Source organism: Ipomoea nil, unplaced genomic scaffold (genome assembly GCF_001879475.1).
Source record: "Ipomoea nil cultivar Tokyo-kokei standard unplaced genomic scaffold, Asagao_1.1 scaffold2942, whole genome shotgun sequence".
NCBI lineage: Eukaryota > Viridiplantae > Streptophyta > Magnoliopsida > Solanales > Convolvulaceae > Ipomoea > Ipomoea nil.
This window is the reverse complement of record NW_017619370.1, coordinates 158319-267187: the sequence shown is the minus strand read 5'-3', so window position 1 is coordinate 267187 and position 108869 is coordinate 158319. Positions and strand designations below refer to the sequence as shown.

The 108869-nt window shown below is 30.0% G+C and overlaps 3 protein-coding genes, 1 long non-coding RNA gene and 19 other non-coding genes across 23 annotated transcripts; all 23 read right to left on the bottom strand.

Annotated features, from left to right (window-relative positions):
• Positions 1–7865: 7865 nt before the first annotated feature.
• LOC109162496 (SAP30-binding protein) lies at positions 7866–18306 on the bottom strand. Its single transcript, XM_019311204.1, has 8 exons — positions 17794–18306; positions 17429–17489; positions 15485–15699; positions 9734–9938; positions 9108–9239; positions 8912–9006; positions 8725–8819; positions 7866–8193 (listed from the first exon to the last, which is right to left on the bottom strand). The coding sequence occupies exons 1-8, from the start codon at positions 18223–18225 to the stop codon at positions 8127–8129; spliced, it is 1302 nt and encodes a 433-aa protein (XP_019166749.1). The 5' UTR covers positions 18226–18306; the 3' UTR covers positions 7866–8126.
• An 11794-nt stretch (positions 18307–30100) lies between these two features.
• On the bottom strand, positions 30101–30730 carry LOC109162410. The gene has a single exon (XM_019311114.1). It carries the CDS (start codon positions 30728–30730, stop codon positions 30101–30103), a length of 630 nt encoding a protein of 209 aa, XP_019166659.1.
• Positions 30731–31474: 744 nt separating this feature from the next.
• LOC109162409 lies at positions 31475–32215 on the bottom strand. The gene has a single exon (XM_019311113.1). It carries the CDS (start codon positions 32213–32215, stop codon positions 31475–31477), a length of 741 nt encoding a protein of 246 aa, XP_019166658.1.
• Positions 32216–33544: 1329 nt separating this feature from the next.
• Positions 33545–33628, bottom strand: TRNAL-CAA. The gene has a single exon. It is a non-coding gene; the product is annotated as a tRNA-Leu (tRNA).
• A 1408-nt stretch (positions 33629–35036) lies between these two features.
• TRNAL-CAA lies at positions 35037–35120 on the bottom strand. The gene has a single exon. It is a non-coding gene; the product is annotated as a tRNA-Leu (tRNA).
• A 637-nt stretch (positions 35121–35757) lies between these two features.
• TRNAL-CAA lies at positions 35758–35841 on the bottom strand. Its single transcript has one exon. It is a non-coding gene; the product is annotated as a tRNA-Leu (tRNA).
• A 617-nt stretch (positions 35842–36458) lies between these two features.
• On the bottom strand, positions 36459–36542 carry TRNAL-CAA. Its single transcript has one exon. It is a non-coding gene; the product is annotated as a tRNA-Leu (tRNA).
• A 637-nt stretch (positions 36543–37179) lies between these two features.
• TRNAL-CAA lies at positions 37180–37263 on the bottom strand. Its single transcript has one exon. It is a non-coding gene; the product is annotated as a tRNA-Leu (tRNA).
• Positions 37264–38622: 1359 nt separating this feature from the next.
• Positions 38623–38706, bottom strand: TRNAL-CAA. The gene has a single exon. It is a non-coding gene; the product is annotated as a tRNA-Leu (tRNA).
• Positions 38707–39343: 637 nt separating this feature from the next.
• Positions 39344–39427, bottom strand: TRNAL-CAA. The gene has a single exon. It is a non-coding gene; the product is annotated as a tRNA-Leu (tRNA).
• A 637-nt stretch (positions 39428–40064) lies between these two features.
• TRNAL-CAA lies at positions 40065–40148 on the bottom strand. The gene has a single exon. It is a non-coding gene; the product is annotated as a tRNA-Leu (tRNA).
• A 637-nt stretch (positions 40149–40785) lies between these two features.
• On the bottom strand, positions 40786–40869 carry TRNAL-CAA. Its single transcript has one exon. It is a non-coding gene; the product is annotated as a tRNA-Leu (tRNA).
• Positions 40870–41507: 638 nt separating this feature from the next.
• TRNAL-CAA lies at positions 41508–41591 on the bottom strand. The gene has a single exon. It is a non-coding gene; the product is annotated as a tRNA-Leu (tRNA).
• A 1407-nt stretch (positions 41592–42998) lies between these two features.
• Positions 42999–43082, bottom strand: TRNAL-CAA. The gene has a single exon. It is a non-coding gene; the product is annotated as a tRNA-Leu (tRNA).
• Positions 43083–44466: 1384 nt separating this feature from the next.
• TRNAL-CAA lies at positions 44467–44550 on the bottom strand. Its single transcript has one exon. It is a non-coding gene; the product is annotated as a tRNA-Leu (tRNA).
• Positions 44551–45958: 1408 nt separating this feature from the next.
• On the bottom strand, positions 45959–46042 carry TRNAL-CAA. Its single transcript has one exon. It is a non-coding gene; the product is annotated as a tRNA-Leu (tRNA).
• A 1405-nt stretch (positions 46043–47447) lies between these two features.
• On the bottom strand, positions 47448–47531 carry TRNAM-CAU. The gene has a single exon. It is a non-coding gene; the product is annotated as a tRNA-Met (tRNA).
• Positions 47532–50112: 2581 nt separating this feature from the next.
• TRNAL-CAA lies at positions 50113–50196 on the bottom strand. Its single transcript has one exon. It is a non-coding gene; the product is annotated as a tRNA-Leu (tRNA).
• Positions 50197–51312: 1116 nt separating this feature from the next.
• TRNAL-CAA lies at positions 51313–51396 on the bottom strand. Its single transcript has one exon. It is a non-coding gene; the product is annotated as a tRNA-Leu (tRNA).
• A 686-nt stretch (positions 51397–52082) lies between these two features.
• On the bottom strand, positions 52083–52166 carry TRNAL-CAA. The gene has a single exon. It is a non-coding gene; the product is annotated as a tRNA-Leu (tRNA).
• A 14577-nt stretch (positions 52167–66743) lies between these two features.
• Positions 66744–68128, bottom strand: LOC109162475. Its single transcript, XR_002051096.1, has 3 exons — positions 68051–68128; positions 67637–67688; positions 66744–66806 (listed from the first exon to the last, which is right to left on the bottom strand). It is a non-coding gene; the product is annotated as an uncharacterized LOC109162475 (long non-coding RNA).
• Positions 68129–72639: 4511 nt separating this feature from the next.
• Positions 72640–72723, bottom strand: TRNAL-CAA. The gene has a single exon. It is a non-coding gene; the product is annotated as a tRNA-Leu (tRNA).
• Positions 72724–87818: 15095 nt separating this feature from the next.
• TRNAL-CAA lies at positions 87819–87902 on the bottom strand. Its single transcript has one exon. It is a non-coding gene; the product is annotated as a tRNA-Leu (tRNA).
• Between the last annotated feature and the right edge of the window lie 20967 nt (positions 87903–108869).

Below are 108869 nucleotides of genomic sequence, written 5' to 3'. Positions count from 1 at the left end.
TCATGACAAACACTACAATGCGACTAATGGAAAACAACTCAAAGTGAGTCATAGACCATTAAGGCAAATAGTAATATCAATTAGTTTGTTTAACTTATGTCCTTATTGTTAGTAATAATAATGTATAATGTTATATCATATACTTTATATGTGTGTGGCTGCAGTTTATTTGGTTTAGTCTAGCCTACTTTATATGTGTGTGGCTGCAGTTTATTTGGTTTAGTCTAGCCTACAGTTTAGGAGAATATTGTGTTAGTTTTCCTATAGGTCTCTATCTTGTTGTAATCTCTTGTAACTCAAATCATTTTGAATTGCGTTCTCTCAACCTTACCATTTTTTTTTTTTTCTCAATGTGAGTAATTTGAAATTTTGAAGGACCACTAAAAATCCTGTTTTTTTTTTCATTAATATGCTTGGTTTGCAGCTTTGGACTTCATAACGAATCAAGCAGCCAACTATCATCCTCGGTTTCAGGATTCAAAACGTACAACGGGCAAGACCATGGTCCAAAACTGTATCGTTTCTTTTACTAAAAAGAAACGGCACCCGTTTCGTGTAACTAATTTTGTTTGTATAACATATTCAGTTTCATTTTATATAAATTGTAGTTTCATTTCAGCACAACTAAAGTTTCATTTTGTTTCGACTACAGTTTCATTTGACATTATACATATTGTAGTCTTATTACATTAAGACCTCTTATTAAATGCATTTTATACACACTATAGTTTTATTACAACACCACTAAATTATAATTCAAATTTAATTACGGTTTCATTAGACAATATACAGTCAAATGACGAAAAAAAGTTTGATAGGGAGCCTTGTTCTCTAACCATCCAATTGGCCCTAGTTTGCCAAGAGGGCTTAAAAGCGCCTAAGGATTTTCTGACATAGTTTTTTCCGATGCAAAATTAAATTCATAGGATATATATGAGTAATTCAAAGGATAAATCTAAATATTTGATAGGATTCGATTCATTTCTTACTAGCCAGGAACTATAAACAACTCCCTTAAAAAGGGCCTTAAAGGAATGCAAAAAGAAAGAATAAAAGGCTCAGAAGTCTGGGGCACCTGCTACCGGATCCCGTTGAAGTTGACTATCCTCTTGTACCCCACACCATGTAAAAATTACAAACTGTACTTCATTGATGTAAAATAATGAGCTATAAATAGTGTACAAGAGAGGGAGAATAGTAGGAGGTTGTAACAACTTGTTCAAACACACTTATTCTACAGGAGCATAACTATCACAAATATAAAGAGATAAAATGTCAGCCACACATATCCTTAACACGCCACACACATCTACAGGATCCTTTTAGATAACGTAGCAACCGTTTGGCCGCCTGCCAGTGCAGCTCTGTCGGTGAATGCATGAACTACGAGAGACGGTTAACTGCATAGGATACATCAGGCCTAGTGATGACCAAGTACTGCAACGCACCAAGGAGACGCCGAAATTGAGTGACATCCACCGCAACACTACCAGACTGCGCAGGTAGCAATTTGTCCGTAGTAGCCAATGGTGTCGAAACAGACTTTGCACCATCCATCTTAAATCGAACCAGAAGATCTGTGATATATTGACTCTGAGACAGGAACATGCCATTAAGAATTGAGACCACTTCAATGCCCAAGAAATGATGCAAGGGACCCAGGTCCTTAAGAGCAAACTGAGCTGACAGAGTTCCAACAAACTTGTCAAGCCACACAACACTGTTTCCTGTTAGTATAATATCATCGACATATACCAGGAAATAAACAATAATATCATTAGCAGAATAAACAAACAAAGACGCATCTGCCTGTGACTTCAAAAACCCACAACGCAACAAGAACTGAGAAAGTTCCAAGTACCAAGCCCTGGGAGCCTGTTTAAGACCATATAAGGTTTTGGTCAGTTTGCATACATGAGCTGGAAGGGACGGATCAACAAACCCGAGAGACTGCTCCATAAACACCTCCTCGTCCAATGTTCCATTAAGGAACGCATTATTGATATCTAGTTGGCGCAAACCCCAGCGATTACTCAAAGTAATGGTCAAAACGATACGGACCGTGACCGGTTTCATAACCGGACTATATGTCTCAAAATAATCCCGGTCAGCAGTCTGCAAGAACCCCTTAGCGACAAGCCGCGCTTTAAAACGATCAACCGACCCATCCGATTTGCGCTTAACACGGAAGACCCATTTGCAGCCAATCGGAACGGTCGCGCCGCGAGGAACCAGTTTCCACGTTTTGTTACGTTTCAGCGCTTCGAACTCCTCATCCATTCCTTTCCTCCACCGAGCGTCTTTAAGAGCCTGGGCGACGGTAGAAGGTTCCAAAGCAGGAGGCAAGGGATGGGAAGTGGCTTGGTTAATGACATAATCGGAATACCTAGGATTAGGACGACGCTCCCGGGTGGAACGGCGAGCATTAGGCAACGGTTGAGACGTGTCAGAGGTGGAGACAGGTTGTGAGTCAGACACGGATTGGGCTGCATGTTGACCATTTTCTGAGACACTGGGAGACGATGAATTGGACGCAGCTGACGGTGATGGTGTTGGAACTGGACTCTGAATTGGAGTTGGAGCTGGTTTTGGAACGGGTGTTGGAACTAGTGTTGGAACTGGAGTTGGAACTGGACTCTGAACTGGAGTTGGAACTGGTGTTGGAACACCCACGGGCTCTACCTGTGTAGACAAAGGAAACGACTTGCACAAAATATTGCGTGATTCTGAATCATGAGAATCAGAAGGTAAGCTGTTAGATGACTTTTGCAAATCGTTATAAGGAAACACATAGGGCACAAATCTAACATGCCTATATACATAAATACGATTCGAACCAAAATCTAGACACTTATAACCGGATTGGGTGTGCGAGTAGCCAAGGAAAATACATGGACGTGACTTTGGTTGTAGTTTCTTGGTGTTATAGAGACGCAACCAGGGAAAACATAGGCAACCAAAGGGTTGTAACTTGGCATAATTAGGCAATTGTTGAAACAAGACATAAAACGGAGATTGATTACCTAAAGTCGGAGTAGGGAGCCGATTAATAAGATATACGACTGTCTGAAAGGCGTAGGTCCAGTATGAGGACGGCAAAGACACGGAGTGAAGAAGAGACATGCCAGTTTCCACGACATGCCTGTGTCGTCGCTCGGCGACACCATTGATCTCAGGAGTGTGTGGCGGGGTAGTGAAATGAGAGATACCGTGAGTATTAAAAAACGGCTCAAGTCTCATGAACTTGCCCCCATTATCTGAGTAAACAGAAATAATTGACAAGCTAAAATATTTTTCCACTAGTTGTTTGAACTGAATGAATATTGAAAACACATCTGATTTACGTTTCATGGGATACAGCCAAATGTACTTTGAGAAGTGGTCTACAAAAATGACATAATAGCGAAATTCATCAACAGAGTTCTCAGTAGGTCCCCACACATCAGTATAAACAAGTTGCAAAGGTTTAGTGCTAACAAGTGTATTTTTAGAAAAAGGCAGTTTATGACTTTTATGAACATTGTAGGAGGAACAATAAAAATTTTGCAGAGATGACATAGAGACTGGAACATTACAGCATTGCAACACAAGTTGCAACACCTTATTCGACGGGTGGCCAAGTTGTTGGTGCCACTGAGACAAACGAGCCAACTGCGTAGCATGAACTGTTGGGTGAGAGACAACTGGTCCAAAATAGACACCATTAATGTTCGCCCCCCGTAGCAGCGGAACCCCCGTTCGAAACTCCTTGACCAGAAAATGCGAATCAAAGAATTCAACAGACACACGATTAGTCTTGCATAACTGGGAAACATAAACTAAATTAGTGTGTAACTGTGGGACACGCAAGACATTATCTAGAGTGAGAACATTAGAAGGAGTGGGAATGATAGACTGGCCAATGTGGGATATTTGTAAGGAATTACCGTCACCCAGGCGTATTTCATCCGATCCACTGTACTCGGTGAAAGTCTGCAGAGGAGCGAGGCTTGGTGTCACATGGTGCAACGCCCCACTATCAAACATCTAGGGAGAAGACGCCCCAGTCACAACATTAGCTGTAGGAGACATATACGGTTTCATAGGAACAACATTATGCTCTTTAAGAAATCTGGCTAGCTTGCGACATACCTTTGTTTCGTGACCTGTAAGATGACAAAACTTACAAATAATACTGGAGCGACCCCCTTGTTGCTAATCTTGTCGGTGGGCGCCGTTATTATAGGCATTATTGCGGGCCCTCCGGATGGAAGCGGATTGCTGGTTGGACCGTGGGGTGTCGAAGCACGGTGAGTAACATTGGCAGTAACCAATAGCGATTGCCGCGTCTCATCCGCTGCCTTCAGCTGACGTTCATGGTCAGTCAGCACGTCCGCCAATTCACCAAAGGAAATCGGCTTTTCACGAACACGAACGGCAGATATAATAGAGTTGTACTCCTCCCCTAACTGAGTTAATATGTAGACAATTAGATCTTCATCCGAAACTGGACACTGCAAGATCATCAGCTAAGGCTCGCATGTCATTGAGGTAAGATGTAATGGACCGAGAACCTCTCGGATTTTTTGTGAGCTTGGCCTTGAGGGATATGATTCGTCATCGAGAGGCACTGGCGTAACTAGAAATCAGACGTTGCCACGCATCGTGGGCTGTCGTAGCCGAAGAGATGAGGGGCTGTATGGTGTCAGTACAACTACCGAGAAGTGCACTGACAATGATTTGGTCTTGACGATACCAAATTAGATGGGCCGGGTTAACGGCAGTTTGAGCAGTATCAGTGAATTTGGCGGGTTCCGTGGTGGTACCATCGATGTAACCCAGAAGATTAAACCCAATAAGTGTGGAGTGGACTTGACGTCTCCACACTGGGAAATTCATGATAGTAAGTTTAATGGGAAAGTTTGTAGGGGCATTCAGTTGGATTATATCGTTTGTCTGTAGCAGTGGAAGCCATGTGGGTATGATAAAAAAACTTCGTAGGAGATTCAAGGCTCTTGATACCATGTAAAGATTATAAACTGTACTTCATTGATGTAAAATAATGAGCTATAAATAGTGTACAAGAGAGGGAGAATAGTAGGAGGTTGTAACAACTTGTTCAAACACACCTATTCTACAGGAGCATAACTATCACAAATATAAAGAGATAAAATGTCAGCCACACATATCCTTAACACACCATGGGTAGTTGAGGACCAACTATTGCCTCATATCTGATCTGTCTAAAGCCCATCCTGAGAACATCTTGTTCCAGGGGTCCCGTGCATAATGGGTATGTGAAACTGTTATTCTGTTTCATTTTATATACGTTGTTGTTTCATTACAACACAACTAAAGTTTCATTATTTGATATAACTATAATTTTATTTGACAATATACACTCAATATGTGAAACATGTTATTCAGTTTATTTTTATACATACTGTAATTTCATTTCAACACAACTAAGGTATCATTTCAATCTAACTACAGTTTCATTTAACAATATACACACTCAATATGTGAGACATGTTATTCAGTTTTATTTTATTCATACTCTAATTTCATTTCAACACAACTAAAGTATCTTTTCAATTCAATTACATTTTCATTTGATAATATAAACACAATATGGGAAACAAGTTATTCAGTTTCATTTTAAATACATTATTGTTTCATTTTGTTCTGAACACACCAAAAATTTTGAATTTATTAAACATAACATCCGATGTTTCTTTACTAAAAGAAATGACTCCGTTTTCAAAACATAGTCTACACACTCCACACAACCATTAAACAATTGCATACTACAGTAGCAAGCCACGCTAAGGCCAAGCAAGAAGAAGCTAGACATAAATCTAAACAACATTCAACAAGTTCTCACTACAAATGATTGTCGACTATTATGCCATGGACCCGTGTCCACCTTGGAAGGTGGACACGGGTCTAATACGACATCGTTCTGCAATTTGGGAGTAACGGTGCCGTTAGTGGCACCGTTTTCCCTCTACCAATCAGATTTTAAAAAAAAATGTCAAAAGAATTCAACGACATAAAAAATTGTGAATATACTATTACGTAACTGTGAATATAGAATTCTGCAGTTGTGAATATAGAGTTCAAGAATTATTAATAAAGAGTTCAAAAATTATGAACATAGAGTTTTATAATTATGAACATAGAGTTCTGTAGTTGTGAATATAGAGTTCAATAATTGTGAATATGGAGTTCAAAATTATGAACATAGAGCTCTATAGTTATGAACATAGACTTCTAGAGTTCAAAAATTATGAACATAGTGCCTCCGTCAATTTAGGTTCACAACTTTCGTTCCTGACATAAGTAGTGCTTGACTTTGATTTTTTTTCCCACTTTTAGTCCTCCCGGTCATCTGAGTGACTACTTTTAATTGGAATAAATAAATTGTCATTTATATTTATATTTAAGAGGGTAAATAAGTCCTTTACCATCTCTTAAAAAATAAACAAAAGAAAAATAAAAATAAAATTAAGCTATGTAATTATCCTCTTCTTCCCGTATCTTCTGATTCTTCTCCCTCTCTTAATGGACGGTTCTGGTTCATGTATTTTTGAATCCCCTGTCCACCATTGCAATAGACTTGAAATATACTTCCTCCAATCCTCGGAACGTATCCTTGGACTTCAACCTCTTCAGTTACGCTTCTCCTGGCGACAAAAACATCTCCTTGTTCTACGTTACATCCCGGTTTCATTGGTTTCCAACCTCTTGAACTGTAACTCGACTGAAAATGGGTTCTGGTCGCCCAGTACAGGATTGCCCAATAATAATAACATCAAGTGCGGGTTTGAGATCTTTGTTACTATCACTCAAGAAGCTTTTGAGACTTTAAGTAATGCTTCTAGTATCATTCCAGTATTTTTGTATATATTGGAACGATATGGTGAGAGCTAAGGCGCATTGGAAATGGCGATCATGAAAATTGAAACAGTATCAAGAGAGCTCATCAAACCCTCTTCTTCTTCTTCTTCAAGACTCCATAAACTGTGTCTCCTTGATCAGATAGCCCCCCATGGCTATAATCCCAAAAATACATGAACTAGAGTCGCATGTGCGCTTACAGTAAGAGAGGGAGAAGATACGGGAAGAAGAGGATAATTACATAGCTTAATTTTATTTTTCTTTTTCTTTTGTTTATTTTTTAAGAAATGGTAAAGGACTTATTTACCCCTCTTAAATTTAAATATAAATAATAACAATTCATTTATTTCGATTAAAAGTAGTCACTCAGATGACCGGAAGGACTAAAAGTGGAAAAAAATCAAAGTCAAGCACTACTTATGTCAGGAATGAAAGTTGTGAACCTAAATTGACGGAGGCACTAAAGTCATAGGACCAAAAGTGAAAAAAACTCAATTCTGTAATTGTGAACATAGAATTCTGTAATTGTGAACATAGAATTCAATAATTGTGAATATAGAGTTCAAAGATTATGAATATAGAATTCTATAATTATGAACATAGAGTTCAATAATTATTAACATAGAATTCCTGAAAACAAATGCCGTTAACAGCAAAGACGCCATTTTGGAAGGACGAACACGGTTCCACAACATAAGTTGCCATGATTTTCATGGCCAAAAAAATGTACTTACAATATTACCCTGAATTACAAAGGAATACTATTACAAATTAAGACCACAAATTACACTTCCTTGTAATTCATAAACTAAAACTTCAATTTTTTCAATAATGTTCTCACATATATTTCAACCTTGACTTGAGTATGATAGAATGATTGATTGCCAACATTCTACAGGGATGACCAAATAGTCGACAATATAACAAAAGTCTACAAAATTATTTGTCAAGATCGAATTAAATTTTTTTTTAACTAATAAACTCGATGATTAAACTTGGTATTAACTCCACTCAAGATTAAACTAAAGTCATACTCAAAATCTTCTACATTCAAAACAGAAGATACATTAAAAGCTAGGAGGAAGAGTTTCGAAGATCACATTTATGTATTTCACTTCAAAACCTTTCACATATGACTGACAATATGTACATCTCATTTCCAGGCACTAATCATAAGATAAGGATTGTTATGTTGGGATGTTTGAAGTGTGTCTTCTGAATACATACATTGGTGCAGAATTGAATTGTCAAGATCTTCTATCCAACTTCTTGTCACTAGATCGCTTCTCTTCTGCTTCCTTCCGTTTTTGTTGCCTGGAAACAAAAGGAGAAGCAAATTAGCGAAATTCTGCAAGGTTGCCAGAACCCAAGACACTGAAAAATGAAATTATTTCCATAAAATGAACAAAAATGGAATGATCATGGAGCAATTAAGACATACTCCATATAAGATACTCATTTTTTGCAACTAAGAAAGTGGAGAACTAACAAGTTTAGAAGCAGTAAAAGAGTGTGGTACTGGGTTTCAATAGCCTAGACAGTAGAACAAGAAGTTTGTTATTTAACCACAATTTACTTTATCAATCCCAAAAGGGCAAATCAATCTGTGAGATGAACTTCCAAGTTCCAATTGGCCGTTACTATAGCTATTTTCAGTAATTCCAACAATACACTTGAGGATAGTAGAGTAGGTCGTGAAACTCCGTGGCAAAATAATTTAAAACACCACTAGAGTCTTGAATATCAAGGCTGAAAAACTAAAGAACTTGAAGAATGGAAAGGGGTAATAAAGAAGAAGCATGCAATCATAAGAAACACCATATTTGAGGAAGGGTGGAAACTTACGCAAAAGCAGCATATCCACTACCAGCATTAGCAGCAGATAACAGTGCTGCATGTGCACCAACAGCAGATATTGTATCCCTACGATCAACATCCACCTACAAACATACAACACAATAAGATGGATCATATGTTCAAATAATTTTTTGTACGTTAAAATTAATCTGCACAATAATAAACAGATAAAAACCTTATCCCACTTAGACTTTTTGTTCTGTCTGCTGTCCCGAGGTATAGCATCCACAGAAGTTGGTGCTGCACTCAATCCACTACCAGCAACAAGACCTGGACCAGTAAAACATACCAGAAAAAGGATCAACAACAAATTACTATCACTGTGAATGATGCAAAACAAAGAAGAGTTACAATATGAAAATGACTCAAACCTGGAATTGGCAGATTGGGTTTCTGCATAGTAACAACAGCACCAGGCTGTGTTCCTCCAGAAATGAAGTCAACTTTTTGACTGTTCCGCCTTTCTTGTTCCTTCCTCTCCATTTCACGCCTCATATCAGCCTCTGTACAAAAGACGAACAGACACTTAGCTTGCTTAAGGAAATGGAGAACACCCAAGGATACAAATTAGCAATTGTTAGTCAACCCAAGGGAAAATGAAACCTCAAACCAAAATAAAACATAGAATAGAAATTTCTGAAACAAAAAAAAAAAAAAACCCTACTTGGATCACATTAGTTTTGATAAAATAAAAATTATCAATTTTGATAAATAAGCTATGCCAGTAGAAGATAAATGAGGACAATTACACCCAAAAGAGAAAAAATAAAAATAAAAATTTTTGAAGTAATAGAATAAAGAAAATGCACACAAGCAGTGAGAAAAACTTTTCACTTTAATAACAAGCATTTTAGACATCATTAAGTGCAACCAAAAAATAGCAGTATCTTACAACATAAACACATTCTACATTGACACTGAAATAGTAAAGTCCCATGTTGAGACATTCAGTTGATACTTGATAGAAGGAAGAAAAAAAATGGAGCTTGTTAACAACCTATTTCATCATAGAAGTCAGATTTATCATATCCATGTGGGTCAAATACATCAATACTGAAGCAGGACCCTATCTCATCAATGCCTTGATATTGCACCGCATGCCGCAAGAAATCAGGGTTTCTATAGTCCTTTCTATTTCGCACTTCTGCATTAAAGCTTCTGCCAGTCGTTTTCTTTAGTGCAAGAAACTTAATAATCTTTTCCTGTAAAATACATAAAGGAATAAAGAGAATATTTAGCATAGTCACAAGGACTTCAACTAGAAAGCAAAGTGATATCACAATAGAATAAGCAACACAATAAATCAATAAAATAAAGGTAGAACTCATATAATTTGAGGTGCGGACTGAGAGAGGACAAGCAACACAGGATGACTTGGACTTCAATACAAAAGTGCAACCATTACAACTTTACTATTTCGCCCTTTTTTGAGATTCTCTTTATCCCCTCAACTTTAAACAAATAAATTCACACACACATAATAAATTCATTCTTTCGACCTGTTGAAGGAGTTTGGAGAATAAAGTATTGTCTTGTTATTTACACTCTGTCTACAAGCAAATACACAGTACCATATATATAGGTAGAAGAGGGAATACTAATAGAGCCTAGGGACACTAACAGACCTAGCCCTAGGGATACTAACAGACATAAGAACTGAACAGTCATAGGAGATAATAAAAGCATAATAATGAGTCTCAACATCCCCCCTCAAGCTGGAGCATGAATATCAAAAGCTCCAAGCTTGGTAAAAATATTCAACTCTGGGACCTCTTAAAGCTTTGGTGAAGATATCAGCCAACTGATCATTTGTACCCACGAATGAGGTAACGATTTCCCCGGATGTAATCTTTTCGCGAATAAAATGACAATCGACTTCGATGTGTTTTGTTCTCTCATGAAAGACAGGATTGGATGCAATATGCAAGGCTGCTTGATTGTCGCACATCAGTTTAATAGGCCCTTTCATGCAAAGATTTAATTCAGTCAAGAGATGCTTTAACCAAATTAGTTCACATGTTCCCAAGGCTATTGACCGATATCCTGCCTCTGCACTTGATCGAGCCACCACATTTTGCTTCTTACTTTTCCAAGATACTAGATTGCCACCAAGAAAAACACAGTATCCTGATGTTGACTTTCTATCCCAAGAGCACCCAGCCCAATCTGCATCAGTATAACCAACAATCTCTGTATTTCCACGATCCTTGTATAAAACACCGTTCCCGGGAGACTTCTTGATGTATCGTAGGATCCTAATGACAGCTTCCCAATGGCTATCACACGGAGAAGCCAAGAATTGACTCACAACACTAACTGCAAAAGAGATGTCAGGGCGAGTGACAGTTAAGTACAACAATTTTCCAACCAACCTTCGATATCTTCCTGGATTTGAAAAGGGCTTCCCTTGTTCCGGTACAAGCTTAATGTTAGGATCCATGGGAGTATCAATAGGTCTGCAATCACTCATACCTGTTTCCTCTAATATGTCTAAAGCATATTTTCGTTGAGATATACAAATCCCTTGCTTTGACTGGGCAACTTCTATCCCTAAGAAGTATTTTAATTTTCCAAGGTCTTTTGTCTCAAAATGTTGGAAAAGATGTTGCTTTAGCTGTAGTATTCCTTCTGCATCATCTCCTGTGATAACAATATCATCGACATAAATAAACAACAAGATAAACGCTCTTACCATGTCGATGCCGGTAGAATACAGAATGATCCACTTTGCTTTGGACTAACCCAAACTCTTGCAGAACTGTACTAAAACGTCCGAACCAGGCACGTGGAGACTGTTTCAATCCATAAAGAGAACGTTTTAATTTGCAAACCAAATCAGTCTCCCCCCCTTGAGCAACAAAACCCGGAGGTTGCTCCATATACACCTCTTCTTTTAGATCCCCATGTAAAAAGGCATTCTTGATGTCTAGTCTAGCTGGTATAGAGGCCAATGATGGATGGCAGCAATAGATAGAAAGATTCTGATAGAAGAGATCTTGGCTACGGGTGAAAACGTATCAGTGTAATCAACGCCAAACACTTGAGTATACCCCTTGGCTACAAGGCGAGCTTTGAGTCTATCTATCTGTCCATCAGGCCCAACTTTGACATTATAAACCCGACGACAACCAACAACTGTTTTGCCAGGCGGTAATGGAACCAAGTCCCAAGTTCCCGAGGATTGCAAAGCAACCATTTCATCTACCATAGCTTGCTGCCAACCAGGATGGGAAAGAACTTCCCTAACCGAATTAGGAACAGAAACAGATGATAAACTGGAGATGAAAGCATTGTAAACAGGGGAAAAACGGTGATAAGAGACAAAATTATATATAGGGTAGGGATTGCGAGTAGACCGGTTACCTACCCGACTAGCAATGGGCGGACTGGAGATTGGAGCAGGACCCGAATCCGAGGGAAGAGACCGCTCAGGAGATGAATCAGCAGGTTCAATGTTTGCAGCAGTAGTGGTTGGTGGCAATTTTGACCAACGATGATAGGTGAACTGGAAAGGAAAAACAGTGTGGGTTTGTGATGGATTGGGAGGTAGGACAACAGGAGATATTGGTATTTCTGTCCCTCCTTCAGATGAGGGAACTGGTAGGACATCAGGAAAAGGATCCACCACCCTTATAGAGTCAGATGAAAAGAACGGAGTGTACTCAAAGAAGGTAACATTTGGTGATACATAGAATCGCCGTGTCTCAGGACAATAACACCTGAACCCTTTTTGAACCCTAGAGTACCCCACAAAAATACATTTCAAGGACTTGGGTGACAGTTTGTCACGACCAGGAGTAATATCCCAAACAAAGCAAGTGCAACCAAAAACCCTTAGCGGAAGCTTGTGTAATGGCTCTTGAGGAAACAACATGAATGGAGTACGGATGATGGCATACGGTTGATAAGGTAACATGAATGGAGGATAGCATCTCCCCAGAAATAAGAGGGAACCTTATAGTGAAGAAGCATAGTCCGAGCAGTTTCCACTAGATGCCTATTCTTTCGTTCAGACACACCATTCTGTTGTGGAGTATCTGGACAAGAAGACTCATGGAGAATACCTTCAGAGTCAAGAAGGGTAGACAAAGGAGTATTGAAATATTCCCTGGCATTATCACTTCGAAGAATTTTAATAGACACTCCAAATTGATTCTTGATTTCATTATGAAATTTCTGAAAGATATTGAATAGATCAGAACGTCGTTGCATTAGGAAAACCCAAGTACAACGCGAAAAGTCATCAATAAAAGTAACAAAATATTTAAAACCTAACACAGAAGTGACACGACAAGGACCCCAAATATCACTGTGAACTAAGGAAAAAGGGGATTAGGACACTTTATTAACCCGTTCAGGAAAGGAGGTTTTTGAATGTTTCCCAAATTGACAAGATTCACACTCTAGTGAAGACAACTTTGAGAGACTCGGTTCAAGTTGTTGTAGTTTCTTCAAACTTGGATGACCTAGACGACAATGAGTAAGGGAAGGAGAAATAGTAGCACTACAGACAGCGGAAGCAGGAGTGGATAGACGGTATAACCCTTTTGATTCATACCCTGAGCCAATCGTCTTCCTCGAACGACGGCCCTGTATAATAACCGAATCAGGAGAAAAAGTGACAAGACAATCAAGAGAATGAGTAAGTTGACGAATTGAAATCAAATTAAAAGGACAAGTAGGTATATGCAAGACTGATGACAAAGGTAAATCAAGAAGAGGTCTTGCTTTACCAACTCCTTTAGCAGAACATATGGATCCATTACCAAACACAATGGACAGAAGAGAATTAGAGTTTGTGAGATGGGTCAATAAGGAAGAATTACCACATATATGTTCGGAGGCACCTGAATCAAGGACCCATGGTCCGAGAGGTCCAGATTGAGAAACAAGGGCAGCATGAGTCTCTCCCGTATGAGCCAAAGGAGTGAAAACAGTAGCTTGGGCATTAGCCTTAAACCGTGCAAACTCTTCATATTCTGCAAGAGAGACATTTTTAGAACCTGATTCTTCTTGTTTGAGTTGAGCCACATTTGTAGGAGCAGGCAACGGTTTCCCGTGCAGTTTCCAACATCGATCCCGTGTGTGTCCAGATCTATTGCAGTAATCACAGTATCTAGCATTTTTCTGCCCACTACGGTCTTTATTTCGGTTGCCCAGATTATTACCACGACTTCCTTGGATCACAAGAGCAGATTGTTCTGTAGTGGATGCAGAAGTTTCACCAGGAAAAGAAGCCACTTGAAGAAGGCGTTTGAACAATTCTTGGATCCCTGGCACACCTTTATCCCCAAGAATCTGGTTTCGAGTATTCTCAAATTCGGGGCCTAATTTAGTCAAAACCAAAACAACCAAAAACTTTTCACGTTGGGCAATCTGTTCAGCAGGTGTCCCTCCAACGGGTAAAAGATTATTAAACTCAGTTAATAAACTTTGAGTTTTCCCAAGAAAGGCTTCCATACTCATACCATCCTTCTTTAAATTAACCAAATTATCAACAACTGTGTAACATTGTGAAATATCATTAGTGTACAAGGATTTGGCTTGATTCCATACCTCAACACATGTTTTAAAAACTCTAAATAGTTGAATTAACTCAGGTGAAAGGGATTGCCATAGAAGACTACAAAGTTGTGCATCCACCCTTTTCCAAATTGCCTTCTCATTTTCTGGTACCTCATTTTCTACCCCATTTTCCAAGTGGTCAATAACACCCTGGCCCATAAACCACATTTCAACGGCATCCGACCAAGAGTGGTAGTTTTGTGACCCACATAATTTTTCAGAGGTAATAACTGGATTTCCAGATAAATTAGGCACAAACACTGAGCGAGAAATAGCATTTTCAACATTGGTAGAAGTTTCCTCGGTTCCAGTTGAAGACATGGTTGATAAAAAAAGAAGAATATTACCAGGAAAGCCAGAGGAGGGTCAAAAACGGAACTGGAAAGTTTCGCCGGAAAATATCGCCAAAGGAGGTCTCACGCGCCGGCGCGTGAAGGCGGGAGGCTGCGCGTGAGGTGGCGCGTGAGGGCGCATGCGGCAGCGGTTTGCGACGGGACTTCGACAGTCGGGGTCGCCTGCACTTCCAAACCGGCGGTGGTTCTTCGGGACTTATGAAAACTTGCGATGAGGAGTCTTCGAAGAAGAAGCGTAGACTGAACCTGCACTGCTACTGTTCATCCTCGAAAATACTGTTCATGCTCGGAAATAGAGAGAGATTCAGGCCAAAAATGGTGGCTCTGATACCATTTGAAGGAGTTTGGAGAATAAAGTATTGTCTTGTTATTTACACTCTGTCTACAAGCAAATACACAATACCATATATATATAGGTAGAAGAGGGAATACTAATAGAGCCCTAGGGACACTAACCGACATAGCCCTAGGGATACTAACAGACATAAGAACTGAAGAGTCATAGGAGATAATAAAAGCATAATAATGAGTCTCAACACGACCTTTGGCATGCCACCTTGTCTATTTCAGTGCAACCCAGAATTTCCCCAAATCTGGATAACATTATAACAATCAGAAATTGGCAACGTTTGAACACCAAAAGCACCATTTTTAGGATAGTGGAAAGGCTTCATCACACAAATGGGCAAGACAGAGTCATAAACAGATCATTTAAATAATCCACAACATCAGCATCTACAAGTGATTGCATGAATAAACAGTCCTAAGAACATAAGGCTTCATTATTGCTTGAAGGTACGTCAATATCATGCTACTCTTACTTCACTTACTTGTAATTCATCTGAGCACTTGGCCTTAGGTGGTGGTGGAAGAAACTTATCTAGTTGATCTTCCTCTTTTTCTTCTGCAGGAACCATATCAACATCTTCAGAACCCAAAGTATTTCCTTCATCAGCACTTGTCTCTAATGATTGAGTTTGAGGTGTTTGAAGACTTGGTGTATGGCCCCGAAGAGTGCCCGGTGGACTTTTAACTTGTGATTCAGCTAAAAGGATAAAGAAAGGAAATATCATTAACTTTCAAGATTTTGTTCGTAAACATAAAAAACACTTATTTTGACACAGAATTTCACATTATGGATTTATCTTCTAATGGTATAGCAAAAATAGGTAATTCTTCGTCAAAGAATATTTATGCAAACACATAATACATATCTGACCTAACATAACTTACGAATAATAAATTTGTTAAACTCCTTCCCGACACATAAGTCTGAATGAACACCCAAAAAAAAAATGTAAATAAAAGTTCTAAAATAACATACTGCAGCATCAATGACCTTTAAGCCCATGCATACCTATCATCAAATATTTAAACAAATAAATCATAAATGTTGTGATATGAAATGTAGTGTTGGGGTTATGATATCCAGGTGGCCCAATGACCCATATATCATCAACCCTTTACTTGTTAGCAGCTAAGGCCTAAGGCGTCAATAATTTGGCCCACAGAGGAACAAGACAAAACCCAAAAACTCCTATATGTGTCACCTAGGGAAGGGAGTAGAGCGGATAGAAATCATGGGTACAAAGGCACAAAGCCACAGATCCGTACTCTGCAACATCAGGTCGCCTCCCCTCCCCACATTTGCTAGGGCTAGAATATAAATTGTTCTCCATGTATTAATAGTATTGTAGCAGCATTTTACATTTTAGGAGATTCCCCTTCCTCACTAGAAATAGCGGCATATTACATGCCTTGGGGGATCCTTTCTTTTTCTCCCTCAATGGAAGTGGAGTGGAGCTCCTTTTTACAGATGGTGAATCTCCGTTCCTTAGGGAGAAAAGCTATCTCACTCAGTAGAAGTGAGACTGTCAAATTCTCCTCTTATTGTATACTTGTGAACATAATCAAGCACTTAAAAAATAACACTCACAAATATACTCACGGACATTCACAACCCTACGAAATACAAGCATTAATTGCAGTTTCATTACTCATAGAGCCCACTGGGTTCATGGGCCCAGTAGTTAGTGCCTAATCCTTGACACCACAGGTCCAGAACCCAATATGTAGCACTGCTCAATAGCCGTACAAAGATCAAAACTCTCCAGGAGAGGATTGTGTTATCAGAATTCTAAACAATCAATTCATACTCAATAGTTCAACCACATTATGCCACTAGAAGCAAGAATGCAATACTGTTATACTGCCATCCTTCAATAGCAAGGCAACAGTTTCTAGTTAGAATATTATGTTGAAACAACTATTCTATGGGTTCAAATTTGAAAGCAACTCACTAGCTTAACTCAATTTTTACTTCATTTACTAAAATGCAAAATATAGCAACAAGGAGAAAAAAGTTAAAAAAAGAAAAAGAAAATATATTATCTGGCATGTCACATCTCATATGTGATAGATCAAATAATGAACAGGTAGGAACAAGTTTAGCACAAACCATTTTGAATAAGAACATAACAAGAAATCTCCCTAGCTCTCTGTATCAATGAAACAACCATTATTTCGTTAGGCTTTTAGTAAGGGTGTAACAAATTGCAAATTTGTGATAATTTATAAGGGCAATATGGTGTTGGAGCTATTAAGTTATTTAAAAACATGGGTGATCACTTCACATTGAAAAGAGCAACCCCTATGATAAGTGGGTGGGTGGGGTGGGGGTGGGGGGGGGAGAGTGGGCAAATAGAGATTATGAAAGCTCAGTAGAAATCTAGGGAAAGCAATACCATAATCCTTTCGTAGCAATGCATACATACCGTTAACAGTTTGTAGTTCCTCTGCATCCTGTGATTGACCACTAATCATGATTTCTCCTTCCTACAATCCAAAGGCAAAAAGTATATTAATAAATAAATACGGAGTAAATAATATGAGCAATATCTTCTAAAGTCACAAGCTTGTGAGTGCTTTAGAGCAGTGCATTCAGCATTTCAGCCCTACCTAATGTCTGTTTGACTTTAAAAAAACAAAAAGAAAATCGAATCGTCTCTTAGCTTCAACACGGAATCCCCAATTCTATGTATACTCTGATAACCAATATAAATTTAAAAATTTTAAATTCAAAATCAATATATATGTTGTACAGAATTTATGTATCAATGCACTGTAATGTAGAGGGTACCTCAGCTTCAGGAGACATGGCGACCTCATCGTGGGCGTAATCAACTATCGTAAGTCTACTTCTACTCACAGCCGCCTCGGAAGCAACACCTTGTTGTTGCCACTGCGGCGGGGAAGCGAAAGAGAGGTGCGGTGTGGTAGTAGCAGAACCCCCAAAATTTGAAATCTTACCAGGCGTAAGATTGTCCACTCCCACGCGCCGCTTCTGCTGCTGCTGCTGCCGTCGTGCTAACGGGGATGGAGATGCACTCTTACCCGAATCCGAGTCAATATCGTCATCTTCGCCGAGCTCGTTCTCCGCTGCGTCGTTTTGGATCTGCTCCTCATCTTCGTCGCTTTCATCCTCTATGTAATCATCCATCTCGTCGTCGTCCTCGTCGCCATAGATGGAAAGCAAAGCAATGCCCTCTGATTCCTTCTTCTTGGGAGCCATGTCGGAGATTGAAGATTGGGTAAGAAGATTCGATCGAAGAAGACTAAGGGGTTTACACAGTACAGAAAATCAGAAATAGAAGGCGAGAAGGAGATAAATAGCAATTCGGGTCCGGGCTTCAACATTTCAATTATCTAATCCACTTAACCTCAATTTAGGATCTGGGCTAGCAAGCTTACCTTTTTGGGTCATATTTGGGCCTTGGCATGCATGCTTACCTGTTATTTGCACAATATTACTATGAATCATGGTCCATGTAACAGGATGGCAATAGTTATGCTGTGCAACCGAATGCACCATGCGCATGGTGCATACGATGCAAAATGATGTCGTTTTGACTAAAAACGCGCGTCCCACTTAAAAAAAAAATTCAGGTTTGATTCTCGGCAATAGCATTATTGTGGATATATAGTTATGAATTTCTGGATATATAGTTATGAATTTGTGAATATATAGTTATGAATTTATGGATATTTAGTTCATTCATTGTGGATATTTAGTTCATTCATTGTAGATATTTACTTCATTCATTCACTGTGAATATATAGTTATGAATTTATGGATATATAGTTATGAACTATGAAGTAACGACGTGATATCATTTTAATTATACTTCAATTTCATTTGACAGTATATGTTATTGCATGAACTATGTTTTTTAGTTTCATTTACTACACACTAGTTTCATTATAATAACGTTGAAGTATCATTTTAATTATACTCTAGGCAAGACCGGTTCTGAGCATATCTAACATGAGCAACAACAAAAGGCCTCGAATTTTTTGGGGCCCATATATATATATATATATATATATATATATATATATATATATATATATATATATATATATATATATATATATATATATATATATATATATATATATATATATATATATATATATAGAATCCGGATCAGGTGAGGACCTAATCTTAGGTGAGGACGTGAGGACTAATCTTGTGCGTTTGTTTTTTTATTTGGATGGTCCAGATTTGAGTTCTTGAGATGACATGGATTGATCTTTTTTGTTAAAGTGGGATAATAGTGTCTTTTTCTATTTTTTTTTTTTAAGTGTGAACGCATGTATAATCCTTGGCCAAATTGGTTTCCTATTTTCTTGGATCATCACCGTTGCAATTTGGAGCCGCGATTTCTTCATCATTGATTGAGTGTTCGCCCATGCAAACTAATCAGTATTTTTTATTTTTTTTCGCTTGCTCTTTTGAGTATAATATTGTCTATATTTGGATTGTCGTGTATATGTATAAATGCCTGGATAGTACGATTGTGCATTCGTGTGTGCTGATTGTGCAACCTAGTGTTGTAAGTTGTGCACTATAGGCTAGGGAGTTGTGCATTATAGCACATAGTTCAATGCATCGTAGAACATTGGATGTTCACTGTATGATTTTTTAGCGGGGTTTGAATGCACAACAATGTAGTTATTGATGCACAACACTCAGTATAGGAATGCACAAATTTTGTATAGGAATGCACATCTTTTAATAAGATTGATTTACCCTAAATTTATATATTTTAATATTTTAAAGGGATTTGTTTTCTTAATCCGTGTGATTTGTTTTTTTTTTATCTCAATCATACATCATTCTGATTTAATGGTCTAGATTAGTCCTCACGTCCTCACCTAAGATTAGGTCCTCACCTGATCCGAACCTTATATATATATATATATATATATATATATATATATATTAAGCAGGATTTTAAGCCAAGTGCATGAAGATTCGCAAATTATGTCCTTGAAACGTGTTCACCATGAATGGTAAACATGGGTCCAAACGGTGTCGTTTTTACGGAAAAAAAAAATAATTAATGTGCTATTTACGTGGCGCGTTTGTTCAGATTATGAATTTTCTGTTATGAGATTATGAATGTACTGTAAATTCATAATCTCTTAACAGAAAAAAAAAACATTTATTCAATTATGAATTTTCTGTTATGAGATTATGAATTTACAGTTATGTAATTATGAATTTTCTGTAAATTCATAATCTCATAACAGAAAATTCATAATTTCATAACAGAAAATTCATAATTTCATAAAAGAAAATTCATAATTTCATAATTGCACATTCATAAATTCATGCTTGCACATTCATAATTTATGAATGTTGAAGAAACTTGCGCGAAGAGGAAGTGAAACCGCGAAATGTGAAAATGAAGAAGAAAAGTCGCGCAGTTAATTAAGGAAAAAAAAAAGAGATAACGGTGCACCGTTATCGTTGGGACTGTGTTCACCATGGATGGTGAACGAACACAGTTCCATAGCATAACGATTGATGAAGATTGAGTCAATTTGTGATATAGTGAAATTGAGTCCATTTGCCAATTACTTTAAAAATTCAAAATGTGTGTGTGTGTGTGTGTGTGTGTGTGTGTGTGTGTGTGTGTGTGTGTATATATATATATATATATATATATATATATATATATATATATATACTAGTTTTTCTACGCGTTTTCCGCGAATATAATAATGCCCAATGGTTATTTTTAAATAAGTATTTCAAAGTATATCAATGCAATATTATATAGAAGATGTTCATGCATAAGTAAATAAATGTTGAATTTGTTTATTTAAATCGGTAATTTAAAGTATATAAATGCAAGATAATATATGAGAGATGGTAATTTTATGGTTATATATATATATATATATATATATATATATATATATATATATATATATATATATATATATATATATATATATATATATGTATGTATATATATATATATATATATATATATATATATATATATATATATATATGTATGTATATATATATATATATATATATATATATATATATATATGTATGTATATATATATAGGGAATGGTTCAGGTGCGGGTATAGCTTCTCGTGCGGTTGTGCGGTTAGATCTGAGCTGTTGATCAAATTTAGATCAACGGCTCAAATCAATAAAGATTAAAAAAAAATGCGTGTCGGGAAGAAGATAGCACCTACACAGCGTCTACACAAATGATAGTGTCTACACAAATGTTAGCGTCTACACAAATGAGTAGCGTCTACGGGTTGACCGCAAACTGAGAGAGATGCGGTTAGGTTTTGAAACTCTGACCGTAACCCCCAAAACACATAAAGATTCATCTCGTCTAGCCCAATTGGCCTATCGGCCAAACCAAGATCCTCCAAAATAACACGGGCACAACCAATATAATCAGCAACCGTGGAATCTCCCTGGCTCAGAGACTGTAGTTGGCCAAGGAGATTTAACGAGCGGGCGTAAGATGCGGAAGCCAAAGATTGTTCAATTGACTCCCAAACCTCCCGTGACATACGACAACCAACTACGAGGTGCATAACTTCTTCACTGAGAGAAGAAATCAACATAGACATAAGAGCCCGATCATGTCGAAACCATGTTGCATGATCGAGATGTGGCGTCGGCAGGCCTCCTTCGACAGCGGGAAGGAAGGGCGGCGGACTGGGATTGGTCCCATCAACGAACGACATGAGACCATGTCCATCAAGAAACGGTACGACAAAACCCTACTTAACTGATACCAGATGAGAACTGAGAGAAACTGTATTATATGAAGAGTAATTACAATGTACGTGTAAGGGGAATATATATACAAGAGGAATCACATGGAGACTATAATAGGAAGTCATACTATGACTCAAATACAAGAATGCTAATACTAGTCCTAATTAGTATAGTACACAATGAATATTACTATATATCCATGGTGCGTTCATAATATATTGTCTATGTACATTAAGCTTTATTTTTATGAACATATAAAATGAATATTATGAACCTACTATAGATGAATGATTGAAAACGCATATAATGTATATTTAGGTTTGTGTTTATGGACACTAAGATTTGATTTGTGGACATATAGAACAAATATTATGAACATAGTCTATGATAATGTTATTAAAAATGATGTACTAATTGACTTTTGATATAAAAAGATGTCGTTTTGGACCAGGATCCACCATTGAAGGTGACCCTAGTCCACCATGGAAGCAACACACATGCCTGCATTTACTAAATAAATATATTGTCTTGGAAACCTTAAACAATACACATAGCTTACACTTACTAATATTACATTATATTTAGTGTAATAGTTTAGTATATGCAAATTTTAATACTTTTGGGTAGCCAAATACATTATTTGCTGTGCTGACTACATTTAATTAAAAATTTCAAATTCAAAATTTGTGTCTAGAAAAGTCACTTGGCACTCTAGCTCTTAGATGTCCCTTAGCTTGCTTATAAATACCCACAAATTAGGTAACGTCTTTGTGGGTTTTTTTGGTATAGTAAAAAATCTTTGGAGTTAATACCATCTGAGGTCCTCTGAGTATAGTGGTTTTGCCACGTTTAGTCCTAAACTTTCAAATTGACCATTTGTGGTCCTTCGACTTTCAAATTTAACCATTCGTGATCCAAGTTAACCATCCATGGTCCTTCAAGTTTTGAACTTTAACCAGGTGTGGTCCTCTTGAAAGGACCATGGTTGGTTAAAATTTAATAGTTGAAGGACCATGGGTGGTTAACTTGGACCACGAATGGTTAAATTTGTAAGTCGAAGGACCACAAATGGTCAATTTGAAAGTTTAGGACTAAACGTGGCAAAATCATTATATTCGGAGGACCTCATATGGTATTAACTCAAAATCTTTGTATGCCCATGATATTTTTGTAGTTAGACAAGTATGGGATACAATCCTATATTTATTTAATCCCAACACTAAGTCATTATAAAGCAAAATTTGATATTAGATAACATACATATACATACTTTATTATAATAAGATATTTTTAGAATATTATACAATATTTTGAATATTTATTTATTCATTTACATTATTTAAATTTGATAAATGATATAATTATTGAATATATGTTACTCACGAATGGCTATACTAGCTATTACAAATGTTAGAAGTGGGATTGAGTCTAGCGCCTTAGACCACTCGGCCATCCTGACAAAATATGTTATAAAATTTAAGTGCTTTGTAGATATAGTTTTATAAATATTGCAAACTTTGAAGTTTGAAGTAATTATAAAATTGACCCGTGTGTTTTTTAGTACTAAAATCCTGAATTGTTAATGAATTTTGATGGATGGTTGAGATCAACCATCACTTTTTACAATAGATAGTTGTTCTTATTTGAATCCACCAATATATGTGTGCGTGTTTAAAATGCTTAAATTTATTAAATACAAGACGTAGATAGTAATTATTGTAAAAAATAATATATAATTAAAACAATTAAAATATATGGTAAATGTTTTATTTTTCTATTGATTAATTTTATAAAATATGAATAGAAAAAAAATATTTGACAGTTTATATTGCTTGTGAAAATTATAGTTTAATATTTTATATCATATGTAGATAGTGACTTGAGTAATTCTTTTAAAATTTAAAATTTAAAATTAGGTATGGATTATAATATCTTATTTATTTAAAACTATGAAAAAAAACATATAATAAAAGATCTGACATTTTTATAAATATGTAAAAAAAATTTCTAAATCATTTTGGAGAAAGGTAACACCATTTAAAAAGAAAGTCACATTATTTTAGACTAATAACACAGTAATATTTTACCCGTGTAATAAAACAGTTGTGTTTTACTTAAAAGGTTTTTATATATAATTGTTTCTGATATGTACTATAATCTAAAAAGTTTGACAATTTAAATATTTCAAAACTTTTAAATTAAATTAAAGTGTATTAGTGTAGAAAATTCACTTTAATTTTCTATATTATAAAATTTCAAGGAGAATTCAACAATCTTAACTACTATATGACATTTATATATTATAATAATCGTTATCAAATATGAAATTTGAGTATTTATTTGTTAACTTTCGTCATTTGGTTTTATTATATATTTTAGATAATTTTGTATTTTTTTTAAATTTCACTTATCATAAAGAAGAGAAATTATTACTAATGTCAATAGTGGGATTTGAATCCCCGCCCTCTCACGAGGACCAAAAGTTGAGTTTGGCACCTTAGACCACTCAACCATTCTGACAAATTATATTATAAAATATAATTATTTTGTAGATCTAGTTTTATAAATATTGCAAATTTTGAAACTTGAAGTAATTATAAAATTGACCCGTGTGTTTTTTAGTACTAAAATCCTCAATCATTGATGAATTTTGATGGACGGTTGACATTAACCATCACTTTTTACATGAGATAGTTGTTCTTATTTGAATCCAACCATATATGTGCGCGTGTTTATAATGCTTAAATTTATTAAATACACGACGTAGATAGTAAGTATTGTAAAAATAATATATAATTAAAATATATGGTAAATGTTTAATTTTTCAATTGATTAATTTTATAAAATATGAATATAAAAAAAGTATTTGACAGATTATATTGTTGGTGAAAATTATAGTTTAATATTTTATGTCATATCTAGATAGTGACTTGAGTAATTATTTTAAAATTAGGTATGGATTATAATATCTGATTTATTTAAAACTATGAAAAAAACATATAGTAAAAGATCTGACATTTTTTGTAAATATATAAAAGTTTTATCTAAATCATTTTGGAAAAAAGTAACACTTTTGCTATCTTTCGTTCATTTAGTTTTATTATATATTTTAGATAATTTTAATTTTTTAATTACACTTACCTTAGAGAAGAGAAATTATTACTAATGTCAGAAGTGGGATTTGAACCCACACTCTCTCACCAGGCCCGGCCCTGGGGCAGGGCCAGCTGGGCACCTGCCCAGGGCCCATCTCTGAAAGGGGCCCAATGGCCTATAAGATATATATATTATATATATATTATATTTATTTATATTTTAAAAAAATTATTTATCTGGTTTTCTGAAATCAGAGACGAAGAGTCGAGAATTTAATTCGAGCCGCCTCACATAGTCACACGCCACCCACGCTGCCCAACCAGAAACTCAAGAGTCGTGCATCAACCTCTTAGCCAGCAATCACCTAAAGTTTCTCCACACTACAAATGGAGTCAATAAATGTTCATAAAGCTTTTCAAAAAAGAAGAAGAAAAAGTTTAGAAAGTTCAAAAGAGAAAAGCTAATTAGCAATCCACAATCGCAAAACATTTAAACAACCCGCAGACTTGACAATCGCCTGGGCTTTGTCTGCTTCGCTAACGGCGGATTCACAAGGCTAACTTCGGTGCTTCGTGTGCTTCGCCTAATCTCGGATTCGCAAGGTCGATGCCTGGGCTTCGTCTGCCTCGCCTAATCACCGAACAAGTGGAAAACTAAACAATTAAATAAGAAGTCAAGTCCTCATCCCCGTCATGGTATTCTCATTCTCTGCGGATTGCAAATAGCCTCTAATTATATATTTATGATTTATCACAATTGTTTGCAAATGTGCAATTGCTTTGTGCAATAATTTCTGTATAATAACCTCTAATGATCTATTTATCTAAATCCCCTGCAAAATTGTAATTTAATCCCATTATTCAAACTATGTTTAGAGTCCTAACTGTTTATAATTCTATTTAGGATTCCTATTTACAATGAAATTGTAAATTTATTAGGTTTATTTGAAAAATAATTTTATTTTATTTTGTAAATTTTGTAATGTGTTTATTCATTTATTTATGAAGGGATTGAAGACACTTTCCACCGATTATGCGGAATCAGGATCTTGGTGTCTAAAGTGCAAGCGTTCTACATGTGTTTTTTTTTTTTTTTTTGTTTTTTGTTTTTCTTTAGACTCGGTTTATAATAATTATTTTATATAATGTTGCCTAAAAAATTATCCGGAAGCACAAAAGAAAAAAAATTGAGCATTTAGTAGACTCTCAAAGAAGAGCTATGGAATTTTTTAAATATTAGTATGTTTGTACTCATATATTGAATTAAAAATTTAGGTTAACTTTTGTATATGGTATAGCTATAGGGCCTTTGTTTTTTCATTTGCCCCGGGCCTATAAAACAATAGGACCGGCCCTGTCTCTCACAAGGACCAGAACTTAAGTCTGACGCCTTAGACCACTCAGTCATCGTGACAAATTATATTATAAAATTTAAGTGCTTTAATTTGTAGATCTAGTTTTATAAATATTGCAAATTTTGAAGTTTTTAGTAATTATAAAATTGACCCGTGTGTTTTTTAGTACTAAAATCCTCAATCGTTGATGAATTTTGTTGGACGGTTGAGATCTATCATCACATTTTATAGGAGATAATTGTTCTTATTTGAATCCACCCATATATCTGTGCATGTTTATAATTCTTAAATTTATAAAATACACGACGTAGATAGTAAGTATTGTAAAAATAATATATAATTAAAACGATTAAAATATATGGTAAATGTTTTATTTTCAAATTTAAAATTAAAAATTAGGTATGGTTTATAATAACTGATTTATTTAAAACTATGAAAAAAACACATATAATAAAATATCTGACTTTTTGTAAATATGTAAAAGTTTTTTCTTAATCATTTTGGGGAAAAGTAACACCATTTAAAAAGAAAGCCACATTATTTTAGACTAATAACACAGTAGTGTTTTACCCCTGTAATAAACCAGGTGTGTTTTACTTAAAAGTTTTTATATATAATTGTTCGTGATATGTACTATAATCTAAAAAGTTTGACAATTTAAATATTTGAAAACTTTTAAAGTTTTTATATATAATTGTTTGTGATATGTACTATAATCTAAAAAGTTTGACAATTTAAATATTTGAAAACTTTTAAATTAAATTAAAGTGTATTAGTGTAGAAAATTTACTTTAATTTTTTATATTATAAAATTTCAAGGAGAATTCAACAATCTTAACTACTATATGACATTTATATATTATAATAATATTATCAAATATGAAATTTGAGTATTTATTTGTTAACTTTCGTTCATTTAGTTTTATTGTATATTTTAGATTTTAGATAACTTTGTATTTTTTTTTTTTTTGAAACCAAAATGAACGACTTTCATTAAAAAGCTAACAAGCCTGCAATACAAGTATGTGGGATAACAGCCCACGACTTAGAGCCAGACGAAGAACCAGTTGCACGAGCAAGTTCATGAGCCACATGGTTCGCTGATCTCCTGACATGAAGGACTTTAACGTCCCCTATGTCCCTAGCAATTGACAAACATTGCTTAACAATCATACCCTCATAAGAAAAATCTAACGTACGTGAATTGAAAGCATTACAAAAAGATAAACAATCTGATTCTAAGATAATACGACTATGATGCATCCCCGCTAACCACTTGAGAGCTTCATACGCCACAAGGACTTCGGCCCATAAGCGGTTCCCGAGTGCAAGTAATTCGTCCGCTACGAGCCGCAACAAAGCTGCCGAGATGGTCCCGAATCACCACTCCATATCCCGCGCCATCAACGAAAACGGCCGCATCAACATTGCACTTTAGAACGCTATGAGGAAGGGGTGACCAATGAGAGATGCTAGTCCACCCGTTCGCCAGATTGGTCGAGTTGCTGAATGCGTTTTTCCACAGTAACTGGAGATGCACAACCTGCGCCTTAAGATTCTCCATTGATAGCGATAAGCCCCTCCATACCACATCATTCCTCGCCTGCCACAAAGTCCAGAAAACAGCAGCTAACCGGACAGAATTCTCCATAGCCGAACCTCCCAAAATCGATTCCATGAAGATCGCTAGACACTGCCCTTGGAGCACGACATCCGTATCCCACACACCTCTAGCCCAAGAACATTCATAGAAGACATGTTCTGCCGTTTCAAATGGAAAGCTACAGAACGGACAACCGCCCCCAATCCAGACCCTTTTCATTCTCAAATTCTCCCGGACCGGCAACACTCCCCGTGAGCACCTCCAAAGAAGATTCTTCACTTTGGGAGGCACTGGAATAGCCCACAAGCGGTTCCACGAGTGAAAGACAACAACCAAAGACATTCCCCCCATAGAAGCAGTAAGCAAATGGTACCCATGTTTCACTGTGTAGCACCCTCGGATGTCACCAACCCATCTCCAAGAATCCTTCAAAGAGTTATTGATAGGTGTTGCTAATATTCTGCGAACATCATCCTCCCGAAAGAGATCCCGTAACACGCCTTCATCCCAATCTCCGTGCTCGGTCATCAAACCACACACTCTCGCCTCCCTAAGATCTTCATTGCAAGGAGTGATTAGCGCTGCATTGGTTGAATTTGATAACCAGCCCCAACCCCAGATTTTGGTGTCCCGGCCATCACCTATTCTCCGAGCTAACCCCTGCCTCAAGACATCCTGCCCTGCCAAAATGCTACGCCAAAAATAGCTTGGGTTTCCACCCAGACTTGCATCCATAAAATCACATTTGGGAAAATACTTGGCTTTCAACAGTTTACACACCAAAGATTCCGGCCGCATCAACAACCGCCACCCTTGTTTAGTAAGTAAAGCGAGATTGAACTCGTGCAACCGTTTAAAGCCCAAACCCCCCTGCATTTTGGTTCGCATAACCGACTCCAGCTAAGTCAATGTATCCCCCTTCCTGACCCACCACCACCCCACCAAAAACGATTAAACATTTTTTCAAGAGTGTTACAACTTCGGACAGGCAATAGAAAAGTGGACATAGTAAAAATAGGGAGAGCTTGTGCAATACTTTTAAGTAGAACCTCCTTACCCGCCCTTGATAACAATTTATGCTGCCACGCCCCCATCCGCTCTTCGATTCTTTCCTCAATAAAACGAAAAGTGGCGAACTTATTCCTCCCGAGAACCGAAGGGAGACCTAAGTACCGCCCCAAGTTTTGTGATTCCCGCACTCCAAAACACTCTGACACCATGTTCTTTATAGCAACAATAGTATTGGCGCTGAAAACAGCGCTTGATTTGGTGAAATTAATTAATGCCCCGAAACCAGACAGTACCTGTCTAAACACTCTTTTATTGTAGAAGCTTCCTGATGTGTTGCCCTGAAAAACAACAAGCTATCGTCAGCAAAGAACAAGTGGGTGATAGATGGCGCACCCTGGGCCACTTTCACACCATGAATGTCTCCCCTATCCTCCGCTTGTTGGAATAAGACTGATAACGCCTCGGCACAAAGAATGAATAAATAAGGAGAAATCGGGTCCCCTTGCCGAATACCCCGAGTGGGGCACACGGTACCCACAGGTTCCCCGTTAACCTGCATTGTATAAGTAACCGAGGAGACACACAACATCACTAGTCTCACCCAAGACTGGTTAAAACCCAAAGCTAGCATAATTCCCTCCAGAAAGCCCCACTCCATTCTATCATATGCTTTGGCCATATCAAGCTTCAACGCTACCCACCCCATGCCTCGTTCACCTTCCTACGGAGAAAGTGACACACCTCCCCAGCAACAATAATGTTATCGGTGAGCAATCTCTCGGGGACAAAGGGACTTTGAGATTGCGACATGACATGACACAACAACTCCTTGAGTCTATTAGCCAACATCTTAGCCAAGACTTTGTACACAACATTACACAGGGCGATCGGTCGCAAATCCGCCACCGATTTCGGGACTTTTTTCTTAGGTAGTAGGACAATGTTAGACACATTCAGGCCCTGCGGGAAACTGCAGGTGTCAATACAGCTTAAGACAAACATTGACAAATCATGGCCCAGAATTGGCCAGAAATGCTGATAAAAAGCTGGTGACATGCCGTCCGGACCCGGAGTCTTCTCCGGGGCCATAGAGAACAACGCGGCCTTCACATCCGTGATCGTGAACGGCTGCATAAGGGCAGCGTTCATCTCGTCTGACACGCGTCGGCCTACCCGCGAAAACAAATCTGAATTACAGCCCCCAGAGCAAAAAATAAGATTATAGTACCTCAGGACTTCCGCGTGCATTGCCGCCCCTTCTCTCCACACTCCATTCTAATCTTTGATTCTCAAAAGCGTGTTCCGACTTCTACGTGCAGAGGCCGCCTTATGAAAAAATTTATTATTGGCTTCCCCATGTTTCAACCAGAGTTGTTTTGATCGCTGAAGCCAAAACAATTCTTCTTGCCTCAACAAGTTTTCGAGCTCAATTTCCGCCTCTAGAAACTCCCGAACTGCCTGCACCGACCTGTTCTCTTTCAACTCTGCCAGCCGATGACGCAAAAGCTTTATACGATTACCAAACTTTCTGGCATGATCCCCACCCCATCCTCTCAGTTGTTGACCACAGATACCAATACGCTGTTGAAAATCCAAGCCAATCGTTTGACTCCACGCCGATTCCACCACTTTCGCACAACCCGCATCGAGGAGCCAGGCAGATTCGAATTTAAAGGAATACCTGACTGAGCGTATTGGTCGCGTCTCGAGGTCGAGGAGAATGGCGCTGTGGTCTGATTCTACTATAAACACTTTACGCACTGCTGCGTCCTCGTACAACTCCACCCAATCCATCGTTGCCACCGCCCTGTCTAACCTTTCCTCCACCCATGCCTCCGTACCATGACCTTTCTCCCACGTAAATCGGCCACCCAGACATTCCCAGATCATGAAGTTGACAATCATCTAGAGCATCAATAAAGTCCTCCATGAGCCCATCCGGATGTGAATGGGCACCCCGTTTCTCAGACAGACTAGTAATATCGTTAAAATCACCCGTGACAACCCAAGGGAGTGATGATTGTTCCTTAAGTTACCGCAGGAGATCCCACGTGATATGCCTTCTTGACCGATCTGGATTACCATAGAAACCCGTCAGCCTCCACCTCGGCTTATCAGGAAACGTGACATCCATGTTAATGTGATTATCCGAAAAGCTCCGAAGCGAAGCCTCCTCCGCATCCCTCTACAACAACGCTAAACCGCCTCCCATCCCAACATGATCCACACACACCGCACCTTCAAACCCCAACTTCACCCTCACTTCCTCCACTTTCACACTGAACGCTTTCGTCTCCATCAAGAAAACAAAAAAGGGTCGCTATTTGGACACTATGTCCAATAATTCGCGAACTGTCCGGGTGCCACCCAATCCCCGGAAGTTCCAACTGAGGACACTCATTGGACAGGGCGAGTCTGGTCATCCAGACCCGCCGGCATCAGATTTTTTGAACCGTCAGACATCAACACGTCCTCCCCTGCCGCCTCACTATGTTGTTTGGCCGTCTCCCTACGCCTTTTCAACTCCCCCTGCAACCCTACGATTTCTTAGACCGTCACCAAAGCCAAAGGCGAAGGCCCTGGAGTAGAGGGAATCGGGGCTAACGGGACATCCAGTGGCAATATCCATTTTGCCCCCACTGGTTTGGCTTACCTCCGCAGTCCGGCCCGCATCCAACTACCAAACGGGAACGACTCAGGGGAAATACCATTTTCATAAGCCTTCCTGCAGAACTTATCAATGTGACCCAAAATCCCGCAGCAGAAACAGAACGCATTCAGTCTTTCATAGCGGAAATTGATCCATTGAGTGGATCCATCCTTGCGCACCAGTTTCATGTGTCTCTTCAGCGGCATTGCAATCAACATCTTAACCCTGATCCGAAAAAAGCTTTTCCACGATCCGCCGAAATTGATGGAATCGATCGCCACAAATGAACCTAGGTAATCGCCGATACGGGTCAGGAATTCCGATGATGCATACATCGCCGATAACCCGTGGACTTGCACCCAAAATGCGACGGAATCCAAATTGACATCCTCGGGCCTCAATTCTGGATGTACGCGCTCGCACACTAGCGTGTGATTCTCAAACGACCAAGGGCCATCGTCGAGAATCCTCTGTAGATCCTTTGAATGGGGGAAACGGAAGAGAAACAGCTCATCCGTTAGTGCCTCCACCTGCATCCCCATCACCGGTCGCCATACCGATGCCAGAACCTGTTGCATGTGGTCAAATTTAATCGGACGATCTTTAAGAAATCGCCCAACCATACAATGGTGAATTGTCGAATCGCTCGAAGGCGGGGGATCCGGTGCCTCCAGGCCAGACACCTCCTCCTCCGCAATGGATAGGCTTGCACAATGAACCTCAATTTGACAAATATCCATGATGAGATGAGACAGACACGCCAGAAGACAGAATAGAAATTGCGATTGCAATGGACAAGCCATCGGATATATATAAAGAAACAAACCCTAGATAACTAGGGAGGATCTCTCCTGAACACGATCAAGAGAGAGGGCCATTAAGCGACGGACACAATCGGAGTCGAAGAACATGAAAATTGCGGAGCATTTTTGTCTTTACTGCTAATCTGTATTTTTTTAATTACACTTACCTTAAAGAAGAGAAATTATTACTAATGTCAAAAGTGGGATTTAAACCCACACCCTCTCACAAGGACCAAAACTTGAGTTTAGCGCCTTAGACCACTCGGCCATCCTAACAAATCATGTTATAAAATTTAAGTGCTTTGTAGATCTAGTTTTATAAATATTGCAAATTTTGAAGTTTGACATAATTATAAAATTAACCGTGTGTTTTTTAGTACTAAAATCCTCAATCATTGATGAATTTTGATGGACGGTTGAGATCACCCATCACTTTTTATAGGAGATAGTTATTCTTATTTGAATCCACCCATATATGTGTGCATGTTTATAATGCTTAAATTTATTAAATACACGACGTAGAGAGTAAGTATTGTAAAAATAATATATAATTAAAACAATTAAAATATGTGGTAAATGTTTTATTTTTCTATTGATTAGTTTTACAAAATATGAATCGAAAAAAAAAATAATATTTGACAGATTATATTGTTGGCGAAAATTATAATTTAATATTTTATATCATATGTAGATAGTGAATTGAGTAATTATTTTCAAATTTAAAATTAAAATTAGGTATGGTTTACAATAACTGATTTATTTAAAACTATGAAAAAAAAAACATATAATAAAAGATCTGACATTTTGTAAATATGTAAAAAAAATTTCTAAATCAATTTGGGGAAAAGTAACACCATTTAAAAAGAAAGTCACATTATTTTAGAATAATAACACAACAGTGTTTTACCCGTGTAATAAACCAGTTGTGTTTTACTTAAAAGTTTTTATATATAATAGTTTGTGATATGTACTATAATCTATAATCTAAAAAGTTTGAAATTTTAAATATTTGAAAACGTTTAAATTAAATTAAAGTGTATTAGTGTAGAAAATTCACATTAATTTTTTATATTATAAAATTTCAAGGAGAATTCAACAATCTTAACTACTAAATGACATTTATATATTATAATATAATAATAGTTATCAAATATGAAATTTGAGTATTTATTTGTTAACTTTTGTTCATTTGGTTTTATTATATATTTTATATAACTTTGTATTTTTTTATTTTCACTTACCTTAGAGAAGAAAAATTATTACTAATGTCAAAAGTGGGATTTGAACCCACGCCCTCTCACGAGGACCAGAACTTGAGTCTGGCGCCTTAGACTACTTGGCTATCCTGACAAATCATGTTATAAAATTTAACTGCTTTGTAGATCTAGTTTTATAAATATTGCAAATTTTGAAGTTTGAAGTAATTATAAAATTAACCTGTGATGTTTTTTAGTACTAAAATCCTCAATCATTGATGAATTTTGATGGACGGTTGACATCAACCATCACTTTTTACATGAGATAGTTGTTCTTATTTGAATCCAACCATATATGTGTGCGAGTTTATAATGCTTAAATTTATTAAATACACGACATAGATATTAAGTATTGATAAAATAATATATAATTAAAATATATGGTAAATGTTTAATTTTTCTATTGATTAATATTATAAAATATGAATAGAAAAAAATATTTGACAGATTATATTGTTGGTGAAAATTATAGTATAATAATTTAGGTCACATCTAGGTAGTAACTTGAGTAATTATTTTAAAATTAGGTATGGATTATAATATATGATTTAATTAAAATTATGAAAAAAACATATAATAAAAGATCTGACATTTTTTGTAAATATATAAAAGTTTTATCTAAATCATTTTGGGGAAAAGTAACACCATTTAAAAAGAAAGTCAATAGTTATCATTTTGAGTATTTATTTGCTATCTTTCGTTCATTTGGTTTCATTATATATTTTAGATAATTTTAAATTTTTTAATTACACTTACCTTAGAGAAGAGAAATTATTACTAATGTCAAAACTGGGATATGAACCCACGCCCTCTCACGAGGACCAAAACTTGAGTCTGGCGCCTTAAACCACTCGGCCATCCTGACAAATCATGGTATAAAATTTAAGTGCTTTGTAGATCTAGTTTTATAAATTTTACAAATTTTGAAATTTGAAGTAATTATAAAATTAACCCGTGTATTTTTTAGTACTAAAATCCTCAATCATTGATGAATTTTGATGGACGGGTGACATTAACCATCACTTTTTACATGAGATAGTTGTTCTTATTTGAATCCAACCATATATGTGTGCGAGTTTATAATGCTTAAATTTATTAAATACACGACATAGATATTAAGTATTGTTAAAATAATATATAATTAAAATATATGGTAAATGTTTAATTTTTCTATTGATTAATTTTATAAAATATGAATAGAAAAAAATATTTGACAGATTATATTGTTGGTGAAAATTATAGTTTAATATTTTATGTCATATCTAGATAGTTACTTGTGTAATTATTTTAAAATTAGGTATGGATTATAATATATGATTTATTTAAAACTATGAAAAAAACATATAATAAATTATCTGAGTAACACCATTTAAAATGAAAGTCAATAGTTATCATTTTGAGTATTTATTTGCTATCTTTCGTTCATTTGGTTTTATTATATATTTTAGATAATTTTGAATTTTTTAATTACACTTACCTTAGAGAAGAGAAATTATTATTAATGTCAGAAGTGGGATTTGAACCCACGCCCTCTCACGAGGACCAGAACTTGAGTCTGGCGCCTTAGACCACTCGGCCATCCTGACAAATCATGTTATAAAATTTAAGTGCGTTGTAGATCTAGTTTTATAAATATTGCAAATTTTGAAGTTTGAAGTAATTATAAAATTAACCCGTGTATTTTTTAGTACTAAAATCCTCAATCATTGATGAATTTTGATGGACGGTTGACATCAACCATCACATTTTACATGAGATAGTTGTTCTTATATGAATCCAACCATATATGTGTGCGAGTTTATAATGTTTAAATTTATTAAATACACGACATAGATATTAAGTATTGTTAAAATAATATATAATTAAAATATATGGTAAATGTTTAATTTTTCTATTGATTAATTTTATAAAATATGAATAGAAAAAAATATTTGACAGATTATATTGTTGGTGAAAATTATAGTTTAATATTTTATGTCATATCTAGATAGTTACTTGAGTAATTATTTTAAAATTAGGTATGGATTATAATATATGATTTATTTAAAACTATGAAAAAAACATATAATAAATGATCTGAGTAACACCATTTAAAATGAAAGTCAATAGTTATCATTTTGAGTATTTATTTGCTATCTTTCGTTCATTTGGTTTTATTATATATGTTAGATAATTTTGAATTTTTTAAATACACTTACCTTAAAGAAGAGAAATTATTACTAATGTCAGAAGTTGGATTTGAACCCACGCCCTCTCACGAGGACCAGAACTTGAGTCTGGCGCCTTAGACCACTCAGCCATCCTGTCAAATCATGTTATAAAATTTAAGTGCTTTGTAGATCAAGTTTTATAAATATTGCAAATTTTGAAATTTGATGTAATTATAAAATTAACCCGTGTGTTTTTTAGTACTAAAATCCTCAATCATTGATGAATTTTGATGGACGGCTGACATTAACCATCACTTTTTACATGAGATAGTTGTTCTTATTTGAATCCAACCATATATGTGTGCGAGTTTATAATGCTTAAATTTATTAAATACACGACATAGATATTAAGTATTGTTAAAATAATATATAATTAAAATATATGGTAAATGTTTAATTTTTCTATTGATTAAATTTATAAAATATGAATAGAAAAAAATATTTGACAGATTATATTGTTGGAGAAAATTGTAGTTTAATATTTTATGTCATATCTAGATAGTAACTTGAGTAATTATTTTAAAATTAGGTACGGATTATAATATATGATTTATTTAAAACTATGAAAAAAACATATAATAAATGATCTGAGTAACACCATTTAAAATGAAAGTATTTATTTGCTATCTTTCGTTCATTTGGTTTTATTATATATTTTAGATAATTTTGAATTTTTTAATTACACTTACCTTAGAAAAGAGAAATTATTACTAATGTCAGAAGTGGGATTTGAACCCACACCCTCTCACGAGGACCAGAACTTGAGTCTGGTGCCTTTGACCACTCAGCCATCCTGACAAATCATGGTATAAAAGTTAAGTGCTTTGTAGATCTAGTTTTAAAAATATTGCAAATTTTGAAATTTGAAGTAATTATAAAATTAACCCGTGTGTCTTTTAGTACTAAAATCCTCAATCATTGATGAATTTTGATGGACGGTTGACATTAACCATCACTTTTTACATGAGATAGTTGTTCTTATTTGAATCCAACCATATATGTGTGCGAGTTTATAATGCTTAAATTTATTAAATACACGACATAGATATTAAGTATTGTTAAAATAATATATAATTAAAATATATGGTAAATGTTTAATTTTTCTATTGATTAATTTTATAAAATATGAATAGAAAAAAATATTTGACAGATTATATTGTTGGTGAAAATTGTAGTTTAATATTTTATGTAATATCTAGATAGTTACTTGAGTAATGATTTTAAAATTAGGTATGGATTATAATATATGATTTATTTAAAACTATGAAAAAAACATATAATAAATGATCTGAGTAACACCATTTAAAATGAAAGTCAATAGTTATCATTTTGAGTATTTATTTGCTATCTTTCGTTCATTTGGTTTTATTATATATTTTAGATAATTTTGAATATTTTAATTACACTTACCTTAGAAAAGAGAAATTATTACTAATGTCAGAAGTGGGATTTGAACCCACGCCCTCTCATGAGGACCAGAACTTGAGTCTGGCGCCTTAGACCACTCAGCCATCCTGACAAATCATGTTATAAAATTTAAGTGCTTTATAGATCTAGTTTTATAAATATTGCAAATTTTGAAGTTTGAAGTAATTATAAAATTAACCCGTGTGTAAGTTAGTACTAATATCCTCAATCATTGATGAATTTTGATGGACGGTTGAGATCACCCATCACTTTTTATAGGAGATAGTTGTTCTTATTTGAATCCACCCATATATGTGTGCATGTTTATAATGCTTAAATTTATTAAATACACGACGTAGAGAGTAAGTATTGTAAAAATAATATATAATTAAAATATATGGTAAATGTTTAATTTTTCTATTGATTAAATTTATTAAATATGAATAGAAAAAAATATTTGACAGATTATATTGTTGGTGAAAATTATAGTTTAATATTTTATGTCATATCTAGATAGTTACTTGAATAATTATTTTAAAATTAGGTATGGATTATAATATATGATTTTATTTAAAACTATGAAAAAAACATATAATAAAAGATCTGAGTAACACCATTTAAAATGAAAGTCAATACTTATCATTTTGAGTATTTATTTGCTATCTTTCGTTCATTTGGTTTTATTATATATTTTAGATAATTTTGAATTTTTTTAATTACACTTACATTAGAGAAGAGAAATTATAACTAAGGACAGAAGCGAGATTTGAACCCACGCCCTCTCACGAGGACCAGAACTTGAGTCTGGCGCCTTAGCCAACTCAGCCATCCTGACAAATCATCTTATAAAATTTAAGTGCTTTGTAGATCTAGTTTTACAAATATTGCAAATTTTGAAGTTTGAAGTAATTATAAAATTAACCCGTGTGTAAGTTAGTACTAATATCCTCAATCATTGATGAATTTTGATGGATGATTGAGATCACCCATCACTTTTTATAGGAGATAGTTGTTCTTATTTGAATCCAACCATATATGTGTGCGAGTTTATAATGCTTAAATTTATTAAATACACGACATAGATATTAAGTATTGTTAAAATAATATATAATTAAAATATATCGTAAATGTTTAATTTTACTATTGATTAATTTTATAAAATATGAATAGAAAAAATATTTGACAGATTATATTGTTGGTGAAAATTATAGTTTAATATTTTATGTCATATCTAGATAGTTACTTGAGTAATTATTTTAAAATGAGGTATGGATTATAATATATGATTTATTTAAAACTATGAAAAAAACATATAATAAATGATCTGAGTAACACCATTTAAAATGAAAGTCAATAGTTATCATTTTGAGTATTTTTTTGCTATCTTTCGTTCATTTGGTTTTATTATATATTTTAGATAATTTTGAATTTTTTAATTGCACTTACCTTAAAGAAGAGAAATTATTACTAATGTCAGAAGTGGGATTTGAACCCACACCCTCTCACGAGGACCAGAACTTGAGTCTGGCGCCTTAGACCACTCGGCCATCCTGACAAATCATGTTATAAAATTTAAGTGCTTTGTAGATCTAGTTTTATAAATATTGCAAATTTTGAAGTTTGAAGTAATTATAAAATTAACCCGTGTGTAAGTTAGTACTAATATCCTCAATCATTGATGAATTTTGATGGACGGTTGAGATCACCCATCACTTTTTATAGGAGATAGTTGATCTTATTTGAATCCACCCATATATTTGTGCATGTTTATAATGCTTAAATTTATTAAATACACGACGTAGAGAGTAAGTATTGTAAAAATAATATATAATTAAAATATATGGTAAATGTTTAATTTTTCTATTGATTAATTTTATAAAATATGAATAGAAAAAAATATTTGACAGATTATATTGTTGGTGAAAATTGTAGTTTAATATTTTATGTCATATCTAGATAGTAACTTCAGTAATTATTTTAAAATTAGGTATGGATTATAATATATGATTTATTTAAAACTATGAAAAAAACATATAATAAATGATCTGAGTAACACCATTTAAAATGAAAGTCAATAGTTATCATTTTGAGTATTTATTTGCTATCTTTCGTTCATTTGGTTTTATTATATATTTTAGATAATTTTGAATTTTTTAATTACACTTACCTTGGAAAAGAGAAATTATTACTAATGTCAAAAGTGGGATTGGAACCCACGCCCACTCATGAAGACCAGAACTTGAGTCTGGTGCCTTAGACCACTCAGCCATCTTGACAAATCATGGTATAAAATTTAAGTGCTTTGTAGATCTAGTTTTATAAATATTGCAAATTTTGAAATTTGAAGTAATTATAAAATTAACCCGTGTGTTTTTTAGTACTAAAATCCTCAATCATTGATGAATTTTGATGGACGGTTGACATTAACCATCACTTTTTACATGAGATAGTTGTTCTTATTTGAATCCAACCATATATGTGTGCGAGTTTATAATGCTTAAAGTTATTAAATACACGACATAGATATTATGTATTGTTAAAATAATATATAATTAAAATATATGGTAAATGTTTAATTTTTCTATTGATAAATTTTATAAAGTATGAATAGAAAAAAATATTTGACAGATTATATTGTTGGTGAAAATTGTAGTTTAATATTTTATGTAATATCTAGATAGTTACTTGAGTAATTATTTTAAAATTTGGTATGGATTATAATATATGATTTATTTAAAACTATGAAAAAAACATATAATAAATGATCTGAGTAACACCATTTAAAATGAAAGTCAATAGTTATCATTTTGAGTATTTATTTGCTATCTTTCGTTCATTTGGTTTTATTATATATTTTGGATAATTTTGAATTTTTTAATTACACTTACCTTAGAAAAGAGAAATTATTACTAATGTCAGAAGTGGAATTTGAACCCACGCCCTCTCACGAGGACCAGAACTTGAGTCTGGCGCCTTAGACCACTCGGCCATCATGACAAATCATGTTATAAAATTTAAGTGCTTTATAGATCTAGTTTTATAAATATTGCAAATTTTGAAGTTTGATGTAATTATAAAATTAACCCGTGTGTAAGTTAGTACTAATATCCTCAATCATTGATGAATTTTGATGGACGGTTGAGATCACCCATCACTTTTTATAGGAGATAGTTGTTCTTATTTGAATCCACCCATATATGTGTGCATGTTTATAATGCTTAAATTTATTAAATACACGACGTAGAGAGTAAGTATTGTAAAAATAATATATAATTAAAACATATGGTAAATGTTTAATTTTTCTTTTAATTAATTTTATTAAATATGAATAGAAAAAAATATTTGACAGATTATATTGTTGGTGAAAATTATAGTTTAATATTTTATGTCATATCTAGATAGTTACTTGAATAATTATTTTAAAATTAGGTATGGATTATAATATATGATTTATTTAAAACTATGAAAAAAACATATAATAAAAGATCTGAGTAACACCATTTAAAATGAAAGTCAATACTTATCATTTTGAGTATTTATTTGCTATCTTTCATTCATTTGGTTTTATTATATATTTTAGATAATTTTGAATTTTTTAATTACACTTACATTAGAGAAGAGAAATTATTACTAACGACAGAAGTGGGATTTGAACCCACGCCCTCTCACGAGGACCAGAACTTGAGTCTGGCGCCTTAGCCAACTCGGCCATCCTGACAAATCATCTTATAAAATTTAAGTGCTTTGTAGATCTAGTTTTATAAATATTGCAAATTTTGAAGTTTGAAGTAATTATAAAATTAACCCGTGTGTAAGTTAGTACTAATATCCTCAATCATTGATGAATTTTGATGGACGATTGAGATCACCCATCACTTTTTATAGGAGATAGTTGTTCTTATTTGAATCCAACCATATATGTGTGCGAGTTTATAATGCTTAAATTTATTAAATACACGACATAGATATTAAGTATTGTTAAAATAATATATAATTAAAATATATCGTAAATGTTTAATTTCACTATTGATTAATTTTATAAAATATGAATAGAAAAAATATTTGACAGATTATATTTTTGGTGAAAATTATAGTTTAATATTTTATGTCATATCTAGATAGTTACTTGAGTAATTATTTTAAAATTAGGTATGGATTATAATATATGATTTTATTTAAAACTATGAAAAAAACATATAATAAAAGATCTGAGTAACACCATTTAAAATGAAAGTCAATACTTATCATTTTGAGTATTTATTTGCTATCTTTCGTTCATTTGGTTTTATTATATATTTTAGATAATTTTGAATTTTTTTAATTACACTTACATTAGAGAAGAGAAATTATAACTAAGGACAGAAGTGGGATTTGAACCCACGCCCTCTCACGAGGACCAGAACTTGAGTCTGGCGCCTTAGCCAACTCGGCCATCCTGACAAATCATCTTATAAAATTTAAGTGCTTTGTAGATCTAGTTTTATAAATATTGCAAATTTTGAAGTTTGAAGTAATTATAAAATTAACCCGTGTGTAAGTTAGTACTAATATCCTCAATCATTGATGAATTTTGATGGACGGTTGAGATCACCCATCACTTTTTATAGGAGATAGTTGATCTTATTTGAATCCACTCATATATTTGTGCATGTTTATAATGCTTAAATTTATTAAATACACGACGTAGAGAGTAAGTATTGTAAAAATAATATATAATTAAAATATATGGTAAATGTTTAATTTTTCTATTGATTAATTTTATAAAATATGAATAGAAAAAAATATTTGACAGATTATATTGTTGGTGAAAATTATAGTATAATATTTTAGGTCATATCTAGATAGTAACTTGAGTAATTATTTTAAAATTAGGTATGGATTATAATATATGATTTATTTAAAATTATGAAAAAATATATAATAAAAGATCAGACATTTTTTGTAAATATATAAAAGTTTTATCTAAATCATTTTGGGGAAAAGTAACACCATTTAAAAAAAAAAGTCAGTAGTTATCATTTTGAGTATTTATTTGCGATCTTTCGTTCATTTGGTTTTATTATATATTTTAGATAATTTAGAATTTTTTAATTACACTTACCTTAGAGAAGAGAAATTATTACTAATGTCAAAAGTGGGATTTGAACCCACGCCTTCTCACGAGGACCAAAAGTTGAGTCTAGAACCTTAGACCACTCAACCATCCTGACAAATCATGTTATTAAGTTTAAGTGCTTTGTAGATCTAGTTTTATAAATATTGCAAATTTTGAAGTTTGAAGTAATTATAAAATTAACCCGTGTGTTTTTTAGTACTAAAATCCTCAATCATTGATGAATTTTGATTGACGGTTGACATCAACCATAACTTTTTACATGAGATAGTTGTTCTTATTTGAATCCAACCATATATGTGTGCGAGTTTATATTGCTTAAATTTATTAAATACACGACATAGATATTAAGTATTGTAAAAATAATATATAATTAAAATATATGGTAAATGTTTAATTTTTCTATTGATTAATTTTATAAAATATGAATAGAAAAAAATATTTGACAGATTATATTGTTGGTGAAAATTATAGTTTAATATTTTATGTCATATCTAGATAGTTACTTGAGTAATTATGTTAAAATTAGGTATGGATTATAATATATGATTTATTTAAAACTATGAAAAAAACATATAATAAATGATCTGAGTAACACCATTTAAAATGAAAGTCAATAGTTATCATTTTGAGTATTTATTTGCTATCTGTCGTTCATTTGGTTTTATTATATATTTTAGATAATTTTGAATTTTTTAATTACACTTACCTTAGTGAAGAGAAATTATTACTAATGTCAGAAGTGGGATTTGAACCCACGCCCTCTCATGAGGACCAGAACTTGAGTCTGGCGCCTTAGACCACTTGGCCATCCTGACAAATCATGTTATAAAATTTAAGTGCTTTATAGATCTAGTTTTATAAATATTGCAAATTTTGAAGTTTGAAGTAATTATAAAATTAACCCGTGTGTAAGTTAGTACTAATATCCTCAATCATTGATGAATTTTGATGGACGGTTGAGATCACCCATCACTTTTTATAGGAGATAGTTGTTCTTATTTGAATCCACTCATATATGTGTGCATGTTTATAATGCTTAAATTTATTAAATACACGACGTAGAGAGTAAGTATTGTAAAAATAATATATAATTAAAATATATGGTAAATGTTTAATTTTTCTTTTGATTAATTTTATAAAATATGAATAGAAAAAAATATTTGACAGATTATATTGTTGGTGAAAATTATAGTATATTATTTTAGGTCATATCTAGATAGTAACTTGAGTAATTATTTTAAAATTAGGTATGGATTATAAAATATGATTTATTTGAAATTATGAAAAAAACATATAATAAAAGATCTGACATTTTTTGTAAATATATAAAAGTTTTATCTAAATCATTTTGGGAAAAAGTAACACCATTTAAAAAGAAAGTCAATAGTTATCATTTTGAGTATTTATTTGCTATCTTTCGTTCATTTGGTTTTATTATATATTTTAGATAATTAAGAAATATTTAATTACACTTACCTTAAAGAAGAGAAATTATTACTAATGTCAGAAGTGGGAGGACCAAAACTTGAGTCTGGCACCTTAGACCACTCAACCATCCTGACAAATCATGTTATAAAGTTTAAGTGCTTTGTAGATCTTGTTTTATAAATATTGCAAATTTTGAAGTTTGAAGTAATTATAAAATTAACCCGTGTGTTTTTTAGTACTAAAATCCTCAATCATTGATAAATTTTGATGGACGGTTGACATCAACCATCACTTTTTACATGAGATAGTTGTTCTTATTTGAATCCAACCATATATGTGTGCTAGTTTATAATGCTTAAATTTATTAAATACACGACATAGATATTAAGTATTGTTAAAATAATATATAATTAAAATATATGGTAAATGTTTAATTTTTCTATTGATTAATTTTATAAAATATGAATAGAAAAAAATATTTGACAGATTATATTGTTGGTGAAAATTATAGTTTAATATTTTATGTCATATCTGGATAGTTACTTGAATAATTATTTTAAAATTAGGTATGGATTATAATATATGATTTATTTAAAACTATGAAAAAAACATATAATAAAAGATCTGAGTAACACCATTTAAAATGAAAGTCAATACTTATCATTTTGAGTATTTATTTGCTATCTTTCGTTCATATGGTTTTATTATATATTTTAGATAATTTTGAATTTTTTAATTACACTTACATTAGAAAAGAGAAATTATTACTAATGTCAGATGTGGGATTTGAACCCACGCCCTCTCACGAGGACCAGAACTTGAGTCTGGCGCCTTAGACCACTCGGCCATCCAGACAAATCATGTTATAAAATTTAAGTGCTTTGTAGATCTAGTTTTATAAATATTGCAAATTTTGAAGTTTGAAGTAATTATAAAATTAACCCGTGTGTAAGTTAGTACTAATATCCTCAATCATTGATGAATTTTGATGGACGGTTGAGCTCACCCATCACTTTGTATAGGAGATTGTTGATCTTATTTCAATCCACCCATATATTTGTGCGTGTTTATAATGCTTAAATTTATTAAATACACGACGTAGAGAGTAAGTATTGTAAAAATAATATATATAATTAAAATATATGGTAAATGTTTAATTTTTCTATTGATTAATTTTATAAAATATGAATAGAAAAAAATATTTGACAGATTATATTGTTGGTGAAAATTATAGTATAATATTTTAGGTCATATCTAGATAGTAACTTGAGTAATTATTTTAAAATTAGGTATGAATTATAATATATGATTTATTTAAAATTATGAAAAAACATATAATAAAAGATCTGACATTTTTTGTAAATATATAAAAGTTTTATCTAAATCATTTTGGGGAAAAGTAACACCATTTAAAAAAAAAGTCAGTAGTTATCATTTTGAGTATTTATTTGCTATCTTTCGTTCATTTGGTTTTATTATATATTTTAGATAATTTAGAATTTTTTAATTACACTTACCTTAGAGAAGAGAAATTATTACTAATGTCAAAAGTGGGATTTGAACCCACGCCTTCTCACGAGGACCAAAAGTTGAGTCTAGCACCTTAGACCACTCAACCATCCTGACAAATCATGTTATAAAGTTTTAGTGCTTTGTAGATCTAGTTTTATAAATATTGCAAATTTTGAAGTTTGAAGTAATTATAAAATTAACCCGTGTGTTTTTTAGTACTAAAATCCTCAATCATTGATGAATTTTGATGGACGGTTGACATCAACCATAACTTTTTACATGAGATAGTTGTTCTTATTTGAATCCAACCATATATGTGTGCGAGTTTATATTGCTTAAATTTATTAAATACACGACATAGATATTAAGTATTGTTAAAATAATATATAATTAAAATATATGGTAAATGTTTAATTTTTCTATTGATTAATTTTATAAAATATGAATAGAAAAAAATATTTGACAGATTATATTGTTGGTGAAAATTATAGTTTAATATTTTATGTCATATCTAGATAGTTACTTGAGTAATTATGTTAAAATTAGGTATGGATTATAATATATGATTTATTTAAAACTATGAAAAAAACATATAATAAATGATCTGAGTAACACCATTTAAAATGAAAGTCAATAGTTATCATTTTGAGTATTTATTTGCTATCTGTCGTTCATTTGGTTTTATTATATATTTTAGATAATTTTGAATTTTTTAATTACACTTACCTTAGTGAAGAGAAATTATTACTAATGTCAAAAGTGGGATTTGAACCCACGCCATCTCATGAGGACCAAAACTTGAGTCTGGCACTTTAGACCACTTGGCCATCCTGACAAATCATGTTATAAAATTTAAGTGCTTTGTAGATCTAGTTCTATAAATATTGCAAATTTTGAAGTTTGAAGTAATTATAAAATTAACCCGTGTGTAAGTTAGTACTAATATCCTCAATCATTTATGAATTTTGATGGACGGTTGAGATCACCCATCACTTTGTATAGGAGATAGTTGATCTTATTTCAATCCACCCATATATTTGTGCATGTTTATAATGCTTAAATTTATTAAATACACGACGTAGAGAGTAAGTATTGTTAAAATAATATATAATTAAAATATATGGTAAATGTTTAATTTTTCTATTGATTAATTTTATAAAATATGAATAGAAAAAAATATTTGACAGATTATACTGTTGGTGAAAATTATAGTATAATATTTTAGGTCATATCTAGATAGTAACTTGAGTAATTATTATAAAATTAGGTATGGATTATAATATATGATTTATTTAAAATTATGAAAAAAACATATAATAAAAGATCTGACATTTTTTGTAAGTATATAAAAGTTTTATCTAAATCATTTTTGGGAAAAGTAACACCATTTAAAAAAAAAGTCTAGTTAACATTTTGAGTATTTATTTGCTATCTTTCGTTCATTTGGTTTTATTATATATTTTAGATAATTTAGAATTTTTTAATTACACTTACCTTAGAGAAGAGAAATTATTACTAATGTCAGAAGTGGGATTTGAACCCACGCCTTCTCACGAGGACCAAAACTTGAGTCTGGCACCTTAGACCACTCAACCATCTTGACAAATCATGTTATAAAGTTTAAGTGCTTTGTAGATCTAGTTTTATAAATATTGCAAATTTTGAAGTTTGAAGTAATTATAAAATTAACCCGTGTGTTTTTTAGTACTAAAATCCTCAATCATTGATGAATTTTGATGGACGGTTGACATCAACCATAACTTTTTACATGAGATAGTTGTTCTTATTTGAATCCAACCATATATGTGTGCGAGTTTATATTGCTTAAATTTATTAAATACACGACATAGATATTAAGTATTGTTAAAATAATATATAATTAAAATATATGGTAAATGTTTAATTTTTCTATTGATTAATTTTATAAAATATGAATAGAAAAAAATATTTGACAGATTATATTGTTGGTGAAAATTATAGTTTAATATTTTATGTCATATCTAGATAGTTACTTGAGTAATTATTTTAAAATTAGGTATGGATTATAATATATGATTTATTTAAAACTATGAAAAAAACATATAATAAATGATCTGAGTAACACCATTTAAAATGAAAGTCAATAGTTATCATTTTGAGTATTTATTTGCTATCTGTCGTTCATTTGGTTTTATTATATATTTTAGATAATTTTGAATTTTTTAATTACACTTACCTTAGTGAAGAGAAATTATTACTAATGTCAAAAGTGGGATTTGAACCCACGCCATCTCATGAGGACCAAAACATGAGTCTGGCACTTTAGACCACTTGGCCATCCTGACAAATCATGTTATAAAATTTAAGTGCTTTGTAGATCTAGTTTTATAAATATTGCAAATTTTGAAGTTTGAAGTAATTATAAAATTAACCCGTGTGTAAGTTAGTACTAATATCCTCAATCATTGATGAATTTTGATGGACGGTTGAGATCACCCATCACTTTTTATAGGAGATAGTTGTTCTTATTTGAATCCACTCATATATGTGTGCATGTTTATAATGCTTAAATTTATTAAATACACGACGTATAGAGTAAGTATTGTAAAAATAATATATAATTAAAATATATGGTAAATGTTTAATATTTCTATTGATTAATTTTATAAAATATGAATAGAAAAAAATATTTGACAGATTATATTGTTGGTGAAAATTATAGTTTAATATTTTATGTCATATCTAGATAGTTACTTGAGTAATTATTTTAAAATTAGGTATGGATTATAATATATGATTTATTTAAAACTATGAAAAAAACATATAATAAATGATCTGAGTAACACCATTTAAAATGAAAGTCAATAGTTATCATTTTGAGTATTTATTTGCTATCTGTCGTTCATTTGGTTTTATTATATATTTTAGATAATTTTTAATTTTTTAATTACACTTACCATAGAGAAGAGTAATTATGTGTGCATGTTTATAATGCTTAAATTTATTAAATACACGACGTAGAGAGTAAGTATTGCAAAAATAATATATAATTAAAATATATGGTAAATGTTTAATTTTTCTATTGATTAATTTTATAAAATATGAATAGAAAAAAATATTTGACAGATTATATTGTTGGTGAAAATTATAGTATATTATTTTAGGTCATATCTAGATAGTAACTTGAGTAATTATTTTAAAATTAGGTATGGATTATAATATATGATTTATTTGAAATTATGAAAAAAACATATAATAAAAGATCTGACATTTTTTGTAAATATATAAAAGTTTTATCTAAGTCATTTTGGGAAAAAGTAACACCATTTAAAAAGAAAGTCAATTGTTATCATTTTGAGTATTTATTTGCTATCTTTCGTTCATTTTGTTTTATTATATATTTTAGATAATTTAGAATTTTTTAATTACACTTACCTTAAAGAAGAGAAATTATTACTAATGTCAGAAGTGGGAGGACCAAAATTTGAGTCTGGCACCTTAGACCACTCAACCATGCTGACAAATCATGTTATAAAGTTTAAGTGCTTTGTAGATCTAGTTCTATAAATATTGCAAATTTTGAAGTTTGAAGTAATTATAAAATTAACCCGTGTGTTTTTTAGTACTAAAATCCTCAATCATTGATAAATTTTGATGGACGGTTGACATCAACCATCACTTTTTACATGAGATAGTTGTTCTTATTTGAATCCAACCATATATGTGTGCGAGTTTATAATGCTTAAATTTATTAAATACACGACATAGATATTAAGTATTGTTAAAATAATATATAATTAAAATATATGGTAAATGTTTAATTTTTCTATTGATTAATTTTATAAAATATGAATAGAAAAAAATATTTGACAGATTATACTGTTGGTGAAAATTATAGTATAATATTTTAGGTCATATCTAGATAGTAACTTGAGTAATTATTATAAAATTAGGTATGGATTATAATATATGATTTATTTAAAATTATGAAAAAAACATATAATAAAAGATCTGACATTTTTTGTAAGTATATAAAAGTTTTATCTAAATCATTTTTGGGAAAAGTAACACCATTTAAAAAAAAAGTCTAGTTAACATTTTGAGTATTTATTTGCTATCTTTCGTTCATTTGGTTTTATTATATATTTTAGATAATTTAGAATTTTTTAATTACACTTACCTTAGAGAAGAGAAATTATTACTAATGTCAGAAGTGGGATTTGAACCCACGCCTTCTCACGAGGACCAAAACTTGAGTCTAGCACCTTAGACCACTCAACCATCTTGACAAATCATGTTATAAAGTTTAAGTGCTTTGTAGATCTAGTTTTATAAATATTGCAAATTTTGAAGTTTGAAGTAATTATAAAATTAACCCGTGTGTTTTTTAGTACTAAAATCCTCAATCATTGATGAATTTTGATGGACGGTTGACATCAACCATAACTTTTTACATGAGATAGTTGTTCTTATTTGAATCCAACCATATATGTGTGCGAGTTTATATTGCTTAAATTTATTAAATACACGACATAGATATTAAGTATTGTTAAAATAATATATAATTAAAATATATGGTAAATGTTTAATTTTTCTATTGATTAATTTTATAAAATATGAATAGAAAAAAATATTTGACAGATTATATTGTTGGTGAAAATTATAGTTTAATATTTTATGTCATATCTAGATAGTTACTTGAGTAATTATTTTAAAATTAGGTATGGATTATAATATATGATTTATTTAAAACTATGAAAAAAACATATAATAAATGATCTGAGTAACACCATTTAAAATGAAAGTCAATAGTTATCATTTTGAGTATTTATTTGCTATCTGTCGTTCATTTGGTTTTATTATATATTTTAGATAATTTTGAATTTTTTAATTACACTTACCTTAGTGAAGAGAAATTATTACTAATGTCAAAAGTGGGATTTGAACCCACGCCATCTCATGAGGACCAAAACTTGAGTCTGGCACTTTAGACCACTTGGCCATCCTGACAAATCATGTTATAAAATTTAAGTGCTTTGTAGATCTAGTTTTATAAATATTGCAAATTTTGAAGTTTGAAGTAATTATAAAATTAACCCGTGTGTAAGTTAGTACTAATATCCTCAATCATTTATGAATTTTGATGGACGGTTGAGATCACCCATCACTTTTTATAGGAGATAGTTGTTCTTATTTGAATCCACTCATATATGTGTGCATGTTTATAATGCTTAAATTTATTAAATACACGACGTATAGAGTAAGTATTGTAAAAATAATATATAATTAAAATATATGGTAAATGATTAACTTTTCTATTGATTAATTTTATAAAATATGAATAGAAAAAAATATTTGACAGATTATATTGTTGGTGAAAATTATAGTTTAATATTTTATGTTATATCTAGATAGTTACTTGAGTAATTATTTTAAAATTAGGTATGGATTATAATATATGATTTATTTAAAACTATGAAAAAAGCATATAATAAATGATCTGAGTAACACCATTTAAAATGAAAGTCAATAGTTATCATTTTGAGTATTTATTTGCTATCTGTCGTTCATTTGGTTTTATTATATATTTTAGATAATTTTTAATTTTTTAATTACACTTACCATAGAGAAGAGTAATTATGTGTGCATGTTTATAATGCTTAAATTTATTAAATACACGACGTAGAGAGTAAGTATTGCAAAAATAATATATAATTAAAATATATGGTAAATGTTTAATTTTTCTACTGATTAATTTTATAAAATATGAATAGAAAAAAAATATTTGACAGATTATATTGTTGGTGAAAATTATGGTATATTATTTTAGGTCATATCTAGATAGTAACTTGAGTAATTATTTTAAAATTAGGTATGGATTATAATATATGATTTATTTGAAATTATGAAAAAAACATATAATAAAAGATCTGACATTTTTTTTAAATATATAAAAGTTTTATCTAAATCATTTTGGGAAAAAGTAACACCATTTAAAAAGAAAGTCAATTGTTATCATTTTGAGTATTTATTTGCTATCTTTCGTTCATTTTGTTTTATTATATATTTTAGATAATTTTGAATTTTTTAATTACACTTACCTTAGTGAAGAGAAATTATTACTAATGTCAGAAGTGGGATTTGAACCCACGCCCTCTCATGAGGACCAGAACTTGAGTCTGGCGCCTTAGACCACTTGGCCATCCTGACAAATCATGTTATAAAATTTAAGTGCTTTATAGATCTAGTTTTATAAATATTGCAAATTTTGAAGTTTGAAGTAATTATAAAATTAACCCGTGTGTAAGTTAGTACTAATATCCTCAATCATTGATGAATTTTGATGGACGGTTGAGATCACCCATCACTTTTTATAGGAGATAGTTGTTCTTATTTGAATCCACTCATATATGTGTGCATGTTTATAATGCTTAAATTTATTAAATACACGACGTAGAGAGTAAGTATTGTAAAAATAATATATAATTAAAATATATGGTAAATGTTTAATTTTTCTTTTGATTAATTTTATAAAATATGAATAGAAAAAAATATTTGACAGATTATATTGTTGGTGAAAATTATAGTATATTATTTTAGGTCATATCTAGATAGTAACTTGAGTAATTATTTTAAAATTAGGTATGGATTATAAAATATGATTTATTTGAAATTATGAAAAAAACATATAATAAAAGATCTGACATTTTTTGTAAATATATAAAAGTTTTATCTAAATCATTTTGGGAAAAAGTAACACCATTTAAAAAGAAAGTCAATAGTTATCATTTTGAGTATTTATTTGCTATCTTTCGTTCATTTGGTTTTATTACATATTTTAGATAATTTTGAATTTTTTAATTACACTTACCTTAGAGAAGAGAAATTATTACTAATGTCAAAAGTGGGATTTGAACCCACACCCTCTCATGAGGACCAGAACTTGAGTCTGGCGCCTTAGACCACTCAGCCATCCTGACAAACATGTTATTAAATTTACGTGCTTTGTAGATCTAGTTTTATAAATATTGCAAATTTTGAAGTTTGAAGTAATTATAAAATTAACCCGTGTGTAAGTTAGTACTAATATCCTCAATCATTGATGAATTTTGATGGACGGTTGAGATCACCCATCACTTTTTATAGGAGATAGTTGTTCTTATTTGAATCCACCCATATATGTGTGCATGTTTATAATGCTTTAATTTATTAAATACACGACGTATAGAGTAAGTATTGTAAAAATAATATATAATTAAAATATATGGTAAGTGTCTAATTTTTCTATTGATTAATTTTATAAAATATGAATAGAAAAAAATATTTGACAGATTATATTGTTGGTGAAAATTATAGTTTAATATTTTATGTCATATCTAGATAGTTACTTGAGTAATTATTTTAAAATTAGGTATGGATTATAATATATGATTTATTTAAATCTATGAAAAAAACATATAATAAAACATCTGAGTAACACCAATTAAAAAGAAAGTCAATAGTTATCATTTTGAGTATTTATTTGCTATCTTTTGTTTATTTGGTTTTATTATATATTTTAGATAATTTTTAATTTTTTAATTACACTTACCATAGAGAAGAGAAATTATTACTAACGTCAGAATTGGGATTTGAACCCACGCCCTCTCACGAGGACCAAAACTTGAATCTAGCGCTTTAGACCACTCGGCCATCCTGACAAATCATTTTATAAAATTTAAGTGGTTTCTAGATCTAGTTTTATAAATATTGCAAATTTTGAAGTTTGAGGTAATTATAAAATTAACCCGTGTGTAAGTTAGTACTAAAATCCTCAATCATTGATGAATTTTGATAGACGGTTGAGATCACCCATCACTTTTTATAGGAGATAGTTGTTCTTATTTGAATCCACCCATATATGTGTGCATGTTTATAACGCTTAAATTTATTAAATACACGACGTAGAGAGTAAGTATTGCAAAAATAATATATAATTAAAATATATGGTAAATGTTTAATTTTTCTATTGATTAATTTTATAAAATATGAATAGAACAAAATATTTGACAGATTATATTGTTGGTGAAAATTATAGTATATTATTTTAGGTCATATCTAGATAGTAACTTGAGTAATTATTTTAAAATTAGGTATGGATTATAATATATGTTTTATTTGAAATTATGAAAAAAACATATAATAAAAGATCTGACATTTTTTGTAAATATATAAAAGTTTTACCTAAATCATTTTGGGAAAAAGTAACACCATTTAAAAAGAAAGTCAATAGTTATCATTTTGAGTATTTATTTGCTATCTTTCGTTCATTTGGTTTTATTATATATTTTAGATAATTTAGAATTTTTTAATTACACTTACCTTAAAGAAGAGAAATTATTACTAATGTCAGAAGTGGGATTTGAACCCACGCCCTCTCACGAGGACCAAAACTGGAGTCTGGCACCTTAGACCACTCAACCATCCTAAAAAATCATATTATAAAGTTTAAGTGCTTTGTAGATCTAGTTTTATAAATATTGCAAATTTTGAAGTTTGAAGTAATTATAGTTGTTCTTATTTGAATCCAACCATATATGTGTGCGAGTTTATAATGCTTAAATTTATTAAATACACGACATAGATATTAAGTATTTTTAAAATAATATATAATTAAAATATATGGTAAATGTTTAATTTTTCTATTGATTAATTTTATAAAATATGAATAGAAATAAATATTTGACAGATTATATTATTGGTGAAAATTATAGTTTAATATTTTATGTCATATCTAGATAGTTACTTGAGTAATTATTTTAAAATTAGGTATGGATTATAATATATAATTTATTTAAAACTATGAAAAAAACATATAATAAAAGATCTGAGTAACACCATTTAAAATGAAAGTCAATAGTTATCATTTTGTGTATTTATTTGCTATCTTTCGTTCATTTGATTTTATTATATATTTTAGATAATTTTGAATTTATTAATTACACTTACCTTAGAGAAGAGAAATTATTACTAATGTCAAAAGTGGGATTTGAACCCACGCCCTCTCACAAGGACCAAAACTTGAGTCTGGCGCCTTAGACCACTCGAACATCCTGACAAATCATGTTATAACATTTAAGTGCTTTGTAGATCTAGTTTTATAAATATTGCAAATTTTGAAGTTTGATGTAATTACTAAATTAACCCGTGTGTAAGTTAGTACTAATATCCTCAATCATTAATGAATTTTGATGGACGGTTGAGATCACCCATCACTTTTTATAGGAGATAGTTGTTCTTATTTGAATCCACCCATATATGTGTGCATGTTTATAATGATTAAATTTATTAAATACACGACGTAGAGAGTAAGTATTGTAAAAATAATATATAATTAAAATATATGGTAAATGTTTAATTTTTCTATTGATTAATTTTATAAAATATGAATAGAAAAAAATATTTGACAGATTATATTGTTGGTGAAAATTATAGTTTAATATTTTATGTCATATCTAGATAGTTACTTGAGTAATTATTTTAAAATTTGGTATGGATTATAATATATGATTTATTTAAAATTATGAAAAAAACATATAATAAAAGATCTAACATTTTTTGTCAATATATAAAAGTTTTATCTAAATCATTTTGGGGAAAAGTAACAGCATTTAAAAAGAAAGTAAATTGTTATCATTTTGAGTATTTATTTGCTATCTTTCGTTCATTTGGTTTTATTATATATTTTAGATAATTTAGAATTTTTTAATTACACTTACCTTAGAGAAGAGAAATTATTACTAATGTCTGAAGTGGGATTTGAACCCACACCCTCTCACGAGGACCAGAACATGAGTTTGGCACATTAGACCACTTGGCCATCCTGACCAATTATATTATAAAATTTAAGTACTTTATAGATCTTTTGATGGACGGTTGAGATCACCAATCACTTTTTATAGGAGATAGTTGTTCTTATTTGAATCCACCCATATATGTGTGCATGTTTATAATGCTTAAATTTATTAAATACACGACGTAGAGAGTAAGTATTGTAAAAATAATATATAATTAAAACAATTAAAATATGTGGTAAATGTTTTATTTTTCTATTGATTAATTTAATAAAATTTGAATTGAAAAGAAATAATATTTGACAGATTATATTGTTGGCGAAAATTATAATTTAATATTTTATATCATATGTAGATAGTGACTTGAGTAATTATTTTTAAATTTAAAATTAAAAATTAGGTATGTTTTATAATAACTGATTTATTTAAAACTTTGAAAAAAAAAACATATAATAAAATATCTTACTTTTTGTAAATATGTAAAAAAAAATTCTAAGTCATTTTGGGGAAAAGTAACACCATTTAAAAAGAAAGCCACATTATTTTAGAATAATAACACAGTAGTGTTTTAACCGTGTAATAAACCAGTTGTGTTTTACTTAAAAGTTTTTATATATAATTATTTGTAATATGTACTATAATATAAAAGTTTGACAATTTAAATATTTGAAAACTTTTAAATTAAATTAAAGTGTATTAGTGAAGAAAATTCAATTTAATTTTTTATATTATAAAATTTCAAGGAGAATACAACAATCTTAACTACTATATGACATTTATATATTATAATAATAGTTATTAAATATGAAATTTGAGTATTTATTTGTTAACTTTCGTTCATTTGGTTTTATTATATATTTTAGATAATTTTGAATTTTTTAATTTCATTTACCTTAGAGAAGAGAAATTATTACTAATGTCAGAAATGGGATTTGAACCCACGCCCACTCACGAGGATCAAACCTTGAGTCTGGCGCCTTAGACCACTCAACCATCTTGACAAATCATGTTATAAAATTTAAGTGCTTTGTAGATCTAGTTTTATAAATATTGCAAATTTTGAAGTTAGAAGTAATTATAAAATTAACCCGTTTGTTTTTTAGTACTAAAATCCTCAATCATTGATGAATTTTGATGGACGGTTGACATCAATCATCACTTTTTACATGAGATAGTTGTTCTTATTTGAATCCAACCATATATGTCTGCGAGTTTATAATGCTTAAATTTATTAAATACACGACGTAGATAGTAAGTATTGTTAAAATAATATATAATTAAAATATATGGTAAACGTTTAGTTTTTCTATTGATTAATTTTATAAAATATGAATAGAAAAAAATATTTGACGGATTATATTGTTGGTGAAAATTATAGTTTAGTATTTTATGTCATATCTAGATAGTAACTTGAGTAATTATTTTAAAATTAGGTATGGATTATAATATATGACTTATTTAAAACTATGAAAAAAACATATAATAAAAGATCTGACATTTTTTGTAAATATTTAAAAGTTTTATCTAAATCATTTTGGAGAAAAGTAACACCAATTTTCACCATTTAAAAAAAAAAGTCAATAGTTATCATTTATTTGCTATCTTTCGTTCATTTGGTTTTATTATATATTTTAGATAATTTAGAATTTTTTAATTACACTACATTAGAGAAGAGAAATTATTACTAATGTCAAAAGTTGGATTTGAACCCACACCCGCTCACAAAGACCAGAATTTGAGTCTAGTGCCTTAGACCACTCAACCATCCTAACCAATTATAGTATAAAATTTAAGTGCTTTGTAGATCTAGTTTTATAAATATTGCAAATTTTGAAGTTTGTAGTAATTATAATATTGATCCGTGAGTTTTTTAGTACTAAAATCCTCAATTGTTGATGAATTTTGATAGACGGTTGAGATCACCCATCACTTTTTATAGGAGATAGTTGTTCTTATTTGAATCCACCCATATATGTGTGCATGTTTATAATGCTTAAATTTATTAAATACATGACGTAGAGAGTATGTATTTTAAAAATAATATATAATTAAAACAATTAAAATATGTGGTAAATGTTTTATTTTTCTATTGATTAATTTAACAAAATATGAATCGAAAAAAAAAATAATATTTGACAGATTATATTGTTGGCGAAAATAATAATTTAATATTTTATATCATATGTAGATAGTGAATTGAATAATTATTTTTAAATTTAAAATTAAAAATTAGGTATGGTTTATAATAACTGATTTATTTAAAACTATGAAAAAACAAACATATAATAAAAGATTTGACTTTTTGTAAATATGTAAAAAAAATTTCTAAATCATTTTGGGGAAAAGTAGCCCCATTTAAAAAGAAAGCCACATTTTTTAGAATAATAAAACAGTAGTGTTTTACCCGTGTAATAAACCAGTTGTGTTTTACTTAAAATTTTTTATATATAATTGGTTGTGATATGTACTATAATCTAAAAAGTTTGACAATTTAAATATTTGAAAACTTTTAAATTAAATTAAAACGTATTAGTGTAGAAAATTTACTTTTATTTTTTATATTTTAAAATTTCAAGGAGAATTCAACAATCTTAACTACTATATGACATTTATATATTATAATAATAGTTATCAAATATGAAATTTGAGTATTTATTTGTTAACTCTCGTTCATTTGGTTTTATTATATATTTTAGATAACTTTGTATTTTTTTTAATTTCACTTACCTTAGAGAAGAGAAATTATGACTAATGTCAGAAGTGGGATTTGAACCCACACCCTCTCACGAGGACTAAAACTTGAGTTTGGTGCCTTAGACCACTCAGCCATCCTGACAAATCATGTTATAAAATTTAAGTGCTTTGTAGATCTAGTCTAGTTTTATAAATATTGCAAATTTTGAAGTTTGAAGTAATTATAAAATTAATCCGTGTGTTTTTTAGTACTAAAATCCTCAATCATTGATGAATTTTGATGGACGGTTGACATCAACCATCACTTTTTACATGAGATAGTTGTTCTTATTTGAATCTAACCATATATGTGTGCGAGTTTATAATGCTTAAATTTATTAAATACACGACGTATATAGTAAGTATTGTTAAAATAATATATAATTAAAATATATGGTAAATGTTTAATTTTTCTACTAATTAATTTTATAAAATATGAATAGAAAAAAATATTTGACAGATTATATTGTTGGTGAAAATTATAGTTTAATATTTTATGTCATATCTAGATAGTAACTTGAGTAATTATTTTAAGATTAGGTATGGATTATAATATATGATTTATTTAAAACTATGAAAAAAAGATATAATAAAAGATCTGAGTAACACCATTTAAAAAGAAAGTCAATAGTTATCATTTTGAGTATTTATTTGCTATCTTTCATTCATTTGGTTTTATTATATCTAAAAACATAATAAGTGTCATTACAAGTTATGTCCTTGATTTTTGTCCCTTTTTTATATGCTAATAAATGTATACATTTTGCTTTAATTGTTGTACATTCATTTGCATTGGACAAATCACCCTTACACCGTTATAACACCGTTAGTTTTTAATATATCTACCAATCTTACCATACACCAACATCTATCATATCCTTTTCCTATTTTTAATTATCATTTTATTAAAATTATCATATAACTTGTTTTCAAAAAAAAAATTATCATATAACAATTAATTTAATTATAAATTATATTTTAATTAAATATTTATATGAATGTTAAATTATATATGTGTATCATATATATATATATATATATATATATATATATATATATATATATATATGTATGTATGTATATTATTTGTGTATCCATATCAATATATCATATAAGTGGGTATTAGCTTAGTATTATTTGTAACTTATTATATAAAAATATAATTTATTTTTTCTGATCACTATATTATTCTAATATATGATAATTCAAAAGTATCATCACTTTAAGAAATTGCAAAACATAATTTTAACTAATTTTTTAAATTTTGTTACTTACAAATATTTTAATATTGGGCATAAGTTTTCGCGCATCGCGCGTACAAAATGCTAGTATTTTAGATAATTTTGAATGTTTTACTAATATCAGAAGTGGTATATGAACCCACGCCATCTCACAAGGACCAGAACTTGAGTCTGGCACCTTAGACCACTTGGCTATCCTGACAAATCATGTTATAAAATTTAAGTGCTTTATAGATCTAGTTTTATAAATATTGCAAATTTTAAAGTTTGAAGTAATTATAAAATTTACCCGTGTATTTTTTAGTACTAAAATCCTTAATCATTGATGAATTTTGATAGACAGTTGATATCAACCATCACTTTTTACATGAGATAATTGTTCTTATTTGAATCCAACCATATATGTGTGCGTGTTTATAATGCTTAAATTTATTAAATACACGACGTAGATAGTAAGTATTGTAAAAATAATATATAATTAAAAAATATGGTAAATGTTTAATTTTTCTATCGATTAATTTTATAAAATATGAATAAAAAAAATATTTGACAGATTATATTGTTGGTGAAAATTATAGTATAATATTTTATGTCATATCTAGATAGTAACTTGAGTAATTATTTTAAAATTAGGTATGGATTATAATATATGATTTATTTAAAACTATTAAAAAAACATATAATAAAAGATCTGACATTTTTTGTAAATATATAAAAGTTTTATCTAAACCATTTTGGGGAAACGTAACACCATTGAATATGAAAGTCAATAGTTATCATTTTGAGTATTTATTTGCTATCTTTCGTTCATTCACTACTAAAAAACATGGCTATAGTGACGGACGGGTTCCGTCGCAATTAGTCACAATTTCGACGTAAAAGAGAAATTGCGACATACTTTGCCACAAAATGTGATCGTTACATCAGGTTGAATCGCAATTGCTCAGTTGCGACTGTTTGTCGCAATTAATTATTATCACCGACGATCATATTTCTGTCGCGATATATTTAATTTTGTCGTAATTTGTAGCCGAAATCAGTCGCATTAGTTTGTCGCGAGGTGTCGCAAATAATAATTTTGTTCGTCGCAATTATGCTTATTAGTCTGTCGTTTGTATCAATTTTTTGCCGCAATGGATTTTACAATCGTTGCAAATACTTGCTCATATTCGTCGTTGTTTCCAAATTTTTGTCGAAATGTATGTCACAATTTTATTAATTTTAAATGTCATTCGTCGAATCGTATGTCGCAATTGTTGTTATATGTTTGTCGTTGTAATATGATGCAAATTTCTTATATATAATTTTGTTTGTCGCAATTATATGTCAATTGTGTCGTAGTTAATATTATAATATATTATAATAATTATATTTTACGTCGTAGTGTTTGTCGCAATGTTTGTCGTAAATCACATCATTCAAACTAGTATAATTTATAATTTTCCTGTCACAAATCTTTTGCATATATACAAAATAAGTATCACCCAATATAAAATAGTAAATTCAATTCATCATAGATATAATTAGTTTAATACAAATCGGCTCCATCGCCCAAAAACAACAAAAAAAACCACTAATATTTTGGGGTTGCTAACTAATATCCTCCTCTAAATTGGAGTTAAGAGCTGTTAGCTAACATCATACTAATATACAAAACATAAATCCCAATGGACAAGGTAATCCAAAAAATATGTTGGGATAGTTTAGCTTGTCAAAGTTGTAACCAAAAAAGAAGTTGATGTTAGCTTTGTACATGCATAATCACAAAATACTATGGGCTGCACCAGATTAGCAACATACTAAATTATCATATATGGTGCTTCCAATTCATCATGTCCATCCCCATCCCTATCATCATGTCAATCACCACCCCTATTACTTTCGGTTTCTTGACTGTCATTTTGTGAAGTATTTGGATTATCACCACTTGATGATGGTGGAACATTGTCTCCAAATGCACTATCCATAGGATGATAGCCTAAAGAAGATAACCTACCAGGGAGTTGTTCTGACAACCATTTCTTGAAAAGCTCTTGTAATGCCTCATTTGCTACATTAGGTACATTAGTAGTTGTGGATCTTTGGGTTGAATTTTCACCTAGAACAGACTTTCGATTCTCAAGAGCTCCAAAACCATACAAGTGGGAACGATTGATATCACCAATTGCATATTTCCATGCATCAGCATCAAATATCACTTGAGAAGAAGAATCACAACCATGTTTCTCTTTCAAAGCTGTGTCATATTTCTCCTACACCATATTTTTTTATTTATAAAATTAGAAACTAATATAAGCATCATATAACTATATAAAAAAAAAACTTAAGTAACTAATAAGAAGAATAATACTTCTAATACTTACACTGACAGATTTTGATTTTCCATCCACAAATTGCCCACCATCTTTCTTACGGGTATGAGTTGCATTGAAGATTTCTAGTTGGGATGGTTCTCGTCCTAGTGATTTAGCCTAGCAATTATTAAAACAATTTATTATTAGCATAAAAAAATTAGTTAAAATGACAAGTATTATAAAATAGTGAAAAAACATCATACCATCTTATGCTTATGTTTAACAAAAGAACATGAACCAGCAGTATGTTTGGTGACACTTCCTTCCTTTAGTGTGTTGCGATTTTTTGCAGCTTTAGCAGATTTCTTCATCCATTCCTCTTTGGACCAAATATTGTCCACAAAATGATTCCAAACTGGTTGCGGGATCCAACTTTCTCTATGCTCTTTTACTTTTTCCCAGTTAGCATTTGGATCATAGGGATTAATGTCAGCCTTAGTGCATGCATTTTTTCTTCCTCTACTAATAGCATCCCTAAACCCCTTATTAGCTTTGGCATACCATATTTTATACACATTTTCATTTTTATCTTCATCCAAATGATATTTTTCCTAACATATAGAAAAATACGATTATATATCTTATGCTAAATAAAAAGAGAATATTGTTGCTGAAAATCTAATGAAATGCATCAAATGTTTGTTAAATAAATCAACACTATTACCTGAAATTTTGCCCATAAAGCAGCTTTTGTATCATCTGAAAATTGAGCCCAAGTTGGCCAAGGATCATTAAAATTTGATTTCACCATAGCAGAAATGTCAGCAGCAACTCCATCTTCTAGAAAATCACTATACTTCAAATAATAAAATAGTTAAATACATGCCATGCAAGCTACTAATAAATAATTTCTCAATTAAGAAAAACATAATTATACCCAAAAAATAATGAAATAAAAAGTTAATAAAACACTACCTCCCACTTATAACATTCAATTTGATCCTCTTGGAAGGATCAGATGGTAGAGCTCTACCTCTATTAGGCCCCCTCCTTTTTGTTTGTTTAGTTAAAGTAGTGGCAGATTCATGAAGTGATTGAACAGTAACTTCTACAGCTTCTTCAACATGATCATCAAGTGGTGCATTTAACAAAGGTGCATCAGATTGGAGTCCATCAGATATAGATGCAACATGATTAGGTGGAGCATTGGATTGTGATCCATGAGGTGGTGCATTGGATTGCAATCCATCAATTAAAGGTGCAATAAGAGGTGTAGATTGCAGTCCATGACCATTGACAAAATGTGATGGATTAGAAGTAAGATCATCAACAACAACTTGTGCAAAACGACTAGAACTTCCGCTTACTTGAGTTTTATTCTTTCTACCCTGCCTCTAGTCACCATTTTACCTATAAGAAGGAAAAAAAAGTATAGTTATAAAAATGAATTAATTATAGAAATAAAAATAGCAGAATTAAAAAAAAAAAAAAAACTAATTACAAGTACTAAGTATAACCAATTAAAAGGAGAAAAAAATGTATAAAATTTGATGATTTTAACTGTTAATCATCATAAGAATCAGATGACATGAATGCTATTTCATCTTCCTCATTCTCATCTTCATCATCAACCTCTTCATCTTCTTCTTCAACTTCAAGCAATTCTTCTTCCTCAATTTGGATATGTGTTTGCTCTTGAACCATATCCACTTCTTCCATATAACCTCCATCAAGAGTACATTCAACATCTAGTCCATCTGATGGAGCAATAGTTGTTGGAATCATTTCATCTTCTTGGTAAATAGATTCATTGCCATCCTCATTTTCATAATCAATGTTTGAAATTCCATCATATCTATTTCTAGCCTTAACTTTATAAACAGCCCACCAGTTATGCCTATTTTGTCGAGTGCATGGATAACAACTATAATAGACTTGTTGAGCTTGCTGGGCTAACACAAAAGGTTCATTAGATGCAAGTCTTGACTTGTGATTAACCTCAACCAAACCATTATAAGGATGCACCCTAATACCTCTCTCAGTACCAAACCAATGACCCTTGAAAAGAACTATGTTATTACCAACTCCAAAATACTCCAAAACATAGATATCAAGCAAAACACCATAGTAGTCACGTTCATATTCATTATAACAACTTCCTTTCACCCAAATTCCACTATTCATTGTTTTTTTGTGCTGCCCATATTTTTGTGTATGAAACTTAAATCCATTTACAAAATATCCTTTATAAATGGTGACAATTTGGGATGGACCTCTAGATAGCTCGTATATACGACTATCCACATCCTTGTTAATTGAGCAAACCTAAATATATAAATTAATAAATCATATCATTAGTAAGTTTGAAGTAATAAAATATAGATCACTTATACTAATTTGTAAATAGTAAAACTTACATATTGTCTAAACCATGAAGCAAATTTCTTTTCACGAATATTCTGTAATTCATCTTCACCTATTGTTGGTCTTGCTTCTTGTATCTCATCATCAAATTTCCTAACATTAGTTTAATAGTTCGAGGTGAATTATTTTTAAATTTTTTTTTATCTATATATGTTATAGAGATTAAGTTTGACATACTTACTCAATATATGGTACAACATCTTCACAGTTCATTAAAACCTAAATTTCAGCAGCATTATACTCATCATCACTTAGCTATCTACGAATACCTTGCCCTAACGGTCGACCTGGATGAGTAAAAATTGACAAACGATTGTTTGCATCTACATCTCCACCATCATCATTACGAGGAACACGGTTCAATCGTGTTTGAACATGATCTTCAAAATAATGTGAGCAAAATGTAAATATTTCTTCAATCAAATATGCTTCACATATTGATCCTTCAACATAGTTTCTGTTCCGCACTTTTTTTTTTAATTGATGCAAAAACCTACAGAAGAGAAGTGAAAATCATTTTTTTTTTGTAAGATTGTTACAATGATAGTGGGAAATATGTTCTAGAAAGTTATACCTTTCAAATGGATACATCCATCTATAATGAACAGGTCCGCCAACTTTAGCCTCATAAGCTAAATGAATGGGTAAATGCACCATGGAATCAAAGAACCCAGGCGGAAAATTTTTTTCCAACTTACAAAGGATTTCAATAATGTTTTTCTCCAATATTTCCAAATGTTGAATTCGTAATTCACTTGAGCAAATATCTCTAAAAAAGTGACTAAGCTCTGTAATGGCATCCCATATCGGGTCTTGGTAAAAAATCACATAAAGCAATCGGTAACAACAGCTGCATAAAAACATGGCAGTCATGACTTTTAAACCCTCCAATCTTGCAATTCTCCACATTTACACAACTAGCAATATTTGAAGCATAACCATCGGGAAATTTTAATTGCTTGATCCATTCACAAACAACTTTAATTTGATCCTTACTTAGTGTATAAGAAGCCTTTGGCATATAAAATCTTCCATTCTGTTCAACTAACTCCAATTCGGGTCGCTTACAATATACTTTCAAATCCATCCTAGCTTTTATATTATCTTTTGTCTTGTCTTTTACATTCATCACTGTATTAAATACATTTTCAAAAAATACTTTTTTTCACCCAATTATGATTTTTTCCAAAACCCGGTATAGTTTGTTTACCACATTGAGTACCAAATATGATATCAGGCAAAGCACAAACTTGAGCAAACATTTGTTCCACAGATAATCTCTCCATTAAAACATCTTTCTCAACAGGTCTCATGAACTTATCTCGTTGCTTTCTATAAGCATGGTTTAAAGGCAAAAATTGCCTATGACAATCAAAAAATGATGGTTTTCCACCATGCTTCAAGTGGAAAGCCTTGGTTTTCTCCATACAATATGGACAAGACAATCGTCCATGGGTACTCCATCCAGATAGCATGCCATAAGCTGGAAAGTCATTAATTGTCCATAACAAAGCAGCACGCATTTGAAAATTCTGTTTCCTATGTGCATCAAAAGTTTCTACCCCTGTAGTCCATAAATCTATCAACTCATCCACTAAATGTCTTAAAAATATATCAATATGCTTTCTGGGACTATTGGGGCCTGGAATGATCATATTCAAAAATAAATATGGCTGCTTCATGCACATCCATGGTGGTAAGTTATACACTGTAATAATAACTGGCCAACATGAGTATGGTTTTGCACTAGGTCCAAATGGACAAAACCCATCTGCACATAAACCAAGTCTTACATTTCTTGTTTCAAGTGCAAATTCTTGATGAGTACGATTGAAATGTTGCCATGCTTCACCATCAACAGGATGCCTTAATTCTCCTTCTGGACTTCGGTTAAATTCATGCAATGTCATATGTTGCTGTTTTCTTAGACATATAAAGTCTTTGTAACCTTGGTATAAGTGGCAAATACCTCAAAGTCTTAAAAGGTACCCCTTTTTTTGTACTAGTTGATTTCACAAGTTTATACCGAGGATGACCACACAAAGAACACTCTGTTAATGTCTCTGCTTCTTTATAAAATAACATACAATTGTTTTGACATGCATGAATTTTTTTTTATAATCAAGTCCCAATTTTCTCATCATGTTTTTAGTCTTATAGAAATTTTTTGGAAGCTTATCACCTTCAGGCAACATGTCTTTTACTATTGAAATAAGCCGATCATAAGATGAATCGCTCATGTTACACTCTGACTTACAATTTAACAACTGAGACACGACTGAAAGTTTTGAGTGCTTCTTGCAACCATCCCATAATGCCTCATCGGCATCATTTAACAAAGAAAAGAATTCTCTTGCACTAGGATTAGGCAACTCCCCAACAGAAGTATCATTATCCCTTTCATTTTCATTTAAACCAAAATCATTTAAACCAAAATTTGGAAAGACGCCATCAATTACCATGCTTTGGTATGCATTTACATTATCATCTCTATTTCTATGCACCCCATCTCTATCATTGTACTGATTAAAAGTTTCACCATGTGATGACCAATTCCAATAACCTTCAATGAAACCTTTAGAATATAGATGGTATACTACAACATCTCTATTATCGAATTCCCTATTAGCACACAAGACGCAAGGACATCGGATAGTGTCATCAAAAATATATTTCGAATGATTGAATGCAAAATCCAAAAAATCTTCTACTCCCGTTTTAAATTCACTACTAACATATCCTGATGCGTCTAGCCGATTATACATCCAAGAACGAAAGTTTGACATTTGCAAGATCTAACATATATAAACAAGTAGAAAAAAAAATCAATTACATTAAATAAATTATTCTATATATATATATATATATATATATATATATATATATATATATATATATATATATATATATATATATATATTGTGTGTTTGTCCAAAAATCTTATTTACCTTAAAATTGCTCCAATTGGTACTTCACTTCATTGGTTTTGATTTGTCATGCTTTACTTCAAAGGGAACAATTCTCTACTTCTATTTTTTTTTTTTTTTTTTTTTTTTTTTTTTTGCTTGTGATGCTTTGAAAGACTTCTTGTATTTCTGTATCAATATTGAAAAGTAAATATTATATAAAAAATGTATTACTATTTCTTAACAACGATAAAACTTTCTCAGTAAATTCTCTACTTCATAAAGCTACTAACAATACAATCAAGTTAAACAAACAAACAAAAACAAAAAAACCACCTAGACAGAATAAAGAAATAATTAATCATCACACCACACACAAGCAACAAGCAAGAAAAAAATGCATATTATTCTGAATACAATAAAAATGAGTTTAATATTTCTTGAAATTAATAACCTTTACATTTTCCTCTTTTTGTTTACATTTGTATGTCTAGGAAAGAGTTGGATGAATAGGTTGATAGGAAAAGAAAATGCATGCACATGTAAATTACTGTTCTAATGGGGATGTAAAACAAATACAAAAAAAAAAAAAAAAAAAAAAAAAAAAAAAAAAAAAAAAAAAAACTGTTAAACTTTGTGCAGGGAAGAGAAAGGAATTACAGTAATTCAAACCTTAAAGAATTGAAATCACAAGATGAAGTAATCCAAACAAGTATTGAAAACACAAAATGAAATCTAGAATTAACCATTTTCTTTTCTAGAAACTAAATAGCAATATTATTCATGAACATTTCTTCATACAAATATTAAATAAATACAAAAATTATTGATATTTTAAAAGAATTCTTAGATTCTATGAATCGATTGGACCAAGTATAATGCCTTAGTCAAGACACAATTACACAAATAACAAAATGGTGGCACCTATCCAACTAGCTAAAATAGCTTAGAGAGGATATCTAGATAAAAGGCAGAAATTAAAGACATCCAAAGACATTGTAAAGCAGTGTTAAATATACCTGCTAGTCAAGGATTACATCTCTGGCAACTCAACAGGTATGAGATGTGCATCTGAAAAAGATCAGTAGGCAAGTGAGTATATGTTCTGAGTTCAACCATATTCAACAAGAAAGCCTCACATTTGTACTCACCTTCCCATCTTTTAAAAATCCAGTCCCAAAGCTTGTATTAAAATAAGGGTTGTACTCAACTTAGTGATTTTCGGCTACAATTCAGAAAAATTATCCCAACCCATTCTCAAAATATAAAGGGGATAGTTATGGAGATGGAGTATCTTCTCATTTCTTGGCTTTATATTTTATATTTAGAAATTTGAGAATAGTAGAAAACTACTATGAGATGCTTACAAAACACAAGATATACATACAGTAAACACAAGTAAACTAAGAAAGAGATGTAGTTCATTGTTTCACCTGTTGAGCAGTTGGAATACAGAGGGTGAGGCGCTAGGTATATCCTCTCTCCGAGCTGAAGCAGAAGGTAGGGCTGTGGTGTGTGGAAGAGAAAGACAACAAGAGTTTGAAGAGAGCAGATGGGTATAGTGAGACTTTCAGACAGAGTTTGAAGAAGACATACAGAGCTAGGGCTGTGGACTGCGAAGAGAAAGACCGCCGGATATTTTGCGGCAATGAGAAGTAAAAATTAAGAATCATTATATATATCAGCCACATTTTGCGCGAATGAAAAATAATAAGTAAGAATCATTATATATATATATATATATATATATATATATATATATATATATATATATATATATCCTTTTCTTTATATATATATATATTTTTTGAAAAATATATGGTACTTTTCTTTATATATTTATATATTGTGAAATAACTAATAATAACTCAAATTTTAAGTATATTAAAAATATTATTTATGTATGTCACGGGTTCATTGAAATGTTTATCGTAACTACTCATCTACACAATTTAGTAAATAAAATAGTTCTTGCGTCGAAATAATTGCTACAAAACTAGTATGTCGCAAAGCTACCAATGAAAAAAAAAAAAATTTCCCACCAAAGGAATTGCGACGGAATATTGTACGTCGCAAGTTTTCCCGCCCAAAAATAATTTCCCGCTAAAACATTTTTGTTGTACTTTTCAACATCTCAATTATGTCGTATGTTTGTCGCAATATCATCGTAAATGTCATCGCAATAGCTCTAAATCCATTTTTTATTAGCTTGATACACCAATATATATATATATATATATATATATATATATATATATATATATATATATATATATATATATATATATATATATATATATATATTATTTTCTTTCTTTATACATTTATAATTTTCATTTAGTTAATAATAATAGAAATTTAAAATATATTAAAATTATTATTTATGTATGTCGCAAGTTCGTCAAAATGTTTGTCGTAATTACTCATCTATACAATGTACTAAACTAAATAAATCTTGCGACGGAACTAGTACGTCGCAAAGCTATCGATGAAAAATAATTTCCCGCCAAAGTAACTACGACGAAATATTGTACGTCGCGAGTTTTCCCGCTAAGACATTTTATTCTACTTTTTGCCAACATCTCAATCGCGTCGTACGTTTGTCGCAATATCGTCATAAATATCGTCGCAATAGCTCTAAATCTAATATTTTACAAGAGCAATATGTTTGTCGAAAGATTGTCGCTATTTCAGTCGCAAAAAGTCATCTATTGCGACGTATTTGTCCGTCGCTATAAGGGTAGTTTTCTAGTAGTGATTTGGTTTTATTATATATTTTAGATAATTTAGAATTTTTTAATTACACTTACCCTAGAGAAGATAAATTATTACTAATGTTAGAAGTGGGATTTGAACCCACGCCCTTTACCCACGCCCTCTCAGGAGGACCAGAACTTGAGTCTGGCGCCTTAGACCACTCGGCTATCCTGACCAATTATATTATAAAATTTAAGTGCTTTGTAGATCTAGTTTTATAAATATTGCAAATTTTGAAGTTTGTAGTAATTATAAAATTGATCCATGTGTTTTTTAGTACTAAAATCCTCAATCGTTGATGAATTTTGATGGACGGTTGACATCAACCATCACTTTTTACATGAGATAGTTGTTCTTATTTGAATCAAACCATATATGTGTGCGAGTTTATAATGCTTAAATTTATTAAATACACAACGTAGATAGTAAGTATTGTTAAAATAATATATAATTAAAATATATGGTAAATGTTTAATTATTCTATTGATTAATTTTAAAAAATATGAATAGAAAAAAATATTTGACAGATTATATTGTTTGTTAAAATTATAGTTTAATATTTTACGTCATATCTAGATAGTTTAAGATCTGAGTAACACCATTTAAAAAGAAAGTCAATAGTTATCATTTTGAGTATTTATTTGCTATCTTTCGTTCATTTGGTTTTATTATATATTTTAGATAATTTTGAATTTTTTAATTACACTTACTTTAGAGAAGAGAAATTATTACTAATGGCAAAATTGGGATTTAAACCCACGCCCTCTCATGACGACCAGAACTTAAGTCTGGCGCCTAAGACCACTCAGCCATCCTGACAAATCATGTTATAAAATTTAAGTGCTTTTTAGATCTAGTTTTATAAATATTGCAAATTTTGAAGTTTGAAGTAATTATAAAATTAACCCGTGTGTTTTTTAGTACTAAAATCCTCAATCGTTGATGAATTTTGATGGACGATTGACATCAACCATCACTTTTTACATGAGATAGTTGTTTTTATTTGAATCCAACCATATATGTGTGCGAGTTTATAATGCTTAAATTTATTAAATACACGACGTAGATAGTAAGTATTGTTAAAGTAATATATAATTAAAATATATGGTAAATGTTTAATTTTTCTATTGATTAATTTTATAAAATATGAATAGAAAAAAATATTTGACAGATTATATTGTTGGTGAAAATTATAGTTTAATATTTAATGTCATATCTAGATAGTGACTTGAGTAATTATTTTAAAATTAGGTATGGATTATAATATATGATTTATTTAAAACTATGAAAAAAAACATATAATAAAAGATTTGACATGTTTTGTAAATATATAAAAGTTTATTCTAAATCATTTTGGGGAAATGTCACACTATTTAAAAAGGAAGTCAATAGTTATCATTTTGAGTATTTATTTGCTATCTTTCGTTCATTTGATTTTATTATATATTTTAGATAATTTTGAATTTTTTAATTACTGTTACGTTAGAGAAGAGAAATTATTGCTAATGTCAAAAATGGGATTTAAACCCACGCCCTCTCACGAGGACCAGAACTTAAGTCTGGCGCCTTAGACCACTCGGCCATGCTAACCAATTATATTATAAAATTTAAGCACTTTGTAGATCTAGTTTTATAAACATTGCAAATTTTGAAGTTTGTAGTAATTATAAAATTGACCCGTGTGTTTTTTAGTACTAAAATCCTCAATCGTTGATGAATTTTGATGGACGATTGACATCAACCATCTCTTTTTACATGAGATAGTTGTTTTTATTTGAATCCAACCATATATGTGTGCGAGTTTATAATGCTTAAATTTATTAAATACACGACGTAGATTAATTTTATAAAATATGAATCAAAAATATATTTGAATGATTTATATTATTCGTGAAAATTATAATTTAAAATTTTATATCATATGTAGATATTGACTTGAGTAATTCTTTTCAAATTTAAAATTTAAAATTAAGAATGGTTTATAATATCGGATTTATTTAAAACTATGAAAAAAAAAACATGTAATAAAAGATTTGACTTATTTTAAATATGTAAAAGTTTTTTCTAAATCAGTTTGGGGAAAAGTAACAACATATAAAAAGAAACCCACATTATTTTAGACTAATAACACAGTAGCGTTTTACCCCTGTAATAAACCAGTTGTGTTTTACTTAAAATTTTTATATATAATATTTTGTGATATGTACTATAATCTAAAAAGATTGACATTTTAAATTATTTGAAAACTTTTAAATTAAATTAAAGTGTATTAGTGTAGAAAATTCACTTTAATTTTTTATATTATAAAATTTCAAGGAGAATTCAACAATCTTAAATACTATATGACATTTATATATTAATAATAGTTATCAAATATGAAATTTGAGTATTTATTTGTTAACTTTCGTTCATTTGGTTTTATTATATATTTTAGATAATTTTGTATTTTTTTTTTTTAATTTCACTAACCTAAGAGAAGAGAAATTATTACTAATGTCAAAAGAAGGATTTGAACCCATGCCTGTCACGAGGACCAAAACTTAAGTCTAGTGACTTAAACCACTCAGCCATCATGACAAATCATTTTATAAAATTTAAGTGCTTTGTAGATCTAGTATTATAAATATTGCAAATTTTGAAGTTTGAAGTAATTATAAAATTAACACGTGTGTTTTTTAGTACTAAAATTCTCAATCATTGATGAATTTTGATGGACAGTTGACATCAACCATCACTTTTTATATGAGATAGTTGTTCTTATTTGAATCCAACCATATATGTGTGCGTGTTTATAATGCTTAAATTTATTAAATACACGACGTAGATAGTAAGTATTGTAAAAATAATATATAATTAAAATATATGGTAAATGTTTAATTTTTCTATTGATTAATTTTATAAAATATGAATAGAAAAAAAATATTTGACAGATTATATTGTTGGTGAAAATTATAGTTTAGTATTTAATGTCATATCTAGATAGTGACTTGAGCAATTATTTAAAAATTAGGTATGGATTATAATATATGATTTATTTCAAACTATGAAAAAAACATATAATAAAAGATCTGACATTTTTTTGTAAATATATAAAAGTTTTATCTAAATCATTTATGGGAAAAGTAACACCATTTAAAAAGGAAGTCAATAGTTATCATTTTGAGTATTTATTTGCTATCTTTCGTTCATTTGGTTTTATTATATATTTTAGATAATATTGAATTTTTTAATTACACTTACCTTAGAGAAGAGAAATTATTATTAATGTTAGAAGTGGGATTTGAACCCACACCCTCTCATGAGGACCAGAACTTGAGTCTGACGCCTTAGACCACTCAACCATCCTAACCAATTATATTATAAAATTTAAGTGCTTTGTAGACCTAGTTTTAGAAATATTGCAAATTTTGAAGTTTGTAGTAATTATAAAATTGACCCGTGTGTGTTTTAGTACTAAAATCCTCAATCGTTGATGAATTTTGATGGACGGTTGAGATCACCCATCACTTTTTATAGGAGATAGTTGTTCATATTTGAATCCACCCATATATGTGTGCATGTTTATAATGCTTAAATTTATTAAATACACGACGTAAATAATAAGTATTGTAAAAATAATATATATTTAAAATATATGGTAAATGTTTATTTTTTCTATTGATTAATTTTATAAAATATGAATCAAAAATATATTTGAAAGATTATATTATTCGCGAAAATTATAATTTAATATTTTGTATCATATGTAGACAGTGACTTGAGTAATTCTTTTCAAATTAAAAATTTGAAATTAAGTATGGAATGTAATATCTGATTTATTTAAAACTATGAAAAAAAAAACATTTAATAAAAGATTTGACTTTTTTAAAATATGTAAAAAAAATTTCTAAATCAGTTTGGGGAAAAGTAACACCATTTAAAAAGAAAGCCACGTTATTTTAGACTAATAACACAGTAGTGTTTTACCCCTGTAATAAACCAGTTGTGTTTTACTTAAAAGTTTTTATATATAATTGTTTGTGATATGTAATATAATCTAAAAAGTTTGACATTTTAAATATTTGAAAACTTTTAAATTAAATTAAAGTGTATTAGTGTAGAAAATTCACTTTAATTTTTCATATTATAATAAAATTTCATCGAGAATTCAATAATCTTAACTACTATATGACATTTATATATTATAATAATTGTTATCAAATATGAAAGTTGAGTATTTATTGGTTAACTTTCGTTCATTTGGTTTTATTATATATTTTAGATAACTTTGTATTTTTTTAATTTCACTTACTTTATAGAAGAGAAATTATTACTAATGTCAGAAGTTGGATTTGAACCCACGCTCTCTCACCAGGACCAAAACTTAAGTCTGGCGCCTTAGACCACTCAACCATCGTGACAAATCATGTTATAAAATTTAAGTGCTTTGTTGATCTAGTTTTATAAATATTGCAAATTTTGAAGTTTTGAAGTAATTATAAAATTAACCCGTGTGTTTTTTAGTACTAAAATCTTCAATCATTGATGAATTTTGATGGACGGTTGCCAACAACCATCACTTTTTACATGAGATAGTTGTTCTTATTTGAATCTAACCATATATGTGTGCGTGTTTATAATGCTTAAATTTATTAAATACACGACGTAGATAGTAAGTACTGTAAAAATAATATATAATCAAAATATATGGCAAATGTTTAATTTTTCTATTGATTAATTTTATAAAATATGAAAAGAAAAAAAATATTTGACAGATTATATTGTTGGTGAAAATTATAGTTTAATATTTAATGTCATATCTAGATAGTGACTTGAGTAATTATTTTAAAATTAGGTATGGATTATAATATATGATTTATTTAAAACTATGAAAAAAACGTATAATAAAAGATCTGACATTTTTTGTAAATATATAAAAGTTTGATCTAAATCGTTTTGGGGAAAAGTAACACCATTTAAAAAGGAAGTCAATAGTTATCATTTTGAGTATTTATTTGCTATCTTTCGTTCATTTGGTTATATTATATATTTTAGATAATATTGAATTTTTTAATTACACTTACCTTAGAGAAGAGAAATTATTATTAATGTTAGAAGTGGGATTTGAACCCACACCCTCTCATGAGGACCAGAACTTGTGTCTGGCGCCTTAGACCACTTGGCAATCCAAACCAATTATATTATAAAATTTAAGTGCTTTGTAGATCTAGTTTTATAAATATTGCAAATTTTGAAGTTTGTAGTAATTATAAAATTGACCCGTGGTGTTTTTTAGTACTAAAATCCTCAATCGTTGATGAATTTTGATGGAAGGTTGAGATCACCCATCACTTTTTATAGGAGATAGTTGTTCTTATTTGAATCCACCCATATATGTGTGCATGTTTATAATGCTTAAATTGATTAAATACACGACGTAGATAGTAAGTATTGTAAAAATAATATATATTTAAAATATATGGTAAATGTTTATTTTTCTATTGATTAATTTTATAAAATATGAATCAAAAAAAAAATATTTGACAGATTAATTTGTTGGCGAAAATTATAATTTAATATTTTATATCATTTGTAGATAGTGACTTGAGTAATTATTTTCAAATTAAAAATTAAAAATTAGGTATGGTTTATAATAACTGATTTATTTAAAACTATGAAAAAAAAAACATTTAATAAAAGATCTGACTTGTTGTAAATATGTAAAAGTTTTTTCTAAATCATTTTGAGGAAAAGTAACACCATTCAAATAGAAAGCCACATTTTTTTAGAATAATAACACAGTAGTGTTTTACCCCTGTAATAAACCAGTTGTGTTTTACTTAAAATTTTTATATATAATTGTTTGTGATATGTACTATAATCTAAAAAGTTTGACATTTTAAATATTTGAAAACTTTTAAATTAAATTAAAGTGTATTAGTGTAGAAAATTCACTTTAATTTTTTGTATTATAAAATTTCAAGGAGAATTCAACAATCTTAACTACTATATGACATTTATATATTATAATAATAATCAAATATGAAATTTGAGTATTTATTTGTTAACTTTCATTCATTTGGTTTTATTATATATTTTAGATAACTTTGTATTTTTTTTAATTTCATTGACCTTAGAGAAGAGAAATTTTTACTAATGTCAAAAGTGGAATTTGAACCCACGCACTCTCAACAAGGACCAAATCTTGAGTCTGGCATCTTAGACCACTCAGCCATCCCGACAAATCATGTTATAAAATTTAAGTGCTTTGTTGATCTAGTTTTATAAATATTGCAAATTTTGAAGTTTGAAGTAATTATAAAATTAACCCGTGTGGTTTTTAGTACTAAAATCCTCAATCGTTGATGAATTTTGATGGACGGTTGAGATCACCCATCACTTTTTATAGGAGATAGTTGTTCTTATTTGAATCCAACCATATATGTGTGCGTGTTTATAATACTTAAATTTATTAAATACACGACGTAGATAGTAAGTATTGCAAAAATAATATATAATTAAAATATATGGTAAATGTTTAATTTTTCTATTGATTAATTTTATAAAATATGAGTAAAAAATATATTTGACAGATTATATTGTTGGTGAAAATTATTGTTTAATATTTAATGTCATATCTAGATAGTGACTTGAGTAATTATTTTAAAATTATGTATGGATTACAATATATGATTTATTTAAAACTATGAAAAAAACATATAATAAATGATCTGACATGTTTTGGGGAAAAGTAACACCATTTAAAAAAGGAAGTCAATAGTTATCATTTTGAGTATTTATTTGCTATCTTTCATTCATTTGGTTATATTATATATATTTTAGATAATTTTGAATTTTTTAATTACACTTACCTTAGAGAAGAGAAATTATTACTAATGTCAAAAGTGGGATTTGAACCCACACCCTCTCACAAGGACTAGAACTTGAGTCTGGCGCCTTAGACCACTCGGCCATCCTGAACAATTATATCATAAAATTTAAGTTCTTTGTAGATCTAGTTTTATAAATATTGCAAATTTTGAAGTTTGTAGTAATTATAAAATTGACCCGTGTGTTTTTTAGTACTAAAATCCTCAATCGTTGATGAATTTTGATGGACGGTTGAGATCACCCATCACTTTTTATAGGAGATAGTTGTTCTTATTTGAATCCACCCATATATGTGTGCAGACGTTATGCCTTGGAACCGTGTTCACCATTCATGGTGAACACGGTTCTAACGGTGTTAGTACACCGTTATCTTTTTTTTTTTTTTTTTTAATTAATTGCGTGACTTTTCTTCTTTATTTTCACATTTTGCAGTTTCACTTTAATTTGAGGTGAACAAAGATTTCGGACATTCATAAATTATGAATTCATGCCTGCACATTCACTTTGGAACCATGCCTACATATTCCCGTCCGAAATCACGGACATTCATAAATTATGAATCCATGCCTGCACATTCACTTTGGAACCATGCCTACACATTCACTTTGGAACCATGAGATTATGAATTTTCTGTTATAAGATTATGAATTTTCTGTTATGAGATTATGAATTTTCAGTTATGAGATTATGAATTTTCTGTTATGCGATTATGGATTTTCTGTTATGAGATTATGAATTTTCATTACATTCATAATTTCGGACATTCGTAAATTATGAATTAATGCCTGCACATTCACTTTGGAACCATGCCTACATATTCCCGTCCGAAATCACAGACATTCATAAATTATGAATCCATGCCTGCACATTCACTTTGGAACCATGCCTACACATTCACTTTGGAACCATGAGATTATGAATTTTCTGTTATAAGATTATGAATTTTCTGTTATGAGATTATGAATTTTCAGTTGTGAGATTATGAATTTTCTGTTATGCGATTATGAATTTGCTGTTATGAGATTATGAATTTTCATAAAATTCATAATCTCATAACAGAAAATTCATAATTTGATCAAACGCGTGCCGTTAACTCCACATCCGCGAATTTTTTTTTTGACCTAAAAACGACGTCGTTTTGCCTTGTGTTCACCATTCTCGGTGAACACGATTCCATGGCATAATTTGCGTATATGTGTGCATGTTTATAATGTTTAAATTTATTAAATACACGACGTAGATAGTAAGTATTGTAAAAATAATATATATTTAAAATATATGGTAAATGTTTATTTTTCTATTGATTAATTTTATATAATATGAATCGAAAAAAAAAAAATATTTGTCAGATTATTTTGTTGGCAAAAATTATAATTTAATATTTTATATCATATGTAGATAGGACTTGAGTAATTATTTTCAAATTTAAAATTAAAAATTAGGTATGGTTTATAATAACTGATTTATTTAAAATTAAGAAAAAAAAAACATATAATAAAAGATCTTACTTTTTGTAAATATGTAAAAGTTTTTTCTAAATCATTTTGGGGAAAAGTAACACCATTTAAATAGAAAGCCACATTTTTTTAGAATAATAACACAGTAGTGTTTTACCCCTGTAATAAACCAGTTGTGTTTTACTTAAAATTTGTATATATAATTGTTTGTGATATGTACTATAATCTAAAAAGTTTGACATTTTAAATATTTGAAAACTTTTAAATTAAATTAAAGTGTATTAGTGTAGAAAATTCACTTTAATTTTTTATATTATAAAATTTCAAGGAGAATTCAACAATCTTAACTACTATATGACATTTATATATTATAATAATAGTTATCAAATATGAAATTTGAGTATTTATTTGTTAACTTTCGTTCATTTGGTTTTATTATATATTTTAGATAACTTTATATTTTTTTAATTTCACTGACCTTAGAGAAGAGAAATTATTACTAATGTCAAAAGTGGAATTTGAACCCACGCACTCTCAACAAGGACCAAAACTTGAGTCTGGCGCCTTAGACCACTCAGCCATCCCGACAAATCATGTTATAAAATTTAAGTGCTTTGTTGATCTAGTTTTATAAATATTGCAAATTTTGAAGTTTGAAGTATTTATAAAATTAACTCGTGTGTTTTTTAGTACTAAAATCCTCAATCATTGATGAATTTTGATGGACGATTGATATCAACCATCACTTTTTACGTGAGATAGTTGTTCTTATTTGAATCCAACCATATATGTGTGCGTGTTTATAATGCTTAAATTTATTAAATACACGACGTAGATAGTAAGTATTGCAAAAATAATATATAATTAAAATATATGGTAAATGTTTAATTTTTCTATTGATTAATTTTATAAAATATGAATAGAAAAAAATATTTGACAGATTATATTGTTGGTGAAAATTATTGTTTAATATTTAATGTCATATCTAGATAGTGACTTGAGTAATTATTTTAAAATTAGGTATGGATTATAATATATGATTTATTTAAAACTATGAAAAAAACATATAATAAAAGATCTGACATTTTTTGTAAATATATACAAGTTTTATCTAAATCATTTTAGGGAAAAGTAACACCGTTTAAAAAAGGAAGTCAATAGTTATCATTTTGAGTATTTATTTGCTATCTTTCGTTCATTTGGTTATATTATATATTTTAGATAATTTTGAATTTTTTAATTACACTTACCTTAGAGAAGAGAAATCTATATCTATTCTATATATATATATATATATATATATATATATATATATATATATATATATATATATATATATATATATATATATATATCCTCCTAACAAATTTTCCCCCCAAAACTTTTGTAGTAAAACTTATTTGGTAAGTAAATGTCAAATGGAAATTAAATTAAATAAATAATAATAATAATAATAATAATAGTAATAATAATAATAATTTTATTACCTTAAATAAATAAATTATTATACTTTCCTTTTGAATTAGTATTTTCTTCCTATAAATACAAGGGCTTCTTCAATCAAAGAATCTCAGACTCATCTCTCTACTTTCTTTTTGTATGAATTTTTTACATTTTTCTAACTATATTCTCACGTAGTTCAATATGTTTTGCAGTTTATATTGTCTGGTATGAGTTTGAAGATATTTAAGGAGGTTCTGCTTCAACAAAAGGAAATTGAAGAGGAAGAGCATTTGTAACAGAACCCTATTGGTTTAGTTTTTATGGAAGATTGTAGAGATGCGATCGAGGATGATAAAGACGGTAATTTTGATGATTTTGTAAGGTTTTCTGAAACTTAGAGTTAGTATATTGATTTCAAGATTTGTACATGCCATTCAAGTTTCTACATTTTTTTTAACAAGCATAATTCATTTTACAGCATTTTTATAATCAATATATATATATATATATATATATATATATATATATATATATATATATATATATATATATATCTGTAATATAATATAATAATAATAATAATAATAATCTATATATATATATAAGTAAAATCCTCCTAACAAATTTTTCCCCCAAAACTTTTGTAGTAAAACTTATTTGGTAAGTAAATGTCAAATGGAAATTAAATAAAATCTATTAATTGGTAATATTATATATAATATTATATTCTAAAATATAATTGATAATATTATTGTTCAAGTATAAAATAATATATATATATATATATATATATATATATATATATATATATATATATATATATATATATATATATATATATATATATATAACTAAAATCCTCCTAGCCAAGTTTTTCCCCCAAAACTTGGGGACATTTTTGTAATATCATCTATTATATACAATTAGTATTTAATATTGAATTTAATACATATAATAATAATGATTTTAACCGTGAATATTATGCATGGTAATAACACGGATTGCAAATGAATATTATGTATGATATTGTAAATGTACTAATTAGTAATCAATTTATAGTAACGTAATAATAAAAATATTCTTTCCAATAATAATCAATTTATACTTAGTATTAATTTTATGTATGGTCACTTTTTATTGCTATAAAATGATAGGACTTGCTTCCTCCTAGTGCACTACTCGTCAGAGATTCAAGAATCTCTCTCTAAGTTTTTTTTTTTTTTTTCAAGAATGGCGGATCACCATCATTCTTCCCAATCTGCACACAAGAGAGAAACTGTTCAATAACGTTGGACAAAGCGTTATGTATTCAACTTTGGAGATGGAGTTTCGAACAACGATGTCTTCGTAAGTTCTCTCTCGTGTATTTTTTCAATTTTATTTCAAATTTATTCATACACATAGATAATTTGGTTGTGTGTTTACATATATTTGTTCTTTGAATTCGTCCACACTCAACTATGACACGATTTACAGACCAACAGTTATTTGAAGCTAAGTTGTTCAATTGGTTTGTGATGAAGATGTATGTGTAATTGTGGCAGGGCATTGCAGAAGTGATTTTTTATAGTCACTCAGATGCTATGAGAGCCCTAAGAAAGCACCAGAATCTAGCCTTGGAAGGGAGATTAATGACCATATATTAAAGTTGTAGAAGTTTAATTTTCAATTTCTCAGTTTAAGATGATTTTTTGTATGTAGGAAATAACATTCAATATTCATGAGAAATGTTAAATGTATGCACGTAGATCAATTCATGTCTTTGTTCTGATCAATAATTTATTAAAATTATTATATTACAATAATTTCGTATATTGATATGTAGATTTTTTGATTTTGTGGATAACCTAATAAAAGGTAATAAAATCACTCAAGTAGTAATATATTTATAGTAGTTTGTCTAATTATTGGCTTAATTACCATATATAAAAATATAGTATATTAAAAGATGTGAAATGGCGTAATAGTATTTTATGTATACACTAATCTGAAGTCTGGATCATTATTTGATTAATTACAATTAATTCTTTAATATCTTATTTCATAATATTATTATAGCACAATAATTTTATTAATATGTAGATTTTTTTTATTTTTTATTTGTGGACGGCCTAATAAAAGGTTATAAAATGGTTTAATTAGTATTATATGCATATGTATAGACGTATACTAGGTTAAAAAACGTAATATATGTATAGTAATTTGTCTAATTATTGACTTAATTACCAAATATAAAAACAACCTATTAATTACCATATGAATAATAATAACTGTATAGTAATATGAATTGAATAATTTTTAGTGTAATCTATATATATATATATATATATATATATATATATATATATATATATATATAAACAAAATCCTCCTATTTCATTTTCCCACTCAAACTTTTGTAGTAAAACTTATTTGGTAAGCAAATGTAAAATGAAAATTAATTAAAATTTAGTAATTGATAATATTACATAATTACACCTTTCCTTTTTGAAAAATTATACAAGTTTATAATTCTCATATTTTCTACCTATAAATAAAACATTGGTAATTATTCTAATAATTTTTCTTTCCTTCTTTGGTGTAATTACTACGATAATGTATTTAAATATTGAAAGAGAACAAGTATTATAATTAATATAATAAATGAAATTATTATGGTAATTGCTATAATATTTGGTAATTATAATTAATGAAATTGAGAAATATAAGATTTCTTCCGTACAAATATTTGTGGCAATTTTATTAAATTATAATTAATAAATATGAAATATAATTAAGGAAATTAAAATATAAAATTAACAAAATATAAACATTTATAAAAAAAAAAATTAAATACATACATACATATACATGCAAACACTTATGTATGTATCATACAAATTTTAAATGCTACTTTTTAAATTTCTAAATGTAATTTTTAAAGTATAAATCTATCAATATAAATCTATACTATTACTAAAAATAAAATTCTCATTTCTTACTTTCCCGCCCAAACAATAAAAATCTATACTATTACTAAAAATAAAATTCTCCTTTCTTACTTTCCCGCCCAAACAATAAAAAAGGGAAAAAATAAATTATATTACCAATTAATAATTAATAATTAATAATTAATAATTAATAATTAATAATTAATAATACTAATAATAATTAGTAAAAAACTTAGTAGTAAAATAGACAAAAAAAATCTTTAATTTACAAAAAGTAGAAAAGGAAATGGAATTCACTGATTAATTAATACTAACAATAATCAGTAAAAAAAAGGTTTGTAGTAAAATAGGAAAATTAAAAAAAAAAAACTTTAATTCACTAAAAATTGAAAATATAAACGGAATTTACTGATTATTACTAATAATAATAATCAGTAAAATAAGAAAACAAAAAGGAGTCTTAATTCAATGAAAATGAAGAAAAAAAATAGAAGATTGAAAAAAAAAAAGGATAACAGTAAAAAAAAATCCTACCAAAAATTAAAAAAATAAAAAAAAATCTTAATTCATCAAAAATAGAAAAGGAAACGAAATTCACTGATTAATTAATACTAATAATAATCAGTAAAAAGATTAGCAATAAAATAGGAAAATAAAAAAAATCCTTAATTCACTAAAAATCTATACTCTATACTATTATTAAAAATAAAATCATCATTTCTTACTTTCCCGCCCAAAAAAAATAAAAAAGGGAAAAAAATACCAATTAATAATATTAATAATAATTAGTAAAAAAGTTCGTAGTAAAATAGGAAAAAAAGAACTTTAATTCACAAAAAAATTAAAATGGAAACGAAATTCACTAATTAATTAATACTAACAATAATCAAGAAAAAAAATGTGTAGTAAAATAGAAAAATAAAAAAGGATTCTTAATTCACTAAAAATGGAAATATAAATAGAATTTAATAATTATTACTAATAATAATCAGTAAAATAGGAAAATAAAAAAACGAGTCTTGATTCAATGAAAATGAAAAAAAAAATGGAAGGTTGTGAAAAAAAGTAGTCATAATAAGGATAACAGTAAAAAAAAAAAAAAAATTCTGCCAAAAATTAGAGAAATAAAAAAAAAAAAGATTCTTAATTCACGAGAAATAGAAAAAGAAACGAAATTCAGTCAACTCACTGATTAATTAATACTAATAATAATCAGTAAAAAAGTTAGGAGTAAAATATGAAAATAAAAAGGATCATTAATTCACTAAAAATGGAAAAATAAATGGAATTTACTGATTAATACTAATAATAATCAGCAAAATTGAAAAATAAAAAAAAAGGATTTTTAATTCAATGAAAATGAAAAAGGAAAAGGAAACGAAAAGTTGTTAAAAAAATATCATAATAAGAATAACATTACAAAAAAATACTTACCAAAAATTTTGAAAAATAAAAAAATCATTAATATACGAAAAATAGAAAAGGAAACGGAATTAATCAACTCACTAATTAATTAATACGAATTTGTTAAAATTTTATCGAATTTGCCAAATAATCAAATTACAACCACACGACAACAACAACAACAACAACAACAACAATAATAATAATAATCCAAACAAAACTATATACAAAATAAAATTAAAATTAACAAAAATAAATAAATAAAATAAGACAAAGGGGAGCCACATGCTCCCTTTGTAAATGATATGAGATTATTTTGATCGCACATTGAAAATGTTTGAAAAGATGTGCTCTTGAGCTCCTCTATATAAGACGTACAAACATAATTGTTTGCCAATCAATGTTGCATTGAGAAGTCAAAAGGTTTTTATTTAAGAAACCTTAGAGCATCCATATCAATTGGAGATATTAGGGGGAGAATGTAAGAGTGAGTAGGAAAGAGAATAATGTGGGAGGGGAGGGAAAAAAAATCAAAACTGATTTTATAAAAAAAAATATATAAAAAATAAGCATGTCATTTCTCTATTGGTTCTCTTTCCTCCATCATTAATTTTTTTTCTTGGGCAGAGTAATATCTCAACATTTGCAGATGCTCCCCACCCCTTCTCTCTCTTGATTCTCTCTCTGCCACCATGGCATTTTGACCTCAAAAGTAGTGAATTCTCCCACATTTCTCCTCTGATGTAGATGCTCTTAGCTTTGTCTTCTTATTTTAGTTTTTATTCATTATTTATTATTTATTACTATATTTATTATTTATTATTAGTGGGTGTTGGGTAAAATTAACACAAAATGTATGTGTTGTTTTAGTTTTTAGCAGTTTAGAGCAAATTATTGAGTTATTAAATAACATTTTTGGTGTTTTGCTTAAAGATAAATTGTTAAAATGACGAATTTGTTAAAATTTTGGTGAATCTGTCAATCTCAATTTTTTTAAATCGTCAATAATAATAATAATAATAATAATAATAATAATAATAATAATAATAATAATAATAATAATAATAATAATAATAATAATAATAATAATAATAATAATAATAATAATAATCATCATCATCATCATCATCATCATCATAATAATAATCATCATCATCATCATCATCATCACAAAACAATATACAAACTAAAATTAAAATTAGAAAAAAAAATAAGAATGATGTGGGATAATTTTAATCTCACATTGAAAATGTTTGGAAAGATGAGCTCTTGAAAATGTTTACAAACATAATTGTTTGCCCATCACTGTGGGCAAGTAGTGATAAGTCCAAAGTTTTTTTTTTGTTTTTTTTTTTTTTAGAAGTAAAGGAAAATTAAAAATGGAAAGGAAATATTTCAGTAATAATATTTTACATCATCAAGTAGTAAAGACATATTTTAAAAAATAGTAAATGTAAATTAAAAATCATCAAATTAAAATGTAACGGAAATTAGGTAAAAATATCACTACATCTATATTCTAATTGACTGAAAATAAAAAAAATAATTGACTGAAAATGAATCTAATATTACTAATTGACTGAAAATATAAAATGAAATGAATATTAATAATTGACTGCAAATAAAAAATGATCCATAATTGACTAAAAAAAGACAAATAAATGGTCAGATCATTGCATTTTAATTAAAACTGGAATGAAAATTAAAAATTTGAGGAAAAAATATTTCAATAATAATATTCTACATTATCAATAGTAAATGCATATTTTAAACAATAGTGAAGGTAAATTAAAAATGGAACGGAAATATTTCAATAATAATATCTACATCATCAATTAAAAATGGAAACGGAAATTAGGTAAAAATATCACTGCATTTGATATTCTAATTGACTGAAAATAAAAAAAATAATTTGCTGAAAATGAATCTGATATCACTAATTGATTGAAAATATAAAAGGATAACTAATTGAGTAATATTCTACCATTATATATTTTAACCCAAATAACCCGTCCCGATGAATTGAAGGTGTTAGCTCTAGACGAAGATGAACAAGATTGCGTTGTCACTACCAATGTCGTCTACAAAGAGGTTTCAATAATGTGTAAATATAATGGAGGATATTAAGTTTTTTTTAAGTGAAAAAATTGTTATATATCTTGACAAAAAAATATATCTTCCATACAAATGAATAAGGATACCAATTCATTTCTATAACTGAGTTGTTAGAGAACGAGTACATTTGCCTAATTTATGAAAATACTAAATAATGATAAATAAAATCTTCAAAGTTATAGCACCATATGTGTACATCTAGACATTAGCTATTAATTTGAGCAATTATTTACACAAATTCAAACAATAATAACATCAAAATATATAAATGATGCAAACCATATCTTTAATTGCACTATACAATATTGGATGTTCTAATTTAAATAATTATATATCGATTCATATACTCTTATTATATAACAACAAATTCATTCCGTGCATCGCACGGGTGCAAATACTAGATATTACTAATGTCAGATGCGGGATTTAAACCCACGCCCTCTCACAAGGACCAGAACTTGAGTCTGGCGCCTTAGACCACTCAGCCATCCTAACCAATTATATCATAAAATTTAAGTGCTTTGTAGATCTAGTTTTATAAATATTGCAAATTTTGAAGTTTGTAGTAATTATAAAATTGACCCGTGTGTTTTTTAGTACTAAAATCCTCAATCGTTGATGAATTTTGATGGACGGTTGAGATCACCCATCACTTTTTATAGGAGATAGTTGTTCTTATTTGAATCCACCCATATATGTGTGCATGTTTATAATGCTTAAATTTATTAAATACACGACGTAGATAGTAAGAATTGTAAAAATAATATATATTTAAAATATATGGTAAATGTTTATTTTTCTATTGATTAATTTTATATAATATGAATTGAAAAAAAAAATATTTGTCAGATTATTTTGTTGGCGAAAATTATAATTTAATATTTTATATCATATGTAGATAGGACTTGAGTAATTATTTTCAAATTTAAAATTAAAAATTAGGTATGGTTTATAATAACAGATTTATTTAAAACTAAGAAAAAAAAAACATATAATAAAAGATCTTACTTTTTGTAAATATGTAAAAGTTTTTTCTAAATCATTTTGGGGAAAAGTAACACCATTTAAATAGAAAGCCACATTTTTTTAGAATAATAACACAGTAGTGTTTTACCCCTGTAATAAACCAGTTGTGTTTTACTTAAAATTTGTATATATAATTGTTTGTGATATGTACTATAATCTAAAAAGTTTGACATTTTAAATATTTCAAAACTTTTAAATTAAATTAGTGTATTAGTGTAGAAAATTCACTTTAATTTTTTATATTATAAAATTTCAAGGAGAATTCAACAATCTTAACTACTATATGACATTTATATATTATAATAATAGTTATCAGATATGAAATTTGAGTATTTATTTGTTAACTTTCGTTCATTTGGTTTTATTATATATTTTAGATAACTTTGTATTTTTTTAATTTCACTGACCTTAGAGAAGAGAAATTATTACTAATGTCAAAAGTGGAATTTGAACCCACGCACTCTCAACAAGGACCAAAACTTGAGTCTGGCGCCTTAGACCACTCAACCATCTCGACAAATCATATTATAAAATTTAAGTGCTTTGTTAATCTAGTTTTATAAATATTGCAAATTTTGAAGTTTGAAGTAATTATAAAATTAACCCGTGTGTTTTTTAGTACTAAAATCCTCAATCATTGATGAATTTTGATGGACGGTTGACATCAACCATCACTTTTTACGTGAGATAGTTGTTCTTATTTAAATCCAACCATATATGTGTGCGTGTTTATAATGCTTAAATTTATTAAATACACGACGTAGATAGTAAGTATTGCAAAAATAATATATAATTAAAATATATGGTAAATGTTTAATTTTTCTATTGAGTAATTTTATAAAATATGAATAGAAAAAAATATTTGACAGATTATATTGTTGGTGAAAATTATTTTTTAATATTTAATGTCATATCTAGATAGTGACTTGAGTAATTATTTTAAAATTAGGTATGGATTATAATATATGATTTATTTAAAACTATGAAAAAAACATATAATAAAAGATCTGACATTTTTTGTAAATATATAAAAGTTTTATCTAAATCATTTTGGGGAAAAGTAACCCCGTTTAAAAAAGGAAGTCAATAGTTATCATTTTGAGTATTTATTTGCTATCTTTCATTCATTTGGTTATATTATATATTTTAGATAATTTTGAATTACACTTACCTTATTAGAGAAGAGAAATTATTACTAATGTCAGAAGTGGGATTTGAACCCACGCCCTATCACAAGGACCAGAACTTGAGTCTGGCGCCTTAGACCACTCGGCCATCCTGACCAATTATATCTTAAAATTTAAGTGCTTTGTAGATCTAGTTTTATAAATATTGCAAATTTTGAAGTTTGTAGTAATTATAAAATTGACCCGTGTGTTTTTTAGTACTAATATCCTCAATCGTTGATGAATTTTGATGGACGGTTGAGATCACCCATCACTTTTTATAGGAGATAGTTGTTCTTATTTGAATCCACCCATATATGTGTGCATGTTTATAATGCTTAAATTTATTAAATACACGACGTAGATAGTAAGTATTGTAAAAATAATATATATTTAAAATATATGGTAAATGTTTATTTTTCTATTGATTAATTTTATATAATATGAATCGAAAAAAAAAAATATTTCTCAGATTATTTTGTTGGTGAAAATTATAATTTAATATTTTATATCATATATAGATAGTGACTTGAGTAATTATTTTCAAATTTAAAATTAAAAATTAGGTATGGTTTATAATAACTGATTCATTTAAAACTAAGAAAAAAAAAACATATAATAAAAGATCTGACTTTTTGTAAATATGTAAAAGTTTTTTCTAAATCATTTTGGGGAAAAGTAACACCATTTAAATAGAAAGCCACATTTTTTTTAGAATAATAACACAATAGTGTTTTACCCCTGTAATAAACCAGTTGTGTTTTACTTAAAAGTTTTTATATATAATTGTTTGTGATATGTACTATAATCTAAAAAGTTTGACATTTTAAATATTTGAAACTTTTAAATTAAATTAAAATGTATTAGTGTAGAAAATTCACTTTAATTTTTTATATTATAAAATTTCAAGGAGAATTCAATAATCTTAACTACTATATGACATTTATATATTATAATAATTGTTATAAAAAATGAAATTTGAGTATTTATTGGTTAACTTTCGTTCATTTGGTTTTATTATATATTTAGATAATTTTGAATTTTTTAATTACACTTATCTTAGAGAAGAGAAATTATTACTAATGTCAAATGTGGGATTTGAACCCAAGCCTTCTCACGAGGACCAAAACTTGAGTCTGGTGCCTTAGACCACTTGGCCATCCTGACCAATTATATTATAATATTTTAGTGCTTTGTAGATCTAGTTTTATAAATATTGCAAATTTTGAAGTTTGTAGTAATTATAAAATTAACCCGTGTGTTTTTTAGTACTAAAATCCTCAAATGAATTTTGATGGACGGTTGAGATCACCCATCACTTTTTATAGGAGATAGGTTTTATTATTTGAATCCACCCATATATGTGTGCATGTTTATAATGCTTAAATTTATTAAATACACGACGTAGATAGTAAGTATTGTAAAAATAATATATAATTAAAATATATTGTAAATGTTTATTTTTTCTATTGATTAATTTTATAAAATATGAATCGAAAAAAATATGTGAAAGATTATATTATTCGCGAAAATTGTAATTTAATATTTTATATCATATGTAGATAGTGATTTGAGTAATTCTTTTCAAATTTAAAATTTAAAATTAAGTATGGTTTATAATATCTGATTTATTTAAAACTATGAAAAAAAAAAACATATAATAAAAGATTTGACTTTTTTTAAATATGTAAAAAAAATTTCTAAATCATTTTGGGAAAAAGTAACACCATTTAAAAAGAAAGCCACATTATTTTAGACTAATAACACAGTAGTGTTTTATACGTGAAATAAAACAGTTGTGTTTTACTTAAAAAGTTTTTATATATAATTGTTTGTGATATGTACTATAATCTAAAAAGTTTGACAATTTAAATATTTGAAAACTTTTAAATTAAATTAAAGTGTATTAGTGTTAAAAAAATTCACTTTAATATTTTATAGGAAAAATTGCACCTTTGGTCCCTGAGTTATACCTAAATTCTGACTCAGTCCTTGAGTTATGACCGTATCCATTTTTAGTCTCTCAGTTATGATTGAAGTGGCGCATTTGGTCCCTGCCTGTTAAAACTGACTGAAAAATTAAAAAATATTTAAAATTTGAGGGGTAAAGTATGAAATTCACATTTTATTCTCCTTCTTATATCAAAAATCACTTTCACAACATTATTTTTCACTTCTTAGCCTCTTATTTCAATATTGTTCAATTCTAAAAGCATTTCAATAACTTTAGTATGACTTGTTAGGAACCTGGCTCTTGTATAACAAACTTGAAATTGCACCGTGAATCTTGAATTCAATTATACCTTTAATGTTCTACTTATTTTATATGAGATATTACATTATCAATTAACTAGGTTATTTAATGAACATAAATAACGAAATATAAATGCATAAAAATAAAACAAGTACTCAGAGATTGATCACGCAGTTCGGAGTGCTTCTCCTACGTCTGCGGGGCAACCCACGTCTGCCCAATCCCCTATAGATGTTCACCAAGGAGTATTACAAGAGGTAAGTACAAATGACCCCTAGCCTTTACCACTACAACACCTTCGTAACATCTACTCAGGATTGTACGTGTATGCCGTGACGATCTTCAACCGGAGCTTCAGCTGTACCAAGTACTGACTGTGCAGCTCAGACAGAAATCCTCAAGAAATAATATAATAATAATGGAGATTAATACAGTAGCTTTCTAGAATGTCTTTCACTCAAAATATCAATACTCAATTCAGCTTAATAAAATTGTAATAAATATAATTTGGCTTCTCTCAATTTAGCAAGTGAAAATCCGTAAATCTCAATGTGTTAAAGCCTTCCTTTTATATTGTTTTCCACTCCAACAAACTCCTCCAAATATGCAGCCGTCCACTCACTTTGCAACAAGTCATCACCACAATAATTCTTTTAATCTTCATAGCATAAGTCACCACCACAAATAATTCCTTAGGAATAGCTTTTAACCCATCTGACATGTTGACATCCTCTTCCATAATATATGTACGTACATAACCCATGTTTTCCAAAAAGATTCATCATATGATAGGAAATGGTCCAAGAGCTTTAGCCTAACTTAAATCTATTAAAGTAAAATAAAATAAATTAGCCAACATAGGTTTAAATGTGTACTAACTTTGTACACTTACAAAACTTATGAATTAGCACAAACAAAGAAACACTTGATCATTGTATTCAGACATGTGAAGCACACTATCCTATCAATTTTCAATTTTCTTTACTAAGCAACAAAGATAATCAAACCAGAACTTTTGAGATACAAAATGATGTCAAATTTCTCAGGTTGCTTTTATGAGGAATTCACCAACGGAATAACTTGACATTTTTAGTATGTAAAATTTTTTCATATGCAACAGTCAATAATCGTTCTTAGAAGTTACAAAAGTTTTTAGAATTTTCATGAGTGGTTCTTAGGTTCCTCATTCATTACTCTGGTTTTTAAGAAGATATAGGAGGTGATGAGTATATATATAATATAATTTTCATATATTGTCAGGATATACGATTCTTGATTAAGTTACTGTAGAGCTTACGAAAGAATTTTACGTACTAAAATTCTCAAGTTACTCCCTTTGTGAATTTTTTCATAAAAATAACTTGAGAATTTTAATTGATATCTTCTTGTATTTCAAAAGTTATGGTTTGATTACCATTATGTTTAGTAAGGGAAAGCAGAAACTTTTAGGATGATGTGTTTTACATGCTTAAAAACAATGATCAAGTGTTCTCTTATTTGCACCGAGTCACAGGTTCCTTATACGAGACTCAGGTTACTAACAAGTCATACGAAGATTATTGAATTGCTTTTGGAATTGAAGAACCTTGAAATAGAATTCTAGGAAGTTGAAAATAATGTTGCAAAAGTGGTTTCAATATAAGAAAGTGAATAAAATGTAAATTTCTTACTTTACCCCTAAAATTTTAAATATTTTTAAAATTTTCCGTCAATTTTAACGGTCAGGGGCCAAATGCACCACTTCGCTCTTAACTAAGGGACTAAAAATGGATACGGTCATAACTCAAGGACTGAGTCGTCACTATCATTATAACTCACGGACCAAACTCGCAATTTTCCCTATATTTTAAAGAAAATAATGACCTTCACCATTGAGGCTCGAACTCACAACCTCACACATAAAAGAACAACTTAGTGCCAGTAGACCACAAGGCCCTTGGCAAATTATATATATAAATATATATAATGTAGTGGTAGATAGTCCGTTTGCTGACGATTTTGTATCTCCCCCTATTGTGTTGTTGCCTCGTGTCCTAGCAAACCCGCTTTTGAACGCTCCAGATCATGAGTTGGCTGAAAATCAAAAGTAGTAAAAGATATTTGATTGTTGAGTCTATACATTTCATATTTGATTTGGTCATATTGTCTTTCATTTTTTGGTTTGAATGCTGAATTTTTTTATTTATTTATTTTTTTTACTTAGAAGTAATACATACATATTTCTGTAGTCTATTTACTTTATTTATTTATTATCTTCGTTTATTTTGTTAGATTCGTCATATGCACACACAAATGGGTAACCACGCACCTGAAACGACTCTCCATCTTTGTTCTTTGGAAATTAACGTTCCGTATAACGCACACGTCTAACATCGAGATTGCACAAGCACGGTCATTACCATTCTACTAAACGTATCAAAGTAGGGACGAGTATTGATTTGGAATTAAAAACTATGTATACGAATCGCTGACGCACACTTAACGTATCACTTTACGGTCGGTTATCGGTTAAGGAAAAACAATCTACTATAACGTTAAATGCACACAATGATGCTCACTTCGTTATTATGGACACGTGTTTAGTCAAAGGCACACATAAGTGTTGGTAAGTGCAAATAGTAACCACATTACTTTGCTCAGTGAAATGCACACTCCGTAAATTATGAATGCACACGCCCTAGACATGGCATATTAATACCAATTGTTGACGTGGGTGATTAGGTGGGTTAGCTGCCCACTTCGTTATTGTGGACACATGTTTAGTAAAACAGGCACACACAAGTGTTGATAAGCGTGAATAATACGCACACTCCTTAGCTTAGTGAAATGCACACTCCGTAAATCGCAAATGCACACACCCCAAATAGGATAATCTCTGCACCCGTTAACCTACAACATAATGCACACATCTACACCCGTGTCTACACACATCTACACCTGTGTCTGCACACACTACGAATCAGGAAAAAAAAACAATCGAACGTCACTTTCCAGCCAGGTTTTCATCCATGCCTGCACTCTGGATGGCGGCAGTAGCACACTATAACACACACTACTGGGTTTTTTTTTTTAAAACACAAAATTTAAAATCTAGAATTTATTCCTACCATGGATAGGATCTTTTAAATTAGGAAAATATTCTATTTCATTTATAAACAAATTTAAACAACACAATGAAATTACAATGGCATTCATATGTATTAATTATATCCGTATATAAATGATATTTTTAATTCAATCTCATCCATTAAATCAACTTTTTTAGATAGTTGAGATGGGATCTCATCTACAACGGTAGTCTCATTGGATCAAGCCCCTATATATATATATATATATATATATATATATATATAGATTTTTGGTTCCTGTGAGGTCATGTCTTCCCGTGCGGTCAGTGCGGCATACATCATTAGGTATGCATAAATGCACCATACAGTGTTCGAAAATACACCAGAATGAAATGTCAAAAAATACACCACATAAAAAAAATACACAACACATAATAGTGTATTTACGAACACTGTGTGGTGCATTTATGCATACCTAATGGTGTATGCCGCACTGACCGCACGGGAAGACCTGACCTTACAGGAACCTGACCCTATATATATATATATATATATATATATATATATATATATATATATATATATATATATATATATATATATATATATATATATTGAAGTCTAATACATATGAAATTTTAATATCCAATATCTTGATGAAACTTGTATTATGATATAAAATAATTAAAAATATTTGAACCAATAATTTATTGAGTTTAATGGAAATATAAAACTTGGTGTACAGTTCAAGTTTTAATATTGATAATGTGAATAATGTCTTAACTTTAAGCGTAACCAAACATGTTATGTTTATATAAGTAAATGCGAGTAGAAAAGATATACGAATGTGATAAGTAAAAAAAGATGATAATAAATGTAATCATAGTAATGAATAAATCAGTGTTGTAAAAATCGGCCTAGGGGCTAGGCTCCCCTAGGCCATTCCTGTTTCACAGATAGGCGCCCAAAAATCGGTTGGGCACCTAGGCGGTGAAATCGGTCAAAATCGGCCTAGTCGGCGAACTCGGCCGAGTCGATCGATTTCGTCTGATTTCGTCCGATGTCGTCTGGTCCAACTGTCCGTAGACTAGTTACTTTGAATCTTTGGATGATTGAAGTATTTGACTATTTCATATTTGAGTATTTTTATTTTTTAATATTGTTTTGATGTTATAACTTATGAATTATCATTATTTCATTTATTTGAATGTGTTATTTGATTAAATGTTGAAAACAACCTCATTAAAATTGTCAAACTGCAAGTCTGTCACTATTTTTTGGTGCCCGCGTAGCGCCGCCTAGATTCCGGCTAGGCGCTACCCGGGCGCCCGACTAATGCCTAGCGCCAACTGCAACCATGGAATAAATATGTAAGTAGATAATGGTGAGAATATGATTATGGTGATCTATAACAAAATAGATGTATATGATTACGCTTTTCATTTAAAAAACAGTTTTTAAAAGTTTTCCAAAAGTGTATTTTTCTATCAAAATCATTAAAAAAATAATAATAATAATAAAATAAAATAAAAAAATAAAAAATAAAATAAAATAAAATAAAAAAATAAAAAGCTTACATGTATCAATTCCCTAAACTCGTCCCAAGTTTGGTTAAACCATAGTGTTCTTTTTTCCGAAGGGAAATGAAGGAACTATATATATTAATCAACGTCCAAAAGTAAATCATTACAAATGAAAGATGAAACATTATGCATCCACTCCTCGATCCATGCAACTAGTCAAGGAAAGGGCGGGGTTCCCAAGTTACCAAATGAACAATTTTAGTCAATGATTACTAGCAAAAGAGATAAACACATTAGAAAATTGAATTAATATATATTTAATATTCATCAATAACACAAAATCAAAGGAAAAATCTCTATTCGTAGAATTAAGCTCATGGATAACTTAGAGAGCATCTCTTACAATATGGACAAAGTCAAACCTTTGAGCTTTTAGCCAACTAAGAGCCTCGCATATAGGTGATATAGCCCATGGCTTTAGGTTCTTTCAATTCAGACTGAAGAAATCATTCTACCCACCATTTTTTGCAACTTTGAAGGTACCATGCTAGCTTATCTCTCAATACCCAGCAAAATATAATCAAGCTCTTATGTCTAGTGGCACCAAATTGTACTCTCACATAGGAGGTTGTGGGTTTGAGTCTCAATAAAAACAGTATTAATTCTTTGTACTTCGGTAAGTTGAGAAAGTAGTTATGAACTGCATTGTAACTTAGTAACTGTTGAAAATATCTCTAGCAACATCAACATTAAGCTTAAACCATCCCTCTAGATCGATGTCTCCCCCCATTTCCTAATGAAACTAGACTTTCCAGGATATTTCAGTTATCACCATATATCACCCCTCTCTAGTCTCAAAGATGCCGCCTAGCCACCCTCAACTACCATTGTTGCAAACAAAACTTGGTTATGCCACACTTTGACGATCTAGAAAGTCAAATGTACCAATGGATCATGATAAACTAACATATTTACTCATTGTTCAAATTTTGGAAACTAAGAGTAACCTACTTAGCAGGGCCGGATTTTAGACTGTGCAAGCTGGACTACCGCACAGGGCCCCCAATTTTAGAGGGGCCCCAAATTTTAGATGTTCAATATCTAATTTTTACCTAGCTAGTTTAGAAATAAAAATTAAATGTTTCCAATTGAACTTAAAGGGTTTCTTGAAAAGATGGTAAAAACGTGTATTTATTGTATTTTACCTTAGAGGTAAATGTTCGAAACTTGCATGTGTTGGTTTTAAAAATTATGATTTTGGTAGGGCCACATTTATTTACTAGAACAGGGCCACCAAAACTTAGGGGGGTGTATTCAATCATGACTTTTGTAGAGTTTTAAAGAGTTTTAATTTAAAATGATATATTTTAATAAACTTTGATTGACTTTCATAGAGTCGTTCAAAACTTTTTAAAACTTTATAAGACTCCATGAAAGTCTATATAAAAAACATTTATAGACTTTTATCAACTTTTTATTTTAAAAAGTCTACAAAAGTCATTGAAATTCTAAATTGAATACACCCTTACAAACATTCAATTGATTTTGATTCTTATCATTTACAATTTGTTACAAAACATTTATAATTCATCATAAAATTCGTCTTTTTACATAGTCTTTCACCCACATCATCATTCTCAACATTATTATTTTTATCCATAGTATGTTGAGACTTATATGCTAATTACTCATATATATTATTAATAAACATCAACAAAAAAAACTATTTCATTAGAAATTCATAACAATATTGAACAATACAATTTATAATAGACTTGATCAAATAAAATATTTAAAAATATAATTACAAGTTTCATAAAATAAAATAAAAATAAAAATCTAATATTAATAATATATATATAATTATACTTGATATATTGCTAGGCATCACATAAAGAACTATTATTTGCAATAGCAATTTGAGACTGCAAACAACAACAAGGTGCTACTGTTCGCAACCCCAAATTGTTGTTGCGAACAGTAATTCGCTATTTGTAGTAACCTGTTGTTAAAAAAAAAGGAAAAATATATATTATGAATATAAACATAAAAAGAATAAAAATCAAAATATATAAATATTTATATGAATATTATGAAATATATACTCAAATTTGTTGATGAAAAATTTGCTTTGTTCATGTATTTAGGGAGAATTAGAGAAAGTTATGTTAGAGATAAAAAAATTTATAGAAAAAAAATAAAAATCAATATAAACAAGCAATAATGAAGTAAAAATAATATTATTTCAAATTTTTAGATGAAGATTCTAAAAGTTTAGGAGAGAGAGAAAAATTGGTAGAGTTTAGGTATGAGGAAAATATAGGATAATGAAGAAAAAAATAATTTTATTGAATTTAGATAGGTTTATACGTTATAGAGTTTAAATAGGGAGAAAAAATAGAGTTTAAATAGAGAGAGAGAGAGAGAAAACATTCAAAGTTAGAAAAAAAAAAAATGAAATCTTGGGGTTGATGGTTGGATTTCAACTATTTATATTTGAGAAGGAAAAGTCTACAAAAGTCTTAAAATTAAAAAGTCTACAAAAGTTCATAACTTTTTGAATACCACATGACTTTTAAATACTCTTTAAAAGTCTTAATCGAATATCACACGACTTTTAAAGACTTTTTAAAAATCATGATTGAATACTGCCGGACTTTTAAAGTCTCTCTAAAAGTTTGAATTGAATACCTCCAAACTTTTAAAGTTCATAAAAGTCATTAAAACTCTATGAAAGTCATGATTGAATACACCCCCCCTTAAAATACGGCCCTGCTACTTAGCAAACGTATCATTATGGCCCTGTTTGATAAATGGCTGTTAGCTGATTAAGTTAATTAGAGGTCAAGGTATAACTAATTGATAACATTAGCTGATTGTAGAAATGTGTTTGGTAAATTAGCTATTAGTTGATAGCTGTTTGATATAATTCATTTTGAATTTTAGCATTTTGGAATTACAAAAAAAAAAAAAACTAATTAAACAAACACTTATATTAATTTTTTAATCAAGTCAAACAATTAATAGTGGTCAAATAAGTCAAAATTGATTGATAGACTAACTATTTTACCAAACATGGACCAACTACTATGTAGTGTGATGGCATCCCGGTTACCAACTCCAGTGGTGGAGGCTTAAATTCTTTGGACTGAAAATGTTTAAAAAAGTATACAACAGATACTACCTTGTAAGATAAAGAATCATAAGCATTTCAAAAAAAAATTACCAACCTGGGATATAAGACTCAATTGGGCATTAAAAAGCAACCAACGCTAGATAACAATTCACTAGAATATGTACAATTTTATTACGATTTCATTAGATCCACTCACGTTAAATGATTTTAAATTTAGTATAAGTCACATTTTTTATTCACTATTATTTTGGGTGAAAAGTGAATTGAAGAATAATAAAATACTCCATATTATTTCCTTTAAAAGGTGTCAAACTTTATTATAAATTGAGAATGCAAAAGATAATAAATAATAGATTATTGTTTTTATTTTCACAATTGTCTTATTACACATGGATGTTTCTTGCACTCCAAAAATATGAATATTTGACTAGTCAAACCTAATAATGTTAACCATAAGTTTAGTTCCTGAATTCATTGTTCTTGCGTTACATTACATCTAACTATATAAAACAAAAAACTTTATCACTCCATGAAAAAATGTCATAAAAATTTGTTTGAGGTCATCTCACATGAGAAATATTACAAAGAGTAAATTTTAATTTTGGTCCTATGACTATAGGGGTCCTGTTAATTGTAGTCCACGACTTTTAAAAGTGTTAATTTAGTACCTTGACTATGCACTGTTTATCAATTTTGGTCACTTCGGCCAAATTACCGGTCAAATTTCGCTGAAAAATTTTAATAGTTAAAATAATAAGGGTATTTTAGTCTTTTTGCATCTCTTTTCTTTCTCTCCTAAAAATTTGTCGGAGATGGTCGCCGGTAATGGTGAATCAGTCAAACCTAGCAGCCATGTTTTCGTCGGAGCTAGCATCACCTGAAGAAGGGGAGATGACGGCAGCAAGCCGGGAACCCAACTATAGGGATGACAACGGGGCGGGGCAGGGAATGGGGTCCCGTCCCCGTCCCCGTCCCGGAAATATTTCCCCATTCCCCGACCCTGCCCCGTTCCCCGGCGAGGATGGGGAATTACCCCCCATCCCCGTCCCCACGGGGATTTTTCGGGGACGGGGAATTCCCGCTCCGTTTTTTTAATTATGCTAATTAAAAAAAAGAGAGACTAATATTATCAAAAATTCATATTGTTAAGAAACATTGGCAGCTAATAATGCTAATTGTCAAACATAATTATGCTCTATTATTGTTTACACCATAAGCTTTGTTACAAAGTTGTATTTTATTGCAGATTTTATGTTAATGTTTCGTATTTAGAGAACTCGCAGAACTAAAATAATATGTTGGTGTTTGGATATTTGTATATGTTGGTGTTTGCATAATATCAAGCATACTATTTGCATAGTAGAAAATTTAGTGTTTGGAATTTGGATATTACGTAACCAGTAGAAATTCCCAGAATAATAGTAGGATTTAGAACTAAATATTATATTGGTGTTGGTGTTTCTATTCCTTGTTAAAGTTTAAAGTTTTAATATATATATATATATATATATATATATATATATATATATATATATATATATTAGCCGGGGGAATCAGGGTCGGGGCGGGGAATGCCCTCCCCGTCCCCGGCGGGGATGGGAAAATTCTCCCCATCCCCGCCCCCGTTCCCCGAAATAATTCTCCAAACCCGCCCCGACAATTTTCCCCATTGGAGGCAGGTTGAATTGCCATCCTTACCTAACTATCACGAAGATGTGACGGAACGAATGGAATCATCGCAGCAGCTAGGTTACACTACTGGACTCAAAATGAAGTCGTGCAATATCGAGCAGGTTTGCCCAGACGACCTTCTTGAGACCGTGGCTTGCGCCTGCGGTTGAGCTGAAGCTTCGGCCAGAGATTACGAAGGTGAATACCGGTGGCTCCATGGGAGCAGATCTCAACGACGAAATGTTAGAAGCCGCTTCGTGAACCAGTCCGGCCGATGACGTCCCTTTGCGCCGCCGTCAATCTGTGTGCATCACCGTAGCTCCATTGTTGATGGCGACTTAAGGAGAACGACAGAAGGAGGAAAAAAAAATTGTTTGATTAAAAAAATTGTGTTCCCGGCTTGCTGTTGTCGTCTCCCCTTCTTCAGGCGACACTAGCTCCGGCGAATTTGCACGAGAGAAAGAAAAGAGATGCAAAAAGACTAAAATACCCTTATTATTTTAACTATTAAAATTTTCAGCGAAATTTTGTCGGTTATTTGGCCAGAGTGACCAAAATTGATAAAAATTGCATAGTAAAGGTTCTAAATTAACATTTTTGAAAGTCGTGGACGGCAATTAATAGGACCCCTATAGTCAGCAAACCAAAATTGAAATATATATATATATATATATATATATATATATATATATATATATATATATATATATATATATATATATATATATATATATATATATATATATATATATATATATATATATATATATATATATATATATACTCATGATCAAATGAGTCCACCGCTATCCCATGAGTCCGTTTGGACGGATATGTGCCATTGAATGCTTGAGATCAATGGTTTAGATATCGTCAATTGTACATTGCGAACTGTGCAAGTGAAGTGCATAGTTGTACAGTTGTCATGCATAGTTGCACAGTTGGCGAAGTTTTAGCCATTTATCTCAAGCATTCAATGGCCCAGATCTGTCCACACGAACTCATGGGAAGAGGTGAACTCACCTGAACAATGACATATATATATATATATATATATATATATATATATATATATATATATATATATATATATATATATGAAACACTTATGATTCTTTATAAGGTACTCTAATACTTTTTTCAATCCAAAGACCGTGACCACTCATTTGAAATGGTAACATGTGTGCCATCATAGTACATATAGTGGCCAGAGAAAAGATATAATTTGTTGAATATCATAAATAAATTTTTAACATATTATTTATTTTTATAATTTTTTAAAAAAGAAAAGTAATTATGTGAACTAATAATTTTTGAATAAATTTAATAAATGATTAATATATGTATGGTATTATTAAATAGATTTTCCATAAAATTACAACTACATGTCCATAAAGTCAATGTTGTAAGTTCATAAAGTTACTATTTCAGGTTCTAAAAATCACTATTATAACAATATAGTATTGTGCCCACACTAGGGTTAGAACCTAAGACCTTTCATTTAAGAAATCATAACTATGTCACTTGATCACAATGCCTCTCATTATAATAAAGTCAGTAAATTTCAAAAATCACTATTATAAATTCATTAAATAACTACGAGAGGTTCATAAAATCTTTACTATATGTTCATCAAATCACTCCAAGCTCATAAAATTACTACTGAAATGTTCATTACAAATTATTAAAATGATTTATTGGAAAATATATCAACATAGGTGTTATTTAAATAAGATATTTTCTATATATTGATTTTAATTTTATAAAAAGAATTTGATAATGATTTATTTAAGTGATAATTGATCCATTGACACCATTTTTCTGAACCAGATACTTTAGGTTTCAAAATAAAAATGCTTATCCGCTGTAGTCTAGTCGGTTAAAATATTTGGCTCTTACCCGAAAAACCCAGGTTTGATTCCCGGCAATGGAAATTTTTTGTATTCCAAATGCTTTAGAATTTTCACGTAGTTATCCATTTGTTAACTACGGTATTTCTACTTCGTTCCATTTTCCTTTATTTTAAATATATAGTATTTCGACAGTTAATGCATGCAATTATATTTATTATATCCAAAAAGTCAAAGACAAATTTTCCACCTATTTTTAAAAGTTCCTACTATATGTTCATTAAATAATTACAGCACATTCATAAAATTATAATTATATGTTTATAAAATTACTACTAAATGTTCATCAAAATTATTTAAATGAGGTTATTTAAAATATTTCAATGATATATTTTTTGAAAAAAGATTTTTTTTGTACAAAAACTAGAATTATATATTTTATGCTTAGTATCAAAACTATAATTAATATATACTTTTTTATAAGTCAACAAGTATTACATTTTTATTGAAAAATGTCACTTGTACTGTTCTAAAAATGTAATGATTATTCAAGAGTGAGAAAAATTCATAATCCCTATTCGAAAGTGTGCACAAGTAAACACAACTCATGTGTAAGCGTCCAGTCCTCAAATCACACAAGAAATATAAATCACAGTATGAATACTCTATGCAATGTGTTCAACCGAGCAGTATTATATTGCATTTTAAAACCCAAATTTTTTTTTTACATATTTTAGATCTATTTCATATGTAATAGTTTCATTCGAAACCAATAGTTGTTAGTAATTCATAAAAATATATAATTCTAATGTACATTAATTAGTTTTATTGATTAAAAACTTCAAATATTTATATTTTGTGATAATTAATTCAAATCTTTAAAAGTTAACAATTACATACCCAAATTTTTATATGGAATAATATTAAATTTTACTGTATATGTCCCAAGAAAAACCCTAATTGATCCTAACCTACAGAATACAGAGACCATCACCATGCTTGCAATTGGAGGCAATTGCAATATGATGTGTCATTTTCCAATTTATTATTTTTTTAAAAAAAAATTATATAATTATATGTTTTGTAATAAAAATGGCAAATTATGCCACCCTTGCAAAACTGACATTTTTGACAAGTCTCCAAGCCCCACTTGTCAATTGTCCATGTATTGTTTAATGCTTTATTTTTATGATCAATGTATTATTAATTACATAAATTTAAAATACATTATTATTTATTTCAAAATATTTATTTAATTTTATATTTTATATTTTTCTTTTTATATTTAATTTACTTAATATAAATAAATAATCTTATAAAATATGTTTTTATTTACGTAAATTGTTTTAATATTGACTTATTCAATTTTATTTCAAATTTAAAAAAAAAATTACATACTTTGAATTTTTATTTTTGTTATTTTAATATTTGGAAGTAAGGAATATATTGATATAAGAGAAAAATTATGAAAAGTTATTAATTTTAGTACGTAGATGAAAGTAAATAATTTTTAAGTTAGCGGGTGAGAGTGGAGCACCGCACTTATGAAAGTAATTAAGTTAGAATTGTAATGATGTAGAGAAAAACAATTGATGGATTGCAAATGCGATAATATGACATTATAGTTCACTTTTCAAAGAGAGAGAACATTACATGAAGGCAAATTAAATAACTTAGAAGTAGGTTGAGAAAGTATATGAACAGATACTACAATGTAATAGAGCCAGTAACTTTCAAAAAAAAAAAATAACTTATTGAAAGTTTGTTTCTAGTGGGAGTGGAAAGTGAGTATTGTCTTCAATGAGTAGCTAGAGAGGAGTTAAACACAAGTGCATTGAGTATTTGAGAGTTAACCCAAAGAGAATAGGTGATTGCATAGAGTAACAAGTACCAAAGAAAGTAATTGATTGAGCAAAAGACAATGATAAAAGGGGGGATTTGGATCAAACAACCTTGCATTGATGCTCATGACTGTTCTAAGATTCTAAGAGTAACCATACGAATGGTTTTTTCTTTATTTTTGTCAGATTAAAAATTTTGAAATGCATGATTTTGTTTTTTTTTTTTTTATTGATGTGGAGGATTATGGTTTTTATGCTATTTTTTCTTCCAGCAAAACAAAAGTTTTTGTCAGAAATAATAATAATAATAATAATAATAATAATAATAATAATAATAACAATAACAATAACAATAACAATAACAATAACAATAACAATAACAATAACAATAACAATAACAATAACAATAACAATAACAATAACAATAACAATAACAATAACAATAACAATAACAATAACAATAATAATAATAATAACAATAATAATAATAATAATAATAATAATAATAATAATAATAATAAAAGAAGAGACACCAAGACTATGTGGTCCAATGGTATCCAGGTTGGACTTTTATTTGAAAGATTGTGAGTTCGAGCCTCAGTAGAGGCGTTATTAGCTCTTTGTGTTTCAGTAGGTTGAGAAAGTATATGAATGCATACTACAATCTAATAGAGCTAGTAGCATTCAAAAAATAAAAATAAAAAAATAAAGAGACACCAACCGCGTAAAAAAAAAAAAAAAAACACGAACGGGCGCTTAAGAGTGGCCGCCAGCTGAACAAGATTTTGTTTGTTTTTTTTTTTTTTTTTGCTTTTTCCTTTTATTAGTTTTTCTCCTTTTTTCTCCTTGTTCTCTCTCTTAAGTGGCACATAAAAAACCACAAAAAATTCAAGACTGATGTGGTTGCTCTAAGCCAAACAATGCTCAACAATGAAATTGAGAAAATGGTATAAGTGCAAATGTCACCCTCGTAGGCATTGGTCTATCACCTAGTCCTTATAAACTACCTAATTCACGAAAAAATATTGAAATTCAAAATTAACGTTTAAAATGCTAAAATTCAAAATTGAGTAACAATAAAAATTCTTCCCCCATTAGTATGCACTCTTCACTTTAATATTTAATAACAATAATTCATCTTTAAAATTATCAAATTTCGAAATGAAAAATAAAAAAAAATCAAAAGCATGAACATACACATATATTCATATATAAGCACAAAAAATTACTGCAAGTTTATACATATATCTATCAAAATTCATATTCTTTAACCATTCAAGATATAATAATAAAAATAATAAAAAAATTAATACAAATTCGAAATAAAATTTAAATAAAAATTCATAAAATATAATATTTACCACAATAATAATAAAAACACATATTTTAAAAATTTAAAAAGAAAACATACCGGTGGCTGGCGGCGGTAGTTAGCGTCCGGTGGATGGCAGCGATGGCTGAGGCGTGGGTAAACAGCGCAACAACAATGGCATCGACGGTGGAGCGTAGTGAAGTCAACCGTGGAGGTGGTGGCGATGGAGCTACAGTGCAATGGCGATGGTGGTGGAGGCTGCAGTGGCGGTGGCTAGCGTCGACGATTGCGTCGTGGTCGATGGCGTCGTTTTGGTATCCTTGTCAACGATCGATCGCGGAGGAGAAGAAAGAGGAAAAGTAAAATGTTGGAGAAGAGAAGAAAATGGTGTCGCGGTCGCGATTATTTTCATGTCTAGATCTGACTTTCAACTACCGTTCTAGATGTAACGGTCCACCGGAAAGTATATTTTAATTTTTTTATTCTTGTATTTTCCGCGACCGTTCTAAGTAGAACTGTCGCATAAAGTGTATTTTTTTTTTTTAATTATGTGGTGGAACGGTCTCGGAAATTAAACTACCCGTGATTTTTCAAACCGCGACTATTTTACTTAGAAACAGTCACGGATTTTTGTTCAAATAGTTACAATTTTGCCACTACGAATTTTTTTGTAACAATCCCCTACCTTTTTTAAAAAAGCAGAAGCGAAAAGTCAGTCTACTATGTTTTTTTTTTTTTTTTTGTACTAGTACTGAGTGTTTCATATTTTGTCATGAATATTTTTTTACTATGTTTTAAATTGTGTTAATTTCACATTTTTACCTCAAATTACTCAAAGAAATATCTAGATCCGTCCCAGTTTACAAAATTAAATTTTTAATTATATTATGTTACATAATTCAATAAAGTCGTCATTCCTAAAATAATATAACGAAATATTTAATTTGTGTAATATTGTTAATGGGGGTTTTTTTTTTTTTTTTTGGTATTAATTAACATTTTCCATTGTATGGTAGCACTAGATCGGAGCAACTGTGGAGCACAAGATGGTATGGGTGTTCAGTATTATCATCTCCAGAAGTAGCAGCAGCGCACCACACCAATATTATAGCGCCGCACAGCACTAAAAAGGTTATGGTCTTCACCACTATCTTCACAAGCAGTGACAGTGCAGCTTTTATTGCCGGCCGGTTTAATACCTTTATTCCTGATGATCAAATACTACTATATATTTCATACAATATGAGCCTACCTAGCTAGCTTTCTATCAACTCTCTGGAGAGCTCGCTCTTTCTCTAGATAGCTTTCATTTTGAATTTTTCTTCCATCAAACTAAAATTCTAATTCTACCATAAAAGTTAGCTCAAGAGTGAAAGTTTGGCAGGTTACACACTATAGACTCTCCCTTTAAAAACCAACTCTGACAGTCTAACTCACACTTCAAACTCTTCTCTGCACCAAGTAGTCATTTTCCCTCTTTCGACAGTCGGGTCTTACTCTAATTAATAACTTTCACTTTAGTCTTTTCTCTAATCAAGCCAAAACTCTAACTCTACCATAAAAATTAACTCGATCTATCAACAGTGAAGATTTAGTCCAAACTTAATAAGTATCACTCCACAATCTCAAATTGATGTATATTTGGCAACTACATGAGCATATGTGTGGATTATGGTAAAACCAAAGTCTCTAACGACTAGCTACCCAATGATGTGCATTGGGTAAACTCACTCTTGCTATTAGCTAGCCTGCAATGGGAAGGCTCTGTACGGCGAACTTGACTGAAAAAAAAATCAGACTTGTGACCTTCAATTCTTATTGTTGAAAAAAATAGCTTAAATGGCATATTAAGTGGTTATTTTGTGGTACAATAATTTATGGGGTCCACTTCCAATTTGGGTCGGTTCAAAGTGGATTCGGATTCTTAGTAGTGAGACGAAGAGATTGGTATATTGTACGCTCAAAACAGATAATGGGTGAATGAGATATTGATTCTCAAAGTAGATCCATTTGAGTTGGAAAAATGAATGAAAAAGTGAAATTTTTGTCCCACATTGGTTTTGGAAGTGGATTTGCCCCACTATTTATACAAAAGCTCTTTTTAAGTTTATTGAATTGTATAGTATAGTGGTTCTCTTGCGCGCAAAGGGGTCAAGCCTAAGCTTGTTGCGTTGACAGAATTAATATTGCTTTAATTTTAATTCAGAAAAAGAACGATTTGTTCAAACTCATGCTAACCACTATCCAAATCATTCACCTTTTCCTTCTCAGTTTTTTTTTTTTTTTTTTTTTTTTTTTTTGCTTTTCCCATATAATAATAATCTTTTCGTAGGGTTATTATTTTTGGATTATTTCACCTTATTACCCAACACTAATATGAGAATATAATGATGCTTCACCGACTCGATCAATTCGTTACTCCTTTCAGGACCCCAAAAACAAACATATATTTAACAACATAGAATTTTATTTTCGTAACAGTGCATGTATGTGACTAATAACGTGTTGGGGGAAAAAGAGGGGATGGATCGGAGGAAGAAATTAAACAGTGTTGAGAGGGATAAGATGGAAGGAATTGAAGATCAACACGGTTTTAAATATCAGCAACAGAAAGCCATGAAATTTCCCACACGCCACGATTGATATGATGAATTCCTTTGTTTTTACTTGTCATATATGCATTCTTCAATTGCCAGTCAACCGTCGCCATCGCCGTCGCTGTCTTGTTTACGTTTACTTTCTTCTCAAAATCCTCTTCCACTTTTGTTCTCTATATATGTAGCTCTCGCTGTTATGGACCACATGCATATATGCACAACAATTATATTATTAGTTTATTACATATAATCCCCTAAATAAGCCAACTACTTTTAAACACCATTTAGGTCCACGACTTATAATTAGAAATATATATTTTTTGTGAGAGATTTAAGGGTTTGATCGAGTCCAATGTAATTATTTGACACTTAACGACATAAGTTGACAGTTGTCGGTCCATGCATTTGAAACTTCAATTCTATCATGGCTGCTAGTACGTGTTTTTTTTTCTACGTCATAATTATATTATTTATTTTAATTGGGACACTGATTAAGATCATGATCATCATGCATTTGTACAAAAATGTAATACTAATAGACGTGAAATTAAAGGGTAGTTGAGTGAGGGTAAAGCATGATGACTCTCATAGTTAGTCTCATACCTAAAGATTAGAATTCAATTTCTTATATACCGCAACCATATTTTTGAGGTCAAATTTATTTCAAATATAGCTTACGGCGAATACGTAACATTTTCGAGGCCAACAGGTATAGCTTACTGTGCAACTTTATTTCCTTGTATACTGCCACCATATTTTTGAAGGACAGGGTGTTGGACTTAACCCTTCACGGGCCTCCATCCAATAATCTCTCTAACTACCAATTACTGGATTTGACCTTTACTGGCCACTGCTCAACATTTACCCACCCAAATTTTTGGAAGTGTGAACAGTGTTGAAAAAGATGCTAGGCGCCCTTTTTTTAAGGGTTATTCACCAAAACGAGGTTTTGACAAATAACCTAAAAAAAAAAAAAAAAAAAGGGGGGGGTTCGGTCGGCGCAGAGGAAGCCGATTTTGGTGTTCCTCGATGCGGCCAAACGCCGCCTAGACGCAATTTTTGCAACATTGGGTGTGAATAGTATTACTCTAAAGGTGGTGTTGCGGCCAATAATTCATAACAGTTGGTAAACGAATTGTTAATGTCTACTTCATTTATAATGTTGGAATTCAACGTGTACTCATTTTTTATGTTCATCACTAACATACAACTGGTGATGATTTGAGAGATGTGTAAAGAAGATGAAAGTGTAAAGTGACAGGGCATGTAGAGCATTAAAAGTGAGAAGACAACTAAATTAAAGCCTTAAAAGGACCTTCTATTGCAGACACTTGGTTTGGCTTTTTCCCCTTTATTCAAGAAATAGATATAGATAGCTTCATACTTTAATTTGATCCTAATTAAGCATGAATCCTATCATCTCCCCCACAATCAGCATTGGAGTGTGAAATGGATGTATAAAAGTTTGTATTGAACAAAACCACTAAAAGACTCATCCAAACACTTAAAAGGACCAAACAATAATTCAATAACGAAACAATTAAAACTACTTTGTTTGCCAAGGACCTTGTGGTCCAATGATACTAAATTCCTCTCTTATAAGGGAGGTTATGGGTTCAAGCCTTAACAAAATTAAAATTGCCCACCTAGTGCAAGAGTTAAAATTACTATCCACACATATAACCATATATATTTTTCTTCCTCACGCATCGAGGTATTATCCACACATATAACCTTATATATTTTTTTTTAACTTGCAATAAGATTGACTTGGGTTTACCATCTCAACATACTCTTTCGAAAAAGGTTAAATCTCCAACCCTAAGGGTCCC

Coding starts and splice junctions, on each gene's coding strand:
- LOC109162496 (XM_019311204.1), bottom strand. CDS start 18,225: ATGGCTCCCAAGAAGAAGGAATCAGAGGGCATTGCTTTGCTTTCCATC. Junction 9,939..15,484: donor AGTGCTCAGATGAATTACAA/GTAAGTGAAGTA, acceptor TGTATTTTACAG/GAAAAGATTATTAAGTTTCT. Junction 8,194..8,724: donor AGTGGATATGCTGCTTTTGC/GTAAGTTTCCAC, acceptor TTTTGTTTCCAG/GCAACAAAAACGGAAGGAAG.
- LOC109162410 (XM_019311114.1), bottom strand. CDS start 30,730: ATGATTGTCAACTTCATGATCTGGGAATGTCTGGGTGGCCGATTTACG.
- LOC109162409 (XM_019311113.1), bottom strand. CDS start 32,215: ATGGATATTTGTCAAATTGAGGTTCATTGTGCAAGCCTATCCATTGCG.